Here is a 144,179-nt window from a genome sequence, read left to right as displayed (position 1 = left end):
CTTGAGGTGCATATATTTTTCTGATACATTAAGCTGAGGGACTGACTACAGTTGCAGTTGCTCATGCTGAGGTATTTTTGACATATTTTTCCTTAGGTTTGCTTGTAAAGACAGAATAAATTGTCCTTGACATTCATAAACATACTTCTTCTGTCAGTCCGTGCCCCTTCCCTCTCTATGCGATATCCCATGGAAACAGCGCATGGGGGAAGCCGTGCTTAGTATTCTGCGGTGTCGAGTGCCCGAGAGCTCTGAAATGGGAAGCTCTCCCCTCCAGCAAATTACTGCAGGGAAAAACAGACCATGCTCACTTTCAGCCTACAAATATTTGCCTTTTTGAAGTGTAATCCAGTTTGGGAAAATAATGCTGATGGCATTTTCATATGAATTTGGGTTTCGTATACTATTGAGTAGTGAAGAAAGACGAAAAGGTGAACCATCCAGATTACTCTAGGGAGTAACTTATTCCCTGGACTACATTTGTCTGCATATGTATATGTATCTGTTTGTACATATATGCCATCGTGCATGTGTACATTATATAGCTTGTTACCATCAAGATGCAAAGACACTACGCCAGCATCTAACGATGCTACCCACAGTCCAGCCTTCCTCCTTTTCCCACACTCACTTTGCTTAAAGATCTCATTTGAGAGAGAGATTGTGTGTAGGCTGGATGCTGGTCCTTTGCAAATGCAAAACCATTTCAAAAATTTGTCAATGTTAATCTGTCACCCAGGTCTTTCCTGCAAAATTGCCTGTCAAAGTCTCCTTTGCGATCCTGCTTAACAAGAACTTGAATGTTTAGGCTGATGATGCTCTAAGACCCCTGCCTGTCATGCTGACAAATATGGTTATGGTATTTCTTAGGATTTCTCTGCCTGTCTGGATTAGTCTGCTGTCTCTAGTCTTCTACTTCTATCGCATGCTTTTTTTTGTTTTGCTTTGTTTGGTGATTTGTACATCTCTCTGGACAAAGGAATGATGTTCCTTATACATTAAGATCATGCAAATAAATAATAATAAATGAAAAGTGCAATAATTATGGACTCAAACAGGATGAGAAATGAACAGCAAAGCCTGAAGGAATTAAACTAAATTAAATCAGACAGTCAAGAAGAGAAAGAAACTCAGGAAGACACCCTGGTTGTTTGGGTTTTTTTTCAAAGATAAAGAACGTAATCTGTTTTCTATTTGAAGAATGACAGGATTTTCACAAGGTCCTTGTTGGCTAACTTAGACACACTAAGGTACCAGAGTTTGATTATTTTTCTCTTCTTTCAAAGTAACCACTATACCAACAAATAGGAGATTCCTAAGCAGCTTTCTACAGTGATGGTTTTACGTATTCAGGCTCTTTGCGCCTGGAGAAACTTTGGAATTCAGATGAGCAGAGCACTTGCAAAATATAAGCTGCATCCAACGCAGAGGACGGGCACTCTTTGCTCACAGAAACTGTTGTTCTGAAATGCCACATAGAGAGCTGAGCTGGTCTGTGCTGTGTGGTCTGTCTTGCAATGCCGAATTGCGGCTAAAAGGGTTGAAGCACCACCCTGCCTTTGAGTCCTGCCTCCTCCTGTTACCCCAGCGGGTGCGGAGGCCGCACACACAGGGCAGCGCGCGGTTCGGCACCCCTCAACTTCAAACCCACTAAAAATAAATCCATTGATAAAAAGGCAAGCAGCAGCTGGCAGCTGGCGCTCTGCAGCAAGCAGGGGTGGGGGCAGAGCCTGCGGAAAGCGCAGGGGCGTGAGCGGGTGGGAGCGCTTCCCGGGGGGGGCAGAGGGGGGACCGAGTCCCCAAAGGAAGGCGACTGCCATAGCGTGGAGATTGGCACTGCGTATTTGCAGTACGTCATCAGTTTAGATTGTGTGGAAAGTGGGACCCAAACTCTGCTCCGCTTAACCCGAAACACTGCATGCAAGATGCCTCTGCAAGCTCCGTTGCCATGGAAATGAGCGTTAGCATTTGCTTCCCTCGGTAAAGTGAATCTATTAGACCGAGTTCAGTAAAACAGGGCTTTTTTATCCCATTCCAGTCAGGGAGAAGGTAAGGATTAGTTTGAAATCTGCACGTGCCATTATAAGAGCATGATTTGATTATTCCTCCGGGGCTTTGTAAGATTGGGAACTACTAGGCTGTATTACGTGGGTAGAACAATACCCATTTATGCTGAGGCTGACTCAGATGCATAACTCTGCCAAAGCTTTATAAATCTTACACCAGAAGGATGACAAAATAAATTTGAACGTATCTGCCCTCAAATTAGACTTTATTACAGACGTGATCTTCTAAAAATAGAGTGATTCTAATTTCAAGAAGCAAAGGAGGTGTTTCAGATGCCCTGCTGATTTTTTTTAAGGATTGGATCTATTTCCTACAAATAAACCCTCTTCCTTACCACAAAATTAAATTATTAAATCATCTAATTCAAGTGAAAAGCAGACCTTTTCTATAATGGACTCTATCTCAAACATAGAGGAAAAGTGGGATTTGTATGGATTTGTTCTCAATATACATTACCAGAAATACTTCCTGATGGGTCTCTCTCCGAGCCGTCAAAGAAATGGCAACTCTCCAAGGAATATTCTGGAAAGGAAAAGTTTCTAAACAAACCAAAAGAGGTTTCAAGCTATTTTCAAAGCATGGTGGATCACTGAAGTTTGACAGAATGAGTACAGTGTTTACTTAGTTTCAATGTGGTAATCTTATTTAAAGTGGTCAGTAAAATGGCTAATGCGGGAAAAAAATGGAGCAATTTTTCTCAGTAGACCCGTTCTCTTTTCATACCTGTAAACACTGGAGACCCAGAGTATCTGTGGGATAGGGAGGGCCATGTCCTGGCCCATGCATCATTAATGTGATTGGTAATTAGAAACTGAGCTGCAGAATCATTAGTTTCCTTCTTTCTGTGAGAGAAACCTAATAAGGCTTCAGATCCCAGACTGGATTTATGGAACCTGGTTCGCAGTTAAAGAAAAAAAAATAAATTAATAAAACCAAAGATGATTTGGCCCCTGAGACATAAAAACAATTAAACTTGTATCTAATTTTAAGCGTCTTCTTGGTTCTTTTGAGGTAAGGTCCTGATATAAAATCAAGGTTGAACATGGACTATTATGCTGATATAGATCAGTGTGAGTCCTGGAATTTAGGATACGTTTTCGCAGAAACTAAAGCAAGCAGAAGCAAGGTTGCCTCTCCTGAAGTGCAGGAGTGCTCCATTGAAGGCAGGAACACTCTCCCCTCCCACCAAATCCTGCAGGGCAGAGGGTGCTCGTCATCCCGTCCACATTATCAGCATCTTACAGAACCGGGCCTCTGACGAGCCATGCTGTCCTAGCAGGGGATTGCAACAGATATTGAGAGAATTAATGTCATTTTCTTTTTAAAGCTGAGGAAATTTTCCCACTAACTCCAAATTTCTCAGAGGCCTTCTGTGTAACACCCATATTTGTAAAGTTTTCAGGTAAACCTACACAGTCTTATTTTTCCATGTTATTTTTCCTTCCCTTGCAATCCTCAAAGTATATAATAAACCTAAAATCCTTAAAAATGCATTCTTCTGCCAGTCTAAAGCAAATACATAGAAAACCCAACCATTCAAAACTTCACCATAAGAAACAAAATTCTTTCTAACACAAATGAGGTTATAAGAGTGTCCCAGTCGTACACAGCTAATTCTATTGGGGCATAACCTGATCTCCTACCCTGCAACAGTATACTGTTTATAACCTGCTCTTTTAAATCAGTTCCTGATCAAATCCATCCCCAGTTCATTAAAAATTATTCTACAAGAGTAGCTAATAAAAGAACTAATTGGGACACAGGCCAACATCTCCCAGCTTCGTGATAGAGTTCTGACATTTTAGTACTTTTAATTAAGTGTATGTGCTGGTGTTACGGTGTGCAATAAATTGTTCAGTAAAAATGTGGAATACATTTCAGAAATCTTTTCGGGCAGGGGGCAGATTTTTATTTTGGTTTTTAAACAGATGAACAGGGCCCTCTTAAAGTTCTGTTCTTAAACAAATACACCAAATTTTGGAAGCTTCTCCCCTCCTCTTGGTCTCATAATCCCACAAAATCTTCCTTCTGTTTCTCAAATTTTTTAGATTTCATTGCCTGTAACAGAAGCACTAGGCTATTTATTTTTTTCTTCATTTTATTTCATTAGTGATACTCTGAGCAGAGATCTGAAAATGAAAATGAATTCTACAAATACATTGAATTTCTGTTTTGTTTCCAAGATCACTTCACATTTGCATTTCTCCTCTCTTTCAGCGGCCCACTGTGTTTGGTATGCAGAGTTTATTCTTCTTACAGTACTTGCTGAAATCTTTGTTCCCATCGCCACTTAGGTCTAAAGAAGTTCTGCAGCTGACCTCTGTGCAGACAGACCCAGCCTGGACCACAGATGTGTGCAGGCAATGGGATAAATCATGTACAGAAAACAGGAGGGGCCTAAAATCACTAAGGACATCGCAACATGGGTAGGGATCTTGCATACCCTCTCTCGCCACACAGAAAACCTGCTTTCTTGACCTTCCAGGGGCCCTTCCAACTGACACAGCTGGAAGCTGGGCTAAATCTTGGACTGGGATTTCAGGTGGACTGGTAAACCAAGCAATTCATAGCAAGGACAGAGGTGCTCGATGCCACATATGATCCGACAGGCAGCTCACGCCTTCACGCTCTTCGCTTCATGAGCCAGAAGAAGAAACAGGGCTTTCTGTAACTCAGCAGGAAAGAAGCACCAAACAGCCCCGGCCAAGGCAACACAAAGACTTGTACAACATGCTGCGAAGACTCCTAACTGCACAGAAGATCTGCAGGGTGGCTCTGCGCACCCAGGTGTGTTCCAAAGAGTAGGTTGCTTTCCCTGGCTAATTTTCCATACAGTTTTACTCTGAAGGCCAGTGTCATGTAATAAATATCTCCTGAATTCAATCAACTAGATTATTTCAACCCATTTCCATTTCAATCCATTTATTTTGACCATAAAGCCATCACAGGTGCTTCCTTTTGTTTGATCTTCTCAGCTGAGAAGCCAGTGACTGGGTGGATAATAAGCAACTCCCATTTCGCCCTTGTAGGCCAGATCTCAGCCTGCCTCCTTGCCTCCATAGTGTATGCTTATAGTTTAGAATAAGTTGGAGGAACAAAATGTGAAGTTGGTTCTGTGTCTACATATATCTATTTTATTGCTAAAAAAAAGTTATTTCATGTCCAGCATTGCCTGCGGGATACTTTTTATAGGCATACAAGTCAACAAAAGGAGGTTCAGTGACATTTAAAACAGAGCTTGACAGTTCTTAAATCAAAGTTTTAACCTTTTCAAAATGTTTGTATTCTGAACAGGGATAACTGACTGTAATTATTATATCACAACTTGTAATGAAACAATTAAAGGAAGAAATAAAAATATGGATTTGCAATACATTTATCTGCCGCCTGCTGCCTGTGTCTGCTACCACACTAAAAATCCTAGACAACAGCAACAAAATTTAGGTTAAGGATAATGATAAAGAGATTAGTATCTGATCAGGCATCTATAAACAAGTAATGTAAAAAAAGCTTTTTGCACATAAAGCCTAATTACTTTGGGAGAAAATCCTTCTTTGCGCACAGAAGTGCAGATCATGTGCTGGCTCTAATTTATGCTGATCCTTATATATTGTACAGTAGGGATCTGCCTTATCCCTTGGCTGTCTCTACGTGACATGCAATTTTTCACAGTACTACCCAGTGATTTTCAGAATCCAGGAGCAATTCAGCATGGAGAACAATGGCAAGCAAGACATGGTGAGTTGTGTCTGCTCATGGCAATGAAGTTGTGTTATCTTCCAGTAATATGAAAAGAGATTGCATGTTATCATGACTACCACTTGCTCTTGTAACAGCTGTGAAGCAGAAACGAATTTCTACCTTGTCTTTCACAATCTAGCCATGTATCCCTTCTAAAGCAATTTCCATCTTTTCTCTCTCTTCCATTATTTCTTCCATATCTGAATTCATTAAGGAGATGAAGCCACGTAACCTCTCATATGACAGCTGGCAGACTTATACCGAACACAAAATGTTTCTTCCTTGTAACTTTTATGTTTGTGATCTCTCTGAAAGCACTGCAAAATCCTTGGGTGATATTACTGGTACAGTAAGCATGGCTATTTTAGGTATATGTTCATATTTCAAGATTAGCAGGGGAATTTTTTTTAATATAGCAGTTACTATAGTGACAGTGACAGTTTCAGAGAGGAAAGATGGTATTGTGATAAAGATATTGTACTGAGATTCAGCTCAAATCGTCAGGAGCTCTTCAGAGAGGGTCACTTACATATTTTTGTTTTGCTGTATTTTTTATTGTTGTGGCGGTGCTCTGGTGAACAGGTTGTTGACCTGAATTGCAGGAGTAGAGCTGGCTGAGAGTTGTTCTTTCATTCTGCAGAACTCTTCCACATTAAAAAATGCTCTTATTCTGTATCAAAACAAACCCAAATCTCTTGGAAGCTATTTTGTGTAAGTAAACAAAACCATCCCAGGTTTGTGCAGAAAGGGGACTTGATCCTAGGCTGCCAACCTGTTCCAAAGAGGCTAATACTGCTACAGTCTTGAGGAAGTTCTGTGTTTTTCCACATTTTGAAAAGGAATTTCATTCAGGATTTGAAAAAAAACACCCAAACTTTTTCCAGCAAAAAAAATTGTCATAAGTGGTATGTTCTTAGAAAAGTTGAGTTTCTAATGAATTAGCATTTTTACAAAGACATTTTTTTACCTTAAAAAACAGCTTTAGTCATGTAGCCATGCTGGTCACTTCACAGATACTTAAATAAAAGATGAGAGAGAATTGATCTTTATTGATTTTCTGAAGTCTATATGTGTGTATTCCTACAACTTTTGAGGTTGGACTCTAGTTCAGGCTTGGTCAGAACACGCCTGTTTACATGTCAGTTTTTAATCCGTAACTAGCAAGCTACAGAAAGCCTGTCCTCGTAGTCACAGCCAAATATTCTCCTGGTGCTTGCCCAGTATGCAAAGAGGGAGCTCCGCAGTCCAAACTTCTCCAACACACACTACGTAAGGGGGCTGCCTTCTCACAATGAACTGTCAATGCCCATGATAATTATCAGAGGAGCCATGGTACTATCGGTGATGTCCCAGGTAATCCATTCTTGCCTCTAATGCTAGTAATACACTCGTTTTAAAGTGTGACAGAGCCTTTGACACCCTAAATTTACTGTACATATGGAATCATTCATGGCTGTTGGCAGCTGAAACGTTCATGGCTAAAGTCCCAGTGACAGCTGAGAAAAGGTTCAGGCTGCTGGTCTTTACTCCATTTCAGTAGCTGATTGCCAACTTAGAGCTGGTAATTAGCTGCGTGAAGCATTGCTGTCTGTGGCCTGCAACTATAAGCTATCAGTGGAGAACAGCCTAGCAGAGGAGTGCAGGATGCTGGTCATCAGCTGAGGCTGGTGGCCAGAAGTCACTGATTTTTTAGTTGCCTCCAAAACAAGACCGGCATCCAACTGAGTGAGCTGGCAGTGAAGTTTTAAGGCCAGAATTTTTCCCAGTTAATGCTGAGAAACCAGTTTCTTATCTCTTTACCTGTCAGCTACCTGTGAATACTCCAGGGAAAAACGTCTACCAGTTCAGCTTACACCACCATAGCATCCATTGAACTGCTTAACATTGCCCTGGAGGGACTGGAAGTGTCAACATAATTAATTACTGCATCAGAGGAAGCAATCACAGAGCTGCTTTCTAGGCTACCGTTTTACTGAGGTCTTCTGGATAAAGCCTCTGCCCATTCCCCATGCACTCACAGAGCAAAAACAGTAGATTCCAGAGCATAGTAATACCACATGGTAACCTTCTGGTAATACCACTGTATCCAGAAACACCAGGATCTCCTATAACAGGAGCGTTGGTCAAGAAAAACTTATTTCCCATTTTTGTTTTTTCACCTTGTGGCTTTGGTAACCCTGCTTCTAACAGGAGAATGATGGTAGACTCTCTTCCAATGCAAGATAAAGAAACCTGATTTCCTTATTGCTGCATAGTGTTATTGGACTGGTGTGATGACAATACTGTTATTTCTTATTTGGAGGTGATTCGACTCATGTGGCCAGCATTGGCATTGTTGCCATTTGGCATGGAGCTGAAAGGCCTAAAAAGCTGATTATGCTGAAGTATTTGAAGAAGGGATTCGGGACACAGCCCTGAGAGCATTGTAATCCTGCTCAAGCACAATGTGACTTAAAAGCCCACTGTTCCATTTTGGTTGTTTCCTCCCTGTGCCTGGAAACCTTCTCTAACCTTCGACCAAAGTGTACTTCTTATTTTGAATAAGGTGATACAAGGTCTGAAAGAAATATTGTTGTCACCAGAGCTTACTCCACAAATGAGCTTTTCAAAGGGCTACAGAATCAGAGCAAGACTCTGTTGGTTCCACTGGCAAAGAGCAAAATGAGCAGTATTTAGGTCTTGAGAATATAATTCCATCTGAGCTGGTTCTTCGGCCAGATCCATAATGTTTAGTAAGATGGGTTCAAATGGGTCATGTTCCCTTGGATGAGCTAGTTCATAGCGGGGCCCTGTTCTGGGTGCAAGCTCTGCAATCCATCAACAGAGGAGGACGAATACTTGAAATGGTTAGCTACTTTACAACAGACTAATAATAATCTAAGGGGGAGGTGAGGGTCAGAGTGGGAAGAAAATGGTAAAGATGAGTTATGGTGCAGTAGTTTTTACAGACCTATATCGTCTTTAAGGCCATGGAGCAATGGGCATGATAAAATACACATCCCAATACCATCTTGCCATGAAGGCCTTGTCTGCTTTAAGTCCCTTAATTTAAAGTTAAGGGCATAAGACAAACACCCTAGACCACAAGCTTCACAGTGTGTCACTGGAAGCACCATCTTTCAGTCATTAATGCTCCATAGTGCTCATTTGGGGAATCTGGTGAAGAAGCTTAGGGTTGATCCTTGAACTCTCACCTCCACTCAGTGCTAAACAGGGGTTGGGGGGGACGCTCAAAGACACCAGAGGAGATGGGCTCTAAGCTCTGGTTGTTGATTTTCTAGGGACTTTGTTTTCATTCCATTGCCTTTTGTTATATTAGTATCTTTTGGATCATTTTACTTACCTGACAGGCTGTCGTGTATAATGGTGTGCTTCTAGGTTGTGTTATTTCTTTTCTGAAAGGTTCCAGGACTTTGTTTCAAGCACTATCCTTTCTCAGTTCCTCTGTTATCCTAAAGAGTCTTTTTGAAAATGTCTGCTTTGCCATGCACACAGAGGCACGGCACAGGATGAGGAGGCCGTCAGGGCTCTCATGTCAGCAGCGCCATTGCCTCCCTCTGCGGACACAGATGTGGCAGCGCCTGTGTGCTCCCAGGGCCAGGCTTGGAGGAAGGACGGGATGAAAAGAGGTGGGGTGGGAGAAGACTCAGAGAACTGCAGCTGGGAAAGATTTACTACCCAGTAATCTGGTACTGAAGGGATTTTATATGCCAAAATCATACACGTCAGGAAGAACCTGATATCCCTGTTTCACAAACCTGTCATTGTTAGAGCTATTGTCAGCACAGCGACTGGACACAAAGTGAGTCCTTAATGCAAATGAATAACAAGAAAAAAAATATTTATATCAATTCTATTTGAATTTTACCAGGTCTCTGATAATTGTCATAGATAATTGTTCATTTTGATACCTTCATCTGTGTAAGGAAGGTCTGAGAGGGCTTTCGTCTTGTTTCTGATCTTAGACATCAGGACTGCGCATTCTGATCCAAGCTCACAGTTCTGTGCCTGTATTTTATCCATTGAGTCTTAAATAGAAAATGCACGAGGACTCCTGGGAGCAGGCATGCCATTGGGTCGTAAGCAATGGGACTGAGACTTAGGCATGATTAAGTCAGTACTCCTCTTATTTAGACTCTTTTTACCCCTTTACATCCTGCATTCCTAGCTGCACAGTAGCCCAGCTTAAAAATGGAGCTGGAAAATAACCCCAGCACAATCGTATCATTAGAGCCACCACCCACAGCCAGGAGGTAGATTGGAAACTATTTAGGTTGAGGAATGCTTAGAATAGAGCTCCCTCCAGACCAAATATTTATCCTACCAGGCTGAGTGATTGCTGCCTCCTATCCTCTAATTTATTCCTAGTTTGGCACCTATTCCCCCAAGAGATCAGAGAGGAGCCTGTTCAGACACAGCCCGTGCCTGGGGTTCCCTGTGGGTTAGTCCTTGGCATCTCCCTGCACAACATTCACGATCACTCCATCATGCAAGTTCCTCAGCACCCTACAGAGTTAGGAGAAGGAGCTAAAGATGCCATCTGAGGTACCTCTCTGTTTGTTGCGCCAAAGTGTTTTTCTTTTAATCATTTCAACATCTGAATTGGAAGGCGAGGGTTGGATACATCTCACCCACGTTAGACCATCTGGAAGATAGATGCTTGGTCCTGACTAATCATTTTGTCTGGCTCTATGAGCAGCAATGGCACATAGGTACCTCCAGGATCAGTTCTTCTCACCTATCTCAGATACCTGTTTCAGTGTGATCTGAATCTGCCTCTGGAACTGCCTGTCTCTCTGCAGGGATTTCTTAGGGAGATTGTATCATAAATTCAGACTTGATCTCCATTTTTAGGTGGGTTAAGGTGGGTGGGATGACATTCATTTCTACAGTACTCCATCAGAATATGGTCCATTGTAGTCCATACACGATCCACAGCAGAGAGTATTCAATGCCTACCACCTACCAGATTGACCAAGTATACAAAAGAGCTGCTAGTTTTTCTGAGGACCTCATGTTAAAAACCCACCAGAACTGATTCTAAATAGATATTGGATAATAAAGTACTGAGCCCTGCCAGCATGTTTATATTCACATTAGATGGGAGTTGAAAGGAAACGGAGAAAATGGTGGTCCAAGATCTACACATTAGCACACACGGCACAACAGACAGACTCCCGAAGGAGGAATGATGTGGCTGTAGCTTTTGCAGTGTTTGAAGTCTAAAAGAGGGTATTTTACAACACTCTCCAGACATAACTAGGCATCTATACATATGTAGGGCACTGAAAGAATGTAATGATTTACTGAAGGGCAAAATGATATCCCACTTGCATAAGCTGTTCATCCCTTAGGCACTGTGAGATTATGCTGGTTTTTCCACTGAAGTCTTACTTGTGACACTTAACCAGATCTAATGCACTTGCTATTCGACAAACGCTGGGAGTTACAGCACCATGAAGATGCAAAGAAGGCTGCTTAAAGCAGAGGGATCTTACCATACCAGGAATAGTTGTATTTACTGCAGTTTAGCTCTTTGGAAAACATTTAATATTATTAACAGATAGTTTTCATAGCTTTAAAGGATATGCTATCCTTTAAAGGATATCCTTTAAAGGCTACCTATCCTTTAAAGGATAAGGTACTTTAAAATAACGTTTTTAATGACTGAGGGAAAGGGGATCATGCACCTAGTTTGTGTAGAAACTGTTGTTTTAATCTTTTTAAGAATTATGATGTTTGAGACTGGAAAGTTTATCTGTTAATCAGTTTGAACATCTCAGAATAGGAGCTAATGGCCCAAATCCTCTTCTGGTACCTGAAGGGCAAAAGTATACTCCAGGAACAGTTTGCAGTGGTGGCTGTAAGCCATGTCAGTGCTGCTTGGTCCTACACCAGCTGTGTGGTGATCTACTTTCCCGTTTCAATGCAGTAGCCTCAGGGCTGCTCTCACTTGTACCAGTTTCCCAAATCCCCAGCATTGCTGCTGCGATTGCCCGGAGCACAGGGAGACACGTGGGAGGCGTGAGGGGTGGTGGGGCGGGAAGGTGCCCTCACCAGAAGAACCCACATTCTGGAGCACTCCTCTAAGATCTGTGCAAAGTAGCAAAGTCACCTATTGAATTAGACCAGCAAAAGTTGCTTAAATTTTACAGGATTTTGTTTTGCCTTTGGAGTGCCTCTAGAGGCTTTTTGTATGATTTTTTGGTAACGCTATTGTGCTTTTTATGTTTTTGGGCACAGTGAGGCTGTACTAATTAATATTGATCACTCTGTTTTCATATATATGTAGTGTTCCATTGTAATGGGGAAGCTGGGATGTAAATAGTTTTCAATCATTATTTGGATATGTTATATATGAGCTACTTTTAAAACATTGTTGTGATGTTGTTATTAAAAAAAAAATCATAGAAATTAAAGTTTTATTTTCCTTCTCTGAACCCTTCATTTTTTCTCTGACAATCATCAGTTAATTTAGTTCCGCGCATTTTGCACCAGTGAGGTGAAATGACCATTGACTTCAATGAGGATGGGCGCTGCAAAATCTTCATGCTCCTGGGCAAGTATCACTGATGTTACTGCAGGTCTTGGAACAGGGCATGTATGTCAGTTAAGTGTGGATGGGAGACGTTTAATGTAGTGTAGAGGAATTTCTTTATTGCTTTTTGGAAGCATCTATGAAGCAAATTTGTATTAGAACCGGCTGGGACATTTCTGAATAAATGACAATTTGCCAAATACAAATGTTTCACAAAGATGTATCAACACAACTTTAAATGGAAAAGAGAGCGAGAGAGAAAGATTTTAGCACTATGGTCACTAAAGTACTGGCCCTAGAAGGTGGGAGGTGCCCAGCCAAGGCTTTTCAATTGCTTCGAGATTATCTGTGTTAAAGAACTTTTGCTCACTGTGTGTGGGTATAGATTTGAAGCTTTGTCCCATATCTGAACCATTTGGACGTCCACCTTCTTTCTGGAATTGTCAATATTTCTACTCAATTATGCCTTAACTAATCTCTTTGAAATATTTTAGTTTCATTCTACTGTGTAGTGGAACGAAGTTGTAAAACCCAGTAAATGCCACAAAACAGATTTGTCTGCTTTGAGTTTGTTCTGTTCAGAGTGGATGTAGGTGGATCTATGTATGGGAATAATTTTGAGTATTTCAAGGTGTCATTCCAAAGATGCATACCTGTAAATATAAATCATGTCTGCTTAAATTGCAGCTTTAGTAAATATGAGAATCAAACATATAGCCACATATATTTTAGTTTGTGTTTCATATTAGCTGACAACAATTCTATCCAGAGCAAACGCTTTCCCCTACAAATACACATAAAAAAGATACCCAGCAAACATCATCTCAGTAGCAGATTTTCTGTACATAAAATTATAAGGTTTTCCATTAATAAAGTGTAATATCTCATGACATTACTGGCCCAGAAACAGAAGCTTTATCCTTTTAAAGAAAGAAATCTGCAGCCTACCAATGGAACCCATAGCTAGCTGTCTGCCTAGGTCTCAAGATAATTCACTTGGAAGGCATAAGGTAGGTTGTTTTCAGATATTTTATTCGGTACTGTTACAGATAAATCATGTCAATTTATAAGGAAAAGGATATGAAAAGTAGCTCCCGTAGCATTTCTAAAAATCCCCTTGAATATTGTGCTTTTTCTTCCCCCCTGTAATGTATGTGACGTCTCCGAACATCATATGTTCTTCAGGGGGTGTGAGAATTTTGCAGACGTAAGTTTTGTACGCAACTGATTCATGGTTTGCCACCTACGTGTAGATAACTATCCAAAATCCTGATGATATTACTTCTATGTGTCATCAGATAATTTTGTATTGAACTACAGATAGTTTGTATTGAACCACAAGTCCTTATTAACTTATTTGAAAAAAAAAAAAACCGACCTATGATGTATGAGTGTGTATGCCTCTATTTCCTCTCTTGGTTTAGGCTTTAATTTTGTTCACAAATGTCGCTTGATAGTCACTGCATGAACATCTATCAGCAAAAGTTCTGCTCCAGATCACACAGAACACAATGTGGGAAACTTCCGCAATGGAATTGAGCAATTTGTATGAAGATTAATACTCGTGTCTAAATCTTGACAGTAGCCTTTTAATCACATTTGGAACAAAATGGTTTTTTTGGAAAAAAGGGTTAATGACACATCTTCCCTGGAAACAGCCTGGACAAACATGGTTCACTATGTAATTTCATTTTTAAAAACCAGATTTATAGATTACATCTCACTGAATCAATTATTCCTGTAAATATAGAGAAAATTACTGTCTTTCCAACAAGAAGCAGCTGTGTTTTTCCAATACTATTAAAATTTGAATTAATACTAAAAGGAACAAAAAATGAAGGGAGTAAGTGGATTATAGGCATTACTTGTTCCAAATGACATAATTCCACCACAGGCTCCGCACTAAGTACTTATGGTAAAACGATACTTCAGCTTTAAACTGTTATTGCTGAGCTCTTATTTGTATTTACTGTAAACTCTTCTCTATGGAATTGGTAATCGCTCTCATGAACAAAAGAAAGACGCAAAACTCAACATAAATAAAAAGCTTTTAGTTTAAAAACATGATTAATTAAATCTCAGCTCTGCTCTTCACTGATTTCTTTCATGGAGGTGATGGCCAGAAGGGACCAGTATAATCAGTTGGTCTGACCTTCTCTGTCTGCAGCCTTTTGCTTAGAAACTGTATTAAAGCATGTTTTATAGGAAGATACATAACCATCTCTTGAAGACCGAAGGTTGTGATGAATTTACAGCCTCCTGATAAGCTGATCTAATGTTTAACTATCTTCACAGCTAAGAAATTACATCTCATTTTAGGGCTCAAAGTTGGTTTTTTGCCCATTTATCTTCAGTTCCAGCTATTGGATGTTCCAATGCCTTTACCTGCAAGCCTAGAAAACCCACCACTATGTGAACAAAAGCTTTTTTCATGGATCAGATCTTAAAAAAATCCAGTAGTGCTGCTCAGTCTCCACATTGTAAATTCTCTTTCGTGACCTGAATTATTCATGGACCCCTTTGTATGTTCTGCATCCTTACTGAGAAAGAATCAGAAACAGGGTTCCAGTAATGGTCCTAGCAATGCCGTGTTCAGAGCTTATAAAAAGTCCAGAGCTTATAATAAGCTGCCTTCCCAGCTTATACCGGTATTACTCTTACTGCATATGCAAGCACTTTATTTAATGCCATGGCCACAACATTGAAACAGGTCAGTGAAGAGGCACTCCAGTTTCTTTGGTGACTACTTCAATGAGTCTCTCGCCCTGTAAGCACAGCTGGTGTTCTTTGTACTCAAATACACCACACAGCATTTGCCTGTGTTAGAATACATTTTGCTGGACCATGATCAGTAACTTGTCCCTAATCTCATTATCTACTGCCTCACCCATCTTGGTGGCATCTGTATTGCATGGATATGAACCATATGTTCTATTGTTTGTTGATAAAAACATCAGATAATGTTGGAACAAACTCTTCCAGGAGGCTTCAGGAGACACTGTAGGTGCTGGATCTAGGACTAAGTAAAAGCTGAAACTATTTCATTAACATTTTAATATGAGCTCAGCTTTTTACCTCTCCATCAGCTCCCACACCACTTTCAGGAGTCTTTGCTCCTGTCAGAATTTGTAGAAGTTTTTGAAACAAATTTTGGCTTCCTCTTGACTTATCTGCATAAAGGTCGCAGATGGGTAGAATCTTTGAGCCTACCTAAATAGGTAGCTTAGATATTTTCAAGTAATGATATACACTACAGAAAACTTAATTGTTAAAATCCTTACTTGAATGCAAGTTTCACCAATAATACATCTATTACACCTGGAGGAAAATAAATGAGCAAATTCCAGGGAATGGCACCATATGCCAACTACCTTTGTATCATTCAAATCATCTCCAAATACTATCAGAGACATGACTGGACATTTTCACACTGTATTTACATATTTAAATGAATTTTTAAAAATCTGTTAGGACCTTATATACTGTGAAGTCTGTAGTAGAGTTAAGATGAAAGCTGTGAGCTTTGTTTTATACTCTTGGAAGAGGGCACTTGTACCAGGATGACTTAATGAAATGAGTTTAGGACAAAAAGAAAAAATATTGGTGAAGATGAAATGCAGAAGACAGAACAATAAAAGAGAGACCTTTTAGGAGCAGTAGTCATTAAACTTCTCCAGGACATGAAAGAGCCACTAAGTGGTCAAACAATGTGACCAAAATGCAGACAGGTTTAGCTTGTCTGTGATACCACAAAGAAGCATAAGAATCAGGCAAGGCACTTTCACAAGCCATCGTGTACAAGGACGGAGGAAGAGGATAAAACTGTAAGAACAGCTGAAAACTCAGGCTCGTGAAGGACAGAGAATTCAGTTTGTTGGGAAGAGTTTCATCAAAGTCTGCAGGAAAAGGTGGAGTACTCCTTGGTGAGTGGGGAAGGACAGTATTAGAGAGGGGAGCAGTCAGTGAATACAAAAAGCAGTACCAGCTTCTGTGAGGGTGAGCAAAGGTGGAGCAAGCGCCCACGAAGCACTGTAGTTATCCCATAATGCTGTGGAGGAGTCCAAGAGATACGAGGAGCGTTGCAATTTATTGTACACGGCATATGTTACTGTTTTATTTCAGACCCTCATTAAGCCACGGTGCAGGTTTTACAGGTAGGAGCTGTGCACTCTCCTGCAAAGATCAATCAGATTTAGAATAATGACGTTTTCTCTAGCGTGTCAGTTCTACATGTTTCAGGTCTTACCAGTAAGCAGGCCAAATCTCTCATGAGGTCAAGACTGCCGACTGCTGCTGTGAAAAAGTGCACGGATTGACCAAACAGCCAAAGGAAATAGGTTCATGACAGGTGGTGAGAAATAAAATTTAAGCAAGGATCTAACCTAATTTGAGCGCTTGCTGGAGCACCTCTCCGGTCTGTTTTAGTAAAGTGTGGTTTAGGGTATTCTTCACATACACTACAGAGGCTAAAACCTACCCCTCTTTCTAATACTTTGTGCTACACAGATTGACCAAAGGGCAGGATTTAGACACGATGTTGTCCTTGAGGCAGTGATTTTGCAGCCAGAAATGCAGCAATTAGCTTCTCCTCCCCTTTAATATAGAAGATTTACCACCAACACAGAGGCATTTTCCTCCTCTACCTCTAATGACACAGATGCCTAAAGTTCCTAGCCTGAAAACCTGAATTTACCTCTGCTTCTCCCTCCATGTAGGATGAATGATTCATTTTGTTCTCTGATGCTATTTCCAACTGCAAAACTGTTACATAAAGCATTCGGGCCTTCTGCTTTTTGTTCAGCTTTGGGAATTTCCTGTGCTCACCACCAAGACCGAGGTAAAGTGAACTTCAGGATGATTTTGAGTCAAGTGTCAGCAATGGACATAGAGTATATTTTTTTATATTTGCACTGTTTTTCCTTAATAGTGCACCTTCTGATATTTAAGAGAGTCATCCTACTTCAATATTCAATACGTTTAAACTAAATACTGCTTCATCTTGTCTGTGAAAGGTCTCGTTTCATATTGACACGACATTTACTCGGTCCCAGTTCAAAAAGACTGTCCTGTGCAGGAGGGAACTCAAACATCTGTCTCAATCACAAGACCATCAGTGGTAAGAATGTACAAAGGTTTACCTAATGAATAGGAATGGACCACAAGGGGAATGGGTTACTCCCCAAAATAATTAAATTTAGTCTTCTTGTTTATTTTTAAAACCAGAATGTATATATTTCTTTCAGTTCCAAAGTTCTTTGTCTCAATTATCTTCCTGGTTCTCATCAATATTCTTTATTTCTACTCATGAGTTTTATACTTGTCTATGGATTCAGGGGTACTTAAATACGTATCCTCTGACGAGGCAGGCCCCACACATGGGCGGCATCTGTTCAACACAGTGAGTCTTCACAGAGCTGAGGGCTGACCTGTGTAGAGGCAGGTAAGGGGCAACTGAGGTCTTCTTTTGCTTCCTGACCCAGGTTTCCTTTCCTTTGTAATACACTAGGATGCTGCTTTGCTCCTACCACAATGCTGAACCTTTCCCAACAAGGTGATTTTCAGTAGCTGAAACTTTCCAGTTTATTAACATTATTTTGACTTTTGAAAGCTGATAATCAGGATACGCTGAGATGGTATACCTGATACATTCTACTATTGCCTCTGAAGCAGGAGGGGAAAAAAAAGCCAGGAGTAACGGAACACTATTAAATTTAGTTTGGGAAGTGTTATTAATATGCTTTATAGAAAATCGAACAGGTATTTCAATGGCACTTTAGGCTGTTATTGAAACAGATTAAAGGCACTCATCACAGCATTCTAGATATCATACTATTCTCTGTCAATCTGTTATTAAATAGTGTTGTATACATGACAAATGTGTTTTCTAAGCACTGAAATGCTTTGTTTTGTTTGGGGAGGAGGGGGTATGCAGCAAAAACAGCACTATTGGGCCATATTTTTAGCTGCTGCAAATTAACATAGCTCCACTGGGAGTAGTGCCAGGAATTTAAAATGAATGTTGAACTTACAGTAGAATCAGCTACTGTGGTTCTTCAATGATGTGGAGGGCTGGGGTGTAGGAAACATTTGAAAGACGGCATAATAGATTATCTGGGGATAAGCTTTGCTTCAGTGCCAGGTGAACTGAATAAAACATTTCAAGCTGCGAAATATTGCCTGTCTGTAACACGTTTCCGTACTGGCATTATAAATGCCCTATGGAGGAAAAGCTGGTGCAGACAAAAAGCCATACCTTTCAATACAGTAGAATTCCCTGTGTGCAGACTCTGAAGTAATGGCTAAAAACCCTGTTGTTTATAATCAGCATGGGGATGCACATATTCTGTAACGAAATCCCTGTTAAATAAGCCATATGGCCATTACTATGGTGCGAAGCAAGAGGAAAAGTATTATCCTGAATCAGAAATCAGGTAAGAGGCATAAGATGAAACCGTTAACAAATTTCCTTTTTCAGATATCAAAATGAGATAGCAAAACTTGTGTTTTAAAATTAGAGAATATTACAAAAAAAAACCAAAAAACCAGTTTGGAGCAATAATGTTTTTTAAAAGCTAAGAAGTGAAATGCAATATGCGTTGAAAGAAAGGTACTTAACTATTCATACAGAGTGGCTGAATATTAAATGAATTGTATCGTCACTGAAAAAAGCGTTTGGTACCATGGAGGACGGGTCAGTGGAGTCACTACTATCCAATGTGAGATCCTAAAAGCAGACAAAGTTAGAATATTGAAGGAACACAGTAGAAAATACAACTGAAAGTAATCTAATATTGTGTAAATCGTCTTTCCTGGAATGCTGTGTTCAATTCTGCTCAGCTTGCCTCAGCAGAGATATAAACAGGAAGAAGAAGGGTTCAAAACTGGGTCAGTGACACCACAAACACTAGTGGAACTCACCACCACCAGTCATCATTAAAATCAAGACTGAAAAAAAAAAAAAGAAAATCATTAATCTTACAGTAAATGAATGATGAAAACATCAACAGTTATGGCAAACAAGGCACTGTCACACTCTGACAGAGCTTTGCAGGGGAAAACCAAGGAATTATCATGGCCAACAAACATTCTTTTCAAAGATGATAAGTAATTTGCCCCAGCTGCTTTCGGTTCACTGGATGCCCCCCCTGCTGTCTGGACAAGCCCCGCCTGTGTAAACCAGGGACAGGAATCAAGTCCTTGGTAACAACACCCAGCTCTGGCTGTAAATCTCAAAATGCTCGAAGAAAATTATTACCAAAAAGGGAAACTGAGGCGCTGAAGTAATTCCTTGATTTGCAAAGCGGAGATTTTTTTAGGAAAAAAACACATACGGAGGGCACGGTACCCATCAAATAGCCTAGAATAAAAACAAAAGCAAAGCAAAACCATAATCCCAAAGGCAAAAACAAAGCCTACAGCCCACGAGCTGGTTCAACTGCTGCCAGGTTGGTGCGCAAAATCCACTCCTACATGAACTCATCTCAGGCATTACTGAGAGCAGCATCCCAGTAACACAAAGGGGTTTTATTCATTTACGCCCCCACCCCAAAAATTATGTCCACACCTTAGGGTTCTGGTTTTAGCCTTTTAGAGAGTAGAAGTGAAATGAGGCATTTCACTCATTTAAGATGTAACATTAATGTGCAGCCTTTGCTGGTTTCTTTTAACATGCAATTATTTCTTCCTTGATAAGATTCAATTAATTGGTGAGATAATGAAGTAGCCATTCCCCAGGAATTATTATGTAACTTACATTTTCTTGTCTTAATACAATGGGAGATATTAAAGTCAGAAACCTTTTGTTTCTTTGCTGTTTTCAGCTCTTTTGCATGTTTATTTTACATACTAAATGTTCAGTATTGTAAGAAACTCCTCTTAAACCTCAGGCATGTGGTGTTTCAACAGCACATCACTTCACTGATTTGCTCAGTGAATGTTTGTTTTGTTCTTATTAATTACAGATATGCATGTAATGATACACTGGTTTTATTTCATTATGTTACTGGCTTTCTAAAGCCATTGCCTAAGGAGTATAATACAATCTGCTGAGCCCTGGGCAGAGTGATTTACAGACTGCTCTACATTAACCTGTAGTTCATGCATCACTGAGTGTTTTCCTCCCCTAATTAGAGACTAGCCAATTGCACTATTTAAAATTACTTAATACAACGAGCATTTATGTAGAGAGAGATTAAATAAAGAGAGATTTAACAAAAACACAGAGTACAGACTAAACATTTAATTATCAGAGCAATAAGTTTCAGGATACTGGGATCTTCAAAGTGTGCTTCCTATTAATTTGTTCTTTTGTTGTTTGAGAGCACTTTCTCCAGGTGGAAAACACATTGGCATAGTCACAAAAGCCCCTCAGAATCTGATACAGAAAGCATTGACACAAAATCTTCATTTGAATAAATGTGTTGATGCAGATAACAGTATTTCAAGCTCTACCTCTTTAGAAACAGGACTAATTGTTCCATATTCAAAGCTGTCACTAAATTCTGTTACAATGCAGGATTATTGAGAGGGGTGTGGCATAACTCCCCTTCAGATTTCTTTACATCCGTTTCTGTGACGGTAATTTGATTATTTATTCATACTGAAATTTGCAAAACAACCAACTAAGCAACGTGCAAAAAGCAGGTTTAGCATGATGAGATGAGATGTGCTCTTGCTGCTTCCCTGTGGAGCAAAACTGTTTCCACCCTAGTCCAGGTCAGAGCTGAGCACTTCAGCTTTCTCAGCTTTTTTATCTTCTCCTTGCCCCCAATAGGTTTTCTGTTGCAGGGGCTAGAGCAACTCGCGTTGGCTCAACAAGCCCAGCTGCTTAGAATCATAGAATCATAGAATCTTCATGGTTGGAAAGGGCTTTCGAGATCATCGAGTCCAACCATACACATACCAAAAACAAAAAACAAACAAAAAAACCCCCACCACAAACAAACAACCTACAATCTCTGCCACTAGAGCATGCCCTGAAGTGCCACATCTAGACGTTTCTTAAACACCTCTAGGGATGGTGACTCAACCACCTCCCTGGGTGGGCTGTTCCAGTGCCTGACCACTCTTTCAGTAAAATAATTCTTCCTAATATCTAATCTAAACCTCCCCTGCAGCAGCTTCAGACCATTTCCTCTGGTCCTGTCATTATTCACTCGGGAGAAGAGGCCAACACCCACCTCTCTACAGCCTCCTGTCAGGTAGTTGTAGAGGACAATGAGGTCTCCCCTCAGCCTCCTCTTCTCCAAGCTAAACATGCCCAGCTCCCTCAGCCTCTCCTCATATGACCTGGTCTCCAGACCCCTCACCAGCCTGGTAGCTCTCCTCTGGACATGCTCCATGCTTGAATGATTCCTTCTGTAGAAAGCTTGGAGTAAACAGTTAATGATACGATATGCAAGGAGTTGCTGCCTTGCTCTCTGATGCAGTCTATCTGCATGATCGAGGTTACCAAAAAAAAAAAAAAGTTCTTAAATATAATGTTTCCCCTAATCCAAGCCATACTGACAGAACCAGGTTAGGGTGCAACTGTCTGTGACGTTATGCCAACAAATTGGAGCTGAGCATCTGTGAGTGTGTGAGGGGAGAGATGGGAGACGGTACCCTGAGCAGCTGCACTCAGTTCAACACATCTTACCAAAGCAAAGGACGTAGCGAAGGAAAATATTTCTGTTCTGTTTTCAAAATACTTCTGACTTTTCTGGGCTAATCATCTCTGCAAAGTAAATCAGAAGATAAAAACTGTTTTGCATAAAATCTGATCTGGAAGTATCTTGGGAGGGATAGAATAAGATTTACATTCGATGGCAGAAATACAACATATAAACAAAGCTATGAAATTTTAAATCCTAGCAAATTTAAGATGAAGAAAGGAAGTGTTTTGGAAGAGCCAAGATAACAAACATAAAGCAATGTTACGTTTCCAAAATGAGAAACAAGAAGCTCTGGACATTTTCGAAATAGCTAAGCCGTAAAGAGCATAGCTCGTCATTTGCCAGCACCTTTTTGGAGTGCTTTCAAACACTCCTCTTTAACATTGCTCAACTCCTAACATGTACACAAATACAAATGGATCAAAATGTACCACCATGAAACCAGGGGCTGAAATGTCCCACATGTCGTGGCTAATCTGTGCGACAGCTTTCCAGAGTTGAGAGAGAGATGTGGCTCTGGACGAGTGCCTCCAGACGAAGGAGCGTAGAGGTTCCTCCTGGCCTCCCTCTTTATGCTGATTCTGTACAGTCCCCATTTGCTCCCCGAGAGACTCCTGTTCACTGGGACCCCACCATACGTTACGAGTGAGCAGCAGCTACGTATCAATTGTCCGGCAAAAAGGAGCAGCAGAGGAGAAAACTTGCATTCAGCAAAGGCATGGATAATATAGAAGAATTACATATTAAGCTATAGCAGCATATGTAGTGTATTTACTTTTGAAAAATGTGTATGTAGGTCTCTGAAGACAAGAGATGAAGCTCTAAGCAGTAGGGGCAGACTGTGGCTTGATGTGGGCAGCATGTACCCTTCAGTTTGGCCAAAAAGAGGAAGGTGTGGCATTGTCCTTCTTCTGGAGGAGAGAAAGAGGGCAACTGAGAAAAGGCACGAGGCATTCAATTAACAATTGTGTCAGCTGCCCACAAGTAACTGACAACCAGATATATGCATCTTGGTTGCAGCACAATGTTTTTAAAAAGATAAGGCTGTTTAACTTCAAAGACAAAGTTGCACTGCCATCTAATCAGCCTGTTTCCTAGTACTATCCAGCACAATCTCTGTTTAGTATTTCTAGCCTACCAATGCACACCACTGTAAAAAACCACTCATATAATCCGGCCTAATTCAATATCCTGGAACAGTGGCCTTCTTTCAAACTCTCTAATGCACATTCAGTTAAGAAAATATACAAAATCACCAGTGACTTGCTACCAGCACAGTTCTATTGCAAAGCAAAATGAGGGGACAAAGGCAAAGACAGTTGGATTGTGTCGGTCCTGTGGACTGATGGGGGGTGTTGGAAGGACACCCAGCAGGGAAGAAGTGAGGGAGTCTCACACTCAGGCTGCCGGCTTCCAGATGTCTCAACAGCTGGGCTCTCAAAGGGTATGGCTGACCTGAAAGGAAGGTCTGGCTCTGGCCGGGACAGGTAGCACTGCTGTAGTACACTGAAGTGTGCTTTCAAAATAAAGCCTTGTATTTGTGAGATTTAGAACCACGTTGTAGTGACAAAAGACTAAGGGAAGAAACAAAAGCTCTGAGCTCTTCTGTATGCTACTCTTCTCACTCAGGTGGGTTCTTATGAATTCGTTAACTGGCTTTTGACATTCTCTCTCCATAAAATGAGGCTAAATAGCTCAACTATTTTATAGACGCGATGAAAGTTGCTAAAGAAAGGAAAACTACTACTTTTATGAAGTGTTGTACAAGATATACCAAAGGGCTAATTTGGGCTAATCACTGCTCCTCTTTTCATACCATACTTCTAAAGTCTGTAATGTTTCACAAGGGTAACCGAGATCAACATATAGTTTCTTTGCTTCATGCTGTGTGAAATGCTCATGCTAGAAAGCAAAGGGTTTATTTCATATACTACAAATATCACAGTGATCACTTGAATGCTGCCTTTGACACAAAGGATTTTCGGTAATACAGGATGATGTGTTCGGTGTGTTAGTTTTGTCACCCAAACTGGTCTCCTGTAAAACATCGTGTACCTTCCTAATTGTGCTGACAACTTTTGTGCCAGGCACTGCATGGTTATTATTCTAAAAAGGAAGTCTCCTTTCTGAAAAGAGCATTTCTTTTTCAGGAGATAAACAGTGGAAGGGCAAAGTCATCCTAAAGGTAAAATAAGGTCAAAGCTGTTCAGAGCCATCAAATAATTTATCCTGGAAGAAGAATACTGGCAGGCTGACTAATCGAAGGGTTTGGTTGACTGAACATTGGCTATCACGCTACAGCACTTTATTGACTTTCCAGAACTTGTCGATCCCTTCAGCCTCCCCTGCAATACTGTAACCATGAAAGAACGACATACATCAGGAGCTCTGCTACAGTTCTCACCGCAAACAAGGCCTGTATTGCTGAAATACCGCTCAGTGCCCTTTAAGCCTCAGCACTTCCTCAAGCTGACAATTAAGACTAGTAAACTACTTGGAAAAAAGTCTCTTTGCTTTCCCAAAGAACCTCTGGAAAGTCATGTGGTCTTGACGTGCCTGTGAAATAACATCTGTTCTAAAAAATCCTCCTTTTTTTTTCTTTCTCTTGATCCCGCCAGTTGTGCAGTCTTGGTTATGTGTTTGCACAAAAGGGAATAGTATTTGTAATTTAGGTTATGTGTGATCTATACAGTTATGTTTTTCCAAAAAGGGAGTGCCTATTATCAGCAATCGTTATTGCTATGCTCTGTCGCTCCCCTGATGGTTTACAATCAAGAATTTCAATCTCAGGTTGTGTTTCACCTCTACTTCCAAAAACCTTCCTTTGCTAGCAGTCCCTGGCTGCCACAAATCTTTCTTCCGTTCTGCTGAGTGAAGATCTTGTGGCTTTGCTTTCTTCTCTTCACATGAGTTGCAATCAGTTCAACCTTTTATATAGTCTCTTCAACTTAATGAAGTAACATCCAGTCAAGTGCTGTACAGCTCATGAAGTAATTAAAACTTGTAAGAAAGGGATCATTGTAGTCGATGGCAGGAATGGGGAAAGAAATAACTAACCACATTTAATTAGAGCTAGAAAGAACTCCCTGAAAAGCTCCTGTGCTCTCAGAGAAACCAGGTTCAGGACTTACATGGTGTGTATGGCTGCTATGCTGAAAACTAGAGAAATTATAGAGCTGCTGGGACAAATCCTGCTCTCACCAGAGCATAAATCTGCTGTAATTCCATTAGCCTTGGTGGATTTATGTCACTGCAAGGGAAATCAGGATCTGACTCTCTGTTTTCCCTGCTGTACGTGATGAATAATGTTCACGTCATAAATACACAGTGTCAGGAAAACCCAAGTGTTGCATCACAGGGATTAGAATAGATGTCCTTTAAAGTGGCTGGGCAGCAATTAAGGCAAATAGATGCTCCTGAAGAATACACATCCTAATGTCTAGCTCCTGCTCTTAACAAAGTAGAATGCAACACTTTTGTCAAACTTGACTTTAATCAGAACAAAAAGAAACCCTGGTCATTTGCCAGTCTGCTTTTCCTAAAGGGTTTGCCCTGCGCAGTTTTGAAATGACAGCTTAGGGAGTGCAGAGAGAAATAAAGAATTTAAGGTGACATTTTTAATTTCCTTTAGCTAGATTTCAGAATTTTATGGGACTAAAATCTTGCAACCTGAGGATCCAAATTCAGATGGTTTATGTTTAAGCAAAGGCAAAGACTTTATAATAAAAAGCGGGACGTTATATTGACCCTTGTTCATCCTTGTCACAATTCTGGGTATTAAATGATTTTTTAAGGTAAAGAAACTAAGTACTTTATATACGTGAACTCTGGATGCCCTCTGGTACTAAACACAAATTAGCTATGTACTGGACAGTGCTTACAAGGGAAGGCCAGGGTTAGCCACCTGCGGTTTGTCCATATGAAGGTCACTAGGGTGGTCTCCAAGGAGGGAGCAGCTTGATGCAGCCAAGTTTGGAAGAGGAGCCGTGGAAGGACTCCACAATGGTGGTGGTGGGTGCATCAGGCCTGAGTTCATATCTGGATTACCTAGGCTCAGGGGTCTGCAGTTTCTAAACAGTCCTGTCCTGAGAGCAGAGACTTATGTGCTGAAAGCGATACTTCGGTTCATAGTCTGAACAGTGATATTGGGCATTCGGTCTCGCTGTGCTGTTTCTGCAGTTCTGTGACCTGGTTCAGGGAGAAGCAGGGAAGCGAGGAGGGATGCACCTACTGCATTTTAAAAAAAAAAAATAAATTAGAACTTCCCAAAACATGTAAGGGTTGTTGTTACCACCAGATTCGTCTGGTCTCTGGCTTTGTGTCTGAATGTGCAGGAGTTGTGAATCATTAGAAATCAGTTCATAAGCCGCTGTAACTTCTTGTTTACCTAACAGGCAATTATTCCTATTAATCACTTCTGATAAACACTTTTAGGGCTAATGACATATTTCCATAAATAGTATTCCTCGCAGCCATTACGAGGCCAGCAACTAGTCATGATAATAAGCATCCTAAAATATTGTGGATATTCACTACCAGCCAGGCATGGATTTAGTGGGCAAATGTAGATTTATATCCCTGTACTAGCACAGCATGATGCACCACCTACTCTTAAACGCTGCGGAAGAGGCAGTGCCAGGCTGGCCATCCATTTTGGAAAACTCAGGAACCCAAAAGGAGATGCATTGCAGGCAGCGATGGTTTACTGAAAGATGACAGGCTGTGGCAAATAGGGTTTTGAAAGGCAGATTTCTGCCGCTAGCAAAGCTGGGGATGGGAATGTCGCATCACCTAAAGGTGGGAAAAATGTCTTCAGGTGTCACACTGACCTCATGAGAAAGCGGGTAGAGGTTCCCGTTCCCTGCCAGGCCAGCCTGCAGGTTCTTGCCATAGATGACTGCCTCCAAGGGAAATCTTTTGGGGTTTCTAATCTAATGCATATTTCTAAAAGCATATGGCTCGTCACTGTTACCGTCAACCATTTCTCTTGATGTCAAGTTGGGCACTAGCGTCCAAGGTTCAGATCCCTGTTCTAACATGCCTTTCTGCCCTGTAGTATTAAGTGGCTATGTGAGACTGCTTTTATATCCCATATCATGGCTGAAGCAAAATTAAGGTAGTGCTGTTGGTAGCATGCATGTTTCCATTTTTTTCATAACAAGAGATACAGAACTTTCTTTATGAAATCAAAAGAAGCCTCGTATTTTTACAGCATTCATAAAAAAATGAGAATAAAAGCAGTTAAAATCTGGATGTTACAAAATTCACGCTTGGATGAAGTTCAAAAGTGCCATGGATGTCTAGCTTTTACTAAACATGTCTGACTACTTAATGTGCTGATTTATGTTTGAGATCACCTGCAACTCCAATGACATAACAGGAAATGTGTATTTTGAAGTGCCTGATCTTAATTATTCTAATCCTCATTCAAAAGACTTTTCAAATGATAACTCCTTTACCCAATTGCCAGGAGTTTCTGTGGGCACTAGCAGAAAACTAGCAGAAAACAGACACAATGACCAGTATCCCAGCCAGACACTGCATGGGATTGATATTAGCAGAAATGTCTATTTATCTGAAATTAAATTTATTTCTTTGTTTAGCTGAATTTACTTGAAATATTTCCAGACTTGACAGAAATTTAGAATAAGATTGTAAATGAAAAATAGACATGTTTATGAAGTAAAAACGTAACAGAAAGATGTTATTTTCAGACTGATTCTAGGTGTTACCTTATGTATTCAACATTGAGGCATTTTCATGTCAAAAATCCACATGTACCAAATATCTTTTTAGCAGCTATGATGCCGTTTCTGTGGTACTGAATTTCCAAGGGGGGAATCTTTCCTAAGCTGAAAAAAACAGAGCACAGACCTGTAAGTGTATGCACAAGAGGATTACAAAGCACATAAGCTTATTTTGAAGGGACAAGGATCTCACATTTCACATACTGTGGTTTTTTTCCTTAGCAAATTATAGAAGTGCATTCTATTTGCTAGACCCATTTTACACAGTTCAGAAAACGCGCTTTAAAATAATTGCCTGGATTAAATGTAAGGCCTCAACAAACCTGAACATGCCTTGAAACCTTTCTTTCTTAACTGCTTAGATGTCTCATCTGACATAGTGCTCATGCCCATTTGTTTAGAGAAATGTCCTTCAGTCACTCTAAGTAATAAGCCGATAGAAAGGTGATCAGCTTGGCTATTGGATTTATGTTCTCATGCCTTGAAAAACTGGTTCCCATTTTGCATCTATGTATGAAGAGCCTGAATTCTGCTCTGCCGCACATGTTTGCAAGAAACGGATCTAAAGCAAATTGTGATGATGGTGCTGCAGGAGGGATTCAACTTCTATAGGAACATCAGTCTGAAACGGCAACATGGGTCAACACATCCATTTCCCTGTATTAGCAGGCAGCTGACTCCTGAATGGACTAAAAAAATCTACTTCCTGCTATAATACTGACCAAGTTTTTATTTGGAACAAACAATACCTACAGGGAAAAAGAATTGATCTATAATGACCTACAGAAAGGAAGCAGGATAAATAAAAGATATTGCTAATATTGTAGGTACCAGCATAGCAGGACTATTTTTATATATATGTGTGTGTGTGTATACATATATATATATATTCATAGGACATCTAGGACAAAGCCTGTATCCCTCAATGTAGAGGAATGCAACAAAACAGGCAAAAACCCCATGATGCTAACCATTCCACTCAGATTAGCGGAAAAATTCTTCCTGATCCTAAATCTGGCTACCATTTTAACTGTAAGCTTACTTCAAGTGGCACCAGGAGCAGTGCAGTGCTGTGCTTTTCCATCCTGTCTAGACACGTGGCCTATTTCCAGTTGGCTGGTCATTAGAGGAGCAGAACAAAAGTCAAACCAAAAAAACTGGGAGCCAATTTATACCTCAAGAGAGCAAAGAAAAAAAAAAATCCTTCTTGGCCCAAAGGCAACCAGTGAATGCCCTGAAGCGCAGAATTAATACAGTATGATATACATCACGAGCAAGCAGTGATCCAATTTCCTTTCGAAACTGCTTGGAGACTTGGACCCAAAGATTCGTGTCTGTCCAAAGCTGTGTTGGGTACTGGAAGGCATAGCTTTCAAAGCAGTTTTCTGCAAGTATAACTTCTCTCTCTGGAAATAAGAGAAGCTTTTATCTGCAGAACTAAACACTGGTCTAAAGAGACATTTCAAAACCTGAAGTCAGCAAAATAAGTACCCTGTGCCCAGAACCTGCTGGTAGCTGGTCTTCTGGGAAATGGAGTTGGAGAGCAGAGGTGCAGGCAAAGGAACTGGGAGAAAAGGCTTCACAGCAGCAAGCACAGGGCTCTGTAAAAGCCCTCCATAAAAGGCTCGTGCCCTTTTGTCTCCATATCACATATTAAGATTCATCACTTTGACATTACACAGAAGGCCGGGACACAAGAAGATGTATGAGTAGGATGAGGTGCTTCCACCTCTAGGAAGTTTTGTTCTAGGCACCACATTTAAATTCTGTGATGAGTGGCATTTTACATCAACAGAAAGAGATAAAACTGTGGCGGTGGTAGTTGGGATCATAGCAAAATATGATCTATATGTATCTGGGGACATGAGAGTTTTATTCTATTTCTGTAGTATCCTGAGCACTTTTTTCTGATGTTTACTTTGCTTTTATGGTTTCTTTACATTATCCTTTCCTATCTGATTACATGGGTTAATCAAATATAGAACCTATGGAAGATGAAGGTATTACTCCCATCTAGACTAATGTATTAGTGTATGTGTGTATCTGTGTGTGCATTTGTGGACAGAAAAAAAATAAAAAGAATGAGTTGGTTTTATTTCTTCTACTTGGGAAGAAAATATCCATTGTTTTTATTGGAGTTAATATTTGTTTCAAAGAATATCATTTGTGTTGCAGTGGTGCTTACAATTTCAACTGGAGAAAAGGGTCCCTACTTGGCATGCTCTGTACACATCTGTAACAAAAAGCATGCCCTGTCCCAAAACCTTACCATCTGCACAGTTAATGGGAGATAACAGTGGATACGGTAGGGCAGAGCAGAAGGAAGAAAGGGAGACGCAGTTTAATTAGCATAATAGGCACCAACCTGAAATGAGCCAAAGACTGATCTTGCAGTGCTTACTCAAGGCAAAGGTTTGTGTTATCTTCATAGAAGCCTGTTTCGCACTGTGTAGAAGGAAATCTCTTCAGAAATGTCATTTCCCTTTCCGGCCATCATTTGTTGTCAGTGATGTCAATGATGAAAGGAAGAACTATTACTACTTTAGTATGTACCTATTACGAAGAGAAGAGAAGGGTTTATCCTGATCCATATGATCATGCTAATTTTTAATATTTTTTTTTAAAATTGAGTCCTCCTCTTTAAATAGTATTTTAAATTTCAAAAGATGGTAGTGCGAACAGTAGTAGGAAAGGAAAGGTATTCCAAAGGAAAGGGAATGTACAGTTAGATTTGCTAGAAAATTAATACATGTTGATTTCCACTAGATAGGACTAGATAGTTCATGAAAATGGTAATTTTCTTTATACATATTTAATACTGTCAACTGGAATACAGCTTAAATTGGTTATAGCTTAAAGTCTCGTCCAGTGCATGAGACGTGTGAGAAATGATGACTTCATGGCACTTTTTTATTCACTTCCTTCTGATGGCAGATATTGCTTCAAACCAATTTCTAGCAGATGATTACCACACTACCAACATCGCAATGACTGAGCAGTCGTCCTTTAGGTTGTCTTTTCAGGCAATTTGGCAGTTGCCAACCTGTTGGAAGTTGCATAAATGAATATATTTTCTGGTAAAAATTTTCCTGGTAAAAAACAGGCAAAAATAATTTGCCACAATTCACAAGCTAACATACACCTTAATTTTGAATGCGTTGCGTTCTTGAAAAATTTTTAAAAATACACTTTTAACTTCTCAAAAAATAGACAGCTTCTTCAATTTTATAAATCAAAAATATTTTTCTCCAAATATCTATCAATAAAAGAGATTTTCCCTGTGCATTTAATATATAGCTATTGATTCATTAATTATAGCTCTTAAGTACTAACTTGGATAGCCAACATCCCAAAATAAAGAGGCAAGCCACCAAGTGAGAAAATGCCTTCCATCTCCTGGATGACCTTTTCCAAGAGCTTCCTGATAAATGGGAAGAAAAATGTTTCAGAAAATGTAGTTTTTCCCAGGGGTTAGGGGGTAGATTTTCATTTAATTCTTGATTTCGTGATTTCACATGTCATCATGAAATGCAGATTTCTCCAGCAGTAGTACCACAGGAGCTGAGGTTGGGTATTTCACGCGCCCCTTGTCTTCTTTAGGCTATCCTTCTCTTCAGCCTGCTTCTCCTGAGGGTCCCCACTGGTCCCCGCTCATGGAGTCCCATCAGGAATGCATCTCACGGGAATATACTTGGAGCGGTGATGAGGGTATAGAAGAATGAACACACTGTCAAACTCAATGTTTCTTTTATTTCTTGAACGTAAGAAAATATAGCTACATATTGCAGCTATATAGTACAATAATATATTATCCAATTCTCAGCTTATATATGTATGTAGCAAATTCAAAACATCATGTAGTCAGTAATCCAATACTTCCAGTGCATAACACCACAGTACAATGCAGGGGCTAATCTAGGTCCAAACGTGGGTGGGGTTTGTCTGAGGACATACACGTGACTGCAGAAAGACACTGCTTTCTGGCTATTTTTTGAAGTTGAAAGCAATCCATTCCAAAATATATAGTTTTGCATATTTATTGAGGAAAAGAAGACATGTGCCATTCATTTGATAAAGAGATGGACTAATTATCAGGCAGCCAGATGGCAAAATACAGACTATAATTCACAGGCGAGCATTCAGCACAGATCAACACCTCCCGCATGGCTCCCACACCCAGTAAAAACACAGAGCTACGGAGCTGAAATGCTGCAAGGGTCCCAAGAAACCACCTAATCCACCTTCTTGCATTGAGCAAGGAAATTCTGGGTCAGTCCAATACAATTTTATTTTTTCCACAGAAAGATTGTATGGACAAAGGTTTCAGTAATTAAAAATTCCATCATATGCAAAGTGGGCAACAAAAAAAACCCAAACCCTCAGAGCAAAACCTTGAGAAATTCACTGAAACCCAGACCACAAAAACCTCACTAGAGAGAATAACCACAACACACATCCGGACTGCTGCAGACACATGTGGCTCTTTAATGTGGTTACAAGTACAGCATGCAACGGGAACCTTTTATTGCACATGGGATCATTCACACACATACTGAGCAAACCAACAAATACATTTCCATAGCATGTGCAAAAAACCCAGCATCTTACACAGACTGTAAAATAGGCTTTGCTGTAATGGGCTCACAGAAAGCAGCGTGATGGACAAGTTCTGAGAACCTGAGTAGAATACGAACAAGATTCACCACAAATCAGTGCCAAGAAAAGGTAACTGATGAATCTGCGCAGGCAGGGGTGCAGCTGCCATGGGCTGGGTGTACGTGGGGCGATGCGGGTGCTCCTGCCCTGCCACAGCTCACACACCACGAGCTGTCCTGGGCACTTGCAGCAAGGAAGGGGTTCCAAACCCTATGAACACTTGTAAATGTTATCTTTATAGACATTGATTTGAAACTCCTTTAAAGGACTGTAACTCACACACTTGCTCTGGGCTCAGACACCCGTAAGTCAGGGGTGTTCCTTGTGTAACTCCGTATTTGCACAAGCCCACCTGAGGAACATTGTTGCAGCACCCTGCTGTGCTGGGGACCAGTTTGGGGTTTGTCCGCCCTCATGCCACAGTGCTGAGTATGCGACACACCACCTGCTGACTGATGAGGACAAACGGGAGAGGATGACGTCTTACAGTACTTTGTGTTTTTTAATTAATTCCATGTTTCTGCACTAGGTTCTACAAGATAGAATAGGGTATGGTGGAAGCCTTTTTATGCGTTCATAATTGTCAGCAGCGAATGTATTTGGGATTGTCTGCTCTGTCTTCAGAAAAGAAAATAAGGAGTCAGAATGTATGTACTTAGTGCCCTTTCTGAACAAAATTCCTAATTGACAAACCTGGTAGTCTGACTTGAAGAACTGCTGTTGTTTCTGTTTCTTACATTTGCTGGGTTGTTTGGTTTGGTTTTTTTACCTCCCTAAATAAGACAAAGCAGGACAGGAATCTTGAGTTTCTTTCCCTCGGAAACGTTTTTGGTGAGTACTAGCCAGAGTCACTTCTGCGCTGGTGCTGGTGGCAGACAAGGAGGTCCAGCTTTCAAAGAGCGCTGGCCTCTTTGGCAGCTCTCTGAGGGTGCACATCAAGAATGGTGCCATTTGCATTCTCAAGGGCTTCACCCGTGCAGCTTTTTGGTGCCCTCCTACATGAACTGCAGGTGACGAAGCCTGCTCTGAAGTTGCCACAGCTCAGCCTCCCGAAAGCTCGACATTCACAGGGGATGTGAAGCCAGAATGAGAATGGTGAGCACTGGTGGTGTCCTCAGCTGCAGACGTCGGCTGCCTGGTTCTGCAAACTAATGGGTTTTGCCTGTCCCCTTCAGACCCAAATCCAGTGCAGTTACCTGGTCAAATGCCTGGAAGGTGTACACTAGCAGAACATTGCAACTAGATCTTTACCTAGGACAGTTTATGAGGGAAGGGAAAGCTTTTAACCTTTGAAATTTAGCCTTCGTGCATTTGCGCTACTCCTGTGGCTACCAGTGGGTGCTAAGGGTTTTTCTCCTGGCTGGTGCTTTGAAATTTAACTTTCTATATGAACTGGAAATATAATAGGCATGTACCTTTTCTTTACACTTATATTTACAAACTGACGTGTTTGGAATATTTTGTGACCTAATTATATAATGAAAAAGCAAAGTATATCAACGAACTGAACACATAAAATGTGGTAAATATGTTCGTACATGCATATAGAGCGTGAATAGCAAATTTAATTACATTTTCTACAAGAATTGCCCGAGTGCTGGTAGCAGATTTATTTAAATTATCCTGGCTACACGAGATTTAACACTGGGAAGCAACAGGGTTGGAAATATCATTTTCTCAGCTGATACATAGCTATCTTTCATATTCAGATTCTGATAAAATGTTAATTGAAAATTTGAATTTCAGGCCCTTGTTAATAGACTAGACTCTGAGAGGTACCTCCATAACACCACTTTCCCTCTTCTTCAGTCAGAGACAATCTCTGTCTGACTTCTGCTCTTTCTACAATATATCAGACGCATTCAAATGGCCCAGGGAAAGGTTGCAGTAAGTCAAGAACCCAGAGCCACCAAAGTGGCTTTGCCGTGTGATGTGAAAACGCTCAGGAAGCCTATAAAGTGGGTGCTGTGCACTTAGTTTCCCCAGAGTTTCATTTTCACAAGATTACAGAACAGCGTATTTCCCATGACAGACCAGACAGGCTGCGTTTCAGTGGCTGCACAGATTCCCTGCTCAGATGTTCCCAATGGCTCTACTTCTAAACGGGAAGGATTTTTCTGTTCCCACCATGAACTGTCACTCCCTACCTCTATACGTGCAAAACCGTTTTGAGGTTTCGTATTTTTTTGTCGTAATATTTACATAGTGTTTGACATCTGCAAACTACTTTCATAATCTTAAGAAACGTATTCAGACAACCGTATATTTCTAGTCCCTTTCTTCTGCAAGAAGTTCTGTATAAATCAAAGGGGTTTTTTTTTTTCAGAATAAGGTGCCGCCCAATGTAGCAAGGGCATCAGAATCATGTAGTGCAAATGACGTAAATGCTCCAGGACGAGGGTGGTTGTTCCTGGCATTCAGTACTTACCCCAGAAGCCTATGATTTACATCTGAGGACAACACTACATTTGGAGCACAAATTAAAGATTTCTACAGTCTTTGTGAATTATTGTTATAGCTATTGCAACTACAACTAAGATATTTTAAAAAATTGAAACAAAAGGCTTCTCCTTCTTCTGAACAAGGATCCTTAGTGGAAAAGTAAGCCAGAAAACAAAGGGTAATATGCCCCTTGCAGCTGACCACTTTGCTGAGAATTAAATAGAAAATGCAGCCCATAGCAGTGTCTTAATGGCACTCAGGGTCTGGTACTAATCTCCGACACAGGCATAATTACTGTGAAATCATCTCCTCTGCAGAGGCATAAGCAAGAACTGATTTTGTAAAATCTTTTCTATGTATTTACCCAGGATTAAACCTGATCCTCACTGTGAAACTATCTTGATAAAGCAAAGGATCCTAAAAGGTTAAGACAAACGTGACTTGGAGACAAGATATTTTTTTGTCCAGAGCACCCATACCCACATGAATTGTCAGCTACAAGCGCATGCGATGTGTGCTACAATCAGAGCTGTGACCGCGGTGGGGCAAGAGGGGCACCAGATGGTGACAGATGTGAGGGCCACCACACCACCTCGGGGTGCTCCGCGGGTCCAGGGCAGACTCCGGAAGAAGCATCTGGCAACTGAGAGGAGCACAGGGCAGCGAGACCAGCAGGGAGAGAGCTCCAAGAAGAAAGCACTGGGGGGAATAAAGCAAACATGTCTGCTGTACCAAAATGTCCTGCCCCTGTCTGAACACAAAAAACAGCTTTGCACATGGACCTGCAAGCCCTGTGTATAATCAGTGCTCGGTTAATTTATCTTATTAAAATAATTTTGTCTGGGGAGAGAGGAAAATCCAGGAGAATTTACTGCATCTGAAATTCAATTGCATGAACAAAACCTCTAGTATTGTTTTATACATGATTTCACTTACCTTGTAATCTCAGTTATTTCAGCAGACATTTTACACTGTAACATCTGAGGCCAGAGCAGGTGCCTTACAACAGACTAAGTATTGTGATCTTGGAAGGGATCTTTCATCTTGTGGGATAAAAATTTTTACTGGGAATATCCAGACCATAGTTTTTGTAAACATTTTAAATGTTGTGTATAAGGGGCCATAAACAGCCTCTGTGGGAATGTGAGGTTGAAATCACTGTGCTGAAAGTTTCAAATATTTGTGAGCTACACCAGTCAGAGTTTCATTAGATGTACAATTCCACTAGCAAAAAAAAATCATTCTCTGCAGAAGATTACCTGGTTTTCCTATTTATGCATATCCCTTCTCACAAAGCATGCATTAGATTTATTCTTTTGTATAACGTATAGGTCAGTAATCTATAGTTTTGAGATTTTCTCTTTTAATTTCTCAATCCACTGTATTGGACATTCAACCGAGATTAGTTTTTGCGCATTTCAGTATGGGTGATGATTTTATCAGAATCTTAATTAAGGGGCTCCAAGCTGCAATTTTAACCTCTGTCATGCTTAGCTTGTAGCACTCGTCAACAACCACGGTGTGTACTGTGCTTCTTTATAAAAGAACTTGTTTTCCTTAAACTTTTTGCAGTAACAACATGGTTCCTTGTTAAAACAAAAAGTCTGCACAGGAGAAAGTGACTTGAGTAACTCTGTTAGCACCATCCCTCTGTCGGTCAGCACTGCAGCCTGCTGCTCTTTATTCCACATCCTTAACTGTGTGCTGCAGGGTGGTGGTCATTCTTCAGCTAAATGTCCTCTGCAACACTCAAATGTCATTAAAATGCGGGGAACACGTCTAAAATCACTGCAGCCAGCTGTAATGAAGTGAAGTCCATTACAGTCATTTCTCCTACACCACACTCTTCACTGTAGCACATACATTTATGAGACCCCCCAGGCACTGCATGACATTGTGAGGACACAGTGACAGAAATAACGAGTAGCCACTGTGCAGTAACATGTCATTTTACGGCAGGGAACCTGTGTATGGTAGGTATGGTGCCACACAAAGATTGATTAGAACCAGATGGTAAAAAATGCATTGCAGCTGGCGCCCTGATGAGCTTGCTGGAGTGATTATTAAAATGGTAGACTGGTCCTCCTGAAGCACACGCATGTTGCCTAAGGCACTTTCTGGTGTGTTCCAAGTTCCAGACATCAATATCAGGATGGAAATGATTGTAGTTGACTGGACTGCTGTATAAATGTAATTATATTGGTGGTGTACAGTACAGTACAGCACAGACATCACATGCCTACCAAACTGCCATCAAGACCGATGTCCCTACAGTCCCTTTTCTGGTCCAGAATTCAGAAAACCTGCATTCAGTTCCTGTCTCTACTATACACTGCCTGTACCACTGCAGTATCATCCTCATGGGTAAAGGCCTAATCCAGTTGCTGTCACTGGCAAAATTCCCACTGACCTGCACAGAAAGAAATTTTAATTCTTAATCTTCACGTTTCTCATCTAGTAAATAAAGAAGATATTTCTTTTCTCCTGCTACGTCTGTCTACTGTTTCTTTACTTAGACTATAATCCCTTTGGACAAAGACTCTTGCTAATTTTTGATCTTCTGTAAAACTAACATCAGCCAAGTAAGGTCATCATGTGATGGCCCAAATATCAGGACCACAGGTTAATAAAAAACAAGCATGCTCACTGATGGGTAGAAAAATACAACTAACAGTTTGTCAGAGGCTTATATGATCATGCTGTGGCATGCAAGTGGTCCTGTCCTATGGTTAGCCCTCCAGTACTTTTCCCACACCTTCATGGCCAGCACTATACTGGGTGCCCAGAAAGAATAAAGATGTTTTCCTGCAGTTCACTGGAAACTAAGAGCAGCTCAGCTGCCCCGAGCACGTAGAACAATTAGATCATTCTCTAAAAACTGCTCTCACAAAAGCCTGATCTTTGCAGCACAGCTGATACTTTTGTAAAGTGGCCATTCTCAATTGAGCCAGATTAATGTGGTTAAGAATATTAAACTTACTCTTAGATAATATCAAGCACAAAGGCCCTCAGTCTCGGCTGAGATCTCTCTGGGTTACAGTGATATAAATAATACTTAAATAATTACTGTGGGAATTAACTGGTATTTAGCAATTTCAGTTTTATTACAGCACTTTCCCTTTGAAAGCCGAAGATTAAGTGATAGATTCTATAAGAATGTTCGATGCTTGTGGAAACACAACTGTAATTAATGATAACAGCAAGACCTATCGAGACAGAAATGTGATGAAATCTCATGTAAGTTTACAATTAAAAAAAAGATTTGCAACATTAGCACAATTTAAAAGCATTTGTTTTGTTTGTTCTACACGTTCAGCAAAAGTTTTAAATATGTAAGTACTGAAAGCATTCTTTTTTTGTCCAGAACTGCTGAATTTTAGATTATACTTGTAGTTCTCCCTTCAGTTAGACAATCCATTCTACTGGTGAGACCATGTATTTCTACAGTCTAGTAATATCTTCTTCCAGTGTGATAGATTTTGTCTTACACTACGGTACAGAGTGAATAATTTTCCATTATAAGTAGGACTGTTTTCTCACTTCAGCAGAAAAAAAAATGCTTCATTTTCATCCCACCAGCATTTAATTCGCTTTAGGTCTATTTTTCATTCTAGCTAGCTGTGTAATTCATACCCATCTGTTTCTCTGAGAGTCAAGTGATCGTTTTTATTTTTGAAATGTGTTCTTCTTTTTGTATATTGCAATAAATCTTAGAATAATATTTTGCCGACCGATTGACTATTCCCACTTGTTACAGAAGGCATTTAAAAACGGAGCACTAAAGAGTTTCCTTAACACCCATGAGGTTCACAGTAAGTGCAAGAATTTTCCTTGGTCACAGCAAAAATGAAAGCAATTATTGTCAGGAGTGCCGGGTTTGTGCTATGCATTCACAGTGAAAGGCAAGCTCTAGTTTCTAAATGCAAATGATTTAATATAGTCTCTCAGCTCTAGAAGAATATATAAGAAAAAGGAACAGAAAAATCACAGTTTAAATCCACATGGCAGCATTCTGCACAGATCATGAATAGGTGGCAGGAAGCAAAATACATGAAGGAAAAGCAAAACAAAAGGAAAAAGGAGATGCAGTTATCAATCAGTAAAAATAGTGAAATGATTCTCGGGGTTCACTTATAATGTAAAATTTGATTCTTTAGTTTCAGATGAAAATATGAATGTAACTCAAGACATTGTAGAATATCTTAATTATTATATACGATACTGTTTTGACTCAACTTGTCTTAGCTCTTGTCCACACCAACAGGAAAAACTTCTTTCCGACCCTAGAAGCACTTCTCAGCTTGAGCTCCAGCTGCTGGGCAAGAGTAAGGTCTCCTTACCTCTTTCCCTTACCTCCCACCCTCCCTGGTGGGAGAGACCGGAGCAATTACCAGACACAGATGTTTGTGATAATTTTTTCTATCCTCTATTCAAGGGGAAGAAGGAGAGCACGGTGCATCGGAGACAAACCGCCTCCAAGGGCTGCTCCTGGAAGGAGTAGGTTACCCAACACACTTTGCCCAGGGCTACCACTGAAGACACAGCCTAGCCTTTGGCTTTTTGGCTCCTGTGGCAGTTAGGCTTTCTCTTTTCAAACTTACAGAAAAACTCAGTTGCTTTAATAAGACGCTTCAAATAATATCACACGCTGGTGAACAGCTCTCTTGGCAGCAGGCCATCACTTCACTGTCCTTCCATAAATGTAAAAGATATAGAGGGGTTCTGCCCTCGGCCCTCTCTTTCATTCAGGAATAAGCTATTGGCTCCCTAGATTTGTGTTTTCTATGGCTCCCGGAGCAAAGCCAAAGATTCATTCCTAAGCAATTTTGAATTTATGGTAGACTTAGTTTTGTCTGTTTTGAGGCATCATCACTTTTTTTCTAGTCCACCTTTCCAAGGACATGAAGCTTACAACATTACACCCTTTGTTTCTTCTTTTAGCTCCCTTATTATTACTTTTGGTACTCCTTGACCAATTTCAGCCCCATATGGCAGATGGTTAGAGATCTCAAATACAACAAATGTCTACATTAAAATCTAGATGCTGATTAAACAGCAGAGAGACCCTGCTGGTGCTTCCTCCGAAGTAAAGGCAGAGATAATTCAACACGATCTCTTTAGCAGCATCTAAGCTGGCCAATCAGCGGCCATGTCCTGACTGGCCAGTTAGTATCCACATTTTACACGACTAAAAGCTGAAAAAATAGCCTGGATTCATAGGAAGTGCTGGTGAGGGGAGGGCTAGTTTAACACCAGCAGGCTGGAGGACTACTGCGGTGTGAGGAGAGTATGGGGCTTTGGGAGGAGGATCACAGCAGTAATGTAAGGGTGAACTGAGTGTATTATTGTGAGGGCATTTTAAAGGATGTAATATACGGACCCATAATAAGCCCAGCTTCACCAGCCCCACTGGCCGTGGATTAACTGCTTTGGCATAGTTACCTCACCAGGACTTCAGGAGTGAAAAAGAGACCACGGCTTGGAGATCCCAAGCAAACTTAGGGAACTGAGTTTGCCGTATGGGCCTTTCTGCTGTTAATCTGACAGGACCAAGAGAGACCACTACAATTTCAGGAGCTACCCCAACCGTTCTGATTCAAAGGGATCCCAGGAACCTCAAATAAAACAGTCACTTTTTATTTTCGCTGTTCCAACAAGTCAATCTGGGACTAGATTGTGAACCCTTTATGCTGTGTGACTAAATTTTACCTGGCTCATTGCTTTTTCATTTCGATTTCATTGCTTGATTCTCTTAATTTGTGTAACTACATTGCTTCTTAATTTCCATGGATCTGAATTGAGAACACGGAACAGCAGGACAGGAAATGATTTCCCAGTCTTGCAGGATCCTAAGCCTTCCCCCACACCTTATCTGACCAAAATTGAAGTTTTCCAAAAACATCAGAGGAAACAAGACAAAACCTTTGCTTTCATGCTGAAATAGCCCCATGATGGAGCATTCACACAAGATGTGCATCACCACCTGAACATCCAGAGGAGTTAATTTTGAGGGATTCAGATCCAAGCTTATTGCAGTTTGTGAATGCTTGATCTTTAATATATAGTGTATGCTTATAAATATACAAAATGCACAAACACATATCTATGGATCATTTATCTGCGTGATGTGTGATACAGAAAAATCTGCAAAAACTCTCTTCCCAGCCCTGCCATCAAAAGCAAGCTTTTAAAATTTTCAGATTTTTTATGTATACATGAATTACATGCATGTTTGTGTGTCTGTCTGTACATACATAAATACAGACATGTGCATATAGAAAAATCTGAAAACATTGTTGTCCTTCTAAGTGTGATTACAGAATAGCTAAGTCAAAATGAGTACTTTTGTATACAGCTCCCAGTGCTGTTCACCTGTTCAGCTCAGCCATCGGGGGGAAGCTACAGGACTGGGACAAGTCCAGCCCCATGCAGTTAAGGTGCTTTACTGTTTGTGAACTACTTTATTTTTCCAGTGAAGGTAATCTGTTGGGGTAGCTGAATTACAGGATGAGATGGTGATTGCCTCTCTGAGCAGGTCCAGTGTCCTGGCAGGCTCTAACAGCTCTTGGTTAGATTCTTCAGCCAAAAGGGAAAGCAGCACAGACCAATTAGAGAGAGTTATACTCCTGCCGAGTTGTCCTGATGGGCAGATAAGCTGCTGCATTATACACATGTCCTTTAATAGATTAAATAATTAAGCAATAGGTGGACATCTCTTCCTTAGAGTTTAAGATCATTAAGAAAATTTGCTTGGAAGCATTCCTAGACTTGCAATTATTCTTATTAGATTTAATAGTATCACAGGATGGTGTGGGCAGTCAGCATTTTTCCTGATGCAGTTCAAGTGATGGGCTTCATGCTGTGTAATTTGAAGTCAAGTCATATTACTACTTGTCATTATTGTTTTTCCACATTGAAATATTTTGCTCTCGGCACTGTGCATACACAGTATCTTAGTGCTGGGAAGCATTTATGCTATCTGCCTTTCAACAAGCACTCCTTATTCACCAACAATTCACTTGAAAAGTAAATAGATCAATAAAGCGACAAAGCAGTTGATCAGAAGAGTGGTCCTTTGGTCCTTGCACACTTCCTGTTCCTCGGTAATGGTCATCAGGCAAATATATAGGTACGACTTTTCTATACAGAAATAAAAAGAAAGTTAATTGTACCTAATAATTGTACCTATATTAAAGATTACCCTGTCTGCCTTGGAAGAGAACTCAGGCTATAATGAATTAATCACACTCTACCTCCAAAATGACAATAATCTATGCGGTGCCTTAGCAATTTTGTAATATCGTTGTTACGTCAAATTAGATGATATAAAGGGATTCTTTTTTCTCTACCAGTACTCACTTCACATTTAGCCAGAACTTGGCTGAGATCCACCTTTATTGCACAATGAAGGAAGAGCAGAACAGTTTAATCTCCAATCGTTTGCTCAAACATCTGTGAACCTCTGCTGACCACCTAGAAAGCTCCAGCCACATATGAGTGCTACAGGCGCATCGGTGCACTCTCCCCTTGAAAAGGCCTAACTCTCATTAAATTTTGAACCGAGATGAGCATAGGAGGGGAGGGAAGAATAAGATGAAAGCAGAAGTATGGTTCTATCTCATATATCAGTCTATGTATTAACAAGGCTGTTTGTGTAGCAACTGATGATGCTCCCTTCACCGTTTCCGATGTTTCTAACCAGGAAAGGGTCTTTGCTGAAGGAGGGTCTTCCTTTGTATTTGAATATGCAATTTTACCAGTTGTTGAAAGTTGTTATTAGAAGATGGTGAAGATTAGTCTCGAAAGATATCAAAAGATTTCATTTCAATGGAAATGAATGGTGGTTTCCTAGCATTAATTTTCTAGCCTTCCAGTACTTAAGAAGTCAAGGTGCTTAGAATGGAAACTTAAGTGGAAAATATCTAGGTCATCTCTGAGCAAGTATGGTCCAGCACAATGTCTTTCTTCAGCCTCTCTGAAACAATTACTTTGTGTATGCTACACCTTCTTATAAAGACATTTTGGTCCGCATGCCCTAGGGCTCCAAAGCTATCACTGACTATCCAGTTGCTTTCCCTCTCTAAAAGTTTCTTCTGATCGGGACCTTGGTTTACAATTAACCTTTACTTGGCACTTAAAATAAAACAACAAAATACGAGGATGTATTTCTGTTCCTCAGTTTCTTTCCCAGAGTAAGCACTCGCTAAACTTAGATCAGATTCCTTTTCTAATATATGGCTTCACCAGTAGTCAGTCCATCCACTTCCCTCTATGTTGTCCTGATCAAGCTTCCTCCAAAGCAATCTGTTGAAAATCTACCTTGTATATTTGCTAAACCTCTATTTCAGGTAATCTTATGATCAGCCAGACGAAATGATCAAAGCTCTCAGAGAAAATTCATTGCTCTGTTCAGATTTGAAAAATCTGTCTTAAGGAATGACCATCTCTTTCACTCAGGGGTATCCCATTTGAATGGATCATCACAGAAGTTCAGAGACTACATCTTTTCATCTCTATATAGGGTTTTTCCCAATACGTTATGGAACAGGGAAGCACAGGAGGCTGAGAAGTTCCATGTTCAAAGTGGAATCTATGGTTTAACACAGATGCACACAGAAGAACCACATAAACTTCTCCAGAGGATCACATGAAGTTTAAAATACCTGCTTTGTGGCAGTAGAACTGGAACAAATATAGAAGGGTGAGTGACTGTAATTGCAACGTGAAAACTTTTATCTCCTTTGGTTCCACCCATGTGGAGCAACAGGAACCACAAACATTGGTATGGCATTTTAAGTGGCGGGATTCCTTACTGCCTTATCAGTAGGGGCATTGGTACCTGCTTTCCTTCTCCTCTGTTGCACTCACAGACTTTGTGCCTCCCTTCAGTTGATTAGCATTTTGAATTTTGACACAAGATCATTCTGTTTCTATAGTGATCTTGGCACCACTAGTGTAGGCTCATTTCCTATCAGTCATGGTTTACTTACGTCAATGAGCGCATTATTTTCAACTGCGTTTCTTTCATTCCTGCATCATGTAGGTCATTATATTTATATGCAGCCAATGAGACCAACAAGTTTCTAAAATTGCCAGAATATTTAGAACAGTCTGACAAACTGTACCATGATTCTGCCTATTAATGTGCCATTATGTTGGGAAAACAGAGCATAACACTAATTAGGAAAATAGGTAGAAAAAAAAGACAATTTCAGTACAGCACTTGGAAACAAAAATCTAAATGATATGGAAGTTAAAAAGTCAGAGCATGCTAGTTTTACAGAGACAGAAGTATTGAGTCCTAAAAACTACACAAGGGGCCTAACAAGAACTAAAAAAGAGGGCTCAGAAAGTCTTCAGAAAATCCATTATTATTTTTTCTGCTATGTTGAGGTTCTGGCCATTATTTACCATAACATGTGTATAGCACAGGGCAAATCTCATGTTCTGATCTACCTTTTAAGAAGGCAGCTGTAAATCAGATAAATGAGCTTTTCTAATTCTATGTACTGAAAACACTTCACAATTGTCTACACCAATCTGTCTCTTGAGCCTTCAGTAGCCAGTATAATGATTTTTTGTTCTCTTGGATTATGAGTGTGTATGATGAAGGAGGCCTCTGTTTCCCAACAAGGAGGGAATTCAAGAAGAATTTGTCACTGAATGGAACAGCCACTAGATAAAGACAAAACTTTCTCTGGAAATGATTTATTGTTCTTCCAGCACAAGTAATACAAAATGTACTGATGTAGCTTAGCTACGACTGAATATGAAAATGAGGATGTTGTTCAGACAGTTTATTTAAGTTTTTTGACTTTCTCTGATTTAAAATCATGTTTTCAATAAAAGTGTTGGAATTCGAGATTATATTGAGGTAAGCTTTTGCAAAGGAAATTAAAGCACGTAACATATGTTTCCATTTCAATGGAAGAAAACTGGAAAAATGTAAAGTTTTGTAGTGAGGATAGGTAGATATAAATGCAAGTGTATTCCTTAATGATCGCTGTGCTCTACTTTTTAGTAACGTGCATGGGGAAAAAAAAAAAGCCTAAGGAGAATGAGTTTGCAGGGATAGAAATTGAGGTACAGCTACTGAATGTCATGTTTATATCACTTGAGTTAATAGGAACCTGTGAAATCAACTTGAAAGCCCAGAGAAGGTTATTTGACTTTGAACCCGAGTCCATCTCTAGCCCTGACACAAATGTTGCTAGCTGTTTTATTAAAGGTACATCCTTTAGAAACAGACTTAAGGACTTTACAAAGCCTCTCCCCAAAGCAACATCTCTGATGAGAGGACAAAGATTTAATTCAGGATTTTCAGGGCAGGGACAAGTTATCATTTGCATTTATGTTTATCTCAGCTCTTGGAACAAGTGATTTCTTTCCTGTTGTCATCTTGTTGGCTAAACTGTGCAAGAACAGTTCTTTTTCTTAAATAATAGTATAACCTTCAGCAAAGCTGTAAGAAAAAATGGACTAGAGGGGACAAGTGCTTTAAGCTCTTATTTCCCAGCATTGTGGAACACTAAACTGAGATTTTTGGTGGGCTTTTTTTAAAAAAAAATAAGTCACTGAAAAATACTGTACTGGGCTTAAGTAAATTGCAGGTTGGGGTCAGGTCTGCAGCTGATTTGCATTGGCATTGTTTTGTTTTTTTGGCTCTTCATTTCGCACAACAGCCAAGAATCTGGTCTCAAATAAATATGAAATTTTATTACATTAACTCTAACAAAGTTCAAGGATACAAAAGAAGGTGAAATTGCTCTACACCTAGAACAGCTCATGTTCATATTCTCTAAATTCCATATCCATAAAGTAGGATTAAGGCTTCAGAATTCTGAAAAGCCCTGGTGCTGCCACTTCTTCCTCAAAATAACCAGTTTCATAAGTGTAAATTCCCAACCCAAGATGGTTTTGCTGCTGGATTCAGGCACCTCCAAAGCTAACTTCCAGCTTGCTGGGCAATGAGACCCAGGTCTCTTAGTGGATCTGGGCCTGAGAGAAAACATTGCTGAAGACAACTGGATTAAACATAGTAATACCACAGACAGACAGTGAAATGGAAATGAGCTGAACGTTTTAGTTAGTCTGTAACTAAATACAGTAGCTGACTTAGGAAAACTTCTGACGAAGGATTCATAAAACAAATCTAAGCTATTTCTAATGAGAAAAATGAAGGAAATGAAGATACACAACAGTAAATAAATAAGTTGAGGCCCATGGTTCACTGTATCAAATGACTAGAAATGCTGCAGAGTAATTCAAAGTAATATAGCTACACCCCAAAATGTAAGAAAAATAGAAAACATCAATTCACAGTTCATTTCCACTTTTATATCATGTTTTCAAATCAGACACGTGACAGAAAAGACAAATACATCGATCAAACAAATATCAGGAAAAGAGGAGGACGTTTTTATGAAGATTCACAAGATTGCAGCAGGTAGTCAAAAATCAGTATTACAAATAAGGCAGGATGTGAGTCATGCTTATTTGTAGGTTGTTGTGTGAGTTCTATCACGTAAACAAATGGTATCAGTCAGGTTCTAGTACAGACACACATCCTGAGCCAGCCTGAAATTTGTGGTTGCCATCACACAGTACATCCTGGCTCCTCAGGACTAGGCAGTGACAGTGAATCCACCTGCTTTGGAAGTGCTACCAAAGGCAAATCTCTGCTAGCTGACACAACGATACTCCGTATGACAAATGTTTGAGCAACATGATGTTATCAACATATGCATCTACGTTCATTATAAAACTGCAGTATGTTCATTTTCTTTTTCAAGAAGACTAATTTAATTTCTACACTTCCCTGCCTGTAGCATGTCTTTGTGGAACAATCTTTTCATTTTTTTTAAAATAACTGATTTCCATAACATACCAGTTCATTAAAAAGTATACATACTATTGGTAAGATGCTATGCTTGAAAAAAACCAGGGTTTAAAATAATGTTCTTCTAGCTTTTGTGGAAGAACATTTGGCAGTGTGAATGGCCAAAGGACAGTCATTTTGCCTCATCTGTGTGTCCATCAAAATGGTGAATTAAATGACTGCTCCTCGTACCTTTCCAGTTGGAAGCAGTGAAAAGAAAAACAGCCATCAGCCTCAATAACTGGGCAGTCATGTTTTGGAGCTGAGAACTGCTATGCAGACAGCTGTGAAATTTTCATGTCTTCTGCCCCCAACTGATGGAAATTGAATGTCCAGACTCTTCACTGCCTACTGGAAGAAGACATGTTCAGACTTTTCCTGATTTTATAATTTTTGTTGCCTCCCTGAGAGTTTTGCTTGCTAGCACGTTCAATGGGCATTTGAAGCAGCACAGTACCAGTCTGACTAGTGTTCCAATTTCTGAAGCATCTCAAGGCAAATTATCAGACATCAATATTTATGACAGTTTTCTGGCACATAACCATCTAAAGCGGCGTGACTCGGGAAACAGAATGAGAGCTTTACTCTCTATTATGTGTTTCATCTACAGGCGGGACAAACAGAAGTCTATTCCTCTTTGCTGCATTTCACTTTTCCTGTGCACAAATATTAGTGTATTCAAGACGTGGGAATCGTTGTGTGTCCAAATATTTTCAGCCACACAACCTCCTATTAGTGTCTCCTTGAGCCTCTCCCATCCACAATCTCATCTTCTTTCTTCAACCAGAAAATAATTAACACTTTTTCTCTTGCAGTAATTGATAAAAATCCAATCATTTCTTTCTCTAATTTTCCTACTACTCATTTCATGTGCTGAAACAGTAATTTATTTGCTTTGGTGTTGGTTGCATTTTGTCACTGTCACTTCACAGGGGCTTCCAAATGACTTGCTTTAGCTTGAATTCCATTTTTCTTTGCACTAACTGGAGTTTCTTCTTGGCTGCCCCAATTCATTTCAGGGCGTATAACCTGTCTCATACAATGGATAAACATCCTCTTAGAAGTGGAATGTACCATGTGCCATGTGTATGTCCTGTTACACTACTGCTGATTAGCCAGGCAGGCAATGCTAGAGAAGGAAGAGCAGCTCTCCTTTCTCATCAATACAAGCCAGTGTCATGAATGATATGAAGAAACTTACCTCAAGGACAACGCTACCAGGCTAAACCTTGCCTATCTCACAAGATTTATTTTGTTGAGTTGTTCGTTTCTGCTTCTGTGTTGCAACATGCAGCTGCTATTAAATATTTTATTTTGTAGCTTTCATATTCATATTCTAAGGGTTCTTTTTTTTTTTTTTTTTTGCTCAGCTACTGACCTGAACTACTCAAAGTGCTAGTAAAGATCAGTTCAAGGCTGGGCACTTTAATCACAGAAACAAATGAAGCAATATTATATTCTAGTTCAGAACCTTTAAACAGCTTACTGTAGCCATATTGCTGCTCAAATCCCCTTGCTACAATTACAAAAAAGCAGCACAACAAAAAGAAAATATTAGACATGGCACAGTCAGTCACCTTTGAACAATTTGTCAAATTCTGAATTTTCTGCGGATTGATAACGCTCGTCCATCAGAATGCAAGACAACTTATCCTGTGACGTGCCTAATTGCATATTTTCAGGATCTTCCATGGAAAAGGCCCATGACAATAATTAATACCTAATGCTATAAACACCATTGCTTTAGGCGTTGCCTAGCAACCAGCATCCCGTAGGCTTCCTAAGGGGCCTCGAATAAAGGCAGGAGAGGGATCCTTTCATAGCGCCATGGGTGAGAAGCAGCTTTGTTCTAGGCTGCTGCTCTGTTCTGGCTGTTTCTAGAGTGATCTCTGCAAAACAAATCTCCTGTAAGAGGTTGCATGGCTGAAAAGCCTTTTCAAAGGCTAAACAGAAGCCAAAGGCTGCACATGCTGATTTTTTATACTTTGCGATACCTTTTACGATCAGAAATACAGCCACTATCCTCTTGTTACCCTCCAATAACAAAGCCTTGTTTCCAAAGGAAGTGTTTCTGTGGGTTCATTTCTGCTTCTAATTGGAATAGTTTCCCCTCTGTGACAGGGCTGATTTTTTTACAATCAACTGGTTTTTTTGGACAAACCATACATTAAATTTAAAAGAAGACTTGGGCTGTGAAGTGTTTTTATACAAATAGTGTTTTATCTCAGTGCAGAGTAGAACAAACTTCACTGAAATGCAGTCTTTCCCAGCTGTAAAAGCATTCCTTTTCGATAGTGCCATTTTTTTTAAGTACCAGTTCATTTCCAGTGCAACCTCTTTATCTTGGCACAGGGACATCTAAATCTCATTTCATTCAATGTATATATTTACTCAGATGGTCACTTCAATAGGAGAAAGAGGCTGGAAACCAGTGTTCCAGGGTTTCCTTTCTCAGTTTCTGAATTGTTCCATGGTCCTTAGGAAGCCACTGAGCTTTTCCTTCATCTTTGTTTTTCCATCAAAATACCTGCTTGAATTTCTTCAGTCTCGGAAAGATATTGTGGTGCTTAATTAGTAGCTACCTTGTTATTTGATAGCCCTCAAGGAAAAGTCACCGATATGAGGACATATTTAATTTTGTCATAAATGATGCAGTATTTATATAGTTTCAAGCTAACACATTTAACGCTATTTGAATAGAAAAGATACAGCAAAAATTCGTATTTTAAAGTAATCATTTCATTGACAGGGCTGTGCAATATGTTTGTTAGGAGCTGTAAAAGGCTAGACTAACTGACCAGTAATCCAGTCCTGTGTTTTTATGGATCATATTTTGCAGTTGTTTCAAAATAACAAAGATGAAATATTACATAAATATTCCTCATTCCAATTCCACTGAATTCCCTCTTTGTCTGCCTTTGTCCTGCAGCAAGATTATTCAGTCTTTTGAGATATTTCGTAAAGTCATTATAGTCATACAGGTTTCTGGCTGCAGCGGATCTGAGGAGCTTCGGTTTTATATTCATGCCTGGTCTTGAAATCTCAGAGGAAATTGTCAAAGCACAGAAGGCAGGAGAGTCCCCAGCATCCACTGAGAGATGATGAAACTCAGGAGCCTCAACACCCTTCATTTTTGCAACATGGCTAGTTCATACCAATTTTTTGAATTTCATTCCCACTTAATTCCCAATAAAGTAGGCACCTGACACATTAGGGACTGAAGTCCCATGCAATATAAGTGGTTGTGTAAAACATCTCAATCTTGAGGGATATGCTGAGCAAAATTCTAATGAAAGATAATCTTATGGATATCCAGAATTTAAACAGTACAGCAAAGGCAGAATCCCTAATCCCTGACTTAAAGATTTCAGTCCAGTTGTACATTGAAAGATGCTTGTGCTTCACAGGAAAGAACAGACAGGGTTATCTCTCTCCTGCTGATAGCTTTTCCTCTGTCTGCCTCATTTACATTTAAATAAGTGAATTTTGCACACATACTGAATGCCACATGAATTATAATTTCACCTTTTATACTTGTGATTTCACAATGAAAGTCTGTCTTACAGATTTATTTTATTTTTTTTTAAATTACAATATTCATCAGCCCATGTGTTACCCACAAATTCGAACGACAGACCTACACATGAGCTGCCTTTCTTTAGTTCAGGTCACTACGAGTCTTGGCAATATGATCATATTAGTTCAGTTTATGGAACACACACTCTCAGATCTTTTCACAGAATTATTTTTCAACTTGCAAACAAACATGTAAGACAAAGTTACATGGCAAAAGCTGAATTGCATCAGTGAGTAAGTGCATCACTTTCCTACAGGCAAGTAAATCTGCTCCTTTATTCTAGCAAATACTTATCTTCCAGGAGGGAGTTAACTCCTCAGCACAATGATTTCTGTTCTGTGTCAGCAGCACAGGAGCTAATTCTCCTGGGCTGTGGTTCTACGGTGTCAGTGGTGGAGTTACAACCTATCGAAGCAGTTGTGTTTCATTAGCAAGGGAATTTCTCCCCAGTGGAGCATTTCAATACAAACAACATTTCATTACCAAGTCCCCATATAGAAGTTCAGTCCAAGCGCTAAGGTAGTTACCACTTTACTGAGACTGATCCTTCTTGGCAATGAATTGATTAACCTCCCTTGAGATTTTATTTCTACAATTACAGAGTAAAGGTCCTCCTGAAGCTGTTTCAGGCGCTGAATGCCCCCATGCAGCGCTGCACTTGCACGGTGAGCTCTCAGAGCAGTAGTTGAGCTTTGGCAGAGAGGACAGCCTCCACTGTGCACACTATCATTTCAATTCCAGCCGAGTTTCTTCTAAGATACAGCGGTCCGTTTTGGCAGTGGTACAGCTTCCTCCCTACAGGGGGGCATTTAGCGATCCAATTTTGTTCATAGGCTGTCAGCGGCATAAGAAAATTTCAAAATTAACCTTTTGCATAATGAAAAGGGAGAAATGCCAAAACAGTGGGGCTAACGATCGATGGACTCTTTCTCAAAAAAAAAAAAAAGAAAAAAAAGAAAAAAAAAGAAGCGATTCTGCAATAAAGTGATTTAACAATCACTGAAAAAATTAATTTCAGTGTGGTGATTTGTGGGCTAAGAGTTAAATTCCAAAATGAGGTAGTGTACTTCCCAGCACTGCAGATCACTGCATAACTCCTGCCAGTGAAGGAACAAACTCTTCCACGTCTGGCAGTTGCAGCCTGAATTCCCCTGCCTCCTGCCACTACAGCCAATATGATCACAGCAGCATGCATTTCTCCTGTGTCCAGAAAAAAAATGTGTTTTTTTGCTTGGAAGTGCTGACGCCTGTAAAAGTACATTAGTCATCATGCCTGCTCAGGGAAACGGGTTCTGAGAATCCTTGAATCCTGCACCTTTATTGCTTCAGTTAGCAATCTCTTGTGGATCTACTTCACACTCCTCACTGGTACCCATGAGAAGATGAGTGAAAGAGAGAAATAAGATAGGGCTTTTAGCTTTTCTGAATATTTTTATACATTTTCAGTCTGATAATTTTAACTGTCCTATACCTTTCCTGTATTTAAAAAGCTGTACGCTTTTTTTTGCCTTGACAGCAAATGAGTTATCATTTTCTTCCTTATAGGGAAACACACCCAAAACAAAAAAATATCCAACTTTTTCAGACATTACAGTATAGACTTGAAATATATTGATACTCTAGTAGAAGCTTATGGATTTCAACTCCAGGGAGTTCAGTGTATGAACTTTTCTTTTTGCATAGCAGACTGCAAGACTTCTCTAAAACAAATGTTTCAAATTCACAGGCTGTACCCATTTTTAGTTTCTGGATTCCATTCTGGGCTCAGATTTCTAAAAGTTAGGCACAGCAAACGCTCAAATTTTAGATTCCAGTTGGAGCTAGCTTTCCCACTTCACGTGTTAAAATGAGGTCTCTCATTTAGAATCCTCCCTGCTCAAGGTTAACTTTTTGAATTGTCACCTATAATTTTTAGACATTTCCAGGATGTTACAGTATTGGCAGAATGATGTCATTCAAGGTGAAGCCTCGGTGATAGCAGTTTTCTCTTTCTATGTAAAATATACTTGAGGATCTTGTCGTTTTGTTCTTTAGTATGATGTGAGTGAGGTTTGCAATAGGCACTAATACTTAATTTTATGTTTTAAACATTAAAACGCAATTCATAAACATTCAAATAACCTTTCCTGAGATGTCAGTAACGCTGACACACAGAACACTCTATTTTGATAGTTTTCCCTTCTTTTTGACCACTTGTGCCTTGCTAAGCAGATCATAGCCAGTTTTCAACATTCCAGTCATGTGAATCACATCACTGGCTTATAGTAATATGCAGCACTGTTGAATTTATGCTCATAAATCAACAATTCCAACACTCTTTATTTATTAGCTCTGCTCCTTGTGCATAGTCAATTAAAGCTTCTCTTCTGTTGATGCCTACTGGTGATTCCATTTTGTTCTCAATGCTTTGATTTTTATCTCCTTTTCACCTTTCTTTTGGATGTTAGTTTAACATCCTCAGAAACCGCCAACATGCCTTCTAGAAAATTTATTCTTTTTCTATTGAATTTCACCCAGGCAGTGGTGTGTCATCTTCCAGAGAAAGCAAGCCCTTCTTCACAAAACCCAAGCTAATGGTTCAGTTATCAGAGTGCTCTCTATTGCTTATAGGTCTCCAAGACCAAAGTTCCCTGAAGAAGTAATCAGTGCAGTATTTGAATTATGTCGTTTGGCTTCGCTTGATGAGGGTGATGGCAGAAATGCCTTAAGTTAGCACTGGGGTGACCTTTGAAAGGATTGTGATGATACAATGATTAATTACTTTTTCCTCAGATCTCCAATATTCTGTAAAAATTTATCTTGGGACTTCAGCGTCTCCTGCTTGCTTTAAACTCAGACACAGACTTATTTTTCAGAAAAGGGTGAATAAACTACCATTTTACATTTTTTTGGTTTCATGCAGGTGATCTGTAGCAAGGCAGTAAAGCCTCTATATGCTGTGAGATTTAGATACGTAGCAGTTTGTTTCCCTACCAATGTAAAGCCAAGACAGGCATTTTCTATCACATCAGCTGTGTGCTAATGGAGGCAATGAGCACCATTCAGTCCAGCAGCTGCATCCTGTAAGGTGTGGACATTCCACTGCTGTATGCCAGCTCTCTAATTGTAGGAAAAAATTATATTTAAAGCTCAGTTGTAAGGTCTGCTCCTAGGCTTGGCCTTTCCTTTGTGTCATTCACACCAAATAAAGCTGAAACAGCAGAAAAAGAGTTAATTGCATTCAGTTTGCCAGATACGCGCTAGTAGTAAAATAGTGAGCACATTCCTCTGGGAAAAGCGACTCCTTTGCCTTTGATAAAATTATTTGTAAAAGCATGGGCAATTTCTTCTCCTAGAAGGGTTCTGGCTTAGCCATGCATTAAAGAGGTGTTTTACCCTATATAATGCAGTCATAGCAATGACAGTGCACTATGGGAGCGGTCACAAAGTCATGCTGTCCCTCTCTCTGAACTCATTTCTTATGTGTGTAGATATATTACTGAGAATTTAAAACCAGTTCTGAGAGAGGATGTCAGTAGCATAAACAGAGTAACCAGAGAATAAGTAAGATCTTTTCCAGTGATGCAGTACTAACAATCAAGGAAAAAAACATTTCCTACTTTGAAGATGATCCCAAGTCCAAACCTGTTCTTCATGCAGCAAAACCTCAAAGGCATTTGGGCCCACCATCACTGACGATGCAGCAACTATTGCTATGCAGTGTGAGAATCCACTCCCAGTAGCAACTGGTAATATCTAATACGGATTTTAGTGCTCTCATGCCAACAATAAACCTTGTTGCTGTCATTAGGGGAAAGAGTGAAGAAATACAAACATGCAGTATAGGCTCATACAATTACAAAAATCAATAATATTTTCAAAATTCATTTCACAGCATAAAGAAGAAATATACATCATTCCTCCTTCAAATGCATGCCTGTCATCTTTTTGACCACAACAGCAGGTCAAGCTGCTTCCAACACTTGGATGATGTGCTGGGTATTAGTTGTCTGGGGGCAGGCTGTTAACTGAGCTGTTGCTGGTCCATCTATCCCATTAATTTTTTGCTGGCTGAGATCTGAGCACCCCCATCTCTCCCAGAAGTCATTCTAAATTTATCTTCAGATGAGGAAAGAGAGATCAGTTCTCATGTCTGAGATGGAAAGCTATGACTAATCTAATATTCATCGTTATTTTGATAAATGTACACTTGGTAATTGATAAAATATCAGCTAAACCAGAGTTTATCATCTCAGCAGAGCAAGGGATAAATGGTGCAGCCTTTGCTACATCATTGCTGTGATGTGGATGGAGTTAAAAAAACAGTACTTCCATGGTGTTGTGTGCATGCTTTGTACCAACTCAGAAGGGCACATAAGTAACCATGTTGGCCAGCAGATGATTCTGATGCAATAGGGAAATACTGGCAATGATAATAGTAGACGGGAATTAATAAGAGAAAAGATATCCTTAAACCAGTTTAAAAACGTCAGTGTTTAAAGCCATTTTGGAGAGGAGTAAGTATGACAAAGTCTATAGGAAACAAAAGACTTTTCACTGAGTTTCTCGATGGCAAAGTACCACATACTCTTCAAAATTTATATAAATAATAATTATGAGTAATGTATAGTACTTTGCTGTCAATAAAGTAAGCAAGCAACAACATATCCTAAAGCCAATTAAATGGTATTAGAGTTCTGGGAACTGAGAAAAATAAGTTGGCTTAGGCTCATCAATGGAATTTCTTAGCTTTGGTGGTGGAAAGGATGTGAGTGCTCACTGTAATTATAAAAAGTGTAAAGCTTGAGTAGGATGAGAGCTAGATGATTTTTAAGGAAAAAGAAAACCAAGCCCTAAACCCAGAAAGCATCTGTTTGACTGGATTTTATGTGCCCTGTGATGGATCCTATACATGGCCTTCTGCACGCTCTGTTCAGTATACATTTACATTACAGTGGGAGTTTATTCTACTAATCGCTCGTTGGTTTCCCTTTCGGTAATGTAAAGGGGAAAAAGTTCATGGAGATTTTTACTTAACATCCTTAGGTACAGCATGCTTAGCAGAACATTCGCTGTCTTTGATCAAGGGAAGGCATTGGCTCATTTCTGTCCGGCCGCGATGCCAAGGGAGCTCAGCATGAACCTGGACACGAAGCAGCCCTATGAAAGGAGGAGATGGGCAAGGCTCAGAGCAGCCTGATGCTGGTGGAGGTTGTAGGTAGCTGCAGAGTAAACGGTGTTGCAAATTCAGCCTGTAATGGATGTAGGTTGGTTCCAGAGGAGTGTACATTTGGATTTGGTTTCAGTGTGTAGCTCACCAGGTAGGTTCCCATTGCAGGGGGAAAGCAGTGGGGCAAGACTTTGAGGATCATCCCCTGGGAAGCAGAGAGAGCAGCACAGATGGAGGGGTGCTCCCGGGGGGGAAGGTTTAGCCTGTGTGGTAGCGGGTTCAGCTCAGCAGCCCGCACCTTCCTCTGGAGGAGTTAGAACAGGCTTTGGCTTTGGTACAGCAAAGGGCAGCCCCAGGCCAGGGTGGGCTCCAGGGCTGGGGCTGAAAGACACTGAAATGTTGGGCCTGGGTGCAGGTCCACCCTCACACAGGCTCTGAAGCCACCCTGCCTTGAAAACAGGCCAGTAAGCAAGGTCTGGGGGCAGAAATGTCCTCCCCCAGCCCCTCCACGGGGGAAGGGGAGGAAAAAGGAGAAGCGACTCCTGTCAGCACCCCCAGAAGGAACGGGCAGACAGATGCCCTTCCCTCAAAGGCTTCAGCTGGTTTAAGGATCCCACCCATCAGGTGAGCCAAGCCCACCGTAAAAAACCTTTTTTTTTTTTTTTTTTTTTTTTCCCCCCTTCATTCTCCTTCCCCCCGAGCCACGGGGGAGGGAAGGGAGGAGAGCGGTGCCCGCCTGCGTGGGGCCCGGGCAGCGCGGGCACTCCCCTCAGCCACCATTGCGCGGCGGGGTCCCGCTCCCCCTCCTCCGCCTGGCTCCGGGCCGCCTCATGGCGGACGGGGAAGGTGGGGGGGGGTGGTTGGGGAAACCCGAGGGCCCGCCGGCGGGAGTCGCTCGCCTCGGTCGGCGAGAAGGGGGGCGGCTCAGCTCCGGCAGCCCCGCCTAGCGCGGCGCCGGAGGGGTTAAGCCTCCCCGCTGGCCGGCGGGGAGGGGGTTAAGCGGCGGGCGGCGGCGGCGGCTGCCGCCACTCGGCTCCGCGCCGCTCTCCGCGCCGGAGCCGTTACAGCGGGAAGATGGCGACGGAGGGAGCGAGCGGCGAGCCGGGCTCCGGCGGGAGGGAGGACTCGGCGGCCACGGCAGCGGTAACCGGCTCAGCGGCGGGGCTTCGACCCGGTCGGGGCGAGGAGGGCTCCCTGTGGGGATGCAACTGGAGACCTGCCTCCCCCACTCCGTCCCTCCGCCCTCCTTCTCCCCCGCCGGGGCGGGAAGGGGCTCGGCTGCGGCGGTCCCGCCGCAGCCGAGCCCCATCCCGCCCCGGGGGGGGAGAAGAGAGAGGGGCGCGGGGGTTTCCCTCTCGGCCGGCCTCCCTCCTCCCCACAACGGGGGCGGCGGGTTCTCTCCCCCATTGTTCCTTCCCGCTGGCCCGTGAGGGGGCAAGGGAGGAGGAGCGGGGCGGGGGGGCGTCCGCTCCCCGCTCTCGCCTCTCTCACACCCCTTTTCCCGCCGCTTGCCGCGACCAGGGCGGTTGCGCCCCGGTCTCTGCGGGCGGGCTGAGGTGGTGACAGCGGCCGGGGCGGTGGGACCTGTCAGACCTGGGGCGGGAACGTTGATCTTTAACCCTTTGCCGGTCTCGCCAAGGACCTTGCTTTCTCCTCCTTTCCTCGCCGTGTGGCGTTTTCGGCGGCGGGGCAGCCTCGTTTCCCCGGTGTGTTGGGACACCTCCCCTCCCCGGGCCGGCGCCTCAGGGGCAGGATCTGTCTCCCTATCTTAAAATGCCCCCAAAAGCCGAGCAGAAACCCCGCCATCCCGGCGTGTCTTCTCTGGGGGAGGTGGAGGGACGTGGTGTGGTGCCAGCCGGGTGCCTGGCGAGCGGCGGGCTCCTCTCCCCGGCCTGACCCCCCTCAGGGGAGCGGGGGACCGTCCCCTCGGGTAGCCTGTCCTGCGGTGGGTCGCCGGCTCCTCGCCCCTGCGGTGGGCGACCCTTCTCAGCCCTTCCCTTGCCCGGCGCATCCCGGACCCGGCGTGGTCAGACCTGCCCAGGGGGACAGACCAGGGGCTAATCATCCCGGTGTTAATTCCCTGGTTGAGTGCCAGCGTGAGAGAAGGGCGGCCAGGTCCAAAATCAGGCTGTAAGTGCTCGGCCTCGTAGGGACACGCGAAGTTTAGGGCAGTAAAACCACTGTGGTGCACGACTATGGTTGGACTCGATGATCTGAAAGGTCCCTTCCAACCTAGACACTTCTATGATCGTTTCTGAGGGTGATGACCCCCTGAAGGGAGGGGACGATAATGGAGGTTCTTCCTGGCACTTTTTTTTATTATTATTTTGTTTTCTTTCAAACAGGCACTAATTCTTAACTGAAACCCTGTTCCAACTGTGTTCTTAGTCTTCCTTGCGTGTTTTAATTTCTTCATTGTCGTAGAAATTGAGTTTTATTTAAAAAAAGTACACCTTACACATTGAATATAACATCACTGTCTTTTTAAGCAATGATGTAATCATGACATAAATTAATATTAAGGTAAGAATTCATAAAAGCAAACTATTAAATACTTTAAAGCCCTAGTAATGAGTAAAAAAATATTTATACTGAATTCTTTAGCATACTCATATTATTACTGCCTTAAGGTTCAGTTTTAATAACTTAAACAAGTAGCTCGTAATCACGTAGCACTCCAGTATTGTCCTGTTAGGCAGCACAGTGTAAGCCACTCATGCAATTTAGCGTTCTGATTGTGGAATGTAGGAGTGATAACCCTACACTGCACATCGCTATTAAAATATTTTTTGAAAACTGAAGAGGTGCTAGGAAGTAACCTGTGTGTTGCTCCCTAACAAAAGTAATAGCTATACTTAAGCAATTAAAAATATTTTCTAAATAATTGCTGTTATTTTTAATTTGCCTTCAGTCATTAGGTCCCTTCCAACTCAAACTATTCTATGACGAAATATTTAATATTCCCTTTCATCTTTTTTTTTTCCTTGCCATATAAATGTTGTATTGTTGATTTGATTTTATCTCTTGTGCAGGAAAGTAAAAAGAACTCCTCTGTGCCATGAAAAGATTTTTAAAAGTATTTATACAATACTCCAATATTCCTTTTGGAGGGTTTGCATGAACATCTTTTTTTTCTATCTTTAAGCTCAAGGTACAGTATTATGAATTGGATCATCTTACTTTTAGGATGATGGAAAGCATCCAGATGACTATCTTTTAAATCACACTAAACTTCAACTAATAACAAAATATTATTTTCGGTACAATTTTAGGTTTTTTTTCTTTTTTAGTTCTCAGAATCCTGATTGTACAAATGGTGCAGTAAAAAACTGTACAAACAGTATTTGTAATAGTAATATGTTAATGTGTAAATTTTATAGTGTAAGCAGGAGATGTATAAGACAGGATGGTGCAGTAGGGTTTCTTGATACTAAATGCTGTTATTGCATCTTGGTACGCTATCAGTAACATCACTGGAAAGAAGGACTTTTTTTGCTGCTTTTAGAAGCACTGTAGAAAAGGATTAAAAGTGCCTCTCTCCCTCCTTGTTTTGCGTTCAGCAGTGAATTTCACTGAAAAAGCCTAGACTGTTCTATAGTATGTTACATGTAGGAGCAAAGCCTATAATCTTGTCATTCTGAGTTTCCTTGGATGGAGCACAGCATTTGGTAAGCCCACCACTTCTTTCCCACAAAATATTGGTAATTTTTATTGTGGTAAGGATGACAAGGAAAAATGGCAGGGGAGTGGTTCTGGTCCTTTTTCATACCTCCACGGCTTGATTGCACTGAAGCCAGTGAAATCGTGTTGGTGCAATTTGGACTAGAATTGAGAGAAAACATGTGTGTGTATTTTAAACATCTTTGAATGCCTGCCATCTGCATAATGTCTACCAATAATGATTATATAATAGCAAGAAATAATCCAATTTGACAGTCTTTTTGTTGAAACATTGAACATCAGCCTGCTGTGCATAGAGAGCTGGCTTGTCACACGTTACAGCTCCAGTGTAGCTTTAAAAAATCCTATGAAAAGCCTGTTATATCAAACACAAAGTTTGTTAATCAGCAATATTTCTGTGTTTGATTTTTGCTTGACCAGTGATCAAAAGGATAAACATTATTTTTGTCTGAAAGACAGTATCTTCCGCTGTCTGTAAAGCTGTACGTGTAAAGGATGATGGTAGAGTGGAATCTTGACTCCTCTAAAGTGAGTAGGGATTTTGCTGCTGTCTTCATCGGTCAAAAATTCATTGAGAATGATGTGTGCATACCCAAAAGGATCAGTCTGGGCTGCTGAGGGTCATGTAACAGTGCAAAAAAGTTGCACTACGGAAAAAACCTGTCAATATTTTAAAAAATTGATAAATTGAGATTAATTACATATCACTTTGTGGTGACGTTGTGTAGGATTTTATGCTTAGCTTGGTGGTATGTTCACATTATATCGATCTGCAAGAACGCTTGTAGTAGAACTGCCATTCTGGTCTATATAATGAAATGATAAATAATGGTGTGATCAGACCAATTATACAGGCTGATTTAGATCAGTTGGAAAGATCCATATCTGAAAAATATTGCAAGTAGCAGAAAATGAGACCATAAGCCTTGAAAAGCTTATTAGGGATCTCTTATTAGGGATTACATCCTGGAAAATGGTCACTTGCAAAAGGACTTCTGTTAGATACCACTGTCTTCATCTGAATACAAGTTCTCAGTGTAGCGTTATTGTTCAGAGAAGTTGTTTTCATGCAGTCAGGTGCACGATGCTGTTGTGTAGTTTCAACATGTAGATGAGGTGCAGAGACAGCACAGTTCTGTCTGGTTCAGTCCTGCTGCTCCTCTGTGATGAGAGATTGGTCTCGATCCATCTTGCAGTGATATACTTCAAACTTCCTTTCTGACTCTTCTCCCCCTGACTTAAACTACAGCATTGCTTTTTCTGTGCCTTCTACTCCACAACCTGCAGCACAGCCGCTCTTCTCTTGTTGTGAAGGTCGGTCCTGCGGAATGAGAAAAGAAAGCCACTGAATGTAGTCCACTTTGTAAATGTTCCTTTCTCTTCCAAATGTGGACTTGTCACACTGCCTGTCATTAAAGGTGAAGTACAGAGGGGCAATGCTGTGAGCCGGATGTGTGAAAGTGCCATGGAGGTGCAAATCTGTGGGATGCAGTACGTCCTGTTGTTTTTCCCAACCACTTTGACTTCATTTGTGTAAGCGTTGCTTTGGCCTCAAAGGTGATATAGCAAGATCAGAATAGAGATGCAAATTTGAACGGGAAGGAAAGAGCTCAGGAAGCCAACAGTTTGAGGTCTGCCTCTGCTGACACTCCTACCCAAGAAAGGGATCAGTTGATTTACAATACCTGTGGAATCCTTGAATATGTAAACAGGAAGGTATCAAGCAGGCTTAGGGAAGAGGTACTGCCTCTATGGTATGTGAATTAAATATTTTTTGGTCATTGTTTTTTGGTTCTAAGGTGTAAAATTCTGGAAGACTTCTTAAGATAGGTTCAACAATGTGTACCTGTACCTGGATCTAATCATATACTGTTTGCCTTAGAAGTGACTTGTCTGAAAGCAACTTTCTGAATAGAAATTACCTGTTAAATTTACGTAAGTGTTTAAACATGGTTATTGAAGGGTTGTGGGCCTAGATCCATTAAAAAAAGAACTTAGTTACCTAACTTGCACTGAAATAAAAAATGACTAAGTACCTTTGTGGCTGTTAATAGACTGCAAAAATGTTTTAACAGCTATGACGATATCTGGGTATGTGCAAAGGTCAGTGTCTTACTAATTTTTGAGGGGTTGGGGGCTGGGTTTTTTTGTTTCCAAAATAAATTTCCCAGTTTTGAGGTATATTTATGGTTAATGTTGAAGCTGTTAAAAGTTTTGCAGTTAGCTCAAGCCAAAAAAACCCACAACAACTAAACAAAACCTCCCCCATACCTTTTAAAGAAAACCTTTGAAAAAAACAGAAAGCAAGGGAGCTGTGCTTGGGGAAGAAGAGGGCAGAATAATCAGGTAACTTCATGTGATGAATAATCCAATAAAAGTCATTGACCTAATGGATGGGAATAATTAAATGCATTTACAGTCCCCTCATGATCCCTCAGATACAACTGTATGAAATTTTATATAAGTCCTGGATGTTAACATCAGCTGATATTCTCTTCAGCAAGAAACTCATGTCTTGGTTGAGGAGCAAGTTCCACGGTGTTGCTTTTCCTTGAAAGATATTCTCTGCCTTCATATTTGTTTCTGTTGCCAAGAACATTCCTATAGGTCACATCTTCTTAAGTTGATCTTGGATGGGGTGGGAAATGGACATGTATTTTTTGCGTCAGATAATTTTGGGAGATGCATGTGGCCACAGACTCTTACCCTAGTTTCAAACTAAAGAACAAGCCTTCCGCAGCCAAAGTAATAAATTGTGGTTTTCCCTGAAGTATTCGTGAATACTCTATGGTTATTATAACCACTTCTTTTAATACTCATTCTGTTTGCAGTGTTTTCTTTATTAGAAAAAGGTTAGGATTCATTTGACCACATACCCATGTTTATGTTGAGCTAGGTCTTGAAGCTTCCTTTTATAGTTGGTGAAGTAAGTGGTTAGAAGGAATAACTGGTTTTAGGAACAGCTTTGTGAGCTTCTCTGGTTTTGAGTGAAGTGACTTAGGTAGCTGACTCTTGGAGGTATGGATGGGGTTCAAGACGCTTAAATTTAGGTGTCTACATGTGTGCATAGTGTTTGATATCTTATTATGGTCAGTGGAAATCTGACCAATACAGTCAGTGGAGCCATGAGCAAAACAGTTCTGGTGGCTGGTTAGCCGAATAGCTTTCTTGGCTGTTCTGACAAGGTTGATCAGTTCTCCATTGAAAATATAGGGACCTTAGATACCTACCTTACATAGCTCACACCTGCCGTTAGGTCTTGAGGGCTTCCTTTTTAGTAGCCCCTATGTGATACTCTGGGGTATCCCAGCTGGCCGCCTGCTACCAGTCCAGATGGCATGGATGTCCTAGGTCCTGTATCATATCTACCTGTCCCAAATAGATATCTCTGACCCCCCAGATGTTTCAAATTGCACTAGATGCTTCTATGTAGACAACTAAATAGAATTAGTCAAAACAGATCTTTGTACTTGGTCAGATGAGTTGTACCTGGGGGACCTACTTGAGGTTGCAAAATATATGAATTGTGGTTGTGTTTCCCTGGTAGTTGTTTCATGGGTCTGACAGATGTGAGGCCATCATGATATTAAAAGTTTATTTCATATAGCCTGATCAAACCTTTTTGGTTTTAGAACCTCATCTTGTAAGTCTGCTTTGTGAATCCTCAAGAGGATTCTTGTGTGTATTTAATGGAACTTGATATAAAATGTGTAACAAATGTAGATATGTACCTTTCCCTTCCCTTTTGAAAGGCTTCTTTTTTTTTCCTTTTTTTTTTGGCAGCTTTTCCCTTTGTGTTTTCCTGTACACCATTTTTATACTTCTCCCCCCCGTCTTTCCACTTTAGCCCTCAGTTATGCTCCACAGGTTTCTTTCCCAAGTGCTGTGTTATTACCCAGCTCCATCTTTAAAAAGGCTATATAGCTGCTTTCTGAGCAGAAATGAGCTTGTTTTCCGTGGTCATTTGTGATTAATCCACAGCTACCTTGTTTTTTGTCTTTGTTCTGCTTAAGGAAAGCACAAAGCTGTGGCTCTTATCCTTTACCTCTCCAGACTTCTGCTGCAGGCAGCAGAGTTTGTAACAGCTGATGTGGTGGCACAATGAACAGCACTCCAGCACTCTTAGTCCCTGAAGTTGCCTGTGCTATCAACTGGTCTAGGTCAGCAAAACCAAAGTGTTAGCACTGCCTCACAAGAAATTTTTTGTTTTGTTTTGTGGGAGGGTGGTGGAATAAATGTAACCCTAAAGACTTTCACCATCTCTGCTCTAAAGAGCTATGCACGTGGGAAAGAGTCCCTTCTGTTCCTGTGCCTCTTGGTGACCTTCAGATTTCATGTTCTTTCTGTCTTTGGGTCCAAAGATGACGGAGGTGGAAAAATGCCTGCCCAGTTTGGTCACTGCTGTCCTAAATCATCCTTCTCTTGTTCAGAAGAGATGCTTTTGTCTTCTTTTTGGGTCACGGTAGAGCTTCTTTTAATCTTTATCAATGCAGGTTATCATTTTGCCTGTACTCTTTGTGATGCATACACAGGTAGTTGAATGAGTTTTAGCTAATTAGCTGTTTGCTTTATTGTCAGTGCACTTGCTGCCAGGCAACACACACCCCTTACAAAACTGATCTGGAAAAATAATATGGGGAGTTTTAGAGACATAGAGGACTGAAGTTGTAGTCTTTTTCAGGTACTTTGTTCTTATAAATCAAATAAACCAGACATTTTAAAATCCAAAAGAGGTAGAGAAAAAAATTCTCTTGTGTTTTGGTTGTGTATGCCAAATTTCACCCTGGAGCAACATATTCATGTATCTCCGTTATAAAACCAATATAACGGATGGCTCGGTTACATAGTTGTTAAATTGTTGGTTAAATTGTTACAGCTTGGCACTTTACCAGAGGTATTGTAGCTAAACCCCAGATGACACATAAGCCATGAGCTACTAATGCAGTCTTTATTGTCTGGAGATCTAAGACTTATTGCTCTGCTGGAAGATGTTAGGAAGGTTACTTTTCTAGAGCTAAACAACGGTTTTCTCTATGATTTAGGCAAACAGCGCTCCATCTGAATGAGAACTTCAGGCAAGCCTACTGTGACTGACATTTTTGTCCCCAGAAGATGGCAGGGAAGTGTTTAAGAGGAAGGAAAGTTTTATTACATCATATGCTTTATCTACCCAAATCTTAAAAATGTTTTTACCACTATGCTTGAGAATATATTAAATCTTTAAACCATGTATTTTGTTCCCGCTATATTGTAGCTCCATGAGTACTGATTCGGACACACGCGTGGGGAGAAGGTGTGGTAGCTTTGTCAGCAACTGCCATGCACACTCTTACCCTGTGTGAGGGGATTCGAGGTTGCTTATCTATAGTGAACAAATCTAAGATGTCCTTAAAGTACTGTAAAAAAGTGGTCATTAAAATTTTGGAATTTGTCAAATAAAGTTATGATAAGAAAGCCTCAGTGGGCATAAAATTATTCATAAACAAGACTTGAAAAACGATGGGTTGTATTTTTATTTAATGGTAAAATAATGATGCACATCTGATTGATGCCATTTGCTGTACACCATCTCTTCTATAAATGGATGGCAGGTACTTCTGCCCCAAAATAGACTTATTTTCTCTTTCAACCTGAAAAGCTCTTACGTTCTTTATTTTATGTTTTCTGATTGTGTCTTTTCTGGTTGATTTTGGATATCAGTTTTGGGAAATTTTGTTTATTCCTCATGTGTATGTGAAGACTTGTCTGGTAGAGTGTGTAGCATAGAGTGTGTGATAATAATAGATTAGGTTTTCTGTGTTTAGTGACTCAGAAGGCATCAAATAAAAATAGCCGATGGCAGATTGATGGCAAAGGTGATGGTTCTTTGTAAAATATGTAGTCATGCTGTGGAATGTGGTGGAATGTTGTGGATGCTAAAATTACCTAGAACTTCACAACTCAATGGGGCAACTTCACAACAGGTATGTCAGCCAAGAGCTATTACCTGCAAAATCACAATTTCTGGCTCAGAAGGTGCATAAACTGAAAATTGCTGGAGGCTGGGAGAGTATTTCTGGGAAATATCATTATGTGCTTGTCCTGCTTTGGTACTGATTTCAAGGCATCCATTATTTGCTGCTTTTGGAGACAGGATGCTCAGCTAAGTGGCTTTTAGTCTGATATGCTAGAGCTGTTCATATGTGAAGTGGGTTTGCTAGTTCATATTTCAAGTTTTAAAATCGAAAATATAAAAACTAAGCTGTGTGTCTTGTTGGTATGTCTTTCTATTAACATTTTTTTTTTGTTTATTTATATCTAACTATATATTACAAGAGAACACTTCTAATTGCTTGTTGTTGCTGTCTTTTCACGTGTTCTAGTTCAGGGTGCGTGCTTGAACAAAATTTACTTTAATTGCTTGATCAGATGCTTAGTTAAAAAAGCTCATCACTGCATCACATATGTTGAAGAATGCCTCTGGTTTGTTAAGAATGTAAGAGCGTTTTCATTTATGTCTTGTGGAAGACTGCAGAAATGAAGTTTCAACTATGATGTACAGTCAGTGTTTTGACTAATAACTGCCCTGTGTTATACCTCCTGACAAGTTGAATTTACTGACTTGGAGAAAAGAGTAGGCTCATGTTTTTTGCAGCGTGCTTTTGTGGATACTCTTAACTTTGTCCCTGTCTATCGGAAACCTTGGGTGCCTTTTTTGTCAGAGGAGGCAAGCATATTTTAGAAAGGAAGCTAATGTAGTGGTTAAACCAGTGAACAGAGACTTAAAAGACTGTTACCGAAAATTGTGTTGTACACTACTTGATTTTTGTGTGGTTTGGAAAAAAATACTTCATATCTTTGCATCAGTTTTCCATCTGAAAAATGGAGACAGTTTTTCTCTATTATAAAGGAAGTTATATGAATAAATCAGCTGCTGTCCTTGAGCTATTAGATATTATGAAGTGGTTCGTAGAAGAAGGAGGGTGCATAAGTGGGTCCTCCTATCTGACTGAATTAAATTTATTAGTTAGAAGTACTGAGAGTGAAATCTGCTGCAGCCTGTAAGGTAAAATGTAGTCTACTGTCACTAGATTATGTGAGGAACTGTGTACGTTTAATAACTTTTCACGTTATACATGTCCATAGATTGGTGAGCACTGTATAGAAGAATTGTGAGGGGTATGTTAGGAAATAGCCTTTTAGTTGTTTTTCGTGGTCCATTGGCATGAAGGGTAAGAGGTATCTCTTGGATTAGAGAAATAGCTGACCCAGGCAGCAAAAATAGACGATAGCTATTGTTCAGTGTAGAAATATTCGAGTGGATGGTCCTGTCCCTGAAACAGTTACACTTAATAGGAATCATTGCTCTGGTTGTTGATCCATGCTGTTCACATAAGTGAAGCAGCTCAATCCAATATTCATTGAATGCAAATAGCTGAAGTTCTAAAGTTCTGGCATACAATTCTCACTAGCCATTTGTGCACCTCTGTGTGTTTTAACTACAAAGTAATAATGGAACACAGAGTAAATCTAATACAGTTATAGCTTTTGGGTAGTTTTGATCTATGGCCTTCTAGCCTGAGGGAAGAACAACTATTTTGCCCTCTTCTTGCCTTGATAAAGCTGAAATGGTACTTGCTTTAATTTTTATTGGATTTTCCGGTGCTGAAGTTAAGCTCCTGGGTAGCTGAACTCTTACATTTTACATCCTTTAGGGAAAATAGATGGTATATCCAGATACACAGTTCAGCTAATTTGGCAACTGATTACTTCATACTGAAGGTAGCTGAGGGTCTGCATCTCAGGGCTTTGCTAGGAGACACATCACAGCAAGGACCATAGCATTTCCCTTGCAGGGAATAATGTATTGGAAATCAAGCTGGTCAGCTGAATCTGGTATGTGGAATAAATGTTGTTTTCTCTCCCTTAAAATGATCCCCTTCTAATTTCACCAAGCGTCTACTTGTGTTAGCATTGTGGATATTGATGAACAAGAGATTTGTATTAATCTTATCTACTACATTTGTGATTTTTGTAAATGTTAATAACATTTCCCCCACCCCACCTCCAAAATCAAGACTTCCAGCCTTGTGGGCTTTCGTCATATAGTAGTTAGTCCATCTCTCTTCATTCTTTTAGTTGGCCAATTCTATACCTTTAGATTAGGACTTTATGCAGTACTTGAGATGTGGGTTTCATTATCAGTGTTTATATAGTGGCAAAATGAGGGTGATAACCCTGTAAGTGAGGAATTATGTGCCAACTCCCACATGAGGCAGATACCCCTGCCACTTCTCTATCCTTTTTCTGGGTTATTGATGAAGAAGTCGAATAAAACTGATCCCAGAGGCGCCCCACTGCTTACCTGTCTCCATCTTGAAAAGTGTTTGTTACCCATAGTGTTTGCTGCCTATCCCTGAAGTGTCTTTTCATACAATTCTGTTGGAAAGGAGTTTCTGTAATAATATTTGGTATAGAACCTTGTCCAATACTTCTAGAAAATTCAAATATATTAGTGTCCAGTGGATCCCCTTTACCTATGTATCTATTGACATTGTTACAGAACTGTGGCAGTTTGTGAGGTGGATTTGGTTTTACAGAAGCCATACTAGTATTCCCAGCAGACAGTGTTTATGCATGCACTCAGTGATCTTATTTGTCAGTCTAAACTCCTTCTACTGTCTTGCTAGGAGTGGAAGTCAGACTCACAGTGATCTTGGTAACTGGTGTGAGAAGATATTGTTGTTGAACTGTTGTTTGTCAGTGCCTCTTAAACCTGAACTGTACCCTCCAGCCAAACAAATGGGACTGCAAAGACAGCATATAGATAAGATTTCATGTCTTTTCACAAGTTGTGCTTCAAAAATTCACATTCAGCCCAGTATACTGTGATGACATGGTAGTTATTTGCAAGTGAGGCACAGGTTACACCGGAAGAGGTGTGCTGTGGTCTAGGTTCTTTTCACCCTCTCTTCCCTTCATCCCTGATGTGCTATTTTGGATCTGCTGAACTGTTTTGGTCTCTGTGAGGCTGCATATGGGAACTGTTAGTCACAGAATTCGTTTCTTTAACATTTCACCCTTATCATTCACAAGATTTTGTAGGATCAATTCCTTGCAACGATGTAGGATTTGTAACAGTGTCATACTGGTGGGCTTTTAATTTCTTCACTTTCAATAAAAAGAATCAAACTATTTGCTATTAATTTTGACTGTATATATTACAAATAAAGCCACCTCAACTTTTTACAGTTACAGATATTTGAGAAACCCATAATTAGGATGCTGATAAGTTTATCTTTCAAATCTCCATTAACTATTGCAATCAGTTAGTTATTGTGTTCATCAGTGTTTTGTTTCTTACAGAAAAGAGAGTTTGATGTGGATAACTTGAGCAAGCCAGAATTGCGGATGCTTTTGAGTGTAATGGAAGGAGAACTAGAAGCACGAGACCTTGTAATTGAAGCCTTGCGGGTAAGTTACTGGGTTGTTGTGGTTTGCTTGCATTTTTTGGTTTTTTTTTTCGTAATTTTCTTTTACCACTTCCTTTACACTGTGCATAGAATATTATTAGTGGAAGAGTAAATTGTTTTTTTTAAGTTTTAGGTTAACTAAATCTCAGTAATCACAAAATATGTTGTTTAATTGTTGCAATTCAGTAATTCTATGTAATTTTGGTATAAGATACCAACAAAATTTCAGAGAAATAAGTGTGAAAACTGCAAAATTACTTCCTCTTTAAATTCTTTTATATTATAGAGCCAGTTATCTGTGAAAGGAAGTAATAGCTTCAAAGGCAAATTCAGTCCATTCCTCACTTGTTCTAATGGTCTATATGTTTGTGCATCTAGTCAATCCAATGCATTCATTTTCTTTGAGATGGAAAGAGGGGAAAAAATTGGATGGTCATGTCCACTTATGGAAAAGTTTTTGTGGTGCTTTTTGGTTTATTGAGTTGTTTTGGGTTTTCTTGTTTTTTTAATAAAAAGTGAAATACAGTTATATACTCCTGACAGCACTCACAAGTACTTGGTTAGATTTTTGCTGTGCTAGGCACATGTGAAGGTTGGTTTTCTGCTTCAGAAGGTTGCAGTCTGAAAGGCAACTTAGAAAGTTGACTGGAAACGTACAAACAAAACTGTATTTTAATCAGAAGATGATACATTTTTATGAATGTAAAGACTTTTAAGTTGGTCCAAAACAGAGTAAAATTTAACACAGCTGCCAAACAGCCTACAGGTTTAAGGGGAGAAACAGCCTTACATGGTTTGAAAATAAGTGTAGCTTTATAGTTGATAGAGGGAAATTATGCCCTTTAAGGTCTCTTAAAGCAAAAAGTCAATGTAACAAAATATTTCTAATACTAGTAGTAGTATGTGTAATGATTATCAAGTAGTATGTGAATATTTTCCACTTGTAATGTCACAGTAACAGTTGTAAATTTATTTTTATTTAATTTTAATTTGTTTTGTGGTGGCTTCAGATCACTTGATTCAAACGGAGCTTTAAAGTAGCGGCCATTGATATACCTGTGTTAATAACTAAAGACTTTATTGGTATAAATCTCTCTTATAAAATACAATTTTCATTTTGTAATGACAATAAGACACTGTAAGCAATATGTTTCTGGGGGATTACTGCACTTTGAAGTCATTTGGTGTTTGGCCTTCAGGTATACATACATGTTGAAATGTGCTGCGTTTTTATCTAGCTGTTTTACAGTTTCACATCTCAGTTGCCTGGACTAGGACTTTTTATTATACCTGACTGCCAATTAAGGTTTTGTAAAAGGGTAAACAATGTGCACACCACATCCAGAATCTCTTTTTTTGACTGTTCTGACTTTGGAGCAATGCAAATAGAATATTCAGAGAATTTTCTCTAATACATATTCATGAAGAAGCTACTACACTGCATACCAAATAATGGATATATTGAAAATGAATGAAATAAAAATAAAAAAAATTAAAAAAAAAATAAAAAAGAAGAATGCAGTACACGTTTAAGAATAGTAAACATTAAATGTTCAGGAGAGTGCAGTCCCAGGAGAGAAAAAGTCTGCATCAGATTTCCAGCCACCTGATGAAATGGATAGTATGTACACAGTGGGTTTTGATGACAAATATAGATCAATATAAAAAGTAGATCCATTTCACATGAGGTATTTAAATGTTCAAAGTTGGTCTTGTTTTGGTTTTTTTGTTTTTTTCTTCTGCATCTCAATTTCCAGTTCCTGTATTTCGTAGTAATATCCTCTAAACAAAATCCGTGTGGAACTCGAATCTTCCAGGCAGCTTGCCTGGTTGGCCGTACCAATACTGGAAAACTTGGAAGTTATACCTGCTGAAGAACTGTAGCCTGCTATCTTGGAATACAATACTTTCAGATCTTCTGGCTTCTTACTCGGGAAGCCACAAGTCAGCAGTATTAACAGCTAGAGTCTCTGAGCAGCACACAAGATAAGCTACTAGAGAGCCAAATATAGGTCTTTTGTAAAAGCGAATAACAAGAAAATTCCACTGGAATTGTGTCAAATTTGGTACTTTGATTTGTTTCAAAAAATTGACATATATACTTTGTGTATCCTTAAAGAAGGAGAAAATGGTTTTCATATAAGGGAAAAGACTTGTTATGTTATTATTTCAAAAGCTGATCAAGCTCTGTTTCAAAATTAGGAAAGTTTGTGAGTTTGTGTTTGGGGAGTTTTTTGGTTTGTGGTTTTGGTTTTTGTTTGGTTTTTTTTTTGTTTTAGATTCTACTAGGACTGCAGGGCTATTTCAAAGCCTAATTTCTCTGATAGGTCAAAGCCTGATAATTTCCATCCCTATAATAGATAATATGTGTGTTGTCTTTTCCTCTTAAGTGACCTTCCTGTCAGTTTTCAGTCACTGTGATATATAAATGTATTAACCAGTTTTATATGTTCTTGGTCTTTTTGTAAGACTCCAGAACTGGATCTTTTAATCTTCTCTTAGAACTGGATCTTTTAATCTTCTCTTAGAACTGGATCTTTTAATCTTCTCTTAAAAAGTAACCGTTCTTGTGGTTGTCATCTCAGATTTTTCTCTATAATCACTTAAGTTTAACTACATCATTCCTAAGTGCGTGTACCGTTATCCGTACTCATTTTGCATGGTTGCACTGAGTATTTGTAAAATTTGTGCAATAAATAGTACTTATGTATCTATTGGAAATACCTCTCCTGGCAAGTTCTGGCATTAAAGTGATTCAGTCTTGACTGCTCACAAAAGAACTGGTAACACTGAATACAATTAAAGACTGACTCACATGGTACTACTCTTGATCTATACCTAGCATGAAGTTTCTCATTTTAACAAGACCTGTTTGATACATCTCTGTTAGTCTGTCCTTTTCCCATTGTATAAATTCTTACACTGACCTCGTTTCCCACTTCACTAATTTTGTGTGAAGCCACATCATGTGCTTTACTGAAGATGTGAAAGAGATCTGATGTTTTTTCTCTGTCTATAAAGCCAGTTGTGTAAAAGAACCCCACACATACCTTCAACATCCATAAGTAGGGTTTCTTTTCAGGCTGACTCTTACAGGACCATGGATGTGTGCCAAATGTTTTTTCCCTTGGCGTACATGTTATATCATCGCAATCCACACTTTATCCCCAGTATTCCCTGGTAGAATGAAACAGAGATTTCTGGCAGAAAGTTAAGGGGTAAGAACTAGGGAGCAGGAACAGTATTTTTGGGTAAGATATGGAGTTGGAACTTGTGCCTTACTGGTTCTTGGTTTCGTTTTGGGGTCTTTTTTCTATGACATGTTTATAGTGTGTTTATATGTATATACATGTATTATGGAGTTCTCACTTAAATCCATTCTAAAATCTTGTTTTGGATGAATTCTTTTTTAATCACTTTAGAAATTTACTTTTCAGGATTACAGTTTAGTGCTTCTTGATACATAGTAAAAGTGTAATTTGCCTGTGATGGGTTCTGATGGATTAAGCAGAAAATATTTCTGACCTCTTTGTTTTTGTGTATTGAGCCTCAGTCCAATATATGGAGCAAACTCTACTACTTAATAGCTCATAGAAATCTAAAATAATAACCTCGTTAATGTGTTGTGATTTTGTGAGTTATGGATTATATTTTTTTCTCTTATTTAAAAAATAGCTGTAAAATTATGCACAGTTTGAGGTGTCGGTGAAAGAAATTGAACTCCAAAATGATACCCTGTATCAGTTAGTACTGTTGTAATACTGCTTTTCTAACACAGAGACAATGCTCTTGGATTTCAGAATTATATTGTCTTCAGTTGCTTGACTTCTGGCTGTTCATTTACAGTGTATTCATAGTATCATAAAATGAATTTGTGTTTTATGACTTTCAGTTTAATTTCTCTCAAATTAAACTGAAACTTACTAGTAGCCGTGGCTACTAACTGCTCATTTTGCACTTTTAAGATTTTTGCATAACTACTTCTGCTTATTTAAAGCTTAGTTTCAAAAAGGTGCAGCCCAATGAGAGGACAGAAAAAAGGCTTCAGAGTATGTTACTCTGCTTTGAAAAGATTGAACTAGGGAATTTTAAGTCTGTCCACAGGGTATTGTTCCAGTGCGGTGTCCATTCTGTCTATTCTGTGTAAATAAAAAAATAAAAATTACAAGTGAGAAAGGCCATTAGTTTGGGATTATGGGAAGAAATCTTGTTAAATTTACTGGTCATCCTGGGGGGTGGAGAGGAGATAAGTTTAGTTAGTAAAGTTAGTAGCGTTGATGTGGTAGATTTTTATTAAGGCAGTTTAATTCTGTGCAACATGAAAAATTAGAGAGAACCAAACCCAAGGTAACACATAGAATAATTAATTTTTTTATTGCATCTTTGTGCATAATTTATTGTAGAGTTCCACTCTATTTTAAATAAAGTTTTGATCCCTTCAAGTCTGCTTTTGAAACAAAAACAAAACTTGAAATCCAAACTGTATTTGTAAGAAATATGCAGATGAAATCTGCATACTTCCACATTTTCACAATACATCTTTGTTCCTTTATAATATGCACAACTGCAGATACGTAAGGACACATAGCATTCCTTTTTCTAAAAAAGGGCTGTTGCTTCCTTCTCCAGTGATTGAAACTTTGTCTAACTGGGTCAAGGTCTCCTACTATTGCTGTAAAAGTAGCAGGTTGGTGCTTTGATATAAACAGAGAAAGCTGGGGGGGCAGGGAGGTGTCCCTTAGCATTTACAAATTCGTTATAGTACACTCTGATTTGTACAATACAGAACGCACAGTATTTTTCTGAATTAATCTCTATTTGAACACTATTTCTTTTCTGGGGATCATTGCCTGTGTGGAACTTTGAAGTTGGAGAAATTCAGATTTGAAAAAGTTACAGAAATTATCGACCAGAGCAATTAAAGTTGCTGGACAGGTTCATCCCTCTGAGGACCAACAGCCTTGGAAGAATAGACTTTTGTCACGCTTAGGGTTAAATTTCCCCATTTATTCCCCAAGTGAACAGTTAATTTGCTGTGGAGGGCAGCATCAGGATTCACCTGAAAGGGGGTGATCTTTGTGTAAATCTTTCTCATTAGCACTCTGATTTTGTATAACTGCTACACCAGATGACTTAAGATGGTTCTTTCTGAATCTGTAATTTCTTTATTTTAGTAACTCCATGATCAGGGTTGCATGGCAATTAAAGTTAAATTCAGATTAACATTTAAATCATTAGTTATTTCACTAATGAGAAATAACATGCTGTTTAATTGCTATTGGGAATGCATATAGTTAGAAAAGGAGGGAGACAGCTATAGCTGCTGCCTCCATCTGTCTCAATTATCCAAATAAACTGTTTGCCTGTAATAAGGGGATAATATATTCTTAATGTGGAGGTAATGTGGCCACATAATCAAAGCACAGGTCTGGCCTCCCACAACTGTGACCTCAAATGCAGCATTCATTTGTTGTTTTTTTTCTCCAACCATAAAGTGGTTGCTGTATCTGCCTGCTTTCTAGAGGATTTTTTTTATAGTGCATTGACCCTCATATGACGAATTAAAGTGCTAGTGTTAGCTGTCAAGCCTGGAATTACAAATACTAAATGCTGCTTTTAGTGTGATTCTCTCATGAAGTTAAATCATTAGTAGGTTATTTTTCATCTAAAAGTTTAACTTAGTTGGGATTTTGGTTTATTTTAAAAATAATTTTATTAGCCTATGTAAATTTTCATTAGGTGGTGAATGGTAAAATGAAAATTTATATTATTCTTGCTTCTGTGTTATGCATTAATTAATGTGAACAAAAATGCAAATTTTTATCATACTAGATCCTTTAATATACCACACTGCATAGATTTAGAAAAACTTCTTTGGGTTGTTGGGAAAAATCACCGATGAAATAAAAAAATGGCTAAAAGAATTGCCAATACCAACAATGGATATATTTTTGTTTAATTAGAATTGACTACAATATCAGTGACATTGTTGCACAGCAATGTCTTTTCTCTGAGCTTAAGTGAGCTCCAAATCAACAAATTCTGTATATGTGATGGCATGGTCAGGAAAACAGTATGGGAATGGCAAGGTGAATTTGGTTGTAGGTGTTTCTTCAGTGTTGTAAAGCCCTACTGTATTTAATTTTTACCATAACTTCCTAAGGAAGGAAAGCTTCTCTTCTTTTAGCTGGTTTCTGCAAAATCTGACAAAGTGCTAAGCATTTCAGAAATAGGTAGTGTCATAAAACCAGACAGCTGGGTAAGAAAAGTCATACAGTTGTTAGTGCCTTAGTTGAAGGAAGGGCAGGGATTTGTGGTGTCTGTTATTGAGCACTGTATATGAACTGTAGAATACAGAGTTAGGGAAAATCAGATTTTGATAATTTAGCTGCTAAGAGAATTTAACTAGACTATCTAAGTTTATAAAAAGATGAGAAGAAAAATATCTCTGCAGTGGGATTTAGTTCTGCCCAAATTGTAAGTACAGTTTATCTTCCTGAATCTAAGCATTTTGACAGGCCTGCAGGCTAATCAATGGAGCTGGAAATGAATCATACTTTCCATAATATGCCCAAGTAGAAAATCCATATAAGATAATTTCTGACTTCCCTTAGCAAGGCATTGTTCTTGAAGAGCTGTGGTTGAATTTTGTAATGAAGGTGTGGATATTAATGTAATGAAATAGGTAGGTCAAAAGACTGAAGTTAATGCATCATGTAATAACACCTCATAGCCACATTTCAGTTTAATAACCTGTTCTATTAGCTTTACCTTGAAAAGTTTCCATTTTAAAAAGACAAGACCTTAAAATAAGGATAAACAGCTTTTAGAAAATATAGTGATTACTGTTTAGATTACACAATGTTTCTTTAAAATAGATAACGCATGGTATGTTGAATGCCATGTTTTCAGGTTCTAACTCTCCTGTTAATCATTTTAGAACTACTAGGATGCCAGTATGGAATTCCATGAGAAATTCAGTAAAGGAAGTCTTAAAAAAAGTGCTACTTTTTAAGATCATTTGTTTTGAAATGATGGGATTGTTTCAGAAATTTCTTAAATAACTAGCTGCAATGAAAAGAAACTCTTATTTCCAAGGCCATAATGGTATAATCCAATATTACTTCAAAACTCTGCTCCATTTTTTTCTAATAATCAAATTTAATGTTGTTTTGCAAACTCTTGCATTTTAAAACAAGAAAAAAATGTTTCTTTGTACTTTCATTCTATTAGAGAATTCATGTGTTATGGGTGGGTTATAAGATGTTGGGGTTCATTATTATAAAGGCCATATCTATATATATGTGCATGAATGCACTTCTGGGTGAATCTACCCTAACATTCAGATCAAGAACCCACTTTTGAAGAAACTGTCCCCATTGTCCCCACCTAACTTTGCTTTGACTTGCCTCACAGACCATTCTTAGACTGTGTAAACTGAACAGCACCAACTGCGTTGCTCCGCAAACTTGGTCCTGTTGTGCTGCACTACCTAATCATCGCTGTATACCTATAAATGCCCTTTTCCAACATTGTTTGTGTAAATGTAGTAGGAAATATGAGTTGATTTAGTCTAGATTTAAAAAAAAAAAAAAAACAAAACAACCCCAAAAAACCAAAACTTTATATCCCCCATGTTTACTTTCTAAAACCAGAAATTCCCCAGTGCTTTCTACTATTATGATCATTCTTGAATTTAAGACAGATGGACCTTGCTTGTGAAATTGCCAGATGGGTCATTGTAAAATGCTCTTCTGGATTCTTTTTCTCCCCAAAGGGCAGAATGCATTTTCTGCTCAAGCTAGTTTGATTTCAAGTCCTGAACTGTGCATTGTGGAAGGCTATTATTAGTAAACTTCTCTTTCAATTTTGCCCGACAATGATTAAGTACTAAACAATAGAGCATTATTTTAATCTCATTGAAAACATGAACTCTTTTGATAACTGTCATGTGTACATATTGCTGTACCACTTTTGTATTTCTTTACATGTATGTGAAGATCAAACACTATTTAAAAAAAACCCGAGTGTATCATACATTATCATGACAGTATACTATGTAACAATGTTGGGATTTTGGTGGGTAGCCAAGAATGATACTGGAACAGCTATGCAAAACATGGAGCCTTTCATGCCTGACTCTGCACTTTCAGTAATGAATTATCTGTTCCTTGGAAAAAAAATATAAAGGGGGGGTAAATATTAAATAAAATATTTGGAAGGAGAGCTGTAGATACTCACAAGCTATACTTGCCTAATTTGACCTTTCTGCTTCCCAGTGAGTTCTGTCTAGCCAAAGAGCTTCCTTCTCTTGGCCAAGGCAGACTTTTGCGTACTGCAAGTTGAGATTTTGGTTAAGAAAAATTGATTTACCAGTTAGAGTTTTCATATTCTTTTAATGTTATTTATTGTCTTATGCATCTTGTGATGGGGTGATACTTGGTTTTGCCTGTACTCTGTAAGTCACACGTTAAAATAGAATTATTACCAACACCATAATTGTCAGTTGTGTATGGATAAAGTTTTTATCCCAAACTACTGCATAAAGTCAACAAGAATTGTACTATAAGACTCGGTACTTCTAGAATGAACTTCAGGGTTAGAGGTGGGGAAACCTGGGAGCTATCAGTTAAAAGGGTATGAGACCGTATAGTTTAGTTGTTCTCAAATTGACTGATAGGTAGAAAAATTTCCTGTATATTAAGTGTAATCTCACAAAAGAAGCTACACCACTTATAAATGATGAAGACTCTTACCTACAGTAATTTTGCAAAATTTTTGTGAATTTAAATGCAAATCTGAACTTCTCCTATACATATGAATCCCATGGCACTCTCATATCACACAGAATGGAGCTAAGACCACACAGAAGGTGGCATTAGAGGTTTCTGGCAGCCAGTAAGACAGCCTGTTTTGTAGCAGGTGTCTTTGAAAAATGGTGATTAGGTAGAAGGAGGAGCAGAAGATGTTAAACTGTGTATAACAGAAGGTTATTGTTGTAGACAGTATGATGGCAGTTGTTGGCCTTGGTGGCAGAAGTGAACCATGAAATACAAGTCAGAAAATGCCTCGTTTGCATTGTCATTTTTGCATGCTGCAATTTCTTTGCAAAAATTTAATTTTTTACTGTATTTTGGGGAGGTAATGATCTGAAGTTTGTGTCCTTGCTCATCTGATCACTACTTTTGATTTATTTACTTTAATTATGGTTGCATGTACATTTTCTCTGCACATCTTTTGCAATAGATGTTGTGAATGTAGCATCAGCAGTCCCTGGGCTAATTAACTTTGTTAATCTGAGAGATCCTGGTATTTTGATACATATAAAGACCTCTTCTAGAAGCTACTGACAAAATAAGTTTTCAGTAGTGTTAAGTCACTTCTTATGGTAGTTATTTGCTATTTGCCAAAGGGAGATATTAAGCACTGAGCAAAGCAAAACTTTTGGTAAACCTTATTCAAACAGTTCTGTATATGTGTTATTTTACTAAGCTTAAGCTTCACTAGTCAGGAAAATATGTGCATTCCAAGGTCTCCTAAAATTGGAGACTACAAGTATGAAATTATGAGACTGGTTTTCTAGTATGAAAACTCTATGGCCTTGCATTGTAAACATCGTTTGTACTCTGTCCTTTGTAGCAGTAACTGTTAAACTGATAATAGTCTCTTTTTGTTTTGAGATCTGAATCTCTTTGTTGTTGCCAGGTATGTAACTACTAATTTAGCTGAAAGTATTCTGCTGGTTTCTTATTTGGATAATTGCTTTGCCTTTCCCACTTGCTTCCTCCTACCCTCGTTTGGTCTTTCTGCATAATCCACCATAAACTAGTGAGTAGAGATACACGCACTATTTGTAAAAAAAAAAAAAAAAAAAAATAAAAAAAAAAAAATAAAAAAAAAATTCCAAAATCATGTTGATGTAACTGTTTCTCGGTTTCTGTGATCTTTATGAGTAATACAGCTGTGACTTCATTGTTAGAGTGATTTATTTAAAATGTTTTATCTGTTTGCCATCATTACTCATGTTACTGACAATGAGAAATGTAATTGGGTCTGGTAATTCTATCTGTATTATTATGTTAACTGAAATTTTCCATTTTTAGTAAGAGAACATACACAGGTTATTTCCTTTATGCCAATAAATGGTGCAGTTAATTTTATTGAGGGTAACACTGAAGTGCAAATGATAACACTACTTTTGTTTGTGTGCCTCTTCATGTTCCTGTCGCTGCAAAAAAAACATGTAAGCTTTGTTCTTGCTTCTTCCAAATAAATTATGATAGTAATTTATAGAAAAAAAAATATGAATAAGATGAGATTTGATTGGAGTCCTTTTCAAATTCAACACTTGTGAAAATACTCATAGCAGCAATTACTTTTGTTATGCTTGGGTGTATGTGTTCCCACGCTTTTCTCCCTCCTGCTTTGTTTTGATGCGGTTCTGAGTGGTGGATAGGTCTTTCCACCTGCAGCTCTCCCAGAGAGAGGCATCTGTCTTAGAAGCTCATGCTGTACTAAAAATACTTGGCACTAGGTGTCTTATAAAAGCCAGCGTTCCATTTGTACAAATAAATTGAAAATTTGAGAAAATAGAGCAACAATGATTACAGTGAATTCTCTCTGAAATAGCAGAGTAAAATTTTAGCAGGGCATTGAGGACATGTAAGCTGATATATGACAATTGTAAAATTGGTGACTTTTAAGTAATGATATCTGTAAGGACAGTATTAGCTGGAAAATTGCTTTAAAGTTTTAATAAAAGGCAAAAAATTCAAACTATACAATGTGGATGAGTATTCTGTTTAATTTAAAATGTTCCATTGTAGAAATCAAATTTATTTAGTTAAATCTATTTGTTCGTTCAGCCCCTTCACTAAGGGTAGTAGCAAGAACAAAAATTCTTCTTGGAGGTAATACATATTACTGTCACAATTTACCTTCCACTGAATACTGGAAATAATTTGAAAACATTGAATTCTCTTATTATACCTCAAATAAATATATATTGTTAATAGAATAGAATACATTATTTCAGTTGGAAGGGACCTACAACGATCATCGAGTCCAACTGCCTGACCACTTCAGGGCTGAACAAGTTAAAGCATGTTTATTAAGGCTTTTGTCCAAATGCCTCTTAAGCACTGACCACTGACGAGCTTGGGGCACCGACCGTCTCTCTAGGAAGCCTGTTCCAGTGTTTGACCGCCCTCTCGATAAAGAAATGCTTCCCAGTGTCCAGTCTAAACCTCTTCTGGTGCAGCTTTGAACCATTCCCACATGTCCTACACTGGGTACCAGGGAGGATTGCTCAGCACCTCCATCTCCACTTTCCCTCCTCAGGAAGCTGTAGAGATTAATGAAGTCGCCCCTTGGCTTCCTTTTCTCTAAACTAGGCCAGCCCAAAGTCCTTAGCCGCTCCTCATAGGATGTGCCTTCCAGCCCCTTCACCATCCCAAGGAGGGCAACAAGGACCTTCACGTTAAATGGTGGGCCCCACTATCAAATTAGGATATCAAATTAGTTAAACAGGACTTTCTCTTTGCGAACCCATGTTGACTGTGCCTGATGTTTGCATTGTAAACTCGTAATTTGCATACCTTTTCATTAAAATCATTAACATTTGGTAATCACGTAATTGCCATGCAGTAATACAGTATGATATTTTAAGTGAGATTTTTATAGCTCGAAAATATGAAAATCTAAATGCTGTAAATGAAAAAGAAACACAGATTGATTTAGATAAAGCTTTTCTATTATGCCTTTGGTATGTTTTGTCTGTTACTGAGCTGAAAAAACTTTTGAACTGCTAAGTATGGAGGTTAAATTGCTTTTTTTTGGTTAGAGCTGAAGTCAGATTTTCTTCAGTACCTCAGAAGAATGGCTGTCAGATTTTCATGTAAAGAATTATGAATTGATTTGCATGAATTTGAACTATAAATTTCAACATGCAAAAAAAGTCTAGATGACAAATGGTTATTTAAAGTAACTCAAGCTCAAGTCTCCTCTACCCGTTGAGACTCATTATCAGTATGAAAATCTGTATTCTTTTCAGAAATAAATGTCTGGGTCGTTAGGTAATCACAGCATCGAACAGTGATACTTCCTTACAAAATGTTGGCCTATAATTTTCAAATGTTTAAGCATCAGACAACAAAACTGTCATAAAATAGGTCTAAAGTCATGTTTATATAGAACATCTGGATGGCTCTTCTCAATTAAAAACACATGTTGTTTCACGACTTGAGCTTTTTCTCCTTTTTGCAAGGCCTGAGTTTCACCTTTTATGTCTGTTAGAAGCGAAGAATATTTTATATTGACTGCATTGTTTTTTCTTGTTGGTACTGATCTGTTAATAACTGGTCTGAGCTTTGTAATATGGCCTTTTCATTTTCAAATCTGCAGCCTCAAAGTAGTGGATTTTCGTTACTCTAAAGGAGAAAATTAGTAATGAAGAATTGGAACATATGTCTGTCTGTACATCTTTCTTTCATGGAGGTTTTTGTCAGGTTACAGGGAGAAAGGGAAGGAGGTTGTGCTACTTAGCAATATTGGGGTAATAGTAAACTGGTGCTATTGGGGGATATTCTCTTCTTATGTAGTCAGACCCCAAAGGAAATTCCGGCTTGATCATTACTTTAGTTGTATAATTCTTCTTCAGTGCTTTCTGTTGTATTGTGAGGATTGTTTAAGTCTTAATTAGACATTTGTCCTCCTATACACAGATTTGAATTAATTGTTAGGGATGTTGTGTTTTTGTAAAGTCCACTTCTTAGTGCAGAGAAGAGGAAATTGTACAGCTTTTTGCAAAACACCTTAATATTTGGATACTTGTCATGAAATAGAGAAAATCTGGTTTGCTGCTGTTTTCATCAGCTGCTAGGTAAGATCTGACCTTCTATGCCTTAAAATGATATTTTTGTATATCTTCTTACATGGAGATTACTGAGGACAGCCTTGTAAAACAACATACAGTCTTACATTCAGAGCTTTCCTTTTACCTTGAAAAATGCTTTTTAAAAGCTTGGATTTAATGCTATGGGATTCTGAAAGAAAGGGACATTCTGCGAAGTACCAATTTTTTTCACAATTCTATGGGTTGTTGTGAATGAGAGAATAATGCAGCTTTTAGTTGTTACTCATTTAAATGGTTCGTGCTTGGGATAGTTTTTCTGGAAAAACAGATTATATCTCTACTTTCACGCAGCCTACTTCACTGTAACAAGTTTCATTGATATATTTGCATGGCTTAGGACTGTTACGAGACACTGCTCCAAGATAGTTTTGAATGCTTTTTATAAGTATGTGTAAAAATTACTAAACTGTTATAAAACAGTTGTAAAAAAAAAACTGTTGTAAAAATTACTAAACTGTTATATTTTCTTTTTTTTATTGATACCTCTACCAAAAGACTTGAATTCTTTCATGATCCTGATCAGTCATTGTAAAGAGCAATTTTTTATAGTATGAAACAATTATATAGGTCTGCCAGAGCATAATCAATCTGTATGTTGGTTTTCTTTAACTTGCTGATTGCATCCTCCTGTTTCTTAATTCTTTCTACTGTTTTCACTGATCTTGAACTAGCAGCCTGTTATGATCCTCAATCTTCTTTAGAGAATTTCCATTTTTTTCATCCTTACAGTGTATACACAAGTTTTTGTCTTATGGTACTTGACACTTAACATGGAAACAGACAGTTTGAATATATTGGTTAAATATTTTTCTTATAATATTGAGTTCATTAAAATCTAACTCACTTGCAGACTTTGCGTAAGTATGCACTGTCACAGTGGTGAAAGAAGGAATTTAGACTGTAGTTAAGATGGTAAGGAGAAATTGAGCGTCACGTTCATTGACAGAAATCATGCTGCAGGATCAGGATACCATTTCTTCAGCAGTCATTGATGTTTACATTTCAATTTTTAGTTTGTTCTGTAAAATTTTATATGGAAGTAACATCTTCTATGATACTTTGAAAACATTAATTTACATCTGCATTAAAAAAAAGCTAAAAAGCCAATAAAGCCCCCAAACCCTGTAGTGTAGCAAAATTGCTAGCATTCTTTAAAGAGTCATTCTTAATTAATCATAGTAAGATATCATATCCCCCACCCCAGTATCTGCAGATATCTCTGAAAGTGCTGCTTTATTATGAGTATATATTTATTGATAATTCTCTTTTGCTTAAATGAGTTGCTCCAGGAAACCATTTCAAGACACCGTATAATATCACTGATTAAGATTCATGTTCTCTTTCAGCTACCTTCCTCTTTTAAAAAATCTATTACCCTTTCAGTTTCATTTAGAATGAAGGGCTCACCCTCCTCTTTAACATAACACATAAAATAAACTTTTACTGCCTCCTCTTCTGTGCTGGTTAGTTTTAGAAAACTTTTTACCACTCCCTAATACATATGTCAAGAGAAAATATTAATATGAAGCTATCAACATCTGTTAAAACAATTTTAGTATATGTGGAATAGGAAATTAATCAGAGGAACAAGTGCTCTTGAAAGGAAGGAAATTTTGTTTAAGGGTTCTAAGGCAGCTTTAATTCAGTTCCATTGTTCCACAGCAGTGTAGGACACACAGTCCTATTTTTGATGTTTATCATCAATTGCTGCACGGAAGACTTGGACTTGCTGAACTCTTAACTTGGCAGGTAAACGAAGAGGAAACTCTGAGATACATTGGGGGGAAAATGCATTATTAAACTTAAAAATACTGTTGCTTATATATTCTCTTACTGATTATGTAAACTGATTATGAAAACTCATTTCAGCAAATGTGTGCAACTAATATCAATGTAGATTATTACTGAAAGTAAACGAACAATATAACATATCATGTGATTATTTCTTTTTTTGTTTTCTTATTGGGCTTATTTCTTACTTATATAATAATTGGTTGTATTTGGTTTTCCTTGCTTTTTTTTTATGCTTTTAGCTTTAAGTCCAGAGTATTGTGGATACTATTTGAAGGCCTCCCTGCCCCCTTACATTCTTTTTTGAATAACGGGGGGGAAAAATCTAGTTAGACTTCATAATTCTCAGTTTGGTCACTGAAAATAGATGTATTTATTTTTCTTCTGAAGTGGAACATAAGAAACAAGAGAATTTCTTATACTGGATTTGCAGGTTTTCCCACAGCCCCCTCATCCAGATACCTCCACTCCTTTTGTTCCTCTCCCTGCACACCGCGCTTCCAGTCTTCGTCTGCCAGTCTATAAACGGGGTCAGCGACTGCAAGGGGCAGCTTGAGAGATAGAAGTGTCCAGGAGGAGCTAGCAGATAGATGCAGAGAGGTGACTTGAATAGTGTGAAGAAAGTTGGTGTAGGGGTGAATGAGGTGTCTTGCTGTGTGTGGTAGGAGACAGGCTCCCTGAGAGAGTAATAAAAGCAGTAGTTTATCTTACAGCCTGATCTTCCAGATTCTTCTTGGCTGCAGACCTAGGAGAGAAAACTTGAGAGTAAACCTTCCCCTTGTGTCGCACAGCTGTGTAATCCCTAGGATTTCTTAGTAATGATTTTTTTTTTTTAATTCTTGAAAATATCACAAACTAAAAGTTCTTTTTTCTAAGTCCTAAAAAGTATTTTCATGATTCAAAGCAAAACATAAGAATTGTTCCACCAATAAGTATTTGGTTGTTTTTCCTTCCTCTGAGACCTCATTTCTGTCATTTGTTACTTGAGAAGATTGCTAGCATCTACGAGATACAAAATAACAGTCCTAGAAGAAATCGCTGATCATAGAGTAATTTAGTTTGGAAGGTACCTCCAGAGGTCATTCAGTCCAATCTTCTGCTTAAAGCAGGACTAACGTCAAACATGGATCGGGTGTCTGATGGCCTTATCCAATCTAGTTTTGGAAATCTCCCAGTGACAGAGGTTATATGTTTTCCCTGGGCAACACGTTCCAGTGCTTATCTGCTCTCAGTGAGAAGAATTTGTGTCCAACTCAAATTTCCCTCATTAGATCACGGGACGATTGCTACTTGTCCTGTCGGGTTGCAGACCTCTGGCATGTTTCTCCCGGGTTGTCTGTTTCACACTGAAAAGTCCTGTTTCTGCTTAGCTCTTCCTTGAAGAGAAGCCGTGTTGCACCTTTTGGTCATCTTTCACTTCTCTCTGAAGATGTTTTCAGTTCTACTGTATTTTTTTAGTATGAAATTGTAGTCCATCCTTGATCTAACAAAATGCTATGCACCAGCCTGTCAATAAAGAAACTTTGGTGTTTCATTCTTTTTAAGTAGTAGTTACACTCTTATTTTAGTCTCCTTGATTAACATTTCAGATCCTGTGTAAGGATTTAAAACTCTGTATAAATGTGATCTTCTTATTGGACTGAATTCAAAAGCTGTTGTACATAAGTTTAAGCTTTTACTCTATTGCAGTAGTGAATTTCATTAATTAACTATTTAAAGTTTTTTTCTTTTTTTTTTTAGATATTTTCTTGTTATTTGTGTGTTCTTACTGTCAGTTTTCATTAACAGTTACCTGTTGGAGGATTTAGCTTAAGTCTTAAGTCATAATTTTGTGTACCACTGTCATAGGCTGCAAACAGTGTCATTTCCCATGGATGTCTTTTTATATCTTTAAATACTTTCAATCTCAGTCCTTCCATTAGAAGGCTAGTTGCTGTGCAAATGGGTACGTACAAAAAAATAAAGCTGACAGTTTATAAATTCATATAGCACTTTTCACAATGCAGCAGTCCTGATTACCTCCTATAGTGGGTGCATATTCTGTCTGGTTTTGAAAATTTTCTGTTTGAAAATTCATTCAGTTAATTATTCAAAAATCAACATTTTAAATGTTTTTTTCTGTATATATTGCTGTGCAATTGAAGTTAATATATGAGACACTGCTAATGCTGTTTTAGCACAGCCACCAAATTATGCAGAGACTATTTTAAAGGGTTAATTACCCGTATGACATTAGACTGTACATTCCCCAGATAATGAGTGCCATAAAAAACAGATATCTTGATATTGCTACTAGCTCTTATGACTTGAAATTCAGTGCTGAAAGATGATGTAAGAGAGAAAATTTTCTGATTCTAGTATTTCTGTTTCTCCCATCTGATGTACTTTAGCAAAGGGACAGAAATATTATTTAGGAGCTGGAGGAATCCCGTAAAAAACCTGAAGCCTAGCTTGTCTTTTGCCTTAGTGTTAGGGAACTACTCGTTGTTTCCCTTCTACGAAGCTTCTGCTTTATCTTTTATTCTGGTATCTTCATTTGAAATCATGCATCCTCATCCCATCACTTTATTCTATATTTTTAGTCCTTGTCTAGAAACATGGAAACATTGGTTTTAATATTTTGCATTTACCTCCCTTTTGAGTTGAAAGCATCCTGAGATGACTTTGCTGTTTATGGTTTGAGAGTTGCCAGTCTGTGTTTTACCATGTGTTTTAGGGTATACAACCGGTGTATAGACCCAGTTACGGCTTCGGCCCTACGGGGTCTGTCATCCCAAACCATGTGCTGTTCGAGACCTATTGGTTTTTCCACAGTCTTTAGCTTTCGGATTTTCCTGTAGCCATTTCAATTCTTAATACCAGCAGATTGTTTTGATTTTCATTGAGGTGGAGCTCATCTCTTTGGTGTAGTTTCATCTTTTGCTTAGTTAATGAATACGAAGACCCAGTCCCCTTACTGTTTTGGCAGGTGCACGTTGAGCTTTACCTTGCTTGCTCTGTTAATTGCTATGCATGTTAGAGACACTTCAGAGAAAACATTCATATTGCATACATATAGTATGTGCCCAGAGGACAGCTGGTCACGGGTCACAGAAAAAAAACTGGAAAATACACATTATTTTTCTACCTGTGTTTCCTTAAAGGCATGAGTGGTTGCCTTTGCCTCTGATCGGTTAGTAGTAGATCAGCAAGTAGTTCGCCAAGGTTAGTAGTAGATTGGCTAATCTGCTTGGCTTCTCTTTTTGCTGTTGGTCTCTGGATTTAAGGATGGAGAGTCTGGTTGTCTCTTTTTTTTTTTTTTTTTTTTTTTTTTTTTTACAGCTGAACTGCTGCATCAGTGTTTTCTCCTTTACTTTGATGTCTCACTTCCTTTATATTAACTAGGTGGCCAGCTTCTACACTGCTGATAATTTATATATGGATTGTGCCTCCATCTCGATTTAAATTCTTAACCTGCTTGGGTTTGTCATCTTGTTTGGCTGCTTAGCAATTTAATCCATTTGGGGTCAGGTTTTTCATTTTGATTGTTTCTTTCACATGAAGGTTGAATTCCTAACGTGCATGCTGTCCTGTAACTTCAGTACATAGAACCAGGAGCTTCAAATATAGCCCCTCCCCACCTGTCTTTGTAATATTGCCTTTGCAACTAGCTATTTTATTTTATTTTAAAATCTAAGTTAAAAATTAAGGAATTAAACTATTAGACTAATTAGGGGTTATTTGCAAAGCAATTTATAAAAAATGACTAGGTTCTATCAGCTTATTTTTGTCTCTTCAACCAATCACTACCTGGCTTTGTAAGCCTAGCCAGACTTTAGGTCTAAATGAACTCTGTAAGCTTTTTCCGAAGTTATGCCCCAGAGGCATGTTTTTTTAATAAGTATTTTCAAGTTCTATTTATACTATCAAATTGAAAAATAGACTAAAAGTATTTCAAACATCACAATATGTAGGTACACTTATTTCTGTTATAGCCAAATTCTATTTTACCTTTTAATTTCCCACAATATTTCAATTTTGTAGACAATGTATAGGAAAAAGTTGGTCAATCACTAAAGTGTGTTATTTGTAGTTAGTCTCTGGAGAGTTTTTCAAACATAGTTCTTTGGTTTCTCATGCACCGAAATGTGTGTTACCTTTTATGACCCTTTCATATGTAACAATTTTAACTTGAAGCTTTCCAAATGGTCTACTGACCCATTTGGTAACTGTTAGGCCTGTTCCTCCTCTTTTGTATCTCAGAATTGGCTTATTTTTCCTCTTTTTTGCGTATTCTTCCCTGAATTTGAACCAAATCACAGATAGTGTTTTATCTCTTTTTGGAGGGATTCCTCTTTCTGATTTTTTGAGACATAATTCTTTAAAGAGCTGCTTTAGTGACTGTTTTAATTTTTAAGGTAGCAAGCCTTTATTTTCTTCCAAAATTTGTGCAATAATGGTTTGGCTTTCTTCCTTCTGCTTTCCGTTGTATGTACAAGCACAAAACAACACAGCAAAATTTTAGAGATCATTGGATCTTTCTGGTGGAGTTTTTTAGAGGCTATTTTGTTTGTTTGTTTGTTTTGATTTGGTTTTCTTTTTCCCCCACAAATTAGATGGGTCTTAAGCCTGAGATTTTGGAACAGTATTTTCAATGAAGACTGTTAGAAGTCAGTACTTATCTGTGGCCTTCCTGTGTACTGTGTATTAAAAATACCTTCTGTGAAGCTGATTTTGTTTTCATTTTGGGCTGAAGAACGAAAAATTTGTCAGCAAAACTACCTCTGATCTTTATTGTGTAATATTTTTTGTTATGACAATAAAGTACTGTAGTTTGGAAATATAATTATGTTTTAAAATAATGGTATTGAGAAACATATAGTCATGAAGTTCTTTCTGAACAGAGATATGAGAAGTGTCTTAATTTCAGAAAAGCCTTGGTGGTGTTTTTGCTCTCTGCTTGTCTGCTATTACTTATGAAACTCTCTGTTTGTGTAAACGTACTGTCAGTTTTTTTATTTGAAAAATATTTATTTTGGTACTGCAGTGAACACACAAAGCATGTTTTCATATCTTTTAATAACATCATTTTAATACACAGAAATAGAAAACTTTATTTTAGAATGTTTTTCTTCCCTTTCCTCTTTGTGCATCAGCCAATTTACAAGATGTTATTTTTGTGATACTTATGAAACTGTTCCAAACTGATATTGGGGAAGGGATTTTTTATGTAGTGAATTGTATTGACTGTAATGAAATCTGTGTGCAACATATCTGTTTCTTTTAGAGTTTATAAACAAATACCTAAAGAAAATATTTTAAAAACTTCAGTAAGTTACATAACTTTCCCTGTGGTTTAGGTCTTTTCTATGTGTGGATGTTCTCCAAAGAATGCATTTAGTTTTATTTCTCTGTCTGTTTCATTTTTTTTATTAGGCCCGACGCAAAGAGGTTTTTATCCAGGAGCGATATGGAAGATTTAATCTGAGTGACCCATTTCTGGCTCTTCAGAGAGACTTTGAAGCAGGTGCTGGTGACAAAGAAAAGAAGCCAATATGCATGAACCCTCTGTCCATTTTAGAAGCTGTTATGGCTCATTGCAGGAAAATGCAAGAAAGAATGTCAGCTCAGTTGGCTGCTGCTGAAAACAGACAAAAGAAGGTATCCTGCTACCAACTTCTTTTCCTTTTCCCTCTCCTCATGTGTTCTTTCATGCCACTTTCCTAATTTGCATTTGTCTAACTTGGTTATCACTGTGAGTGTTAAAATGTTAGCACTTAATTGTCATATATAGTGATAGTGAAGTGCTGGTTTTCTGGTGATATTTTGTGTGCACACCTCATTCATTCCATGAATTTAGCTCTACTTATGCAATAACTGGTACAAGTCGATGCAGTATATAAGTGGGTAGCTCAGCGTGAGCTGAGAAAGCGTCATCACAATGTATTTTTAAACCAACACCATTGAAGCCTAGAGGAGCTATTGTTATTTTTGCTCTAACATAAATGGCATAAAATAAATAATTTATTTGCATTTTATATTAGGTGGCTCTGTTTCATAAATCAGTAAAAATAACTTACAATTCTAAAAAAAACTTTTTTGCATATTTGAAGCATTTGCTGTAATGAGAAAAATTATTCTGGAACAAGTATGTTGCAAAAAAAGTCTCATATTGAAGATAAAACTGTCATTTTGAAAGTGAATGGTTGGTTGATTGCACATATTTCACTAATATGTAAAACATATATTCCTAAAGTATAGCTAAATATTAATATCTTGGGAAGGGGGTTCTGCAAGGAAAAAGGGGTGCAGTAATGTAATAGACTCATCTAGACAAGGTATTTTTGAATAACAAGAAGAGAAATGCAACGTTCAAAAACGTTGAATCATCCTCACTGGGTATAAAATGGATAGAATGTCTTCAGGAGCTGTGAAGTAGCTTTTTGGTGACAGTTTTAGCTTGATGTTTTTTTAAAAAAAAAAAAAAAAAACCAACCAGAAAATGCTAAGACAATGGACATAAAATTTATTTTGGTAGTAATTGCTCTTTGGGAAATAATATGCACAGAAAAGTACTGGAAGTATTCTGGAAATACATGCTTAAGTTAAAGCAGCAAACCTTTTCTTGTTATCTTAACTCTGTTTAGTTTACTTTAAGCATTCCTGCTCTGTTAAGACTTCAGGAAAACAGACACCGCATTCAAAAAAATGAATAATACTAGACTGTATGTGTGATATATAAGTTTTAAAACAGTGTAATGGCCTATGTAAGTGAACTCATACTTCTTTTTGAGGACTCTTAAATGTTAATTTTCTTTTTCATATGCTTTGTAATTAAGTTGAGATTTTGGGGAAAGGGTCTTTCAGCATAGAAAAGAGTGAGTAAGCTTGCTTATTCCGACTGAAGAATGATATTGGGAGAGACTGTGACACATCTGCCTGGACAACTGGATTAGCTTCTTGTTTCAATGCATGTCCACAAGTCTTCTTGTATCTAAATGCTTCGTCTATCTCTGGCTTTTAGTATATGGACAGATACATGCATGTAAGATGGGCCTACATATTGAGAATATGTCTCAAAGTCAAGGTATTGATATGTAAATTCCATTTTTTTCCTTTTTTGGCACAGGTTTATTACAGAAGTCTATATCTCTAAGTCTGCATGTACAGGAAAGGATGCTCTTGTCTTTTGTTTCCTAGAAGAATACACGAGGTTTTTTTCTAAAAATCTTAATTTTAAGTAGTTTGATGTTAATTTATTTTGCAAACCTCTAGTACGCTCAATTCTGAAGTCTGTCACTTTCAAGCTAAACTTTAAAGCACTACACTTGAAAAAACGTACGTTGCTTTGGAAGTGTGTCCTTATGATTCTACCCTTTTTACTCCTTGTAACAAATAGGAAATTTAAATAACAGAGGATTTGAAAACAAAGTGCATGGTGTTGAGTAGCTGTGTGCATGACTGTCTACAGAACTTAGATCTTCCTCTTTTAAAGCCAATTAGAAATCCTATTTGGACAGGGCACCCTCTTAAACTTCTTCAATTTGTGTCAACAGATGACATCTCTCAATCATCTCCATTCATTCACAAACCATTCAGTCAGTATTTTACCTTCCCTTAGTTCCACATTTTTTTGTCTGTTCTCCATCTCGCAAATCCCTCTGTGGAAGAGGGTAATGAAGGTATTTTGAGGGATTTCTAGAAATGTTCGACAAAGCAGGGTGACCCAATGTAAGGAAAAAAAAAAAAAAGCTAAACCTAGAGAAATGTGACCTTAATATAGAGCCAGCTGCACCTCCTCCCTCCAAGAGTGGTTCTTCCTTCTCTAAATGTGTGAGGCCTCTATCTTCGTGTTTGGAATTGCCTCAATGTCTCCCTCTTACATACACTGAGTAATGAAGTCTGTGTACAGCTGTGTTTATTTTCTCTGGATGTTACTGGACTTTAAACATGCTCAGACTGAACTCTTATTCCTGGGGACATATTATCTGTGAATATAGTGACCTTAAGAGTATTCTTTGAATAAAATTTTTATTTGATCTTAAAAAGCAAGTCATAACAATGTGCCAGAATGTGCCAGAGGTGCACAAATGACTGCCAGTTACAGGTTTACCATATACCAAACACCTAATACACAGATGTCATCTGCTTTGTGTTAAGTCTCCATCCTCTTCCATCTCTTTGAATGCTTTTCCTGGAGCTGCTATCAAAATTAATTTTGAGGTTTCCTGGGAACTCAAAACCAGATAATCAAAATGACAGTTCTTGATTTGTCAAGTGTTTGCAGAGAAGGTAGTATTGGGATGTATGCTCAAAGGCAGACAGACAGACATATTGGTTGGAAGAGGCCCATTGACGCGATTTAGTCTAACCTGGTGCTTAAAGCAGATTATCACCAGCATTACATCTGGTTGTCAGTGAATTTGCCTAGCTGAGTCCTGAAACCCCCCAGGAATGGCAATACAGCAGCATTTCTGTGCTACTATCCTTGTGAAGAACTCTTTTCCAAGACTGAGCCTCTTAAAGGGCAATTTTTCATGGTAACCTTTTGTTATGGAGCCCCACCTGCCACTACCAAGAAGAATTTGACTCTGTCATTGTTGTAAGGACCTTTCAAAAGGTGTGGTATGTTGTTCTTGGATCATCCCGCAGTCTTTTTTTCACTAGATTAAGCAAGCCAGGCTCCCTCAACCTTTTCTCACAAGGCATGCACATTGTCTCTCACATTTGAAGGGCCTTTGCTGGTTAGTTCTTTGTGGGACACTATCATTTTTCTCAGTATCCTTTTTTACCCCGCTTCAAATCCTTCTTGGACACATTTGCAGATGTTTACATTACTGATATGATTTAGGGTATGCATATAATACACTTCGCAAAAATCAGGTCATAGTTAGTTCATAAACTCATAAATAATTACAGCTAGTTCCAAATCTGTCATCTAAAGTTAAAAATGAAGTGTAAATATTCCCAGGTTTTTCCTGCTCAAGATGATGCAGACAAAACAAGGGCACGAGGGAGAGAGACACATAGGAGACAACATAAAATGAGAAACTAATGCTGCTCTTGTCAATTTGAAATCAAGTAGAGGACTTACGTATATATTAGGGATTCTTTATTTATATGCAATGCTTACAAATAAGGTACTATAATAGTATGGTAAGCTGATTTCATCCCAGTTATATGTTAAAATCTGCTTGTAATTACTTGAAAGTAATATAATTTCACAAGTTAATTTATAGAACCAATCCCTTGTCTGAAAGCAAAATGGGGGAATTATAAAGCATGAAAATCTTTATAAAAACATTTTCACTGCAATCTTATTGCATTTCCAAGCTTTAAACACTGTAAGTATTTCTCATGATTTTTGTACCTGTTTGAAAAAAAAAACAACAAAACAACCTGCTGGTTGCTCTGCTTGCTTTGAAATGCTTGTGAAGCATCCAAATGCTGTTGGGTGCTTTGAAAAAAACACTGAAACGTTTGAGAAAAAATAATGATTTTTCTGCATGTGAAGAACTGGGAATGGGACCGTTCCTAAATACAGTGTCATCATAAAAGCTTGTTAATTTAATATGCAGCTGTACTGTCATTAACATAACTGAAGAGGTGTTGTTGCTGATACTGTTTGTTTAGTGATGACTGCTAATGCCATACCGTATTTTTTATATATTTATCGCTGTTTTTAAGAAAAGGTGGACTTGGTTTGTGTACAGAGTGTGTTGGTTAACCTGGGATGAAGCTCTAAAACCCCAGTGGAGCCCCTCCACTGATAAACAGGTTTTGAGCTGTTTGAAGCCAAGATGACTTTTACAATGTAGGTATAATTTCCCATAGTGATTTCGTCCTCTTAGTTCAGTGGTTCTTATAATAATCGTATGATTTCATGAAGAACTTTTATTATTACTGTAATATACATCACATCAATATTGCCATGACCTCTTTATGCTTTTTCCCATTCTTTTGAAGAAAATGGAAGATAAATTTACAGTCAGGTAACGAGATTAGAAATGTTGGGAGACTGAGGCACATGTTCATCCATAAGTGTACATTCATGCAGGATTTATTGTTCTCTCTACGTCATTTCACTTCCCTTCCTTTTAAAGTGTTTTCTTGTGTTCGAATTCTACTTACCATGTGGGGAAAAAAATTATCCCGGGGACAATGAGCTATAGCAGGTGGGATTTCTTTCTATTACAACTGCAGACTCTCTCCCTCTTGTACTTGTCTCTTGATGGCATGAGCTTCAACTCTCCTCTGTGGTATAACTGGAGAGTAACAAAGCTGTTATTTAAAAATGGTATTTATACTAGCCTTTGTTTAAATCCAGTTTAGTTAAAAATGAATTATGGACACATCTACAGTGATGTTGAAAAAAGCTTCCAGCGCTAAGAAATTTCATCTTCTATTGGAGAGGACAGGGAATAGTGTGCTGTAGCAACAAGCTTCTGAAAAGCTATTATATTGTAATGCCTGGGGTTTTTTCTTTGCCTGTGTGTCTCTTTGTTTGTTTTCATCTAGCAACCAAGGCGATATTTTAGGCATTGACTGAGAGAGGAGATATTCCATCACTATTACCAATCCCCTAGACCATCTTGTTTCCCACATTACAGTTTACTGTAAATATATTCAGACACTGTATTGTTTTAAACTTTAAAATTAGTATCATTTTACCATGACACTATAATCTGAATATAAGATTCTTCCATGAAATGAAACATTTATTCTGAGTAAGATCTTAAATGTACTGCTAGTTGCCACAGCTTTTCTTAGATTGTTTTTTTGAGCATTGTGAAATGTTCTCATGTTGTAGAAGCATGAAACGGTTTCCTGTTGCCATCAAAATTAACCATTCATGTTTGTGAGCACTTGATTATTTTTTTTCCATGGGTACCCAAAGGTATTTTTCCAGAAAAAATGCCCACTTAGAAAATGCACTTTAGTGGTACAGTTCTGAATTGTTATTTCTGTATTGATCTCTACGTAAATATGAAGCAGAACTGACAAGGCTAAACCAATAAAAAGAGTACAGGAGAAGGAATGCTCAGCAGTTTCTTGAGGGTTTGTTTGTTTGTTTTGTCAGTCATTCAGATAAGCCTTATAGGAAGCTACTGCATCAGTATGTGAAGGGAGGAGCAGGAAGAAAGAAAGAAATTTTTCTTTTGTTGTTGTTTGACTTGTGTAAGTTTGCTTGGGAAAATAAGAAGCAATTTGGTTTGCATTATTACTATTAAGTATTTTATAAAATGGTGCATTAATATATTTTTGCAGTGCGTTTCTAGAACATTCTTTTTTGAATAATCGCAGGCAAGATGAATTAGAGGTGATGACTATATGAATGAGGGGAAAATTATTCTTATCCATTATCTGCACGTAGTAGGTAGTTTTTTTGATTCTAGCTTGTAACATAGTTTATACATCACCAATGTCAGTCAGACCTTCTGCTAGTAGTAAGTACAGGAAGATGTCTGCGCCTGTACCAAAAAGTTGGTCTCAGAAATGAATGTCTTATTTATAAATGTTAGAACAAAATATGAGACACCCATTATGGACTGTATTTTTCAACCCTTATCTGCTTTAGTCTGAGGAAGACCTAAAACCTAAACACTGGACACGCTGGATCGATGGGCTGAGGCTAATTGTAAGATTCAACAAGGCCAAGTGCTGGGTCCTGCACTTGGGTCACAACAACCTCATGCAGTGCTACAGGTTTGGGGAAGAGTGGCTGGAACGCTGCCCGGTGGAAAAGGACCTGGGTGTGTTGGTCAACAGCAGGCTGAATATGAGCTAACAGTGTGCTCAGGTGGCCAAGAAGGCCAACAGCATCCTGGCTTGTATCAGAAAGAGTGTGGCCAACAGAACTAGGGAAGTGATCGTCTTCCTGAACTCAGCACTGCTGAGGCCCCACCTTGAATACTGTGTCTAGTTTTGGGCCCCTTGCTACAAGAAAGTCATTGAAGTGCTGGAGCAGTTCCAGAGAAGGGCAATGAAGCTGGTGAGGGGTCTGGAGAACAAGTTGTATGAGGAGAGGCTGAGGGAACTGGGGTTGTTCAGCCTGGAGAAAAGGAGGCTCAGGGGAGACCTTATCACTCTCTACAACCACCTGAAAGGAGACTGTAGCGAGGTGGGTGTTGGTCTCTTCTCCAAGTAACAAGTGACAGGACAAGAGGAAAATGGCCTCAAGTTGCACCACGGGAGCTTTAGGATGGATCTTAGGAAAAATTTCTTCACCAAAAGGGTTATCAAACATTGGAACAGGCTGTCCAGGAAGCGGTTGAATCAACATCTCTGGAGGAATTTAAAAGACATGTAGACATGGTGCTTAGGGACATGGTTTAGTGGTGGTTTTGGCAGTGTTAGGTTGATGGTTGGACTGGGATGACCTTAAGGGTCCCTTCCAACCTACACGATTCTATGATTCATTTCTGGGCTCAAAGTTTTTTCACAAACCTCATCTCTTGCTTGTGTCTGGTTCCTTTACTGAGAAGAGGACTTTCTGTGATGTCTTATGTCTAATTTCTGGAGAACAGGTAGCTCCTCACTTAGGAATCACAAGCATTTAATCACTTTGGGGAGTCTCTGTGTTGTCAATGGAGGAAAGTAGATGGCTTACTTAGTTTCTGAATTGCTTTTCAGAGATGTCTGTCTCTTTCTTTTGCGTATATAAGATTATAAGCACTTGTGTTAGATATCACAAATCACTTTCCTGTGGCAGATGGGTCCATTTTAAGCATACTCTCAAAGGTTATAATATCAATGTCAAGTTAATACTAGGTTATGTCGCAAGTCTCCATCTTGTTAATGAGAATTTTTCTCTATGCTTTCTTACAGTTGGAAATGGAAAAATCTCAGTTACAGAATCTTGAGCTGGAGCACAAAAAGCTATCCGCTCGTCTTGAAGAAGAACGTGGAAAGAATAAGCATGTAGTATTGATGCTGGTGAAAGAGTGTAAACAGTTGTCTGGCCGAATTGTAGAGGAAGCCCAGAAACTGGAAGAAGTGATGTCAAAATTTGAAGAGGAAAAGAGAAAGGCTACCGAATTGGAGGAGTCTCTTGCAGCTGAGAAACAAAGGAGCACACAAATGGAAGCTCAAATGGAAAAGCAGCTGTCTGAGTTTGACACAGAGAGAGAGCAGTTGCGTGCCAAACTTCATAGAGAGGAAGCACACACCAGCGACCTCAGAGAAGAGAGAGATAAAATGATCAAAATGATTGAGCAATTAAAAAAGGAGAATGAAAGTAAAGCTAATCTTTCTCTTAAAAATAAAGATAAAAATAAAGACAAGAGTCTTGTTTCTGTTTCTGTTGAAACAGAAGAGCCAAGTTCAAGAACTGTTGCCTGCCAAACAGATACGGTAGTGATGGACAGTAGCACAGAAAATACTAAGAAGTTGCCTTTGACTGTATCTGTAAAGCCTTCTACAGTGAACGCCCTCGTGTCTGGCAATACAAAAATGAATGTGTGTGCCAATGCAGCATTTGTGAAACCTGTCATTGATAGGCAATCTTCATCCAGTGAACTTGTCCCTCCCGCAACTCCTGTTCTTACACAGAATCAAAACAGAATTGAGGAAAATGGACCAAGTACAGGCTCATCACCTGATTTACCAAGTAGCACTTCCCCTTTTCCAAACAGTACTTCCCTTTGCACCCCTGCAGCCCCGACTGCCACAGCTCAGAATTCCTCGCTTACTTCGTCTATGCACAGTTTGCATTCACCATCTGCCAACACTACCGGCCATCCCGGCCTAAATCCACGAATCCAAGCAGCTAGGTTTAGATTTCAAGCAAATGCGAATGATCAAGACCAAAATGGAAACACAACCCAAAGCCCTCCCTCAAGGGATGTATCCCCTACTAGTCGTGACAACCTAGTAGCCAAACAGGTAGCTCGGAATACTGTTACCCAAGTCCTTTCCAGATTTACAAGCCCTCAGAGCGGCGCTCCATCGCGGCCAGGGACGTCACATTCAATGGAAGTTGGCACTTACCCCCCAGTTGGTAGAACGAGTTTAAAGACTCCCAGTGTATCAAGAATTGACAGAGGAAATCCTCCACCCATTCCTCCTAAAAAACCAGGGCTTTCGCAAACTCCTTCTCCACCACACCCACAGCTTAAAGTTTTAATGGATAGTAGTCGATCCCCAAATGCAAGTGCAAAAACTGACAGCAAAACAGTGACCTCACCTCTTTCAAGTTCACCACAAGGAATCAGGGTAATAAATGAGGAAATTATGTCTAAGTCCTCACCTCAGCTGCCACCAAAACCTGCTATAGATTTATCTGTGGCACCCGCAGGCTGTGCCATACCAGCCATAGCCTCATCTCAGGTGGGTGCCTGGCCTTCCCACTTCCCTGGACTGAACCAACCTGCATGTTCAGAAAATTCCTTTGTCATTCCCACCACCATTGCCTGTAGCTCCTCCATAAACCCTGTTAGTGCTTCATCCTGTAGACCATGTGATTCAGACAGCCTCCTGGTAACAGCATCAGGTAAAGGGATTGATATGCTACAAACTGTCTCCCTCTAAAATATTGTTTTGGTTTTCCTATACATCTCTTGTCTGCTTTATTTATCTTTTTATACCTTTCTCTTTTTTACTTTCTAAAAGCTAAAATTTTCCTTTGTAGTTTTTCCGCATTCCAGGGGTATGGGAATCCTTTTGCTGATTTAGTAATGTTATAAATTAGTTTGCTTCCTCAAAGAGGTCTCCAAATTGAAGGCTTTTTTTAAAGGTAAAGAGGACTAATATTTAAAGTAAATGGGATGCAGATTATGGTATATTAAAGAAACTCTTATTTTTGTTTGTTTGTTTGGGGTTTTTTTTATTAGTTATTTTTTTTGTGAATGCTATTATTTTGGACTTCAAAATGCTTTCTCAGTCACTTCAAAATTTCAAAATAATGTTTTGAAAATTACTTCTGCTGTTCATCTTCCATGGAACATGTATTTCAGTGCTTTGTGAATCTTTTAGAAAATAGGGTATAGTTGGAGTTACTGTATTCTCCTAAGGCATTAGATGGTTGCAGAGTAAGGTACGCAATTGCCTGGGTAAGAGCGCGGTTTCAAATATACCATGTCGTACCTATAGAATATGTTTCATTTTTATTTTTCTATAGTTCTTAAGGTTTTAGTTGTAGGCTTTGTTAATACTTGTGTGTGACATCTCACAGGTGTACTTTAACACATATCAGCAAAGATTTGCTGTTGGAAAGTTAAAATCTAAGTATTATGTTAATAGTCTAAATCTGGAGTCAGTGTATGTATCTGCTATTAATTTTGCATTGTGGTGGGCACTTATTTGTGTGCATAATGTGCTGCCAACTTCAGGGTATCATCTTGATGGCAGTTAAGTGAACGAAAGCGGCCCTGATCGACCTTTCAGTTAATTGTAGATCTCCTGTAAATCTTTTTGTCAACGTATTTCCCTGCTGGGATCAATAGCGCTAGAACATTAGGTAGAAGCTCCTCTTTAGTCTGACTTACGCTGCAGTGAGGAAGATGGACATACAGTTATGGAACACTTTAGACCTTCATCAGCATTGAAGACTGTTTGAATGGTCTCAAACTTCCATGATACTTCAGTCCCTCATAACTTTAGTCCCTGTACCATCATCTGTAGGGTATAAAACCCCTGCACAGCTGTCTGCTTCCATCACACAACCAACCGCTTTCTGTTGGTAGCTGCACCACTGTCTACTAAGGCATTTGAACTCCCTCACGAGTCTTGGGGAAGCTGTTCCAAAAGCAGCATGTGGCAAACTTAGGTATCTGTATATATAGAAGATTTCAGGGTTCACATTATTAAGGAATTTTTGTTCCCATTCTACTTCATGGAAGACTTCCTGCATGTTTCTGGAGTAACCTAGTCATGTTTTTAACATTTGGCTGTGGCACCATTCTGTCAGAATCCTCTCTCCTTTCTGAACTGTGCCATGAAAATATGAGCTTAGAAATTTTCTTTTCCATTTGTCTACTACTTCTCAGAGTTAACAACTGTGGGATTTGATGGCTGGCTTTTAGTTTGCTGGTTTTCATATGGATGTCCTGAATTTTTATCTTAAATTCTTATTCCTAGATGAGTCTGATTGCCATATCAGATAGGTCATTAGTCTCCTAGTATTCCAGATATTCTCCAAACCTCATTTGCCTTCAGGTGCTATTAGGCTCCATAAGGAAATTAAAATTTCATTTAAAAAAAAATAAATCTAAGATTTTATTAACATACAACAAATTATTGGCAAAATCAGCTTCAAAGTGAATAGTTTTTGTAGGCAAGAGGGTGTCTTCCAGAGATCCTATCAGCATGAATTAGGCTGTATATTTCAATTAGTCTTATATTAACTAGATGATGTTTGGTAATCATTTAAGACAGTTTTTGATTATTCTTTAAAAAAATAAATCTTCTATCTTAAAAATTAAATTACCACCACTTGACTTCATAACTCCATGTATTGTTACTGCTTTAGTTTGTGCTTTGAGGTATAAACTTTTTTCTGAGGAGAACAATCTGCCTTGTAAATAGGACTCCTCCACCAAATGATGAACTTGTGTTTCTTAAGGCATTTGTGACAGTTCTCAGAGGCAATTCTCAAAGATAGGATTTTTGACAAAAACTGTTAATTTTTTTTAAATTGTGCTGGTTTATACGCTCAGATTGCCTTTCTTCATTTACACTCCATTCACTTGTTTTTTGAAGGGATGGAAACATTTGGGTTCATTTAATTCCCTTATAATCCTTGCTCTGAAAATTTGTCACTGTTAGTATTTTGTAAGTGGCACCGTTTTTTGTGAATTTTTGCAATTGCAAATGGGAAACGTACCACATAATTTGAAGTCTGCAACGAAAGATTGCTTAAACAGACCAGTTAGTGGTGTTTTATTTTATTGATACAGAGATGTTATTTTAACAGCCCTCCTGTACTGGGTGCAAACAAGCTCAAAGAACTTTAATAACGTTATCTGAAATATTCAGGTAAATATTCAGGAGCTTCTTTGTCTTTTACCCAAACTAATGCTTATATTTTATCGCACTTATTCTCCAGTCCCATTTTAGTTATGTTTTTTTAAGGGAACTTAATCTGTTTTGGCCGAGTGTTCTGGCAAACTGCAGAACTAAAAAACCTTTGAGCAACAGATGTTATGCAAGTATGGAAAGACCTTTCCTTCAAAATTTTATGCTAAGAAAAGAAATAGACTTTGTTTTAGGAAAGATAAACAAAACGAAATTTAATAACCCTGTTTTCATTAAGATGATGTGGTCAATAATGCCTGAAGTTCTTCACCATGAGGGTGGTGAGGCACTGGCACAGGTTGCCCAGAGAGGTGGTGGAAGCCCCATCCCTGGAAGTGTCCAAGGCCAGGCTGGATGGGGCTCTGAGCAACCTGATCTAGTGGGAGGTGTCCCTGCCCATGGCAGAGGGGTTGGAACTAGGTGATCTTTAAGGTCCCTTCCAACCCAAACCATTCTGTGATTCTATGAATTCATGTTACTTAATCACTTTTTTTTTGGTTTGTTTTTTAAGTATGACTTTTCTTGACATCAACAACATCTCTCAAACTACAAACACTACTGAAACCTCCTTCCCATATCTGCATTTTCATGCCCTCTAGGCACAGATTGAGTTAGTTCTATTAATGTTCTGGTTGATTTTAATCTATTTTATTTACTTTTTTCAGAAAATGTTTAAAATTTCAGTTTTACTTTCAATTAAAGAAGAGCATGGTGAAATCTTATTCATATTTTATTGTATAGTAAGTAGTGAGCTTCAATCAGAATTTGTTAATATTTTTAAAGAACAGTACAAAACAAATTTAACATATTAAAAAAGACATTGAAAGGATCCTTCATTTTTTTTGTCAATAAATTCATGTTTGTTTCTTCTTAATGTGGAGTCAGAAGAATTGATAATAGCCTGGTGACTAAAGCATTCTCGTTATTAATTTTAAAACAGTTTCCTAGTTATCTCAGATTGCTTTAAGAACATATCAGCAGCCTGATTTTCTGTTAAGAGTGTCTTGGTTCTAGAAAGAGCAACTATTAAGACCAAATTTAAAATCAGAGCATCGACTGTTTCAGTTACACGTTCTGCTTACTTAATGTGACAATACCTTCTTTTAGAGACTGGGCATTGTACTGCTTGCTGCTCTTTTCATCCCCGGTAGGAAAAGACACCAGCTTTTGTCATTAATGTTGAACAGACTGTGCATAGAGAAATTACAATGAACATTTATGGCCTGATTCAAAATCTGCGACAGTGTTTTCATTAACTTCAGCAGCCTTTGAACTGGTGCCAAAATGCTTCTGCTCTGTTTGGACTTCTATGTTTCAATGGCTGTAAGACTTCAAAATGGAAACGAATGTAGGCAGTTGGATTTTCATACCTCTGGGATTTCTGCTTTCACTTTCTTCCTGGTTTTGCGCTTTTTATGTCACTCTTCAATGAAGTATGGTTTTTATTTTGCTCATTTCTCTAATGATTGATTTATTCTCTCTATACAATTGGCTTGGAAGATAAAAGTGGGGGGGTGAGGGACTGATCTGGGCTCTGAAATTAACCATCTCACATTCTGAAGCTGATGCCAGAAGCTGTTTTTGTCTATCCCTCTGCCCTTCATCACTGCATGCCCTACAAGCTTTCACAGATGCTTCACATTTCCTCACTTTTTGCATCTGTAATGGTGTACCTTATTTATTGGTATTTTCTAATGTTGTTGTATTTTGTTGGATGAATTCAGCTTTAATATATTGCCTTATGTTGATAATAGAAGCTAAAGTTATGTTTGTTATTACCTGTTTTTTGTATCTTTTTCAGTAGGAGGTTTTCATCTAATGATAACCTAGTATAAAGAATTTCATCACTGAATTGCAACAACATATTTTTCATTTCAAGGAGTTGAAATCAAAGTTATGATACCACATATGGCAGAAAAAAAAAATTTTTTGGCATTTCTATTAATGATGCTTTAAAAAAAAACAACAAAAAACTTGCACTATTTTCAGTAAGGAAGGGAACCCAGAAATACTATTCATATTACAGAACTACCTGGCAGAGTGAACTTCATGCTTAAGGCTTAGTGTCAGGCTCCCCAGGTTACCCCAAATAATTCCAACATAACTTGGACAAAGAATGTTAGCATCTGGAGTGCCACCCAAGCAATGTCCACTGTCAGTTAACTACTATGACAAGACAGTAAAAACCACACAAGTACCATTTTAAAAGCATTGATGTATATAGCAACAGCTGCAGCACTGTTAGTTTCAAAGAATAACAGAAGGCTGGAAAAATAAAAACACTTTTCTCATGGAAAGGAAGAACAAGAGTTATTCTTCAGAGCTTTGGTGATTTTGTAAGAGCTAACTGTTCTCAAATATTGGAAGTGGAAATAAATATATATATTTTTACCACTTAAAGGATGGTTTGTATTGTTGTATATTGTTAATTATTATTTTTTTTACAAACTTCAGAAAACACTCAAAATCTTCTGATTAAAAATTTTGCAGAAACAAATATTAGTAAGAGTATTAATAGTCAGAAGGTAGCTTCAGAATTGAAGTTATATGAAGATGGAGTTAACTTTGCAGCTTAAAGTTGGATTTATAAAATAATTTCGTAGCTGTAGTGATGACTTCTTATCGTCAATATCGAACAAATACATTGAACAATAAGCTAACATTGGGAAAATTCCTTTATGTGCTAAACTAAAAAACTGAATTCGAAATGACAAATTTAGCTTACTTTTTAGAAACAAATATGAAAATAACTTAAAGCACTTTTGTTGTTGTTTTGAACTGGGATCAAACTATGTGTTTTTCATTGAGGTTGCCCAGATGATGGATTCTTGTGTAAGTCTGGACCTTGACTTAAGTTTGCCCAAAGATCCTACAAGGTTCCCAAATCTACTGCTTCTATAGAATTCTATTGGGAACTTGGATATTGAATTTTGGTTTTCCTAAATGCAGAGCAGATCGTCCTAGCGTGGTAGAGCCACTGCCACATGCATTTTCTAGTTCTAGGTGTTGGAGGTCGGATAGCACTTGAATCAGCGTGATGGAGCTGGAGGTAATGCCCTGCAGCTCCTCTTCAGTCTTGGGTGTTGCAGAACCACAGTAAAAGCTGGGTAAACTCACTCGGTATTGTCAGATTTCAGTCTTATATAATAGCTTATGTGTGGCTACAGAATACAAAGCTATTTATTCAAGAGAGAAATATAATGTGAATTTTCTAAAGATAAGAGTGAAAATAAGAAAAAAAAAATCTTTCTCCTATTTTCTCTTGCAGTCCTTGATCAAGGAAGAATGCACAAAATTTTCTATGCCTTATGCAGCAAACTTCATATTCTTAACAAACTCCCTACTAAAGCTGATAAGTAATAAACAGAACGTTTAACAAAGATAACTCCTAAGCTTTCAAAGCTTTAAAATGAATATAATTTTCTAACGGGGTGACTTGAAAGTTTTCAGTCATAAATTTTATATAAACTGTTATTCATTTACATTGGAACATTTTATAATATGTTGTTTAAGTATTGCTGAGTAAAAGGAACATTACCTTAAGGTACAGTTCAATAATAAATATATTTGTATTATTTGTGTAAATGTTTTCTACATTTTTTTGCAAACTTATTGAAAGGCACTTAAAGTTATTAAGTGCTCTCTGTGCGATTTATCTGTATAACTGCAGGTGAGATAGATACTAAAGTTTGCACTTAGACTGTAAAGGAGGATGAAATTTCATATGAAAATAAGTATTTTGTTTTGGATACCTGTCTTTAGATACTTTCAAAAAACTTTCCCAGCATATTAGCAATTAAACTAAAACTTGTATAAAACTTTCAGTAGTTTCTGAATTTTAATAATATAAATTTTTTTGAGACATCCAGCTGCTACTACAGTTCACAATAAGTTTCATGTTAACCTTTTGTAATTAAATCCTGTTCATTTGCATTAACAACTGTCACCCCTGTATGCAGTTTTGTTCTTCAGAATACCTTCTGATGTTCAGGCAAAGCATCATCACAAAACTTGTGCTAAACTAACAAATCCTATCATTTTGAAGATCCTTTGTCATTTTTAAAAGAACACAGAAAATGCAGAGCTTTATTTACGTTGTCTTTCATCTAACTTCTGTTGCTTTAACTCGCAGGCTGGTCTTCCTCCCTAACCCCTTTGTTAACAAGTGGTGGTCCTGTCCCCCTGGGTGGCAGGCCCACCCTTCTTCACCAAGCTGCTGCCCAGGGAAATGTCACTTTATTATCAATGCTGCTTAATGAAGAAGGACTGGACATTAATTACTCTTGTGAAGATGGCTATTCTGCCTTGTATTCTGCTGCTACAAACGGACATACAGGTAAGTGATTCTAAGTTTTGTGACAACATTCCAGTCAAATAGTGAAAGCTTCTTTCACAAGTTTTAAATATTAAGTTAGGTCAAATGCATGGTTTTTAAAATTGTGAAATTGAAACTGAGATATATAGATTATATAATAAAAGTCATAGTATAGCCTATACACAAGCAATACTTCCAGAGGCAGAATTTTGGAACACAGAAAGCATTCTTGCTTATGGTAACATTCTGCAGTGACATCCATTCTAATTCTCCACTCCCTTCCTATAAAAAGCCACCAGATATCATCACCCCGTATTCTGTGACAAACTAAAGATCTTTTGTAGCAAAGGCAACTTGAAAGAAATAACTTTCCTCTACAGGGAGTAAGCAGGAAAGAATAGGTCATCACCGGTGTTTTGATCTTCTGCAGCAGCAGTGAAAATGATGGAAGACAGTTTCAGAGTAGTGTGTTACCTGGGAAATAAAATGAACTGTCTCTATTTTTGAACTAGATGAAATAGGGTTAGTTTGTTCTCTAGGGTCTACTGAGATGGTTAACATTTTTCTTTTCCCCGCTACCCCAACCCTCAGTCTCGAGGAGGTGGCATCTCTGAACCTTTCAACAGTTAGTCTTCATATTTTATGAATATATTTATAAAATGAGGCAAATGTGTTAGTAACAGATGCAAATTTAATGGATACAAACTCTAAGCGATAATTTTCAGACTGTTAACATAAGGCTCTTGAACAGCAGCTTTCTTTAAAATTCCAGTACACATTACTGTAGTTTTTCCTACTGATGTAAAAATCTCTTAGATTCTTATATTGCAAATAATACCATTATGCTGTTTTGGACACTAAAGATGAAATCCACCAATCCCAATGACAAAAATTCCATTATTTTTTTCACAGTAAAAAGTGGAACACAGTGCCTTCAAAGCTACTGCTTTCAAGAGTACTTTGTGGTTTTATTTAAGAATGTATTTGTTAGAGACATAATTAGAAAAACCCGATCCAGTGTTCAAAATAGTATTTAGTGAGACTATTCCATTATTTTTCTCAAGTATTTTAAAAATCAAAGTAAAGTTCGGATCCAAAATCCATAGCTAGGTAGATAGTATACATTTTTCTGACACGTTCAGGGTTAATTTTGCAACCAGGCATCAGGATAGGAGGAATTTTCCCTTTGTTCGGAATGGTATATTTTTTCTGTGCTTGCTAGGTGCTATGGTTTACTTCATAGGAACATCTGGGCCTTTTCATCTGACAGATTCTTTGCTGTTGCCAAGACCCTTAAAATATTGGAAAAGTTCTTTATTTTATTTTCTTCCTTTGGCACTTAACACTTTTTTACTTTTTTTTTTTTTTCCAACTTTTTATCTTCAGTATTAAGAGTCCAAGTTTATTATATTGTGTGGATTTATTTTTCCCCTCCCGTTGAATGGGTGTTCTGTGGATTCTTCTAGGCTTACATCCATTTATCATTGATGGTGTTTGTGGGAGACCGTAATTGACCCAATTCTTCTTTACTCATTTTGTATTCCTAAAATGTTTTGAAGGAAATGCCCTGATTTTCAGTTACAATTACTGAGCAGCTCTTACTGACAGCAAAGGCAATTTGGTTTCTTGTTTTATTGTCAAAATTTCAAATAAGAGAGGCACTTGGCAGCGGTATGAAAACACAATAATAAAAACACACATATGCATCCTGTAATTGTTTAGTATCTTTTCGTTTTTAAGATAAAAAATATATTACAAGCATTTTAGTGTTGCACTTCTATTTATAGTTGACAGGGTGCAAAAAACACTTCGTTGTACAAATCATCCCATTTTAGCGACTAAATGGATTGTATGAATTCTGAATGAGAGAATCACACAGCAGCAGTTGTTGATGTCTCCTTAATACAGTATATGAACATTGAGAGTAGTAGATTTATAATATTTTTGGAGAAAGGTTTTTGTGCTGAAGTTTAATACATAATCCTTTCTTTGTTACTTACAGTTTGTTCCCAAGTGCATAGATAGACACAGCTCTTCTAAGTGGAGACTTTTAAGAACAAATTTATGTAAAAATATATAGGCTTAAGAAAGGAAGTATAGGAATAAATCTCTTCTTTTAGAAGAAAAAGTCCTTTTTTATAGCTTTTTTTAAATAACCAGGTGGAAAGAAATGACGCTGGAGTAATTTTAAGAAGGATGAAGTATTTATTGTACAAATTTTTTCATTGCGTTGAGTAGGATTGTCAATGGTAAGTTACTGTCTTTTGGCTGTTGTTTTTTTTTTTTTTTTCCTTAGAATCATTTAGGTTGGAAAAGACCCTTTAAGATCATCGAGTCCAACCGTAAGACTTAACACATAAGCTTTCACTGGTGGGTGATCACACCATGATTTAATTTATTGAGAATAATTTGAACCTGGAGTTGAAAGCCTAAATGGGCTTGGAGATTTCCAGGACCCCTTGTTTCTTCTAAGTTAACTAACCAGATTTTCTGGTATCTCCTGGGAGATAGTTAGCTACGAGAAAAGAGTGGCTCTAGACTTGTTAAGAGCCAGCATAGTGAATACCTCCCTTTAGAATCAAACACCATGTTGCAGAGTCTGGGAAGAGTGGAAGGTGAACGATCTCCACACATTTTCAGTGAAGAAATGCAGTATTTGAGATGTATAGATAACTAGAGAAAGGTAGAGCACATTGTAACCAGCATGGTGGCAGCAGCTGTTATGTGCTCTCAGGCCAGTCTGTAGAGAAAATTGAGTTACACAAGAAGAGAGGGCACTCGAATATTCTTTCCTAATCTGTCCTATTTACAAAATGCGTAGCCTTCCTGTTCGTAAACAGCTGCCTTTGAGAGCTGCAGCTGAGGGTTTTTCCAGCACACGAAGCTCATAGGAGCTGCTTTGTTTCCTGTGCACACTGTCCCCAATTCTGTAGGTCTGAGAGAGAGAACTTCACTTTAAAAATATACACTAAATACTTTGTGTTTGAATGGACATGAGGAAACTGTTGATTTTATGATTTAACCACTAGATTGGGATAGCTGAACAGATTGTTTTGTCAGGCCTACTTGGTTTGATCGGCTAACAAAGCAGGAGCCGCTTCAGTCTATTATGCATTTGATAACATGTACAGTAGCTCACTTAGCTAATGTATCTGCGTATCTCTATTGTGTTGCTGACCATGACCATTCTCTGCCACACGTGAGGTGGATGAGAAAGAGAGAATGGAATAACAAGAGTTCCTGAAATTGAGAGATGTGAAGAGAATAATAATACTACTACTAATAATAATATCCTTTGGACTCAGCTGCTTTCTAATCATATGCATATATGGTATAATCGATTCTCTTCTATCCTGAGTACTTGGAGGCTGTGGCACCCTGATTGATAGGAAAAACTGGAATGATGTGGGAAGTAGAAAGGAGTGAGGTGCAGAGACATACAGCTACATGGAGTCAGCTCTGCCGAGCCACTGGATGTATCTGCATGGTGTTTGCCAGCACTCTGGAAGAACTAACTACCCAGCTGTGGTGGAGAGCAGTAAAGTCTCCAGGTGTTTGTGCTAATACGCTTCCATGTTTTGCTTTTGCGTTGACCAAAACCTTTAACTGAGTGACATCTATGTCTGTCTTGTGCCTGCCCTTCTTCCGAGTCCCCTCTACTGCTGATTATTTCAGGGGCATACAGCAGTGAACTGGAGTTAATGAGTCTGGACTGACCCAAATTATCCTTCTCCAAATCCCAATCAAAAGTCCATACAGGGGACCCAGGCTTCTTGGAGATTATTGCTCATTTATTTGATATGCCACCAGAACAGGTCATGTAGAGCTTACTAGCTCACGTGGTATGCCTTAGGAAAGTAGCTGTATTTCCTCTTGCTTGCACCTGTCCCTGAGAATAAGCAGATTTTTTCAGCGATCTTCATCAGAAACAGTATTTTCACAAAGATAAGCTACCACCTGAATGATCTGCCAACCAATAATTGTGAGTTAAACATACCTTTCTAGAAAGGTGGTCTTGTTCTGTGCATTCTTCGTGGCTTTTGCATGGCTAACAACATATGCTTTATGAAGAAGCCAAACAGTATTCTAGCCAAATACTTGAAACTGCTAGAAGAAATTTTTTCAACATCCTTCATAAACTTTAAGAGTATTTTAGGATATCAAGCAGGAATCTGTATTTTCAAGTTAATTGTTTAATATAAAACAGGGATTCACAATGGAAAAGAAAAAGAAATGTCATTAGCAGAGTATTAATTCTGTTACAAAGTGATTGAAAATATAATTTGATTTTAACTGGTATTATCTTACAAGTGGAAATACTAGGTAAGTTAGTTAACTGAGAGCTTCTTTATGATTTAAAGAAATTACTACTGATGAAGTCCTGGTAGCTTATCCCAACAACAAACTTTAAAAAAAAAAAAAAAAAAAACCAACACAAAAACCAATCAGATCAGATTGCTTATTTAAGAATTTAGGAATCTGTTTTAAAATCTTATTTCTTAATGTTAAATTATTTATTCAGTCAACTCCACAACATGTGTATTAATATTTGAGAGTTGTAACAGCAGTAAATACGTCCAGGAATGGTTTAGATTAGTCATATTTCAAAGTAATTCTAAATATATGTTTCTGATATCTAGAGATAAGCTTCATTAGCAAAGCTTGGCTCCAGGAACTTACCCAGTGCTGGAACAGAGTGCATTAAGCTTGCTCAGAAATCAGGTCAGGAGTTTATAATTGGTGTTCTAGCTGAGCTTATTTTCAAAATAATAGTTTCAACTACAAAAGACTTGGTTTATTTTGGTCTAGAACCAATTTCAAGAATGTAGAGCAGATTAAGTATTTTCTTCAAACTTAATTGCATCAAATGATATTCCAATTTGTGGATGAAAAGCAGTCTAATTACTATGTAATTAATTATCTTAATTTAGCTGTAAGTTGCAGGAATCAGGCTGCTACTATTTTTACCATGTCATTTTGGAAATATATGAATGGTAATGGTTTGGGGAGGTTTGAGTTTGTCGGTTTATCTTATTTGTCATTGCAATCCCATGTCAAAGTGTCCTGAAGCAAGACGGGTCAGCGTGTTGTTTGAGTTATGTGTAGCTTTTGAGCAACTCCCCTGTGCCTGTTGTACGTGGGATGTGTCACGTGGCTGCCAGTTGGACCATCCTGCATTTAGCGGGTGCTGGATAGTTCTAATTACCCACTTTGGAGGTAAATTAGCTAACACCGTGGGAGTTGTCAGCAATGGGCATGTATCTGGATCCCAGCAGAACCCAACCCTAGCCCTTTTTGCTCCCCCAGGGAGTCAGTTCTCACCTCTCTTCTGCAAACTACTTCCCGAGCTTCTACTTCGCTAAGGTGTGTGATGTATAGTCAAAAAGACTGCCTGCTGTCGCTCCTTGATTAAGTTTTAACCTCTGTTAGTTTTAACCACTTGCTCTTGTTGCATCAGTTTATGTTTATGCTCCATTTATAGATTGTGTGAGATTGCTGCTGACTGCAGAAGCACAAGTTGATGCTGCTGACAAAAATGGCTTTACACCCTTGTGTTCAGCAGTTGCTCAGGGACATGTCAAGTAAGTGAAGTCTTAAGATGTTTCCTGTCAGCTATTACTCAATTTTATATTCCCTTTACATTGTATTATATATTTTTTCATTACCTTACTGTTGCATTCTTAGGTATAAATGCATTTAACTATCATTTATTGAAAGCATCTACTGAAAATCATATTCATATATCATTCTGTTTTTAATATTTTCCATTTATTTTGTTTCCAATTACAGCTCTTAAGGTTGCTGAATGTGTATTCTTAGCAACCACAATATGATACTGGTCTACATGGGCATCATACCTTTGAATTTCTTAATTTTCTTTGAGTTATGAGCCATAATACAGGATTAACAGAGGAAGAAGGAAAGAAATTATTTTTGCACTGATATTTTGAAGCATAGAGAACTATGAATATCATATTCAGAGAGAAAAGAACATTTATCTGAGTATTCTCCTGGGTGAAATATAATCAAATACTTCAAACAATAAAACAGGGTTTTTTAAGGTTTAAGTGTTTTGTGTCAGTTATCTGTTTTTTTGAAAAACAGAAAATTATGTATGAGTCAAAGAATATTTCTAAGAACATTCTTCAAAATGTAGTTACGATAATTTCCTTTGATTTTTTTTAAAGCTCCTGATTTTATAAAGATTGGTGGTTTATGACAGCATGACCAAAAAATTCTGTTGTCTTTTTATACTGAGAACCAGTACACAACAATTCACACAGATGTTCGGGTTTTTTCCTCCCTTTTCCTCCCTTCATCAGAGCAACTGAAGGCTGATGCTGCGTTTCCACTGTGCAGCAGTTGGAAGCAACCACTAGATAACCTTTTCCAGAGCATGCTTATCCAGATAAAACAATTTTACAAATGCAAAAAGTCTTGAACAGCATGGCTAGGAATCCTTATTACAGACTTAACCTTTGTTTTATGTATCTTTGGATTTGCCTATCTTTCAGTTTTTGATTCTTTTAATGTTGCATTTTACTACTTTTAGGGATTTTACTCTGATGCAGTAACATACAGGGGTCAGACTCTTTCTTTGTTATCATATGGTCATAGGCCCTGACCCAACAATGAGGAAGAGTGGCATCCCTGTCCTTCCCATGGTCTCCCATGAGTATATAAGGATCATCAGAGATTCTTATCACTTCTTAGAGGACTTCAAGCTTATCAACTAATGGGCAGCTGTGCTGATTTTGGCTGGGGTAGAGTTAATTTTCTTCATATTAGCGAGTATGGGGCTATGTTTTGGATTTGTGCTGGAAACAGTGTTGATAATCCCAACTTTTTGTGCCTCCCCCAGCCTACTCGCTGACGGGGCTGTATGAGGAGCAGAAAAGGCTTTGACTGTGTAAGCACTGCTCAGCAATAACTAAAACATCCCTGTATTATCAACACTGTTTCCAGCACAAATCCAAAACCAAAACCTAGCCCCGTACTAGCTGCTATGAAGAAAATGAACTCTACCCCAGCCAAAACCAGCACGTTCTACACTCCCCCGCCCTTTTTTTTTTTTTTCTTTTTTTTGAGATAAAGACAGTTTAATAAGTAAAGCAAAAGCCGTGCACGCAAGCAAAGCAAAACAAGGAATTCATTCACTGCTTCCCATCGGTAGGCAGGTGTTCAGCCATCTCCAGGACAGCAGGGCTTCATCACAGCTAATTCCCTCAGGTACTGGATACCTTTCTCCATGGTGGCCCACTTGCCTGGGTGACGTCTTTTACTGGAAGTCTTAATCCAGAGTAGCAGAATCTGACTAGGTGTTTTGAGCACAGAAATACATACCCAGTTAAATGTTTCAGTGTTTTACGTAAAATCTGTAAAAATTACATGTGACTTGACAAGACAAACCAAAACCACGCTGTTCATATTCTCTCACTAAAATAAATATCTTAGACTTTAGTTAAATAGGAAGCTATTATTTCTCTGACTTACCCTCCAACACTTTGCTATATATCATCTGCTGTGTTACGATATTGCAGACTTTATATTCTTTTTCCCTTAGAGTTACTTATGTAGTACGATGTATGTTTCCCTTAGAGTTACTTATGTAGTACCCTAAACACTTTTCTTGCATTCATTTTTTTTTTTTAATACTAAACATGGACCAGATTGTAAAAGTGAGCATGTAATAACGGGGCCAGCCAAAAGTATCACAGCTTCAGGCTTTTTGATTTGTTCATCACTTCAAAGTTCTGGCTCAGAAAAATTCTGTAATAGGCAGAATTTGGGGCAATAGTAGAGTCTGTCCCCTTGAAAGTGTTGTGTTTCACAGTCCATGTTACTTGTACTACAGCACAAAGAATCTGGGGCTAACGACAGCACTAAATTACTATCAATTACACAGTACTTGTCTGTGACAGATTTGCTGGCCAGTCCCCTGTGACATGTCAGTTAACCTTATTCCTGAACTAGCACAATACTGTTGTTCCAGCCCCAGTTACAGAGTCAGAAAGAACTACAATTTTTTAGGGCTGTTCAGTAATATCACTGATTCAGAAAACGCTTTTAGGAGAAACTTCCAAAATTATTTCCCGTATGGTCCAGGCCAGGCTAACCTTACCTGACCTTGAGGTGGAAAGTCAATGTAGCATTTCCAGAGTCATTGAATACAATGCGAAATAACAAAATAGATATTTTTAACATAGCAGACTTAAAACTTAATCTGCAGTTGCTTTACGGAGGTGTCTTGTTATGAGCCCATCTTAAGATGATTTTTGTGACTGTATGGTTAGGATACACGTTCAACATTTCATAAGGTAGAGCATTACTTTTATCTGTATTTTTTTGTTGTTCGTTTGAGCATTTTCAGAAAGTACAGCAAAGTAATTCATAGTAATGTTATCTGGTTTACTCTTTTCTAAAACTGATCATTTTATCTTGAAGCTGATTGATTTTCTGACTAAATAAGAACTTACTAAAAGGAGATTGTTTTCTTTAATACTTGCGTTTTTTTCATCTGTAATTTCTTATACACCTATATTCTTACATATACATTACATTGCTTTAAAAATTGTGTCATCCTGTTCCTGTAGTAGGGTCTCCTAACCAGCAGTTATACGGCATTGCATTACTTGCTTTGAGGATTTATTGTTGATGTGCTTCTATTTTTATGGACTAATAAATATTGATCCAAAGAGATGGGGAGTAATTTTTGTTTAAAGCCCTTGTTTGAATTGCAGAGGGAATAGACTGGAATTGAGATTTTTCTAAAGTCTTGAGAGCTTGAAAAGCTGGGTTTGGGAAGGGGAAGGGAGCCAACCCTGGCTTGAGAATCGGGAATAAAACTGGACCTACAGCTACACGGTTGTGAGGAGGTACAGGATCTTGGATCCAAATGCTGGTCCCTAGTGAGTCACTCCCCAGCCCTCCACCTCAGCTTCTGTGCTCCCGAATCCAGTAGCTGCTACCAGCACAGCCCAAGCCATCCTTCTGGAGCAGCCTCCATTCAGGGATCGGAATGGTAGGTAGTGCCAGAGCTGTTTTGCAGTCCCTACCAGTTTACTTCCCTGGGCGAGTATCCCTTTTGCTGGTATCTAAAGCTGGTATCTTTTTTTTTTTTTTTTTTTCTTTTTAAAGCTATTTTAAATATCGGTAGTCAGGAAAGAAAAGCTACTATTTTGCTCAGCTGAAGGTTTTTCTTAAGCAGCTGTTGTTAAGTTTTTATTAGCCTTATGAAATTAAATGTTTTATATTCGCAGTTTTTAAAGGCATCTACTGTAGTTTAAGATTTACAGATTGAAAGTAACCCCATTGCTGTCTTTTTATCTATGCGCATGTATAAAATTATACCTTATACTTGTGTATATGTGACGGATAAAATCACAGGTAGATCTGTATTTATAAAATCAGTCTTTATTAAAAAAAGCATTTAAATGTTTTATGTTATAAAGAGTTTTTGGAGGTCGAATACAAGGTAATTTTACTACCTTATTGTTTGCTGTAGGTGTGCAGAATTATTAATTATGTATCAGGCTGATATTAACCATGCTGCTGAAAGAGGACAGACACCTTTGTACCTGGCCTGTAAAAACGGAAATAACGATTGTATTAAGCTATTGTTGGAAGGTGGAGCAGATCGAACAGTAAAAACCAGTGTAAGTTAAAACAGTTTGTAAAGTCAAAATACCTTGTATAGTACTGAATACAACAACAGCTAGGAAATACTTACGTTAAAATATTTATTTAAAGTTTTCTTTAAAGCTGGAACAAGCCATGTAATCTGAAATTAGTATTTTTTTCATACTTTCTGCGGGTTTTTCTAAGCTGTGTATTGTCTCTAAAATCTCCTAAATTTTATGACTTCCATCATATTTTACATATTTCAGATTCTGCCTGCAGTTTGTTGCAGACTTTCCTTCAGCACTGGATTTGCAACAGAACTCTTCTGTTTTGACTTATTTTTAAGGTGGAGGAGTGGAGATAGCGATTTTGGTTTTTTGTTGTCCTTGAGGGCCCCCAACCCCAAATTTGCCAGCCAGTATTGTAAAGTCTTGTATATCACAAATGGCAGAATATGGCCAAAAAAAAAAAAAAAAAAAAAAAAGTATATGCAGGAGAAAAGGAATTAGATGTCAAAATTGAAATCTAGGTATTGCCCTTTTCAGGTGCTTTCCTGAAGCTTTTCTGAAGACTTTGATATGAACAGGACAATAAATGTGGGTTATAGGCCGTCCAGAAACACAGCAGAAAGAGTATTAGCTTCACAGTACATTCTGCTCCACTATTACACTGATGGGGTTTTTTATTCATTTATTTTGGATTTGGAAAGTAAATATATTTAATTTGAAATGAGAGAAATTTGTGATGTCAAAAGCATGAAAATATCTGACTAATAACTTGATTAATGCAACATGAAACAAATTATTGATCGTTAGAATCGTGTTAGTTTGATACATGATAAGGAAACGGTCTATTAACAGCATGTAAGTTCTATAGCACTTAGACTCTTCTTTGCAGTTTCTGTCTGTTGGACTGTCCTTGGTGAAAGCTGTAAAATTTTCTTTCTGCTACATTTTCTACCCCCCCCCCAACCACATACAAGCAACTCTGTTTTCCCAAAGGATAATTATGTCACTTTTGCTTATCACTTCAATTTCCAAACAGAGCTATCCATGCAGATTCATTGCTGATATAAGTTCTGCAAACATTTTTCGATGTGTTTGGTGGGAGTGTGCTTTTTGCTTTTGTTTTTTTAGGATGGCTGGTCACCAATTCATGCAGCAGTGGATTCTGGTAATGTTGACAGTCTCAAGCTCCTTATGTACTATGGAGAGCCAAACAACGGGAACTCTTTAACTGATGCAGAGACTAATTTAGACTACTTTGATTTGGAGAGGACAGAAGACAACTACAGCAGTAGAGTAAAGCCTGTTATTTCTGCAGATCTCATCAACCATGCTGACAAAGAGGGCTGGACTGCTGCCCACATAGCAGCATCAAAAGGCTTTAAGGTCAGTCTGTGTGACCAAGTTACAGTAACCTGATAGAATTTAGGCAAGGTAAATCCTTCTTTTTTTGTCTTTGAAGAACTCAAACTTGTATGTTAAATCTAAGTTTGTTATCTAGTTTATTATCACACTTGATTTAACAGACACAGAAAATAATTCCATTGGTTAATTTACCCCAGAAGTTAGGTGTCAAATGGGGTGAATTGGCATATTTAAATGCTTATTTCTTTTGGAACAACTATAAAAAGAGAAAACATGATTACTTTAAGATTCAGATTTTCAAGGTTAAGGTGAGGTGAATCCCACCCTAAACACCAATTCATTGGGTGTCATGTACTTAATATAGATATTAGATTAACATAGTTTCCTGTTCCAGTTAGGGATGATTTCACTATGAACAATTTCTCCTGTGGGAGGAAGGGGAGGACAAGAAATCTGAGAATCACATTTGTGCAGTGATATATTGTTTAATTATTTATTTTGGGCATCCCTTTTAGCAGGTAATGAATAAGTTTTTTGGGAGTTGGGATAACGGATGACATGGGAAATGACCTTACAGGTCTTACTGATGACAAACAGGAAGATTTCTGGAGATTGAGTTTTACTTGAAGGATTTGACATCAGAAGATTTACACTTCTAACACAGGCTGTTTAAAGGAATTATTTTTTTTCATGTCAGCTGTCAGTCAGATCTTACTGTGAAACTTTTACCCAGGGAGAAAATAGAGGATACTAAACACAGAAGAAAGTGAATTTTAGGAAAATATAGTCCAAGACTTCAAAAATCAGCTTGTGATTACATGCCTAAATCAATATCTATCATTATGTTTGCTTTTTTCCTGATAAATTTACTATGATAAATTCAAGATTCAGTTTATTAAGTTATGGGTTTTTTAGGGACCAGCCACAGCTTACTCAGCATTTTGTATTACAAACAGAGTCAATGTTCCATCACCAGTGTCTTTTAGGGAGGTACAGACTCTTATTTCAGTTTCCACTCATCTCAGTTTAGATGGAGTTTAAGGTATTTGTTATAGTCTAGAAATACCTAAATAGTGTGCAATACTTTGCTTCTTTCTGCAATAATATAAACCTCAGGAATTTTGAAGCTAGGTTTTATTTACTGTCTAGAAGAGGCTTTGGCTAGGTGTTCTCTCTGAAGGCGCTGACACTGGAAGTCTTCACGTATACCTTTCATGAATAACTCATGGCTTTGAGTTTCTGAGCATATTCCAAGTCAGTTCCATTGAGGGTATTCTCTTAGATGATAAAGGCAATGTATAGCTGGCAGATTCCTGGTTTCGATGTTGCCGAGACTTCATATAATCGTATTTGATTAAATGCATTTATTGACTCGAGAGGTGTTTGGGATATTAAGAAGCTAAAGAAAGCTTAATAGCCATCTTCAAGCACTGTTAACACTTTGACTTCCTACTCTAACGCTTTATCTGCACTGCATGTCGTTCATGACACTATGTGATGGTTCCATATAAACAGTGCTGGCGCTTGCACCCTTTTCTTTTGAGATTGGTAGGTGCCGTTCTTTACAGATGATCTTAGCTGCCATTTCACAGGCAACAGAGCTGACAAAACTTCTTATTTACTAAGGAAATAAGCCTCATCTCTTTGTTGTCTCCCGCTTCTTTCTTCCCTCTTTACTTCCCACTTTCAGCCTCACAGTCCAGTCCTCTGCCTTCTGCTGCCTTTGCCATTCCTTGCACCCGTTTGAGAGACACAGTTAACTAACCTGACCTGACCTGACAAGAAAATATGCTTTTTTTTCCTGGCTAATTTGCTTCTGGCAAAGTTAGTGAGCTGATTGACTTTTTAAAAAGTTCTTACAGCTGCTGGAACTACAATCTGGTAAAATTTCATCTCGCAGGGAAACACAGCTTGAATGATTGCTATCTTTATGAAAGGTGTCAGAGCATCAGATATACTGAGAAAAGTCTTTCTGTTAGAATAGCTGCAAAATAGGTAACAGTAGCCAAACCTGCAACAAGCTGCTGTTCTGAATCAAAATACTTAATAGATGCTTCTCTGTATTTTCAAGGTTTGGTTTCTCTGCCTTGATTAACCCCAGAGGTTATCAATACTCTATTAACTAGTATCATTTCTGGTGCTGTCCTTTTTTTAATATGGATATCTGTCCTCGAAAGGTGTGTCTGAGGATGACAGTGCTTCCATGAAGGCCACCTGTGGTGTTGCTGAATGGATGATGATTAGAAATCAGGACTTAATCAGCCTTCTGGTCACTGATCAATTAACATTTAAATGTAGTTTGGTGAGGGTTTGCTTTTTTTTCCCTTGCTAGTATGTGAGGATCTATGTAATTTATTTTTTTTTCATGTTACAGTATGATTGTACCAATACAAATTTATCTGCTAGTAGCTTGTTTCTAATGAACTGTAATGAATTTTTTCTTTTATTGGGCATATGAGGTTTTTTTTAAGCATTTGAATTTTAAGAGGGCATCATGTTGTTGACATCCACAAAATGTTTTTGCTCTGACTTTATTAGAAATGCATTCTTATTTCACTGCACTGTTACTATGCTTGCAGAAATTCAGGTTTGCCTGCCAAAGAAGAGGCTTGCAAGGTGATTTCAAAATGATTTTCTTTTCTTTTGCTGTGTACCACTCAGATGTCAGGCATGATGGGAACTCCTACTTGGTGAATTGCAAAGTGAAAACTGTTTTTTATCGAATCTGAATAGATTCATTAATTAGTGTATATTAAGCTTTAGAATTGCATTTTTGGTGTTGCTTGAACATTGAGGCCAAGATATTCAAAACGGGATGCATCGTTGGGCTTCTATTGTGAATACCTAAACTAGTGGCCAGATGTTAAGAATTTCTCAATTCAGTTGACCAGCATTTGATGCTTGGAGACTGTAGAAACCTGGCTGCATATATTCTGCTTTTTCAAAATCTTGATTTCAGACTTTCAGGTCTGCTATAAAATACTTTTACTCCTGGTTTTCAACTCTGCGAGGAACATCCTTTGGATGCTGATATATAGAAACTCTATAGCTGACTGTCTTTGGAAATGCATGTGTGAGAGTTTCAACTAGGAGTCTAAGTGCATATTGGTAGAACTCTTTAATGCAGTAAATGGACGAGTAAATAATACAGTTCTTACCTTTGCAGAACTGTCTAGAAATCCTTTGTAGCCATGGTGGACTAGAGGCTGAGAGAAAAGATAAGTGTAATCGAACATTGCATGATGTTGCTACTGATGATTGCAAACATCTCCTAGAAAACTTAAGTAAGTAAATGCTATCAGCACTATATAAAACTGTTTTTAGTAAAGAGCTTGTGGGACAAAAATAAGAAATATTAAAAGGGTAGTTGTCACTTTTTTGGCACCACAAAATTAAGTTTTCTTAACCTAGCAAGTTTCTGTTCTCCGAATTTTGCAAAAGCATTTGATAAAGGAGGTTATTAAACTACTTATGTCTCTGGTTTTAAACCATTTGAAAAGATGGTATATATTGTACATATGCAAACATCCATATTCTCTCAAAATTTCTGAATTTAGCATTAGTCATTACTTTTTCCAAAGCTGTTATCCTCTTCTTATCTTTTCTTCAAATTCTTGCAGAAAAATCACTTAGTGGTGGATAGCTGTCAAATTTCCTCAGGCTGAAACAGTCATCTAGTCATATCTGAATCTTTTTAGAGCATAGTTTTATTTGTCACTAGTTTATTGTTGGGGGGGTTGTTTGTTTTATTCTTAAAAAAAGTCTTAGAGACAACATCAAGCAACTTCTTTTTCCCAACATCAGTAACTTCTGTCAGAAGACTGTTCTTCTGGTGGAACATGGCGTCGTCTCCCCTCTGTGTAAGTTTTCTGAAGATTCATTAGAGCGGGCTGACCTGTGCATTTCTTAGGCCATCCACTCACAAGTTCTGTGTTTACTATTTCTCTGTATAGTCAGAAGTATTGTCTTTGTAGATTTGTATGCTTTGTATTTATTCACTTTTTTTTGTATTTGTGTAGTGGAATCTAGGGCTCAGTCGAGTTCACTGATTATCAACAAATTAGGGAAGCTTTCTGTGTGCTGCTTCTGATTTTCCTCTTCAGCTGTTATAATATTAGGTTCTTCTCATTTTACTGTAGGTGCGGAGGGGAACACAGTTCAATTTTTATTAGAAACTGCTCTGTGGTCTACTTCTTTACTAGACTGAAGCCAATTTCTGATGGCTGAATCTGTAGCCTGTTAAATTGTAGCTTGTATTATTTTCATCATTCCTAGTGCCCTCTTTCTCTGGTCAGGCTTATCATGAATCCAACTGCTTTTATCAGGTCAGAATCATTGGACTCCATTTCTCTTCTCTTTCATTTGTTAAGCCTGTAGTTAACATCAGTGCAATCAAAATTAGCTTTTTTCCCCTGTGATATCTGATCTGTGGAAGCTTGGAAACACCGCTGTCATCTGAGTATAGGCCTCAACAAGCCAAGACTGCATTTTGGGTAAACTGTGTAGGTACCATCCTCTGCCTTCCTCACAGTCCAGTAGGGTTTCCACTGTAAGGAATTAAATGCATATAGGACAAGAGGATGCGCTCTGACAGATCTGAAAGACTCGGGGCCAGGATTGCCAGCTCTGCCCTAGAGGTCACACGCACTGAAATTTAGGCATACGCTATACCTCTGTCCTAGGGGCCTGTTTCCTTGTAGAGAGCTCTCTGTGTTTCTGATGGTCATTGCTCATTTCCCTGAGGTCCAGCCATCACAAGGGCAAGCCTCCGATACATTTCTCACAGTCCCACATCTGAAGGATGCCTTTGAGTAATCTTTTCCCTATGGTAGGCTGGTGGGTTTAAATCAGAGCTTTTCTGACATCAGAAAAGTTTCACTGGTTTGTATCAGCTGAAGATTTGGCTTCTGAACTCAAAAGCAAAACTAAGATCATGTTGCAAGATTTCATAATAAGCTCATATCTTTTTTCTTTGTGGTGCATTTATTTTTAATTTCAGGGATAACTTCTGAAAGGCATTGTTTTGGCATTAAAGTATGAAGATAGCTTTGTTTTCACTTTTAGTCATCTAAATGGTCCATATAGACTGCTGCTGCTTCCGTTGAGTTGTATTCCATTTTTCAAAGAGCAAGATTTATAATAACTTCATTAAATTTTGTTTCTAGAATATGCATGTAAATTTCTTTCTCTTTTTAATATTTTGTCAATTTATTCTGCAGCAAATCAAATATACACTTCCAAGTGAATTTTCTGTCTTAGCTCTTAGCTTTTCATTTTAAGACATTTGGCTCAGCTAACTGTGTTTTCCACTTGTGTACTAGTGCCAGAAAATTCCTTTCTGCACTGATAATAAAAATATGCACAACCACAGTAAATGAAACTTTAAGACAGTACCTACTATCTGTCTTAATTTATACGAAATTAGTCTGTAAAGAGGAAATAAAAGATTAAGTAAATTTTGTCTTGCTTCCTGTTATTTAAGCGTAATAATACTGTTTGGTTTTTTTGTCATGCAAAAAAATATAGATACCTTGATATTTGTTTTTCATCACTGCTCTGATTTTTGTGGTGGTGATCTGTGCTGCTCTTTAACATTTGCTTTCCTGTAGCAGGAGATATTTTCTAGCTTTCCTTTGCAGTATTAGATGTTATTGGTGTTTAATAATAAGACTTTTTTAATTGAGCTTTCAGTTTTTCTCATTTTTGGTTTTCCGTCTTTCAACAGATGCTCTTAATGTACCTGTAAGGATTTCAGTCAGTGGCATTGAACCAGACCATTGTGGTACAGAGGAATTTGATACAGAAAACACGATATGTGCTTTAAATATCCGTAAACAGACATCATGGGAAGATTTTTCAAAAGCAGTGAGTCAGGCAGTGACAAACCATTTCCAAGCAATTGCTTCTGATGGATGGAGGAGCCTGGAAGACCTGTCATTTAATAGTGCTGCAGAATCCAACATTGGCCTCAGTGCAAGCAGTATATTATCTGTCAAATTAGGTATCAATATTGGTGTAATCAGAAAACCAAAAATTGGGGGTTTTCTTGACTTTGTGAAATGTTGTAAATAAGCTGAAAAAATCTTTAGATTTCTGGACCTTTAAAGCTTAGACTAAGACAGACCAATACTGGCTATGAAACTTGGAACAGTGCTGGCTTTACTTTTAGCTATGTGTATGGTACAATTAATTAAGCACTTTAATATTATCTTGGGGACTATGAGGTCCTACGTTAATTAGTCCTTTACTCAATTTAGTACTCCAGAGGAAGGGTCTGTATTACAGGTGAAACAAAACAAGCCAAAGCAAAGTCTAGCCTATGTCTTTACAGTACATCCAGAATGTACAGTAAATCCACACTGGAAAGTATGAGCATAGGTAGAACAGAACTACTCCTGTTTTATGTAACTTTATTTATCAAGACAAAACAGAAAAATCTTTAAAATGATGAGAAAATGCCCAAAATGTGGTGGTATTAGTAGTAGTAACAGTTGTTACTACTGAAATGAAATGTTACTACTGATAATGAAAATTCATGTGCTTCGTCTTAAATACCCCCCACAACTTGCCCACTGCCCCCCAAAAACCCTATTCACATTAGACCGTGTAAATTATCTTCTTTTACTTTATTTTACATGTAAAGATGTAAAGGCTGGCTATTAAACTTGTGTCTTAATTGGCAGAAAACACTAGTATCCTCAGTCATATATCAAATAGTAACATGATTTAGTACATGGGACTCTTTTGTTTATCAGATTTGTCAGTGTGTGCGCATGGTCTTTGTAAGCAACTGAATATGCTTGAGCATAGGACACTTTATAGAGATACAGGGAATATCTCTTTTATTTTTTCTTTTTAACAGGAAACATTTCATGGTCAACAGGACAGATTTTTTCCCAACCACCATGGGACTTCTTGAAGAAGAACAGAGCTGAGCATATCACGGTGTTTTTGTTTGGTAATTTTCAATTCCTAATTTTCAGTTTTGAATATTAAGACACTCCATATGGCATATATAATTTGTGAATCAGTTGTCCTGGTTTTGTTGATCTTCAGAAATATCATATCCAATTAATTGTTTAACTAGATTTGAAAGGGTCTACAACATTTAGAAAATATGCTGGCACATAAAAGCCCTACTACTGCCTTTTTCAGTTATGCCGTAGTATCCATTTTAGTTATGTCATGGTTACCTATGCATCTGTGTTGCTAGATAAATGTCTTTCATTTCTTCAGCGTTTTAATTTGCATAGCCTGTAATTTTAGGAGATTGCTGTAGAATACAGCATGAAAAGCATATCTATCCATCATACAGGCTTACAAAGATGAGAGGTTTAGAAAAGTTATTTGTGCGTCTGTTTTTAAAGGACCTCAAGAAGGCTGCCTAAATAGTGTGACTTATGCATCTATGATCCATCTTCAGACACTTCAGAATTACCTCCGCCTGGTAAGTACGGAGCTACCTTCTCCCTGCAGGCTTTTTATATGTGAAGATACTTCTGTAGTAGTATTGACTAAAAAAAATTGGTCTTCTACTCTGTGAAAGAATGTCAAGACTTCTGAAAAAGGAAATGGGATGAAAGCTGTTACTTTATTTTAAAGTTGCCCCTAAATCTTACCCCAATAAGTTTAGTCATGTGAGGCCATTAACTTTCTTCTTTAAATAGCTGCCATCTGATTAACTGAACTGCTTAAGAAAATATATTAAAACCTCTGTGATGTCTTATTTCTTTCCAAAGTTATTTCGTTCCACTTTTTGAGGGGAAAAAAATTAGAATAACATTCATGTAAGCAATTATTTGAGACTTGTTTTTTATTATTAGCTTATATATATAGTTCCTGCACCTCTTACAATTTATTTAATACCTCAAAATGTAAGGATAATTGGATAATATGAGTTAACTTTCATAGATCATTTATTTTAACATTGCTAATCAAATGAGTTTTAAATCTGCATAATTTCTGCTGTGTCCTTGGATAGTGTTTTTTGTTGTTAGAACAGTTATGTGCCATAGGTTTCTCCTGTATTCAACAATATTGCACAATTATGTGAGTGTATTCCCTTACTGATTTTTTAGAGATAAAGTAATTTTGCAGTTAAGACAGATGAAATAATTTTTATTCTACCATATTGATAACATGATCCCATTTCAACTGGAAATAAAGTCCTTAATCTAAGTCCTTACATCAGCAGTGACTTAAACTTCTCTTTGATGATTTTAACATCATTCTGGTTTATCTATTTTAATGCAAAATCAAAAAAAATATTTGTCACTCCTAAACTCATCCTTCCTACATGATTTTTTTTTCAAGTTTTAATGATTGTTTTAATGACAAAATACCTTTTAATGTAGTTTTACAAATAAGGATATAAATTTATCAATATATTTCCAAGATGTTGTATGCCAACATTACCTATTTTGAAACTAATATTGGAATGATCCTCAGCTCCAGTAGTGCAAAACAAAGAATTTTGTCTGTTAGGTGCTGATTGTGTCATCTAGGTAAAAAAAATAATAATCCAAGTCTATGAACTTTCAAAAATAATTTATTGTCTGTCTGTAGGTTGAACGATACCGTAATGTCATTTTCCATGGTCCAGAAGGAAGTTTGCAAGACTATATAGCATATCAGATAGCGGCCTGCATGAAGGTATTAACGCAAAAATATGAACTAAATTACTTCATAAATTAGAGTTTGCACTGTTTCACCAAATCTATAAATTTCCAACACAGCAAAAGCAAGAGGCTGCGGGATCCACATGTGAAATCGTTAAAGTTGAAGTGGATGCTGGTTTCTCCAAGGAGCAGCTTGCAGAACTGTTCATCAGTAGTGGTAAGGTTATTTCAGCAGGACTGATTTCGGTAATTTGTAGGAAAATTTTTAATAGTACAAAGTAAAGAAATACACTAAAACATGTTGCATAGTGGGTGGCCTGTTTTAACAGAATCCATAGTTTTCCAGGTGCTTGGGGAATAATAATAAGAGTCTAAACGGAGCTAGAACTAAGTATGACAGCCCAATAGGGAGCTCTGTCAAAAGTTCATGCCATTTAAGTAAAATTAGTAGTTCTTAATATTTTTTTTTCTCTCTCATTTGTTTTTCCCTTTGTTTGTGAGCCTTTAAAAGTTGATTACTATGGTTTGGATCTGCTGAATCAGAAACAAAGGTTTATTGTTGCCTTATTGTAGCTGTTCTAATGTTTTTTTAAAAAATATATATGAGAAGGGAAGCTGTAATTGTTACTTTTCTGGGAATAAAAGGAGCAGTGAATGAGTTCTTAAAAAGTCAGGCCACTGGGTTTTTATATATGCTTGTTTACTAGCTACTTATGTGTGGATCTGAGCCAAATTTTGTCACATAAGCAGGCAAATGTTAGTTGTTAGTATGTGTGTTCTGACCCACTACTGTGGGACAAAGTTGCATTTCTGTTAAAAAGAACAGTTTTCTCTTAATGGATGTGAGTAGCTACAGGCATGTTAAAGTCCTGTTACTTGGCTGCTCCACAATGAAATAGTCTCAGAATGGTCAGCAGGCTCTGACCTCTGTAAAGTCACGATGAGTAACTGGGAAGAGTGAAAAAAGGACAAAGTAGCCAAAGATGACTGACGGTGAAAATGGGCAAAGTCTCTCATTTTTCTGCATGCTTCTTTCTCCATTGTTCTGCTACATCTCCTCTCCTGGGAAAGCACCCTCCTCCTCTCCCAGACACAGGGGAGGTACTTGTCCTCCCTGCTATCCAGCTGTATCCTCTTAGTAAAACAGGGCAGCAAGAGCCAGGAAACTGCAAATAAAGAGCAATCATCAGCTACAGTCAGTTGCTCTAACTTTTGCCCTGTTACTCATCCTTTTCCTTAATGACCACCTTTGCTGCCACCTTCAAAAAATTCTGAAACAATGCAAGGCACAATATACTCAAGACAAGTGTTTTGTTTAATATTTGTATTACAGAAGTATTGTTCTGGGATTTAGTGTTACAGGAACACTTGCAAATCTGCATCTTTTTTAGGCAATAAGATGTTAAAATCAGGAAAAGTAAGGGAAAAGATCTAAAATGTGAAAAAAGGAGCTATATATATAGTTATAATGCCTGTTGGGTTCAGGTGTTACTGTTTGTGCCTCAGATTTGCTCTGATTATTCGGTTGATTCTTAAAGATATTGAAGGAAGTTTTGAAGAGAGGACAGTAGTCAACAAATAGGCAATCTCAAAAGTGATTAAGTTTCTTATAAACATGGAATAGTCTGAATCCTTTTATCACTACGTGGTATAAAGAGTACATGTTAAAGGTTTAAGATATATTACAGCAAATGAAAGAAATGTTTCCAGAGAGCTTTGCTGTCTTTTCTGTTGTATTTATTTTCAGTGCGCTGAAATCCTTCCTGTCTATGAAGATCCCATTATAACCATTTCAGGAATTTATTTTAATAATAGCTTTCAAATATTTTTTCTTATTGTACAGCATGATATTCTTTCCATTGTTTGATTTTTATGCTTCCAGTTTTGAACATATTATACAGTCTGTCTGCTTCTGCGAACAAGTTAAAAGGCAGAAAATAAAATTAAAAAAAAATCCTTTGTTGCATTAGTAGCAGTAAAGGCTCTATACATAAATAAAAGTCAATTTTCATAAGTAGACATTAATGGGATTTTTATATTTCAGCTTGTCTGGTCCCAGTTAAACAGCCTCCTGTAAGCAAGACAACCATTGTGATTTTAGAAAATCTGGAGAGAGCTTCTTTATCTGAATTACTAGGAGATTTTCTGGCACCCCTTGAGAGTCGGAGTTCGGAAAATCCTTGCACTATTCAAAGAGGTATTTAAAGAATTTGGGATAGAGGAATGTTTTTACTATAATACAATAGTATTATAATACATGACAAACAGGGAACGTAGAGGAGAAAAATTGCAATTTGTTCAGTTATATTTTCTTGTAAACAGTTGTTCCTAATCAAATATAGCTTTTTTCAAGGCTAATTTAGGTGTGGGGTTTTTTCTTTCTAATTATGTCACTGCTTCTTGCTTTTAGATGAAATCATGTCACAGCTTTGAGTATTACATCAATTTTTTTATGGTTCATTTGTAGCAAATGGCGTTTCTGGTGCCTTTTACTTTCACGAGAACTGCTTTTTACTGGGGACAATCGCAAAGTGTCATCTTCATGGCTCTGACCTGCTGGTTCAGCAGCATTTCCGTTGGGTTCAACTTAGGTGGGATGGGGAACCAATGCATGGCTTGCTTCAAAGGTTTTTGAGAAGAAAAGTTATAAACAAGGTAAGAACTTGAATCAGCTTCAGCAATTTTGTTCATCACCAGGTCTGTGAAATACGTACGATAGTAATGTCAAAAGCTGATCAGATAACTAAATTGTTTCAGGGAAAAAGCATTAACTTCTGGGAAGATATGGACTGTGTATCTGTAAATGTTGTGCTTGGCCGTATATGGGAAGGTGTGTGACCACAGCTGTTTGCCATAAACACACAGGTTGGCTGCACATACTGATATGGTGGATACCTGCTTATCCACTGTATGAAAACATCCTGCAGTAATTTTTTTCATCTTCTGTGCGAGCATGATAGTAAAAATCTGCTCAGCAAATGTAAAATACCTTTCTTGAGGAATTTATTCTATATATCTAAAATAACATAGTTATACGTCCTGTGTGTTTTCTAAGTTGTAAGCAGCAAAAATTCATGATTTTCAAATCAAAGAGGAAAGAGGGGTGAAAATACATCAGTCGGGAAGCTATTTTGAGCCACTAGATCTGCTGAAGCTGGGAAAAAAAAAAGCCCAAAAGAGAGTAAAGATGGGAAGTCTGTTTTAACATGAACAAATAAATGGAGGATGTGAAACAAAAAGAAAGATGTGGGCAAAAGCAGAATTGCGGAATTTTGAAAGTTATTTGGAAGAAAGCTATTGCAGACAGACAGGCAGTGTTAGACGTTGGGAAGTGGAGTTTAATCAAAACAGCTGCAAAGGAAAATAATCTTGGCAGCAGAGTTTTGAACAGGCTTAAAAAGGGGCATTGTTCTAGGAAGAGAAAAAAACCGTCAGTAGTAGAGAGTCCTGGTCTGAGACAACAGACCTACTGTCAGTTCTGAGTGTTCAGCTCTATGCATCTTGGTTATCCTTGGGGACGTCATCTCCTGTGCCCTGTGCCCCAGTTCTCATCTATAAAAGCTTCAAAGAGATACCAAAGAGGAAATGTGTGGTAACTGAACATTTCAGTTATGATAATGAGGAAATTTAGAAACATTCCAAGGTATTCTTTAATAGTAGGAACAGGGATACAGAATATAAAAAAAGAATCATGTGAAATATATGAATGAAACTCTTAATAGGTTACTTTCCCTACATTACTTTTTTTCAGGTCCATAGTTATTTATAAGTAATTTGTTCTGTGTGAAACATTGTTTACTCTTTCTCTCCATGTGCTTTAAATATTCGAGTCCCTACAGACATATTTAAACTGGAACGATTACGAGTGGTTGTCTGGTTGAGGGGATGAATGGTGTCCAGGATCCTTGCCCAGAATGGGGAGGGCAGCAATTGTCTGTAGGCAAGTAGGTGGGTTGGTTGAAGCTGGTATCTCGCAGACAGACTATGGTGCTAGAACGAGGTATAGGCCAGAGGACAGTGCAGTAAAAGTACGTAGCAGAATTCGCTTCCGTCCTCCTGAGGAGAAAGGTTGTATTCTCAAGCCTACACTGGAGAATATTGAGTGATCTAAGCACCTTTATAAAAGGACAGAAACACTCTGATCGTAGATTATTGAAGATCAAAGAGAAAGACTGTCTTCAGTTGAGCACAAGGCCAAGAAATACAGCAATGCAGACAACTGCAGAAGCAGTGGTGTTCTGACTTGCTTACAGAAAAAGGCTGGAAAACTGCTTTGGCTACCAGAACTCGCAGCATCATGTAACAGATGTCATTTTCAGGCTATTTTGTTTAGGCTTAAAAGCAACCCTTAGTCTTACAGGTTAGAGTTAATAGGCTCCTACGTCTGACGGAAGTTGAACAGAATTTGGGTAGTAATATCATGAAGTTTATTTTCTCTAAAGCATATATGCTATTTGGAGAAAAAAGCCACGTGTCTTCCTAGATCTTCCCTAATTAAATAGTTAATAAAAATGCCCAGTGTGCTAGTACATTTCTTTTTAATAGATACATGCACCATACACAAACTCCAAACTAAAATACCAGTTGGTGTGGATCTTAAAATAGTGGATTCTAATGTTAAAAACAGAAGAAAAATTAATCTGTTATAAAAATCTAAGGGAAAGTAAAAGCACATTTATTGTTTGAACAATAGACTACTGAAATCCTTGCTTTCTTGTCCCTTAATAGTCTTGTTTTCAGATGAAAAGCTCTTTTTCTCTTATTTTTGGGCTATTAGTATATGTGGGAACGTTTGAATGTTTTTCTATACTAACATTAAATTGTTCACCTGTAGACTTTGTCAAGAAGCTCTGGCTTCTGTGCTGGCAAATACTATCCCTACTTCATCTTTTGATGCTTTTGTTAATTCAGACTCTTCCAGAGGATAATCCTAGGATTAGGATGATGAAGACCGTAATTTGGAGTTCAATGAAATCAAAGATTTTGTGGCAGCAAATAATTTGCCTTTAACAAGGCCTGCTAAAAAAGATAAGTCTTAGAGGAAGGCATCTTTCCTTCCTTGCTACCAAGTGTAAAACCAATATAGAAGTCCACTGAAAATGCCTGGATCAGACATTCCTGTTCCTGTGATTGTATATTCTTTTATATGCCATATTCATATCATATATATTGCACAGGATATGGTAGGTGCTTCTTGCAATCCTGATCTTAAACACCATAGGGAAAGCACCGCTGCCAAATTTGTGTCTGTTTCCCAAAAGAAAGTGGAGACGTGTCAGTTTATGGATAAGGAGATATCTTTTAAAGGGTAATCACAGAAAACATTTTTAATACAAGACTTCAGTATATTCTGTAAAAAAGTTTGACCAGTTTTTGACTGTGCCTGATTTTCATAGTAGCAATGTAGCAGGAAAAAAACCCACGAGCCTTCTTGGAGTTTCAAGGAACAGAGCAGCAGGTTTTCAAGGAACCTCTGCAGCCGAGGTCTTACCTCGTGTCAAACATCTTTTCTCTCTGCAGTTCAGAGGCAAAATTCCTCCTCCGTGTGATCCTGTGTGCAAGATCATAGACTGGATTCTTGCCGTTTGGCACCAGCTGAACTCCTGCTTGTCACGTCTAGGAGCGCCTGAAGCACTGATGGGGCCAAAACATTTCTTCTCTTGTCCCGTGGTGCCAGGGCATGGCCAAGCGACAGTGAAGTAAGACTTCTGTTTCCTCTTTGACTCTGTTCAGTGCCACCTAGATACTTATTTCAAATGCAGCAGTTATGTTTCTCCCAAAACCCATCTGACTCAGCATCCTTGAAAGTATTTTAAAAGAGGTTATTGAAAGTTTTAAGACTTTTGTTTGACATTTAATTACTAGCGGGGCAATTTTGAAGGACAGCAGTGGGAACTGGGTGTCTAACGGTAGTTGAAAATGAGTCTTTTTTTGTGATCTTTCGGTTATTTTCTGACACAGAGATTGCAAAATATTACTTGTACTGTAATGACTAATGTTGCTCAACCCTTTAAAGGTTTTGTTCTTCATTTCAAGACAGCACTGTAAAGAAAGCTGTTCATTAGTGAACAGACCAAAATAATGTTCAGAATTCTGACCTTGAAAAGTTGGTAAAGTTTCATTTTCAGGAAAGTTGTTTGAGGGAGATCTAGAGAAGTGGAATGATTTCTCACTCTTTTTAATATCTGATATCATTTTTAAACATACATAAAAGTTCACAGATGTATTAGCATAGTAAATAACGCAGATACATACTTTTTAACTATATACTTGGTTAGATGTTCAGTAAAATAAAAGAAGAATGATTAAATTTTGTCTCTTCTTGCATAGTGCAAATTGCATGAACATCTGCTCACATTCCAACTTTTCTGCAAATGCTAGCAAGTGGTACAAGAAATAATTATAGGATTTTAAAATATATTAATTTTATACTAAGATGTTACTTGGCTATGTTAGAAAGGTAATGAGCCCCTAATTAACATTCAGACTTATTCAGAACTCCAATAATAACGTTGGCTTCTGGAGATGCAACATTACGTTTCTCAGTCCGCTTCATAGCATTCTCCTTAATTGCCACTTCCGTTCCCTCTCTGACTTTTCCCTCTTGTACTAGTTTGTGCTCACACTTCTTCCAGTGTTTTTGCTTAGCATGTGCACTGGTGTTCTCATCTTTGGTTCTGTCTACAGTGCTTGATACATTTTTGCTTGCTCGTTTTTCGTTTTTTTTTTTTTTTTTTTCATTCCCAGAAGGCCAGGTTATCTAATGTCCAGAGTAATTATCAAAGTCTAAATCCGGACGTAGCATTGACTTGAAATTTTATGGGTGCTATGAAATAAAAAAGCCCCAAAGTATACCATGCATCTATCACATGTCTTCCTGTTGAATCATGTCCTCTGAAATGTCTTAATCATTTATTTATTGCAGTGGCATTAGTAGTGGACAGAAAAACTGTTCTTTAGATACCTTAATTACGCATTTCTGAGTTTGGATTTTTCCTAAGTGTAACTTGGACTGGATTCATAATCCTTTATTTTGAGCACAACCCCAAAATGTCCTTTACAGTAGCGATATGCCATCTGACTCCTCATTTTACTGCAGTTTTTGTCCGCTAATAAACAATTTAAAAGCACAGCTCTGGTGAGCACTTACTGGATGCTTTTAGTTTAGCAGCATGGCGGCTAACAGTGTGGTCATACAACTAGCAATAAACAGGTTTAATTAGCAGCTCATTGGTTGCTGTTATTTCAATCTAATTAACCACTCCTGTCCTCTTGCCCCTCCTCTCCACTCTGCTATTCTGCTGCTTTTTGCATTTGTTGAAGCTTCACTGAGCCAGCTCAATTCATTCAGACGGCAGACAACTATCTACAAACCGGGGTCGTTCTGGGCTAGAGACGAGCGGCGGAAGCAGGCGGCTGGGAAGGGAGAGACCAGGCGTGACAGGACATTGGTTCCCGCTGCTTCATGTAGCTTCATGTGTTTTGGAGAGCAGAGTGAATAAATGAGGAAAATTTTAGCTTTTTTTTTTTTTTTTCTTTTTTTTGGTCTAGGGAATTAAAGGTGATGTTCCAACAGGAACGAGTTTCACTTCACAGCTCTTTTTCAGGGGCAGGAGGGTGCTGTACCTTTCCTAAGTAACAGCTGTATCAAAGAACTGGGGACTTGATCAAGAGGAGTTCAAACCTAAGACTGAATTTAAACACCAGGTTGGAACTTTATTTAGGGAGGATGGCATTATACGGCCCATCAATTGTTAACTGTCAGATTAGAATGGTCTCAATTGACTTCATATTTGCAGCATTGATTTCTGACCATTTATGCTAGCAGTATTGCAAAATGTCAAAAGCCTACATAGGCAGAAACGGAGAGACAGAGTTCTTTATTACTAAAATGAAAGCAATTTTTTTATTTTGGTAGCTTAGCTAGCAGAAGCAGACTGTATCTATATGGAATGGTATCTACAACGTTATGCTAAGGAAGCTTCAAGGAACATCTCCAGTATGCATTTGGTATCTTATTTTAACAACTGAGCTAGTTATTTTTCTAAGTAATGTAACTTTTATCAAGCTAATACCAGCACTTTTTAGCATGATTATATATCCTAAAAACTCAATCTTATGCTTCATAACTAACCAAAAATACATCTATCAAATGATTCATGCATTCTAATTTTAAAAAAATAATAAAATAAAAAAAAAGCCGAAAAGGTCATCATAATCTTTTGGGTAATAAGATGGCTTCTGTGTATCAACATATCCAACAGAGTGGTTCATTTAAGTCAAACGGACATTTTAGCCTTCACTTTTTCGGAATGGATTTCTACCAAAGTTGAAACACAGCATTATAGCCTGTTGTTTCCTACAGATCTTTAATATAAACCTCTGACTCTCAATCTTACCATCTTCCTCCCATAAAAGGGTATAAGGAAAAAAAAAGAGTTGGTTTTGATCTAAAAAAGATTGTCTCAGTGTCTGTTATAGATGTGAGCTGAGCCCTAAGCCTGAAACGCAGCCTTTATCCCGTGAGAAATATAAGCTCATATAAGAGCTTATATAACTATAAGAAATAGCATTTATTTATTTCCTAATACAAATTTTTCACTTCTGTGCTAAAACAACGTAATGTTTCACTCTTAGAAAAGCCAAAGTCCCAGGAGAACCACGTCCCTTTGAACCAAACTTTTGTAATCAGACCCAGTGTCTAAACCAGACAATCTGGAAAAGCCACAGCATCCTGGAAACACAGTTCACCATAGATCAAATAAACAAAAGGAGAGTGAGAGCAAGGCAGCTGTACGAATAGAAAGGTCTTGTAAGCTGGACAAGTTTGGAAATGGAATAATACTGGAAAGGGTGCAATCATAACTGAATACCTCTTTTTTCCCCACTCTGGTAGCAAACACGCTGTGAATGAACATCTGCAAGCATGGAAACTTCTCCATGCACTGGCAAAGGTGAAAAGGGACTTTTTTTTGTATATACATGAACATACGTCTTCCTGGGACGTTCTTTCTTTTAGCCTTAAAATGAAAAGGATGTCCTATAGTCCTTATCTGGAGGAGGAAAAGCATCAGACGGTAAACAGTTTGCCAAAGCAACCTGAAGAAACTTACGTCAAATAATTTAATATAAAACAAGCAAATAAACCCTACCTTCAATAAAATCAGATCCCCTCTGACATGGGGTACAATAGAAAGTCCAAAATACGTGTGCTTCCTGATAATGCAAAGTCCGCTATGTATAACATCTCGGGGTTTGATAATTGTCTCTGAAGTCAATGGATTGTTTGTGTGCCTGCAGGTGGATGTCCAAGTTATGGAATGCTGTGATAGCTCCCAGAGTTCAAGAAGCAATACTCTCCAGAGCCTCTGTGAAAAGACCATCTGTACCAGGACAAGCAATAGCCAAAAAAAATCCTAGCCAAGGTCAACAGGCTGTTGTTAAAGCTGCTCTCAGTATCTTGCTAAATAAAGCTGTTTTGCATGGCTGTCCTCTACCCAGAACAGGTAACAGTGAACAGTCTGAAAGACAAGTAGTTGTACATTGCCAAAGTGGGGCTTTTAACTGCTTGTTTCCTTTTTGAAAACTGCCACAAAACATAACTGTAGTTATGATGGGAGGTGTGTGGTTAAAAGCATTTACAGTCACTAAACTAAGTTGTATAAGGTAGTCAAAGAACCATTTGCAACAGTCAGTTCTTCTTAACGTGGCTCTACTTTTGTTTCAGAGCTGGATAATTACATAGCAGATTTTAAGGGAGGAAATTTTCCTTTATCCGTGGTTTCGAGCTACAAAAATTGCAGTAAAAAAAGAGGTGAGAATGCTTCTTGGAGAAAAGTGAGCACAAGTCCTCGCAAAAAGTCAGGCCATTTATCCTCCCAGTCGTGGAATAAGCAGGAGACAAATACTGAAGGTAAAGATTTCTCTTTTCAATTCTGAAGGAAGGTGTGGGGGTTTAAGCTGTGTCAATACAAATCTAACTTTTCTTCTGCATCATGAATTAAAAATTCTCAATTAAATGACACTTGTGTTTATATTTGCCAATAAAAAAATTGTTTGCTTTTTTCCCTCCAAAAGTATTTCTTTGTGACTGAGGTATCCTAATTATTTCATATTTTTTGGTTTGTTCTAATGCCTTTCCTGTTGTCTGATAATGAGGTATGTTTTGACTCAGGTGGTGGAAGATTGAGCAGTGGATCCACCTCATATTGCATGGAATGATGCTCTGTCATTCTTTTCCTCAATACTGGATGAGAGAAAGCTTCATTACTTGATCGGCAGTTTTTAGTTCTGCACCTAATTCACAGTATACCTAATTTGGGGGGTTTTTTACACATACATTATAGCTTTACTAATAATTTCTATTGTCTGAATCCAAGTGCAAATAAATGAATACATGCATCCTCAGATCATGAATCCCTTGCTCGATCTTATTAGATAAAGCCTATAAGCCCTGTAGTGGGAGGAAGAGATCTTTGCTTTTAAATTGAAGATTTTTGTTTGACTTTCACTTTATATAAAAAATAAACATAAAAAATTCTGTGTAGTCACAGGTACTGTAAAGTTTTCAAAAAAGTTTCCACATCGTTTTCAGTATGCTGCTTGATAAAGAAGGCTTTATATGACTGGGTTTATGCGTGTGTAGAAACGTGAAAGTTATATTAATAGCTGACGCTTTTGAAATGTCTTTTCAGCTCAAGATCATAAGCCATCTAACAAGCAGTTTACTACACAGGGATAGTGTCTGGGTATGTGTAGAAGCAACATATCATTCTTCTAAAAGTACACATCTATCCAGAAGGAAAACTTAGGAATACCATAACCGAATACAAGGTCGAACAGGGAAACTTCTAAAGGACAAAATCAAATGACTTATTTTTGCTTTCAGAAAATGAAGGTAATTCCTTCAGAGACAAGAGTTAGGAAGGGATTTAGAGAGAAAGAGGCTTACACACACTTTAGAAACAGTAAGATTCTAGCCTCAATGATCTCATATATAAAAGACCGAAATACCTGATGCCTGGTACATTTTAATGTTAAATTGAGCTATTAATTTCTTCAGCTCTTGTTCAGAAAAAAGTCTGCTTTTGCTGAACTGCAACTCGTAATGTCTTGATTTTGCTTGCTAGTTCTCTGCTTGAACTGTGAATTTATCTAATCCCGCTAAGAGGATTTAAGAAATCAAATGAACATAACCTGAAGTAGGATGGTTGATGCTGTATCTCGTACCTGAGAATGTTCTTGCAGTCCAATTAATATCTGTTAATATAAAAGTAAAAACTGGGATGGTGAATTTAATTTTAGTAACCTTCCATTTCTGACTATTAGAATCAAATGTTGCTCCTGATTTCAAGGAAAGGTAAGTTGTTTGATTTTACCTAAATGAAGCAAACTTAAATCTTTTCCTGTTGACAAGTGACTTCTCTTTGAGAGAACCAGGAAGGGTGGTTCAAGTGCCTCGCACAGAAACCTCGTGTTCTGTCTTCCACAATAGCTTGGGCAACTCATGCCCCATTTGCCGTACTAGCAGCACCGTGTGGCCCTGATGCTACTTTGAGCAGTGTCAAGGGATGTTTTCTGATCTCTGACAGACTCTATTGATATAATTAGCCAGTAAATGGGAACACATTTTCCCTGTTTATTACAGATTTTAGAATGTAGAAATCAACACGCATGATAGCACACTAATGTCAGTCTCTCTTTTGTGCAGGTATAAAATCTAAGACTATGTTGCAACCAAACTGTAAAAAAAGACCTTCTCTCGCCACAAAGTAAGTTTTTATTTCTGGTATTTGTAACACCTAGCAAACAATACATATGATAAAATCGTGTTGTAAACCAGGACATTATAGTGAATAGATGAAGAGCTTGTATTTGATAATGTGTTCTACATCTGAAGAAAGGAATAATTTTTAATTTTCATTTCTGACATAAAATAAAATTTCTGTGCTTCGATATAATTTTAGAATGCATTTCTGTATTTCAAACCTTGCAGCACTACATGTCTTTTTATGTAACAGAATAGTCTACAACTTAAGAATATTGTGTAACACTCATTTTGCCATGAAAAGCCAACAGTATGCTTTTTTCACCTGGCATTATATTTTAAAAACTCCCCTGGCGCTTTTTGCTTGCTGAATGGCATTTCAAAATGGTATAGGGCACATACTTTAGTCTAAATGCTGCAGAGTTTCTCTAAGGAAGTGTATGAATTAGCCAGAGGGAACTGCATCCGCGACTTCACTTCAGTCTGCAGCCTCGGTTCTACCATATTCCCAGGCACAGAGAACGTAGAATACTTACGCTTCAACTATGCCAGGGGTTTTTTAAAGTGTTTGGAATTAAGCCTATAAAGGAGAGTGGACTAAAGTTGATTGCTGCATCTTAAAAAGAGGAGCATCTTTGAAGATAGTAGGCAGAAGTATCCTTTGTTAGAATTTCAGAATGGAGAGAATAATTTGAATAGCAAGAAGATCTATTATGATATAACAACTATGGACAAGTATTGCTGCCACTTACATGTTATTTTCCTTCTGTTTGTGGGAACAAAGGTCATTTGGAAAGAAATTACTATTTCTCAGGTGTGTATAATATTTAAATTCTCTCACATAGCTTATTCTCTCAGATTGTTGTGGTTTTTTTAAACCAGATCTTCAGAGAAGGATCAATTGAGAACATTAAATCTGGATCAAAGGCTGTCCCTTGGTTCTGATGATGAAGTAGATCTTGTGCAGGAACTTCAAAGTATGTGTTCCAGCAAATCTGAGCCTGATATAAGCAAGGTAAACACAAGGATTTTAAATAATTTACATCATTACCATATGCAGTTGTTTGCTACGTGTTTAAAATAAATTTTTAATTTACAAGCACTGAACTGAAGAAAATGATTAAATTATTTGGGAATAAGTCAAAGTCAACTAATAAATTATACATTTGAGGGTAAATGTTCTGTTTTAATATACATTACTTTAAATTACAACTTCACTATTTCTTTTTATAGAGATTTTTGCAGCGGAGGCTGAAATTTATAAGTTCATAAACGCTGGAGCCAGTAGCCTTCTCTGCATTATTGTTCCCCATGTTATCTTCCTTGCTATCATTGCTTCCACTGGGAGACAGTTTTGTAGTCTTGAAGACATAGAAAGTTTTTCCTAAAACGTGTTGCATGTTCGGTTTGTTTAATGTAATCCCATTAGCCATCCCAGAACGGGCTCAAAGCTCCTCTGCTGTGGAGGCAAAATTCAGTTTTGCTGCCCCAAGCAAGAAAGCACACATTGACATAATTCTTTTTCTTTAACAGTGGCAGGAGGGAGTGAAAGAGGCTTGCGAGGCTTGGAGGTCTGGGGCTAAATTCTGCCCTGGAATGGGTTGTGGGTGGTTACGGGAGGCCCGTTGGAGCAGAGGGTGGAGCTGTGGATCTCTCTCATTTTCAAAAGCATCCGGCTTTCCCTGTAGCTGGAGCTATTTGTTCTTTTCCTTCTTTCCTCCTAGCACAGCTGCAGTAGATGGCTGTGACAGCAGCCTGTGTTCACACTGAAGCAGCTGATCCATGTCTTTTGAAACACAGATAGAATCAGTCTTAGTCTACTGTCAGCTTAGGTCGTGATCTACGTCCTCTAGGATCTCCCTGAACAGCAATTCCACTAGTTTTGCTTTATTAAGTATTCTGTTTATTCTTAGAAGTCAACCAAGTTTTTATTAAAAAAAAGAAATACTGCATTCGGGGAGATTTTTCAACCTATTTAATGAAATCCTTTATTACGGTGTTTTGTTTTGGGTTGTGGTTTTTTTAAAGTATTTACAGTACTTGCATGAGTCACACGCACCAAGGTGGCAAGCTAACCGCCAGGCAGTTAGGGGGGATTTACCATTGTCTGTCTTCGAAAGGATGGCATGTGCTTAAAGAAGTGGTAACCAACTTAAAATTGTGTTTAATAACATGTAAAATGTAACTGCTCATCGTTGACAATTCAAGGAAATAGGGCTTAGATAAGGAAGCAGATAGATGTCACTGTCTTTTGTTCAGTTTCCTCACCATGGGTGGAACCATCCATGACTGGAATTTCTGTTGTTAATTCCCCAGCTGCCTAGACGGGCCTTACAGAAGGAAGGGTGCTGCCGTTGCAGGTTTTCTTTGTGTGATGTAATTTCAGGCTGCCATCAAAATAAGTCCTTCTACTCTCTCATTTGCCCTTTCACTCGAGTATGTTCCTGCTGCCTCTGGCACGTTGGGATCGAGTACTTTTGCAGCCGCAGAGCTGAATGGGATCAGCCTGCCCCAGGGTAAAACACCTGGTTTGCAGTGAGGACAGAAGGTTGATCAGACTCTATCTGCGATTGCATGGTCACAAGGTTTGTCGGAAAATAGTAGGGAAGAAACACGGCAGGAGAAAGAGAAAAGGATCGTTCCTTTCTGTGATGTTCCCGGGGCTGGATAAAGTTTAATGGGAAACTGCTTTTAGGCTCCGCTGAATAATATTGCTCTGGAAATGTACGTTTAACCTGCCTCTGATAACAGTCGAGGTGAAATCTCTCTATCTCCTATCTCCTACAAACACACTCAAAAGAAAGATAATTTAATCATTCTTTGGATGTTTATGCATTGCATTGTACAGAAGCTACATGAAAATAAAATCAAGACTCCAAAATTTGGCAAATGGAAACATAATCTCTGCTGTGAATAACTAAAAAAAATCACCATTTTCTTATCTTTTTTAGATTGTCGATTCTAAGGATGAGCTATTGATGTTCAATAACTCTCAGAAAAATCCTGTATTTTCAGCAAGTGGTACTAACCCAAGTAAAACAACAGCACAAAAGGTAGGTGAAATGAGTTTTGTAGCAGGATAGGGAAGGTGTCTTGAGTTTCTCCAAAATCTGAATTCCAGATTGGATCTAAAGAATGAGTGTTCCAGTGCCCTGTTTATTATACAAATAAACTGTCATGATTCTTAGGAAACTTGCTAGACATACCATGCCAAGTTTCTTCCATGCGTCTTAATGGAAACTAAAGATTTATTAAACAATGGATGTATTTGCTTCAGTTTTTATGTTTACATAAAGCCATCTCCCTAGGCCAAGTGTTGTTGATGTTACTTTGACATTGTAAGTTATTTGCATCAGATTTTGAGAGAAATAAAAGCCCCGGGTTCATTTCCCCCCCCCCCCCAGTTAATGGTATTCAGTAGGTTTGCAAAAGCCCCAAAGTTTTTTAGATTCTTGATGTAAAATTTCTGGCTCTTGGGGTTTTTTTCTACCATTTTTTTTTTTAGTGATTACCCAAACAGATATGATTTCAAACCACTGTTTCCCTAAGGGTTGTTATCTAAGTAGAACTGAGCTGCTCTGGTGTCAAAGCTCTCAGAGCTAGAAATGTTGAGAAGACCTGATATTACCGGAGTTTGTGAAGAACAGCGTTTTCTTTTAAAGGGAATTGAGTTTCTTTTTTCTGCCTAGCTATTTGTTGTAATATCCAGCTGTCTTGCCTTCTGATTTATGGGAAATCGAAAGAAACTCTATAAGTTTGGTGATTCTGGGAAAAGATCGTCTAAATGTAAACAAACTTTACTAACTTCGGGAAGAGAAGCTGAACACTACTAGAAGATGTAACAGGTCCACGATCATCATCTTTGCAGAAATTGAAGTCGTTGTTTGTGGGTGCTAATATCCCCTACCAAATATGAAGATGAAATTATATCCTGCTTAGTTTTCATTCTTTGGATAATAAAGTAAAAGTTATGCTTTCTCTGTTGTTACACTTTTTTCCCCTTTTCTTTCTTGCTCTTTGTGGTTTTGAACATCAAGGGCTTCTGAGCACACGGCTCGATTAACCTTAGCCAGGGCAGAATCTGTTGTCTGTGTTCCCTCGCAGGGGTCCTCTAGAGTCCAACTGAGACGCTTTTATCTGGCTGCCATAAATTGTTTTCTAGAGACACTCTGTCTGTTTTCTGCAGGTACGATGAAGTAGCCCTGAAAATAGCTTAACTTGCACAGCTGAGCATTAAAAAAGCTAAAGTTGGATGAGATGACTTACCACCCTTCCCATCATATTTTTTCATACCCAAATATTCAAAATGGTAGAATATTTTCTGTAATTTTACTTATAATCCAGAGAACGGTTGCCGCTAAGGGAAACAATTTTGACATTGCAGATCCCCATTTAGATATACTGCTTTTGAATATTTCTCTGAACACATTAATTTCAGATATTGCAAATCAGAACTTCACATAGCAGTGATGCCTGTATAATTTGGTAAGTCAGCTCACCTACCCGTTCCTACTGTAAATTTTTCCTAGTCAAGTTTTTTCCTTTTAAGATTCTTTTTAACAATGTAAGGCATAACTATATTGACTTTGGAGGTAGACAAGCCTAGCTACCTTTAAGTTTTTTGAAAAACCTTGTCAAAAGATTTCATACAGAATAACAAAATTGATTTCCCATATCTTTGTGGGGAAATCCCGGCCAAAACGAAGGGAACACAATCCAACCTTTTGCTAGAGCAAAAAGAGGTCTAATTGAATGACAAGCTTCGTTCCTAGATTTTAATCATTCCTGCAATAAATTTATCAAAAATCTAGAAGAGCAGAGTCTCAGTTTGGAAGCAGAAATCAAACTTTCAGAGGCAATTGTAACAACAATAAACCGAAGCAGCGGCAAGAACTGCTGTCTGAGAAGAGTCTGAGATTAGAAAAGCATCCTTTTGTGAAAGTAAATAGAATTCTGTAGGTAACAAAAGCAATACTGCATGAGCAGAGGAGATCTGATCAACAGTAATGAGACAAATTACTTACTTAAAAAGGCAACATGACCATCATTAATTTATTTTTTTTTTTAATTGAAAAAAAAATGCTTTCGAGTATGTGAAGGAGAAAGAGAAAACTGATAAGAAATGCAAAATCTTTGATGCAGGCTACAAACAAACTGATGGATTCAAGGATTAATAAGGAATAGACAGCGATGAACAGTCTGTTCTCATGCCACCAACCTTTCCACAAAGACCAGTAGCTGGTGGTGAAATGGAACTTTTTAATATTGCTGCCCAGAGGGTGATCTGGATTCAACTGATGTGAACAGTTAACATCCTAATTCTCCTTTCCTGTCAGTGGAAAGGTGGGCATCTCTCACTAAACATATATGTCAGTGACTATCCTAAAATGCCTTAACGAACCTCTTTCTCCTTGGCTGTAAAGGAACAAAAAGTGACAACGGACCTGACTTCGGCACGTCAGGTATCTAAATTTGGGCAGGGTGAATATGGTCCAGTTTTTAAGAATGTAGCTTCTTAGCATAAATAATTTGAGATGCTAAAAACTAATTTATAAGCAAGCAATCTATAAGATGATGGATTAAAATGTAACTAGCATTTCAACTTATGAGTATTATTTTTTTATAATTATTTTGTTATTTTTTATGGCCTTGATGGTAGGAAAAAAAGTGAATATCTTTATTCAGGCTCTAAAGCTGGTTTTTTTGCTCATAACTGCCTAAATTTCCATTTTTTCCCTTTTAGCTGTGGCTGCAGCTGTCATTTTTCCAGAGTAATGAAGGAAAGAACAGGCATTTTTTATTGGAGTACTCCTGAAATTGAGACATCTGAGAATCAAATTTAAGGTTTTTTTCAATGGCAATGCATAAACTCCATTGACTTATTTTGGAATTCTAAGGTGGTGATGATATTTCCTTTCAATCAAAGAAGCAAAAAAGAGCCATAGTTTGTTGACCGAGTAGTAAGAAGCTGTCATATTAAACTGCAAAAGATTGTAAATCACAAGGGTTTCATGGGGCTGGTAGGGTTGGTTGGTTGGTTTTCAGGTCAAACGGCAATAATTATTTAGAGAGAAAACGCTTTTTTTTTTTTTTTGTTATTCATAGGATGGAACGCGTCCTCTCAGCAGCAGTCGAACTGTGGAAAGCAGCAACAGTAAATCAAAGCCAGAGTTGGGTGTTTCCAGAGTTAAATCTTTTCTTCCTGTTCCTAGAAGCAAAGTCACCCAGCCTTCGCAGAACACTAAAAGAAGCAGCAGCAGTAATACAAGGCAAATAGAGGCAGATAATCACGCAAAAAGAGAGATTTGGAATTTGCACAAAAAAGAACAAATAGAAAAATCTAATAAATAAACCTGCCTACCATACAATTCTCTGTGTTCATATAATCTCTATTGCGAAGAACCAAGTACTCAAATCTGTAAATATTTTTTAAAAATAAACTGTTTCCCTGTAATGTAAAGTTTGTACAGGACCACAGTTTTATTTCTGTGTAAATCAGCTGGAAATTATATTGATTTAAACTTCAGAAATGGGCAGTTTTGCCACCTTCGTAGATGTTTTTTTTCTTCTTCTTCTTTTATTATGAAAATTCCTCGCTTAAGTGATAATATTCAGGGGTATTACCACAGGATTCTGTTTGTGTATATACTGTACATAAATATAGTCTATTAAGTTCACGTGTTAAACTGCATTCAGATGAGTTGCACAATATGTACAGCAATGGCTTAAAGCTATTGTACATGCATTTAAAGACATGGTTTTATCTTCACTTAATGAAAAATTAATGGAATGTGGCAATAACTAAAAATGATTGGAAATGCAGATCAATTACTTTCAGCTACAAGCCATATTAAATACTTTGATTTCCCCATCGTCTGCCTGTTGAATTGTGAGTTTTGTTTCTCCCAAGCTTCTCTTCATCTAAAATGTCATGAATTTCCGTTATAACTTTTATCTTTTCAAAAAGGAAAGAGATTGAGAAATTAAAAGGCAATAAAAGTTATTTTTCTCAGACTCTCATTCTTTGACAGAATTGAAGAAAATGTGATCATTTATTAACTTACTTTTTCTTGTATACTGTAAAAACTTTTATATGCTTCAGTAGTGTTTTAAAAGTATCCAAAAAATAATAGTGTTTTACAGAAACGGATTTTACCGAAAAGGGATTTGAGCACAAGTTTAACTACAGTATTATCAGAGAAAATGTAGTAGCGATAACATGAGTTACTATGTAATTATCACTTTCTAGTGTGGATTTAAGATGTAATTGCTGTAAAATGATACTTCTGTTGCAGTAAAAATTAAGCCTTTTCCATTCCCGCCCCCTCACGACAGAGGTAGATTATGTTCCCACGAGGGAGCGTTTCTACGAAGGGATTATTTCCCCGGGCTCTCCTTAGGTTATGTGTGCGTGAGCCGTAATGCCGGGGAAACGCCGGCTGGCTCCATACCCCATCTGGTAGGCAGAGGAGAGCGCAGTCTTCCTGAGCTCAGACTTAGCTGCCTTCCCATGGGCTCTCAGGAGGCGGTTTTGAGAGCTATGGACAGTAACGTGGTCGTGCCCATCGTTTCCGAAGTAGCATTTTTCTCAAGAAAAGCTTGGAAGAGGAAAGGATTACCTAGCTGTTTCCTAACACTCCACCTTTATATGTAAAACAGTCATCCCAAACTCATGTCAATAAAATTTTTGTACTGCGTATTGTTTGTCTTGCTGTCTCTGGGTTCGTATATGTGTGTTAGCTCTAGCGATACAGAATATTACAAGCTTGTTTCTGTAATCATTTCCTGCACGGTGTATTTAGAAAGTACCGTATCTTTCGGTAATCACTTCTTTATTAAAGCTTCAATTTCTCGTACGATAGTAACAGTAACGATGATTTCTTTAGAGGTTGTAGGGGTTTGGGTATTGGGTTTTTCCAGTAATTTTAGTGCCGAAAAACAAGAAATTGGGATGGTACTTTTGCAGTTGGCTCGTAGCAGAATGAGTCGGCTGGGAACCGCTGTAGGTCGGAGAAATGGGTCTCAGCAATTAGCAGCGCAGGCGCGGATTTCACGGTGAGGAGGAACACAACATGGAAAAGCAGCATCCTGCAACATCAGGATTTGCAATAACAAATAGAGTGGTTGTTTGTTTTTTTAAAAAAAAGAACAACTATGAGAAAAGAAGGAAAATCCTGACGTGCTTCTAAGCAAGGTTTCTTCTACATTGAA

At 38.2% G+C, this 144,179-nt stretch overlaps 1 protein-coding gene across 1 annotated transcript; it reads left to right on the top strand.

Annotated features, from left to right (window-relative positions):
* Positions 1-56,236: 56,236 nt before the first annotated feature.
* CTTNBP2 (cortactin binding protein 2) lies at positions 56,237-143,798 on the top strand. The gene is made up of 23 exons (XM_063323242.1): positions 56,237-56,591; positions 68,475-68,582; positions 88,701-88,925; positions 96,093-97,755; positions 104,410-104,613; positions 110,075-110,174; positions 114,098-114,248; positions 115,350-115,604; positions 118,750-118,867; positions 121,309-121,584; positions 122,446-122,541; positions 122,951-123,030; positions 124,149-124,235; positions 124,319-124,418; positions 126,246-126,398; positions 126,669-126,856; positions 129,722-129,900; positions 133,502-133,707; positions 133,929-134,114; positions 135,912-135,972; positions 136,851-136,983; positions 138,920-139,021; positions 142,074-143,798. The coding sequence occupies exons 1-23, from the start codon at positions 56,523-56,525 to the stop codon at positions 142,317-142,319; spliced, it is 4,986 nt and encodes a 1,661-aa protein (XP_063179312.1). The 5' UTR covers positions 56,237-56,522; the 3' UTR covers positions 142,320-143,798.
* Positions 143,799-144,179: the final 381 nt, after the last annotated feature.

The sequence above is a fragment of the Chroicocephalus ridibundus genome, chromosome 1 (genome assembly GCF_963924245.1).
Source record: "Chroicocephalus ridibundus chromosome 1, bChrRid1.1, whole genome shotgun sequence".
In the NCBI taxonomy this organism is placed as follows: domain Eukaryota; kingdom Metazoa; phylum Chordata; class Aves; order Charadriiformes; family Laridae; genus Chroicocephalus; species Chroicocephalus ridibundus.
The sequence above is the reverse complement of the archived record's forward strand: the minus strand, read 5'-3'. Positions and strand labels throughout refer to the sequence as shown.

Bases quoted from the DNA above. Each gene is read 5' to 3' on its own strand.
- CTTNBP2 (XM_063323242.1), top strand. From the start codon at position 56,523: ATGGCGACGGAGGGAGCGAGCGGCGAGCCGGGCTCCGGCGGGAGGGAG. The intron at 115,605-118,749 runs GTCAGTCTGTGT...TTACCTTTGCAG, and splicing joins CAGCATCAAAAGGCTTTAAG to AACTGTCTAGAAATCCTTTG. The intron at 139,022-142,073 runs GTAGGTGAAATG...TGTTATTCATAG, and splicing joins GTAAAACAACAGCACAAAAG to GATGGAACGCGTCCTCTCAG.